Below are 144,179 nucleotides of genomic sequence, written 5' to 3'. Positions count from 1 at the left end.
AAAATGACTATAAACTCAGTTTCACAAAAGATAGGAAAAGAGTACTGTTGAACTCAATGTCAGTGAAGGGCCTTTCCTATTTGAAAACTTATCAAAGTAACCTCCCTTGGGCTGATCATATCCTACTGTTGACCTTTCTTCTAGCAGCTTAAACTTTTCATGCCTGTTAAAGAGCATTATCTACCTTTTCATATCATTTTCTTCCTATACATGATGATGGTGAGGCATTTTATAATTTACAAGTGTTTCATGCTTTATGTACATCATATGATTAGAATACCATAGCAACTTTCACACACGTCCGTGTGAAGAGACCACCAAACAGGCTTTGTGTGAGCAATACAGCTTTTTAATCACCTGGGTGCAGGTGGGCTGAGTCTGAAAAGAGAGTCAGGGAAGGGAGTTGGGGTGGGGTCATTTTATAGGATTTGGGTGGGGAGTGGAAAATTACAGTCAAAGGAGGTTTTTCTCTTGCGGGTGGGGGCAGGGGTCACAAAATGCTCAGTAGGGGAGCTTCTGAGCCAGGAGAAGGAATTTCACAAGGTTAATCGCTCAATTAAGGTGGGGCAGGAACAAATCACAATGGTGGAATGTCGTCAGTAAAGGCAGGAACAGGCCGTTTTCACTTCTTTTGTGATTCTTCACTTGCTTCGGGCCATCTGGACTTACATACGTGCAGGTCACAGGGGATACATGCAGGTCACAGGGGATACGATGGCTTAGCTTGAGCTCAGAGCCCTGACATTCCTGCCGCCTTATATTAATAAGGAAAATAACATAAATAGTGTTGAAGTGTTGGGGCAGCGAAAATTTTGGTGGGTGGTATGGAGAGATAATGGGTAATGTTTCTCAGGCTGCTTCAAGTGGGATTAGGGGTGGCGCGGGAACCTAGAGTGGGAGAGATTAAACTGAAGGAAGATTTTGGGGTAAGGGGCGATATTGTGGGATTGTTAAAGGGAGCACTTGTCATATAGAATGATTGGTGATGGCCTGGATGCGGTTTTGTATGAATTGAGAAATTAATGGAAGACACAAGGTCCGAATAAGAGATGGAGAAAAACAGGTATTAAAGGACTAAGAACTGGGAAGACCCAGGGCATCCAATTAGAGAGGGTCCAAGGGGGTTCAGTGTAATTACTTGTTTGGTTGGTGAGGTTTTGGGCTCTATTCTTGACAGAGTCCTTTTTTTTTTTTTTTTTTTCCAAGTTGGAGGCTGAGCTTGGTGAGGTTTGTTTTTGAAAGACCATTAGTTCGTTCTACCTTTCCTGATGATTGAGGACTGTAAGGGGTATGAAGGTTCCACTGAATACCAAGAGCCTAAGAAACTACTTGAGTGATTTGATTAGTAAAGGCCAGTCTATTATCGGACTGTATAGACGTGAGAAGGCCAAACTAAAGAATTATGTCTGACAGAAGGGAAGAAATGACTGTGGTGGCCTTCTCAGACCCTATGGGAAAGGCCTCTACCCATCCAGTGAAAATGTCTACCCAGACCCAAGAGGTATTTTAGTTTCCTGACTTGGGGCATGTGAGTAAAGTCAATTTGCCATTCCTTGGCAGGGGCAAATTCTTGAGCTTGATGTGTAGGAAAGGGAGGGGGCCTGAGAAATTCCTGAGGAGTAGTAGAATAACAGATGGAACACTGAGAAGTGATTTTTTGAGGATAGATTTCCAAGATGGAAAGGCAATGAGAGGTTCTAAGAGGTGGGCTAGCATCTTGTAACCTACATGGAAGAGGTTATGAAATGATGACAGAATAGAATGGGCCTGTGAGGTGGGAAGGAGATATTTTCCTTGGTCCAAGAACCATTTGCCTTGTGTGGAAATAGATTGATAGGTGGAAGTTTCAGTGGGGGAGTAGATGGGAGTGACCAGATGAGAAGGAGAAAAACTGCTGTGAGGGATAGAACTTGGAACGCTAGCTGCTTTTTTAGCTACCATATCAGCATAAGCACTGCCCTGAGCAATGGGATCTGATGTGTTTTGATGGCCCTTGTAGTGAATGACTCCAGTTTCCTTTGGAAGTAAAGCGACCTTGAGAAGAGTATTTATTAAAGAGGCATTAATGTCGGAGGACCCTTGTGTAGTGAGGAAACCTTTTTCTGCCCATATAACAGCATGGTGGTGCAGGATATTGAAGACATATTTAGAGTCAATATAAATATTGATACATAGTACTTTTGCAAAAGTGAGGGCTTGAGTTAAGGCAATGAGTTCGGCTTGCTAAGAGGTAGTAGAGGGGGGCAGAAAGTATATGCGTCAGGTATGAGGAAGAAGATAGATTTTGGAAGTTATGAGAACTGTAGAGAGTGAGTTGAGCATAGTTTGTGATTTTGAGGGCCTCTAAAAGTATTAAGGCAGTGGCAGCTGCTGCACGCAGACCCGAGGGCTAGGCTAAAACAATAAGTTCAAGTTCTTTGGATAAAAAGGCCACAGGGCATAGTCCCAGTCCTTGTGTAAGAATTTTGACTGCACAGTCCTGCACTTCAGCTGTGTGTAATGAAAAAAGGGTTGGGATGAGTCAGAGAGAGCTAGTGGGGGAGAAGTCTCTAAAGCTGTCTTCAAGGAAAGGAAAGAGGAGTGGGGAAAGGATTTATGATCTATGGGGTCAGCTAGGTTTCCTTTTGTGAGTTTATCTAATGGTTTTGTTAGGATGGCGAAATCAGGTATCCAGAGGCAAAAATATCCAACCATGCCCAGGAAGCAAAGGAGTTGTTGTTTTGTAGAAGGGGTTGGGATTTGAGAGATCAGTTGGACACAATTGGCAGGCAGAGCACATGTGTTTTTATGAAGAATTGTGCCGAGCTAGGTAACAGATGAAGAAATTTGGGCTTGACTGAAGTAATGGGGGCTATGAAGCCTTGGGGTGGTACAGCCCAGATAATTTGCTGAGTCTGATGGGTGTCAGGGTGAGTTCAAGTGGCAGCGAAGAGAGGCTGTGATGAAGGGTACAAAGGAATAGTGAAGAAAGCATGTTTGAGATCCAGAACAGAATAATGCATTATGGAGGGGTTGTGGAGGGAGGTGGCTTTGGCACCTTGGGTTGGATAGGCAAGACAATTTGGTTGATAAGGCGCAGATCCTGAACTAACCTGTAAGGCTTGTCTGGTTTTTGGACAGGTAAAATGGGGGAATTGTAAGGAGAGTTTATAGGCTTTAAAAGGCCATGCTATAACAGGCGAGTAATAATGGGCTTTAATCCTTTTAAAGTGTGCTGTGGGATGGGATATTGGCGTTGAGCGGGGTAAGGGTGATTAGGTTTTAATGGGATGGCAAGGAGTGCATGATTGGTGGCCAAGTAGGGAGTAGAAGTGTCCTATGCTTGTGGATTAAGGTGGGGAGATACAGGGGAGGATGTGAAGGAAACTTTGAACTGGGGAAAAGGGTGGTAATGAGGTGTGGCTGTAGCCTAGGAATAGTCAGGGAAGCAGATAATTTAGTTAAAATGTCTTGACCTAATAAGGGAGCTAGGCAGGTGGGGATAACTAAAAACGAGGGCATAAAAGAATGTTGTCCAAGTTGGCACCAGAGTTGGGGAGTTTTAAGAGGTTTAGAAGCCTGGCTGTCAATACCCACAACAGTTATGGAGGCAAGGGAAATGGGCCCTTGAAAAGAAGGTAATGGGGAGTGGGTAGCCTCCATATTGATTAAGAAGGGGACAGACTTACCCTTCACTGTAAGAGTTACCCAAAGTGTCTGTGATGGTCCTGTGGGCTTCCGAGGTGATCAGGCAGTGTCAGTCTTCAGCCGCTAAGCCGAGAAGATCTGGGAAGAAGTCAGTCAGAGAGCCTTGGGCCGGAGTTCCAGGGACTCTGGGAATGGTTGCTGGGTTCGACAGTCCGATTTCCAGTGGGGTCCCACACAGAAGGGACATGGCTTAGGAGGAATCCAGGGATGCGTGTATTCCTTGGCCCAGTGGCCAGATTTCTGGCATCTGAAGAAAGATCCTGGGCTAGGCGGTCCTGGAGGAATGCCTGGCCTCTGCAGTTCATACGTTTGGAAGTTCTTATGTGCTGGAGATGTGACTGGGGTTTGTCTCACAGTGGAGGCAAGGAATTGAAACTCGGAAATACATTGCTACTTGGCTGCCTCTACTCTATTATTGTACACCTTGAAGGCAAGGTTAATTAAGTCCTGTTTTGGGGTTTGAGGGCTGGAATATAATTTTTGGAGCTTTTTTTTTTTAATGTCAGGAGCTGACTGGGTGATAAAATGCATATTGAGAATAAGACGGTCTTCTGGCCTTTCTTGGTCTAGGGCTGTAAAGCATCTCAGGGTTGCTGTCAAACGGGCCATGGACTGGGCTGGGTTTTTCATATTTGATGAAAAAGAGCCTAAACATGAACTTATTTGGGAGAGGTTGAATAAAGAGGAAGGAGTATTAACCTTCACTATGTCTTTAGCTCAGGCCACCTCTTTAAGAGGAAATTGTTGGGCAGGTGGGGGAGGGCTAGTCATGGAGTGAAACTGTAAGGTGGACTGGGTGTGAGGAGGCGAGGTGATAAAAGGATTATAGGGTGGGGGAATGGAGGCAGAGGAAGAATTGGGACCTGGCTCAGCCTGGTGAGGAGCAGCCTGGGGAGGAGGGGAGAGGTCAGATGTGTCCATAAAAAAGGAAGATTGGAAAGACTAGCGGCACTTGGGGTTGGGACTGAGGGGACAGGCGGGAGGGAAGGCAGATTTGGGACGAGTTGCATTGGGAACAGAGACTAGGAAGGGACCAATGTGTAAAAGAATGCCTGAGCGTCAGGTACCTAAGACCATTTGCCCATTTTACAACAAGAATTATCCAGATCTTGTAGGATGGAAAAATCAAAAGTGCCGTTTTCTGGCTATTTGGAACCATTGTCAAGTTTATATTGGGGTTAAGCAGCATTGCAGAAGAAAATAAGGCATTTAGGTTACAGATCAGGTGTGAGTTGAAGAGGTTTTAAATTCTTGAGAACACAGGCTCGGGGAGAGGAAGGAGGAATGGAGGGTGGAAAGTTGCCTATAGTGAAGGGGGCAAGTCCAGAGAAAAGAGAGTGTAGAGACATGGAGAGAAGGGGTGGCGGGGGGTGCTTGCCTCTGAGGAAAGTGGAGAAGGGGTGGGGGGTACTTGTCCCCTAGGAAAGTGGAGAGAAAAGAGAGGGTACAGACATGGAGAGAAGGGGTGGCGGTGCTTGGCCCCCAGGAAAGTGTTGCTTGCCACTAAGAGTGAAGGATCAAAGCAGGCGTCCCCGTGGCGATCAGACACTTCTGAAACGTGGGTGAATAATCAAGCAGGTGTCCCTGCAGTGATTAAACACCTGCTTGATTATTCACAATCAAGACAGTCTTCCCGACTCCGTGACTGGCGCCGGAGTTTTGGGTTCACGTATAAAACACGTCTCCTCTGTCTCTACCAGAAAAAGAAAGGAACTGAAATTAAGAGAAGGGAGAGATTGAAGTGTGGCGCCAAGTTTGAAAGGAGAAAGGGGTTGAGGGATAGTGAGAGAGGTTGGAGAAGAGAGTAGGGAGAGGCCGCTTAACTGATTTAAAATTGATGAGATGTTCCTTGGGCTTGTTAGTCTGAGGACCAGAGGTTGTAGGTGGATCTTTCTCATGGAGCAAAGAGCAGGAGGAGAGGGGATTGATCTCCCAAGGGAGGTCCCCCGATCCGAGTCACAGCACCAAACTTGAGGTGCATCCATGTGAAAAGGCCACCAAACAGGCTTTGTGTGAGCAATAAAGTTTTTTAATTACCTGGGTGCAGGTAAGCTGAGTCTGATAAGAGAGTCAGCGAAGGGAGATAGGGGTGGGGCCATTTGACAGGATTTGGGTGGGTAGTGGAATTATAGTCAAAGGGGGTTGTTCTCTAGCAGGCAGGGGCAGGGGTCACAAGGTGCTCAGTGGGGGAGCTTCTGAGCCAGGAGAAGGAATTTAATAAGGATAATCGCTCAGGTAAGGTGGGGCAGGAACAAATCACAATGGTGGAATATCATCAATTAAGGCATGAACGGGCCATTTTCACTTCTCTTGTGAATCTTCACTTGCTTCGGGCCATCTGGACATATATATGTGCAGGTCACAGGGGATACAGTGGCTTAGCTTGGGCTCAAAGACCTGACAGCAACCTTAAGAAACCTATCTTGCAGGTAGGTGTACAACAAATAATAAAAATTAAAGTATTAAAAGCGTTATTTTTAAAAAAGAAGATCTAATAGAGTTTTAAAATTTTAAACACATTTTGGAAAGCAGATGAATAGTTACAAAAGTGTCATTCACTTGGCTCCATTACCTCCCAATTAAGTTTGTCTAAAGAAAGGGCAGAGAAAAGATAAACAGGCTCAGATGATTAGGGGAATCTCTGTTTATTATGTAAATAAAGTTTTATTGAAACACAAAACACACTCATCCATTTGTCTATGGCTCCTCTTCTGCTACAACAGGGAAGTTGAGTAGTTGTTAACAGAGACCAATTGGGTTGCAAACCTTCAAGTGTTTGCTATCTGCCTTTTACAGAAAAGATTTGCTTACTCCCGATCTAATTAACAGAAAAACATCTGGTTTGAGTCACCACAATGGAGAATCATGGCCTCTAACCCAGTTGCCAGACCTAAGCCAATTTATAGCCCCAGAGTCCCTTGGTTGATAGAATTGGACTCTGCAGCATTGTCACAATATATACAGTAAATATTCCTCTGAGATTTTCCACAGAGAAGTCCTCTGTAGACATATACATTGTCTACAGAGAAGACATCTGTAGTCATTGACTAGAGTGACCAAGCCCTGGAGAAAAAGAATCACCCAGACTTCTAAAGGATTGTGAGACACTGGTTCTAAATTGATGCTAATTCCTTAGGACCCAAGATACCACTGCATCTCATCAGTCAAAGTGGGAGCTTATGTTGCTCCTGTGATAGATGGCCTTGGCCAAAAGTCCACTCACAGTGGACCTAGTAGATTCAAAGACCCACCCTGTGGCTATTCTCCCAGATCCTAAATGTATAATCAGAATCAATGTACTCAGAAACTGGAAGAATCCCTGCGTTAGCTCTCTGACCCATATTATGAGGGAGATTTGAATAGGAAGAGTTAAATGGAAGCTCCTAGAACTTCCCTTCTCTATCAAGTTACTAAGTGAGAAGAAACATCACATCCCAGGTGGAAATGCAGAAATCAGTGTCACTATCAAAAACTTGAAACAAGAATAGCGATATATTTCTTATCTCCATGCCTGTTGGGGCCATGCAAAAATTGGATGGATCTTTCGGAATGACTCTGAATTACTGTAACTTAATCAGTTGGAAACTTTGATTGCAGCCACTGTCCCAGATGTGATTGCCATATTTACTGGAGCAAATCAACACAGCCTCTGGCACTTGGTATGCAGCTATTGTCCCAGTTAGTGCTGTTTTTGCCCTCCACACCAATTTGCAAAAGATAGCTACAAGTAGATTGCTTTTACTTGGCAGAGCCAGGTAAAAAGACAGTACACTTTCACAGTCTTGTCTCAGGGCTACATCAACTTTCCTGCTCTCTATCATAATACAGCCCAGAGAAATCCCAATCATTTGGCAATCCACTAAACATAACAATGGTTTACTATATTTATAACATTATGCTGATTAAATCTGCTAAGCAGGAAGTAGTAAATAATTTAGATAATTTTGTAAGATATACATGACCCACAAGCAAAAGATAAATACCACATAAATTAGAAGCCCACCAGCTTACTGAAGTTACTGGTAATCCAATGCTCTGGAGCATGTTGAGATATCACCTCCAAGGTGAAAGACAAGATACTGAGCCTTGCACCACTTACCACAAGAGGAAGAAGCAAAATTCTTGATCGTCTTCTTTGTATTTTGGAAGCACCATGTGTCCTGATTTTGAACTAAGTCACCCATTAGGCTGACAGTTTTGAATAAGGATCAAAGCAAGGGAAAGTTCTTTAGCAAGTCCAGGCTGCAATGCAAGCTGCTCTTCCACTTACCTTATTATCCAGTGGATCCAATGATTTTCTAAGTGTTTGTGGAAAATAATGTGTTTACAGCCTCTGGCAAGCACCCATAGAATAATCACAATGCAGACATATCAGGTTTTTAAAATACATCTATGCCCTCTTCTGCAGATAATCATTCTCCTTTTTGAGAAATACCTTCTGGCTTGCTGTTGGCTCTGGAAAAGATTAAACATCTAATCATAGTGTTATGGGATCTTTGAAGTGTCAATTTTCTTCCCAGAAGCCTCTGTGGCGAGTGGTGCCTTTGCCCGAGTTCTTGTCCTGCATGTGGGAAGAATGAGGTAACAGACAAGTGATGGGTGAAGAAGATGAAGAGGAGCTTTATTTAGCATTAGAACAGCTCAGAGGATACCTGTAGTGGGTATCTTTTCTCTGTAGGCAGGTTGTCCCATCAAGTGTTCAGCTGTCAGCAGAGAGGAGGCCCTGGGGAGGGTGGCTGCTTTCTGCAGGTAGGTCATTCAGAGGTCTCTGCAGGTATCTGAAGCTCTCAGCAGAGAGGGCAGTTCCTCTATACAGCTGGTCATCCCATCATCTCTCAATATTCTGCCCTCTGCCTCACTCTGGATGAGCCTGGGGCTTTTATGGACCTCAGAGGGGAGGAAGTGCATGGTCCATGGATGGCCATGGGCAGCCTGGAATGGGCACCACAAGTCCCAACTCCACTCCTTGAGACTGACAGCTAGGCCCCCAGCCTTCAGGCCCTCTCTGGCTTGAAGGAGGGGCCTTACCAGGGACCTGCCCCCTTCTATCCAGGAATCTGTCTGCCTCCCACTGCCATTCATGGCCCCCAGGCTTGGCCTTAGCCACACACGACATTGGAGCAAGCACTAGGAGAGCAAAGCGGCCAGGCAGCCCGATCAGACAGCCCTGAGCCTGCAGGGATGAGGGACTTTCCCGGGCCCCCAAGGGGGCAAGCTGCAGAGATGCCCAGGTCCTGCACCTGGGAGTGCAGCTGCAGCTGCACCCAGGGAGCTCCTGCCCAGCCAGCTTAGATGGGGTGGGGTTCCCACTTGTCCCCAGCTCCTGCCTGCTCTGGGGAGTGGGAGGTCCAGGTCTGCAGCCATGGGTTGGGAGGCTGCAGCTGCTTTTGGGAGGGCAGATCCTGCCTGCTTCTGGGCACCCCCAACAAGAGCAGAGGTAGGTTTGGATCCACAGCTGCAGTTTGGGCAGCTATAGGCAGGGCTCCCACCTGCTACATAGAGCAGGGGGCCTGGGTCTGCAGCCACAGCTTGGGCAGCTACAGCAGCACCCGAGGATCTCCTGCCCCAGCTCAGAAGGGATGGGGCTCCCACCAGCACCATGGAGTGTGCAGCCACAGTCGTGCCTCCTTGCTGCAGCCTGCAGCTGCTGCTATCAGTAAGATTTTAGGTGACCATGCAGGCAGAGCTTCTCATCATGAACTTTGTGTTATGTTAGTGACAAGATTGGGTATACACTGCAGAAATCGATCATCAAGTGGAAATGCTATAAATGCATCTGAGCTCAAGGAGATTTCAGATACAAGTAAGTAATATTCCTTTGATGTAGCACCTCCTACATTAACTCCTCTCCCTCAATTCAGGCCTGTGGCCTCATGGAGAGTTCCATTAGCCCAACTGCCTTAGGAATAAAGAACTACAGACTGGTTTACAGATTGGTCTGCATCATATATTGACCACACAAAAGTAGAAAGCTGCAGCAGAGGAGGTTCCAAGATGGCCAAATAGGAACAGCTCCAGTTTACAGCTCCCAGTGTGAGCAATGCAGAAGATGGGTGAATTCTGCATTTCCAATTGAGGAACCAAGTTCATCTCACTGGGGCTTGTCAGACAGTGGGTGCAGCCCATGGACCATGAGCCGAAGCAGAGCGAGGAATTGCCTCACCTGGGAAGTGCAAGAGGTCCGGGAATTCCCTTTCCTAGCCAAGAGAAACCATGACAGATGGCACCTGGAAAATCAGGTCACTCCCACCCTAATACTGCACTTTTCCAGTGGTCTTAGCAAATAGCACACCAGGAGATTATATCCCATGCCTGGTTCGGAGGGTCCCATGCCCACAGAGCCTTGCTCACTGCTAGCACAGCAGTCTGAGATTGAACTGCAAGAAAGCAGCGAGGCTAGGGGAGGGGTGCCCATCATTGCTGAGGCTTGAGTAGGTAAGCAAAGCAGCACGGAAGCTCAAACTAGGTGGAGCCCACCACAGCTCAAGGAGGCCTGCCTGCCTCTGTAGACTCTATCTCTGGGGGCAGGGCATAGCTGAACAAAAGGCAGCAGAAACTTCTGCAGACTTAAACATCCCTCTCTGTCAGCTTTTAAGAGAGTAGCAGTTCTCCCAGCATGAAGTTTGAGATCTGAGAACGGACAGACTGCCTCCTCAAGTGGGTCCCTGACCCCCGAGTAGCCTAACTGGCAGGCACCTCCCAGTAGGGGCTGACTGACACAGCTGGATGCCCCTCTGAGATGAAGCTTCCAGAGGAACGATCAGGCAGCAACATTTGCTGTTCTGCAATATCTGCGGTTCTGCAGCCTCTGCTGCAGATACCCAGGCAAAGAGCGTCTGGAGTGGACCTCCAGCAAATTCCAACAGACCTGCAGCTGAGGGTCCTCACAGTTTGAAGGAAAACTAACAAACAGGAAGGACTTCCACACCCAAACACATCTGTACTTCACTATCATCAAAGACCACAGTTAGATAAAACCACAAAGATGGGGAGAAATCAGCACAGAAAAGCTGAAAATTCTAAAAATCAGAGCACCTCTTCTCCTCCAAAGGAATGCAGCTCCTTGCCAGCAACAGAATAAAGCTGCATGGAGAATGACTTTGACAAGTTGAGAGAAGTCTTCAGAAGATCACGACAACAAAGTTCTCCGAGTTAAAGGAGGATGTTCAAACCCATTGTAAAGAAGCTAAAAACCTTGAAAAAAGATTGGACGAATGGCTAACTAGAATGAACAGCGTAGAGAAGACCTTAAATGATCTGATGGAGCTGAAAACCATGGCACGAGAACTACATGACGCATTCCGAAGCTTCAGTAACTGATTTGATCAACTGGAAGAAAGGGTTTCAGTGATTGAAGATCAAATGAATGAAATGAAGTGAGAAGTTTAGAGAAAAAAGAGTAAAAAGAAATGAACAAAGCCTCCAAGATATGTGAAAAGACTGAATGTACGTCTGATTGGTATACTTGAAAGTGATGGGGAGAATGGAACCAAGTTGGAAAACACTCTGCAGGATATTATCCAGGAGAACTTCCCCAACCTAGCAATGCAGGCCAACATTCAAATTCAGGAAATATAGAGAATGCCACAAAGATACTCCTTGAGAAGAGTAACTCCAAGACACATAATTGTCAGATTCAGCAATGTCGAACTGAAGGAAAAAAATAAGGGCAGCCAGAGAGAAAGGTCGGGTTACCCACAAAGGGAAGCCCATCAGACTAACAGCAGATCTCTCGGCAGAAACTCTACAAGCCAGAAGAGAGTGGGGACCAATATTCAGCATTCTTAAAGAAAAGAATTTTCAACCCAGAATTTCATATCCAGCCAAACTAAGTGTCATAAATGAAAGAGAAATAAAATCCTTTACAGAAAAGCAAATGCTGAGAAATTTTGTCACCACCAGGCCTGCCTTAGAAGAGCTCCTGAAGGAAGCACTAAACATGGAAAGGAAAAACAGTAACAGCCACTGCAAAAACATGCCCAATTGTAAAGACCATCAATGCTATGAAGAAATTGCATCAACTAATGAGCAAAATAACCAGCTAACATCATAATGACAGGATCAAGTTCACACATAACAATATTCACCTTAAATGTAAATGGGCTAAATGCTCCAACTAAAAGACACAGACTGGCAAATTGGATAAAGAGTCAAGACCCTTCAGTGTGCTGTATTCAGAAGACCCATCTCATGTGCAGAGACACACATAGGCTCAAAATAAAGGGATGGAGGAAGATCTACCAAGCAAATGGAAAACTAAAAAAGGCAGGGGTTACAATCCTAGTCTCTGATAAAACAGACTTTAAACCAACAAAGATCAGAAGAGACAAGGCCATTACATAATGGTAAAGGGATCAATTCAACAAGAAGAGCTAATTATCCTAAATACATATGCACCCAATACAGGAGCACCCAGATTCATAAAGCAAGTCCTTAGAGACTTACAAAGAGACTTAGACTCCCACACAATAATAATGGGAGAATTTAACACCCCACTGTCAACATTAGACAGATCAATGAGACAGAAAGTTGAAAAGGATACCCAGGAATTGAACTCAGCTCTGCAGCAAGCAGACCTAATGGACATCTACAGAACTATCCCCCCCAAATCAACAGAATGTACATTCTTCTCAGCACCACACTGCACTTATTCCAAAATTGACCACATAGTTGGAAGTAAAGCACTCCTCAGCAAATGTAAAAGAACAGAAATTATAACAAACTGTCTCTCAGACCACAGTGCAATCAAACTGGAACTCAGGATTAAGAAACTCAAAACCGCTCAGCTACATGGAAACTGAACAACCTGCTCCTGAATGACTACTGGGTACATAACAAAATGAAGGCAGAAATAAAGATGTTCTTTGAATCGAATGAGAAAAAAGATACAACGTACCAGAATCTCTGGGACACATTTAAAGCAGTGTGTAGAGGGAAATTTATAGCACTAAATGCCCACAAGAGAAAGCAGGAAAGATCTAAAATGGACAACCTAATATCACAATTAAAAGAACTAGAGAAGCAAGAGCAAACACATTCAAAAGCTAGCAGAAGGCAAGAAATAACTAAGATCAGAGCAGAACTGAAGGAGATAGAGACACAAAAAACCCTTCAAAAAATCAATGAATCCAGGAGCTGGTTTTTTGAAAGGATCAACAAAATTGATAGACCGCTAGCAAGACTAATAAAGAAGAAGAGAGAAGAATCAAATAGAGACAATAAAAATTTATAAAGGGGATATCACCACCAACCCCACAGAAATATAAACTATCATCCGAGAGTACTATAAACAGCTCTACGCAAATAAACTAGAAAATCTAGAAGAGATAGATAAATTCCTGGACACTTACATCCTTCCAGGACTAAACTGGGAAGAAGTTGAATCCCTGAACACAGCAATAATGGGCAGGCTCTAAAATTGAGGCAATAATTAAGAGCCTACCAACCAAAAAAAAAGTCCAGGATGAGATGGATTCACAGCCAAATTCTTCCAGAGGTACAAAGAGGAGATGGTACTATTCCTTCTGAAACTATTCCAATCAATAGAAAAAGAGGGAATCCTCCTTAACTCATTTTATGAGGCCAGAATCATCCTGACACCAAAGCCTGGCAGAGACACAACAAAAAAAGAGAATTTCAGACCAATATACCTGATGAACATCGATACAAAAATCCTCAACAAAATACTGGCAAACCGAATCCAGCAGCACATCAAAGAGCTTATCCACCATGATCAAGTGGGTTTCATCCCTGGGATGCAAGGCTGGTTCAACATATGCAAATCAATAAATGTAATCCATCATATAAACAGAACCAAAGCCAAAAATCACATAATTATCTCAATAGATGCAGAAAAGGCCTTCAACAAAATTCAACAGCTCTTCATGATAAAAACTCTCAATAAATTAGGTACTGATGGGATGTATCTCAAAATAATGAGAGCTATTTACGACAAACCCACAGACAATATCATACTGAATGGTCAAAAACTGGAAGCATTCCTTTTGAAAACTGGCACAAGAAAGGGATGTCCTCTCTCACCACTCCGATTCAACATAATGTTGGAAGTTCTGGCCAGGGCAGTCAGGCAGGAGAAAGAAATAAATGGTATTCAATTAGGAAAAGAGGAAGTCAGATTGTCCCTGTTTGCAGATGATTGTATATTTAGAAAACCCCATCATTTCAGCCCAAAATCTCCTTAAGCTGATAAGCAATTTCAGCAAAATCTCAGGATACAAAATCAATGTGCACAAATCACAAGCATTCCTATACACCAATAACAGACAAACAGAGAGCCAAATCATGAGTGAACTCCCATTCACAACTGCTACAAATAGAAGAAAATACCTAGGAATCCTACTTACAAGGGATGTGAAGGACCTCTTCAAGGAGAGCTACAAACCACTGCTCAATGAAATAAATGAGGACACAAACAAATGGAAGAACATTCCATGCTCATGGATAGGAAGAATCAATATCATGAAAATGGTCATACTGCCCAAGGTAATTTATAGGTTCAATGCCATCCCCATCAAGCTACCAATGACTTTCTTCACAGAATTGGAAAAACCTACTTTAAGTTCATATAGAACCAAAAAAGAGCCTGCATTGCCAAGACAATCCTAAGCCAAAAAAACAAAGCTGGAGCCATCATGCTACCTGACTTCAAACTATACTACAAGGCTACAGTAACCAAAACAGCATGATACTGGTACCAAAACAGAGATATAGACCAATGCAACAGGACAGAGCCCTCAGAAATAATACCACACATCTACAACCACCTGATCTTTGATAAATCTGACAAAAACAGGAAATGGGGAAAGGATTCCCTATTTAATAAATAGTGCTGGGAAAACTGGCTAGCCACATGTAGAAAGCTGAAACTGGATCCCTTCCTTACACCTTATACAAAAATTCATTCAAGATGAATTAAAGACTTAAATGTCAGACCTAAAACCATAAAATCCCTAGAAGAAAACCTAGGCAATACCATTCACGACATAGGCATGGGCAAGGACCTCATATCTAAAATATCAAAAGCAAAAGCAAGAAAAAAAAAACAAAATTGAGAAACGGTATCTAATTAAACTAAAGAGCTTCTGCACAACAAAGGAAACTACCATCAGAGTGAAGAGGCATCCTACAGAATGGGAGAAAATTTTTGCAATCTATCCATCTGACAAAGGGCTAATATCCAGAGTCTACAAAGAACTTAAACAAATTTACAAGAAAAAAATCAAACAATCCCATCAAAAAGTGGGTAAAGGATATGAACAGACACTTCTCCAAAGAAGACATTTATGCAGCCAACAGACACATGAAAAAATGCTCATCATCACTGTCCATAAGAGAAATGCAAATCAAAACCACAATGAGATACCATCTCACACCAGTTAGAATGGCAACCATTAAAAAGTCAGGAAACAACAGATGCTGGAGAGGATGTGGAGAAATAGTAACACTTTTACACTGTTGGTGTGACTGTAAACTCATTCAACCATTGTGGAAGACAGTGTGGCTATTCCTCAAGGATCTAGAACTAGAAATACCATTTGACCCAGCCATCCCATTACTGGGTATATACCCAAAGGATTATAAATCATGCTGCTATAAAGACCCATGGACACATATGTTTATTGTGGTACTATTCACAATAGCAAAGTCTTGGAACCAACCCAAATGTCCACCAATGATAGACTGGATTAAGAAAATGTGGCACATATACACCATGGAATACTATGCTGCCATAAAAAAAAGGATGAGTTCATGTCCTTTGTAGGGACATGGATGCAGCTGGAAACCATCATTCTGAACAAACTATCACAAGGACAGAAAACCAAACATGGCATGTTCTCACTTACAGGTGGGAATTGAACAATGAGAACACTTGGACATAGGGTGGGGTACACCACACACTGGGGCCTATTGTGGGGTGGGGGGATGGGGGAGGGAAAGCATTAGAAGATATACCTAATGTAAATGACGAATTAGTGGGTGAAGCACACCAACATGACACATGTATACATATGTAACATACCTGCAAGTTGTGCACTTGTACCCTAGAACTTAAATAATAAAAAAAGAAAGCTGCAGCATAAGACTCCATTAAGGGATGATCTTTGGCAGGGTGGGCAGGGGAATAGGGAAGGAAAATTGTCCAAGTGGGCAAAATTTTGACCAGTATATTTGGTTGCCCAATTTGCTATACTAAGAGATGGCTAGAATTAAATATCTACATGACTCATGAGCAGTTGTTAACAGTTTGTCTGGATGGCACGGGACTTAAAAGGAATCAGACTTAATGATTGGTGGCAAAGAACTCTGAAGAAAAGGTATGTGGAAGGAACTCTCAGAGTCAGCACAGAGGATGAAGATATTTTTATCGTACATGAATGCTCACCAAATCAGACATCCACTACAAAAGAAGCCCTCAAGAATCAAGTGAACAAAATGGTGCACCGTGTTGGTCAGTTAGCTATGTTCCTCAGCCAACCCATTGATTGATCAGTAGGACCCATGAATATAGTAGCCGTGGTGGGAGAGATGGAGGGTATTCATGAGCTCAACAATATGGACATCCCCACTGAACTGAACATTGCTCCTGATGGGTGACTAATCTACTAACAGAAGATACCAACACTGAGGCTCATATGGAGCCATTCCCAGGGACCAGTCAGCCACCTGATGGCAGATTGATTACTCTGGACTTCTCCCACCATTGAGAGATAGAGATTTTTCCTCACTGCAATAGACACATCTATTGGATAAGGATTTAGCTTTCCTGCCTTTAATGTTTCTGTCAGCACCACTCTCTGTAGACTCATGAAATATCTCATTAACTGTGCCTGATCAAGGAGCAAATTTTACAGTAAAGGAAGTATAGCAATAGGGTGATGCCCATGGAATCCTACCACAATACCCCATCACCCAGGAACAGCTGGCTTAATTGAAAGCTAGACTGACTGACTGAAAATTCAGCTATGCTGTCAATTGGGAGAAAACACCCTGAAAGAATGTTGTGTGTCTTACAAGCTGCAGTATGTGCTTTGAACCAGAGACCACTGTATGGTATTATCTCCCACACAGCCAAAACATATGTATCTGGGAATCAAAGGTGAAAGTGAGAGAAGCACTTTATTATACCTAGTAAAACACTAGCAGAATTTTTTGCTTCTGTTTTGGAGGTTGTAGTTCCCAAGAGGAAATTAAAGGATATAATAATGGTTTCATTGATTTGGAAGACAGACTGCCACTTGACCATTTGTGGTAGGTTACACTACTGAACCAACATGATGAAAGGGTTACTTTACTAGCCAAAGTGATTGATCACAATTGTCAATGAGAAATAGGGTTGCTGCTACACAATGGGGGACAAGGAGAGCTATATCTGGAAGCCTGCATACTTTTCATGCCAAATAGTAAAGTTTAGTTGAAACCTACAGCAAGCAAAAGAAAAAGTCAAGACCCTTGGGGAGTCCCACCCTTCAGAAATGATGGTTTGGGTCACCCTACCAGGATAAGAACCCCATCTAGTTAAGTTTCTGGATGAGGACAAATAAATGAATGGGAAGTAGAGAAGGAAGACAAAGATAGCTGCTATGATCTTATAAATAATTACAAAGATTGCAGTAGATTTATATACTTTTGTGTATATACTTATTTGTATACAGTAATTATTTTCTTCTCTGTTCTTTCCCTGATTTTATACACAAGTTGTTGAAGGTTAACTTTACAATTCAGTTATCAGGTAACACATTTTCAGTATGACTGTGACTAAACTTGGAATTACTGAATATAATCAGCAATGAATAATGTCTTTTGGGATTGATTGCCTCTATTTTGGGGAAAGTGTGAGAACTTCTTTGCTTGTACAAAGGATAGCTGGAGCTTGTTTCATTGTTGACTGTTCAAATGTGTGTAGAAGGACATATATGGAAGTTGAGTGACCAACAATGTAGACTGTGCCAGTTATCAACATATTGCCTCTCAGCTCCAAATCTACCCTTTCTTGCCCTGTTTTGGATACTGGAGCTGGACCCTGTAAAAATTTCTCCTTTGTCAGATGAACTGATGTTAGAATTTGCCAATAGATAATACTGGAAGGACAGTAAGAGGTAATAGTAGAAACAAGGGAATTCCTTCCAGTGTGCTATATTTTTAGGGCAGAGGTTGGTTCTCTGGTGTGCAGGACAATTGATAGCACTCATCTAAGTTGTTCTTGTGGACCACATCCCACCTATACCCTCTGGCAAGTTGCTCTAACCCACACATTCTGGCAAGTTTCCTAATCATCTGAATCCATGCCATTCTTAGTTCTTTCCTCAGTCCAAGATGTAGAAGCTGCTTCCTGCAGTTGCTACTTCTGGATGCCTTAAAGTCCTTTTTTTCCGCTTTGAGTCATTACTTTTTACTAGTTAAGTCTTTGTGTTACATTCTCCCTACTTAAATTACTGGTGAGGTTTCTGTTCTCACCAGATGATCTCCATTCTGTAGGGCCATTGAACACTGATCAATACACCATCTCAAGGTAAGGGCCTTTGTTGTTCCCTCTGCCTGGAACAATCTTCAACTAGACAAGTAAATGCTCAAATATAGCTGCTGACTGACTGCTTTTGCTATCCAAACTGTCCTTCCTTTGTGGTTAATCTGAAGCATCTGAGGTAGCCTCCATCTATCCATTGAAACAAGATGGTACAGTCTCAATGACTGGGAACCATTGCCTGCAACCAGGATAAACCCAGGGAGAGTGACGGTGAAAGGTTTACTTGTGATATAAACAAGACATTTGAGTTTGACTCTTAGTGAACTTGCCTAAGAATAGCATTACCATGACCTACAAGCCCTAGAAACAACATCAAGATTCTCTGAGAGCCTATGGTTAGTCTGTGTGCCCCCAAAATATTTATTGAGCCCCTATTATGTACCAAAAGTTAATTCTAGGCATTAGGTATACAGCAACATTTGGCTGTGATTCAGCCCTAAAGTGTCCCACAGCTCTGAGAGGTAACCTGTCTTCTACAGAACTACAGACATTCATTGGGTAGAACTTCACCCACAGGGTATTGGCCTTTCCACAAACCCAACTGAGTTTCAAAAAGAGGCCTCCCAGGGTCCTTCAGATAGTTGTGTGCAGCTTACTCAGTGCACAAAGTTGCCTAGCCTAGGATGAGCGCTGAAGTGGCAGCAAGCAACTGTTGAGCCTTGTGCCTGCTGAGGTTGTGGAGTCCATCAGGTCACCTACTTGTAATTGCATATGCAATTGATGGTTCTGGGACTTCAGGTCCCACCTTGCTGAGCCCAAATCCAAAACAGGATGGATCTATTCAGAACCATGAGCATTTTTCCAGGGCTGAGAATGCAGGAGCTTTCTTATCTAGGGAGAAGAGGCAGAAGCCACAGCAGCAGTGGTCTCTGTCTCAAGCACTCTCTGCTAAAACATACTTAGGCCTCCTAAAGTATGGTTGGGCCAGATCCTGCAAGAAGTCAAGAATTGTCTCCATGTATGCCTAATGCTGAGGTTACTCAGCTTCCCTTGACTCTTGTACCATTGTACTGGCTCCAGAGTCAGTGCATTAGTTTTCCAATGCTGTGTAACAAATTTCCAAAAACTTAGCAGCTTGTAACAACTCATATATCATCTCACAGTTGATATGGAAGACAAAGCATGGGTCCTTTGTCCATGGTTTAACCAAACAATAATGAAGGTATACACTAGGCTGTATGGTGAAGGAATGACATCCTTTGCCATATCCTACTGGTTAGAAGCAAGTCACAGTCTCTGCCCGCACTCAAAAGGAAAGGAGTAGACAAAGGCATGGGCACAGGAAGCGTATACTCATCTGCAGGCTTGACTGGGGAAGAATCCACTTCAAAGTTCATTAAAGTTATTGGCTGAAGTCAATTCCTTTGCAGTTCTATGACCATCATCCCCATTTTTCTCCTGGCTGTTAGCTGGTGATCACTCTCAGCTATAAGAAGCTGCATGAAATTCCTTGCCATTGGCCTTCTCATGACATGGCAACTTACTTCTTCAAAGCCAGTGGAGGAGAGTCTTTTGCTCTGGTCTGCTGAAGTGGACTTCTACATAACATACTGGGAACACAGGAATGACATCCTTTGCCATATCCTGTTCGTTAGAAGCAAGTTACAGTCTCTGCCTGCACTCAGAAGGAAAGGATTAGACAAAGGCATGGACACAGGAAGCATAAAATCACTGGGTGCCATCTTGTGGTCTTTATGGTACAGTGAGCTTCAAGACAAAGACTACGCTAGAGGAAAATCCCAAATACATTCAACTAGGTGATCTGGGAATATCATGTTCACCTGGGCAGCACAGAATGTACCCAGCAAGGCAGGGTTCCTGGGTGCCCCCTGCTGTACATCTCATCCCAACACCCTGGAAGGATCCTAATCCTCAGGCACAGGATAGGCACTTAAATTACTTTTGGAGTTAATATACATAGTACAGGATGAGGTGACTGACGATATTATCTTTGCAACGTCGTCATTCTAATTCCCATCTTTGCCCCTATCCAAATGTGTGTTTTTTTTTTTTTTTTTAAAAAAAAGGTTTTAAGATTCTATAACAAGAACTTTGTACTTCATCTTCATCTTCATAGGCCTCCTCTTCCTTATGGAATTCTTCATGGCTCAGTTTCACCATAAACAGGTCAAGGGGAAGTCAGTGGATTTGGGGGTAGGTGGAGAGGGCGGCTCCATAGTGGTGATGCAGGAACACATCACTTTTCTGAAGAAATCCACCCTGAACTTTCATATGCTCTTGCTTTTGTACCTCCTTTACTTCCTCCTGCAGGTTGGCAGCTGGTGGGTGTTTCTGTTCCTTCTGTTTCAGCACCTGCTTATGGTGAGCCAACCCAGCATCTGCTGCAGCAGCCATGGCTTCCCTAGCCTCTATCTCTGCCTAATATTGGCAGCCATGGGGAAGCAGATGTTTGTCTACACCCTCTTCACTTTTTCCTATGTGACAATCCTCTTCTGCTCAGGTTTCTTCATGTACAGTACCTACCATTACCTGTTAACAGGACTTTCAAGTTTCAAGTTTTGAACTAATTGAAGTTTGGGAGGAGCAACACCCTTCTTAAAGTCTTTTCTCCCTCATACTATGATGTTTGTATCCCTCTAAATATTGTCTCTGGGACAGGGCCTACTCCTGATTACCTTAGTTCGTTTTCTCGTTTAAAAAATAAACACTTGCAGTTGGGCGTAGTGACTCATGCCTGTAATCCCAGCACTTTGGGAGGCTGAGGTGGGTGGATCACAAGGTCAGGAGTTTGAGACCAGCCTGGCCAATATGGTGAAACCCCATCTCTACTAAAATTTACAAGAATTAGCCGGGAGTGGTGGCGTGCGCCTGTAGTCCCAGCTACAGGAGGCTGAGGCAGGAGAACTGCTTGAACCCGAGAGGCAGAGGTTGCAGTGAGCTGAGATTATGCTACTGCACTGCAGCCTGGGTGACAGAGTGAGACTCTGTCTCAAAACAAACAAACAAACACTTGCTGTTCTAGTTTTCTCTATATATAGTGATGCTAAGGTTGTCTATGGGTGGGTGGCATGCAGTTGATAACATTGCAGAGCTCTTTCACACAGACTATGTAATTTGGTCACCAGAAGACTGTGACATTGAGCTTTCTTTCAGTATCTTCAAATCTGGAAGAGTTTTCAGAATCTTAGAACTAAGAGTCTGAGAGTTATTTAATTGTACTCTGGTTTCTCCAGCACTAATCCTGAATACAGAGAAGATAATTCTTCTCCAAAGGAAAATTCTTAGCCAGACTTGCCGGGTAGGTTGACCTTGGTTCTACCCTGTGGGATTCCCCAAGCTCCTAGGTGTGGGCTCAGTCTTAACACCTCACTTGAATCTCCAACGGGGACTAAAATAAATCTGGACGAGACCCAGTGGGAAGAGAATGGTGTGGCCAGTCTCACTAGGAGAGGATGAGGTTCAGTGGAAACACACCACTGAGTTCCACCGTACCTAGAATCCTGCCTTGCTCCCAGAACTGACCCGTCTTATCTTGAAGTACGCTGTAGCCAGCCCAGGTCTACATGTAGAGGTCTACCAAGTCTACCACTCTTAGGGGCTCCCTACTGAGTCCTGTTGTTTGGACTTGCGAGCACAAGGGACTTTGACCAGACATGGCTAAAGCTCTTCAAATTTGGGGTGAATCAAAAATGGCTGAAGCTCTTCACATTCAAAGCAGCAGGGGATGTTGCCATGGTACCAGAAATCTTCATGGATGTAAGTTCAGGGATGCTGACCACATGCACCACTGCTGCGCACATGGCAATTAAGCCAAATCACTGCCAAACTACTGCTACTGCCCAGTGTAGCAGCAGATTTGTCACCGTCCAAGCACAGCACAGGGATGGATCCAGCCACTGCTCCTGCAGCCATCTCCTCAGACTCTCAGGAGAGTAACATACTCAGACCAGGAGAACTCTGACAGCACCTAGGAGGGAAGGAAAGTCAGAAAATTCGGAGTCAGAAAGGGAGAATGGCTGCCAAGAAGCCCGCTCAAGATTAGACCCATACCAGCTCTCAGCTCCATATCCCTTCTTGTGTTCCCATGATGTGGTTCTTCCTCCTCTAGGTTTCAGCCTCTGATGAAGGTTCTCCACCTCTGGACACCACACAGACCTGCTGTCCCGTTTCTCTGGGACTGGATCCTGCCTGGCCCACTGAGTCCCCGCCCCACTGCTGCAGCTCTGAGCCTGGCGGGTTCCTTCCTTTCCCACGAGGCCTCGCGCCCAACGGAAATGCTCAACAGAAATCCTTGTCCAGTCCACTGCCTCTCCTCCCCTCAGACTCTTCCGAAGGGGACCCATTGGCTGCGCCGTCTGCCTGTCTCCAGGGTCTCCATGAATCACCAGTATCAGAAGAGCAGGTGCAGGAGAATCTGCAGCCCAAGTCTACAGCAGTTTAGATGGCAGCTTTTCATGGGGGTCAGGAGACTGCTCTGAAGATTGGGCCAAGGCCCTGGGGATACTCATGGCCCAATCTATCTTTTTCCTTCAGTCCGCTCCAGGGATCAGATTTCCAACCATCTAAACTCGGCTTAGATCATCAGCAGATTCAACAAAGAAGCATGGGAACCTTTGCTACCCCTTTCAAACCTCCAACCCCTCTCTCCCGCACTCCCCTTCATCTCCTACTTTAAACAGAAAAAAAATACACATTGTCAGCCAGAAAACACTTTCGTTTTCCTTCCAAATCCGCAAACCTATTTTTTTTTTAAATTTATTTATTATTATTAAACTTCAAGTTGTAGGGTACATGTGCACAACGTGCAGGTTTGCTACATATGTATACTTGTGCCATGTTGGTGTGCTGCACCCATCAACTCGTCATTTACATAAGGTATAACTCCCAATGCAATCCCTCCCCCCTCCCCCCTCCCCATGATAGGTCCCGGTGTGTGATGTTCCCCTTCCCGAGTCCAAGTGATCTCATTGTTCAGTTCCCGCCTATGAGTGAGAACATGCGGTGTTTGGTTTTCTGTTCTTGTGATAGTTTGCTGAGAATGATGGTTTCCAGCTGCATCCATGTCCCTACAAAGGACACAAACTCATCCTTTTTTATGGCTGCATAGTATTCCATGGTGTATATGTGCCACATTTTCTTAATCCAGTCTGTCACTGATGGACATTTGGGTTGATTCCAAGTCTTTGCTATTGTGAATAGTGCTGCAATAAACATACGTGTGCATGTGTCTTTATAGCAGCATAATTTATAATCCTTTGGGTATATACCTAGTAATGGGATGGCTGGGTCATATGGTACATCTAGTTCTAGATCCTTGAGGAATCGCCATACTGTTTTCCATAATGGTTGAACTAGTTTACAATCCCACCAACAGTGTAAAAGTGTTCGTATTTCTCCACATCCTCTCCAGCACCTGTTGTTTCCTGACTTTTGAATGATCGCCATTCTAACTGGTGTGAGATGGTATCTCATTGTGGTTTTGATTTGCATTTCTCTGATGGCCAGTGATGATGAGCATTTTTTCATGTGTCTGTTGGCTGTATGAATGTCTTCTTTTGAGAAATGTCTGTTCATATCCTTTGCCCACTTTTGGATGGGGTTGTTTGTTTTTTTCTTGTAAATTTGTTTGAGTTCTTTGTAGGTTCTGGATATTAGCCCTTTGTCAGATGAGTAGATTGCAACAATTTTCTCCCATTCTGTAGGTTGCCTGTTCACTCTGATGGTAGTTTCTTTTGCTGTGCAGAAGCTCTTTAGTTTAATGAGATCCCATTTGTCAATTTTGGCTTTTGCTGCTGTTGCTTTTGGTGTTTTAGACATGAAGTCTTTGCCCATGCCTATGTCCTGAACGGTACTACCTAGGTTTTCCTCTAGGATTTTTATGGTATTAGGTCTAACATTTAAGTCTCTAATCCATCTTGAATTAATTTTCGTATAAGGAGTAAGGAAAGGATCCAGTTTCAGCTTTCTACTTATGGCTAGCCAATTTTCCCAGCACCATTTATTAAATAGGGAATCCTTTCCCCATTTCTTGTTTCTCTCAGGTTTGTCAAAGATCAGATGGCTGTAGATGTGTGGTATTATTTCTGAGGACTCTGTTCTGTTCCATTGGTCTATATCTCTGTTTTGGTACCAGTACCATGCTGTTTTGGTTACTGTAGCCTTGTAGTATAGTTTGAAGTCAGGTAGCGTGATGCCTCCAGTTTTGTTCTTTTGACTTAGGATTGTCTTGGAGATGCGGGCTCTTTTTTGGTTCCATATGAACTTTAAAGCAGTTTTTTCCAATTCTGTGAAGAAGCTCATTGGTAGCTTGATGGGGATGGCATTGAATCTATAAATTACCTTGGGCAGTATGGCCATTTTCACGATATTGATTCTTCCTATCCATGAGCATGGTATGTTCTTCCATTTGTTTGTGTCCTCTTTGATTTCACTGAGCAGTGGTTTGTAGTTCTCCTTGAAGAGGTCCTTTACATCCCTCGTAAGTTGGATTCCTAGGTATTTTATTCTCTTTGAAGCAATTGTGAATGGAAGTTCATTCCTGATTTGGCTCTCTGTTTGACTGTCACTGGTGTATAAGAATGCTTGTGATTTTTGCACATTAATTTTGTATCCTGAGACTTTGCTGAAGTTGCTTATCAGCTTAAGGAGATTTTGGGCTGAGACAATGGGGTTTTCTAAATATACAATCATGTCATCTGCAAACAGGGACAATTTGACTTCTTCTTTTCCTAACTGAATCCCCTTGATTTCTTTCTCTTGCCTGATTGCCCTAGCCAGAACTTCCAACACTATGTTGAATAGGAGTGGTGAGAGAGGGCATCCCTGTCTTGTGCCAGTTTTCAAAGGGAATTTTTCCAGTTTTTGCCCATTCAGTATGATATTGGCTGTGGGTTTGCCATAAATAGCTCTTACGATTTTGAGGTACGTTCCATCAATACCGAATTTATTGAGCGTTTTTAGCATGAAGGGCTGTTGAATTTTGTCAAAAGCCTTTTCTGCATCTATTGAGATAATGATGTGGTTCTTGTCTTTGGTTCTGTTTATATGCTGGATTATGTTTATTGATTTGCGAATGTTGAACCAGCCTTGCATCCCAGGGATGAAGCCCACTTGATCATGGTGGATAAGCTTTTTGATGTGCTGCTGAATCCGGTTTGCCAGTATTTTATTGAGGATTTTTGCATCGATGTTCATCAGGGATATTGGTCTAAAATTCTCTTTTTTTGTTGTGTCTCTGCCAGGCTTTGGTATCAGGATGATGTTGGCCTCATAAAATGAGTTAGGGAGGATTCCCTCTTTTTCTATTGATTGGAATAGTTTCAGAAGGAATGGTACCAGCTCCTCCTTGTACCTCTGGTAGAATTCAGCTGTGAATCCATCTGGTCCTGGACTTTTTTTGGTTGGTAGGCTATTAATTATTGCCTCAATTTCAGAGCCTACTATTGGTCTATTCAGGGATTCAACTTCTTCCTGGTTTAGTCTTGGAAGAGTGTAAGTGTCCAGGAAATTATCCATTTCTTCTAGATTTTCCAGTTTATTTGCGTAGAGGTGTTTATAGTATTCTCTGATGGTAGTTTGTATTTCTGTGGGGTCGGTGGTGATATCCCCTTTATCATTTTTAATTGCGTCGATTTGATTCTTCTCTCTTTTCTTCTTTATTAGTCTTGCTAGTGGTCTGTCAATTTTGTTGATCTTTTCAAAAAACCAACTCCTGGATTCATTGATTTTTTGGAGGGTTTTTTGTGTCTCTATCTCCTTCAGTTCTGCTCTGATCTTAGTTATTTCTTGCCTTCTGCTAGCTTTCGACTGTGTTTGCTCTTGCTTCTCTCGTTCTTTTAATTGCAATGTTAGAGTGTCAATTTTAGATCTTTCCTGCTTTCTCTTGTGGGCATTTAGTGCTATAAATTTCCCTCTACACACTGCTTTAAATGTGTCCCAGAGATTCTGGTATGTTGTATCTTTGTTCTCATTGGTTTCAAAGAACGTCTTTATTTCTGCCTTCATTTCGTTATGTACCCAGTAGTCATTCAGGCGCAAACCTATTTTTAACTGTGTTTATCTTCCCTCTTGTCACAAGGTAGAAGGGCTGCAACTCTTCGCATGGGGGGAGGCCAGTCTTCCCGTGTGAGTTCCCGATCCCATCCCCAGGCCATCTCAGGGACTCTGCCCCACTAGTTAGCCCCTCTGCTCCCTGAATCCTGTTACTGAATCTCTAACGGGACCTTGACCTCTGCATCCGAACAGTGTCTCCCTTCTGACCACCCCTCCCCACCACAACACACTCTGTCCTCTTCACAGTCAAGCCCTTTGAAGAGCAGACACTTGCCCACACGTGCTACCTCCACCTCCCCACTTTGGAGTCACCTTGCACTCCTACCATTTGATGAGGTCAAAATTTTCATTTCAATTAGGAGAATGATGTGCATGCTTTAATCAAGCAATGAGAATAATTCACTATTTGTTTGTCTTGGCTGAAATCTCATTGCTTCATATTTAGTTAGAGTAATTCTATTGGACTAGGTTCATGGTATATTTATTTTTATTTTCTGATACTTTTAATTTTATGGTTTGATACTATAGATCATTATTATAATCTACCATAAATTCTTTAGAGCTAAAATTTGTACGAAGACAAACACCTGGCTCAATTTGTGTTTAACTCAAAAAGCAATTTCAAGGAAATGATTATGTAAAGTATGGTAAAAAAAATTGTGAAAAAATGGTATGTACTTTTTTAGCTCTAAATCCTCAGTGACCAGCATAGAGTAGATCTCAATAAGTGTTTGTTCAGTGTGCAACTGAATGCTATAAAGCTGAGAGGTAAAGCTGCAAAATGCTATGTACTTGATAACCACAGCATTGCTTATCTATGTATGCCCACCACCAGAAACTAGAAATGAAAAAAAGGAAAACAAGTGAAGCATTGGGACGAGGGAGCTATAGGTGGATTTCTTTCCTTTTAATTTAATAGTACTACAGTGAATACAAACTGGAGGGGGCGCTGCACTAGAGCTCTCTATACTACAGTTCTACACTCTTCATGCTTAATTTGGCAGAAGATGTGGTTTTGGTTATCTATTGCTGCAAATCAAGCCATTTCAAAACCTTGTGACTTAGAACAGCAATGATTATTATGACCCAGTGATTCTCTGGGTCTGGGTGGGACCTGGTTGGCCTGCTCTGTCCCACATGGCATCAAGCTGGATGTCTCATGAAATCATGGTGGACGACAGGTGGGCTGAGCTGGAAGGTCATTCACACAGCAAGTGTTCAGCTTCCCACATGGCCTCCCTCACCACATGTGCTGCCTCTTCATTCAGTCTTTTACCTTGAGCTTGTTAATCGCATGGCACCTGGCTCCCCTGGAGAGCACAAACATTGTCATGACATTGCCTTGGAAGCCTACACAACATCACTTCTGCCATCTCAGACTCAGGGGAAGAGAAAGAGATGCCACCCCTTGATGGGAGGAAAGACAAGATCTCCTTGCAAAAATCCTGCAAGGTGGGAGACGGAGGTATTGACATCTTTGGAAACAGTCTGCTGCTGGGTGCCTTAATGATGTTTCATTCCTGAAGTTACAAAGAAGCCTATTTCAATGCACTTCTACTTAGCAGACAGCGTAGTGAGTATACTGTAAGGGTAGAGTTTCCTATAAACCTGAATGTTCATTTTAAATATCTCAATTGAAATAAACTAAAAAATGAGCAGCAGTGTCTGGAGCAGGTGTGAGGATTACCTGAGGCTGTCCAGAGGCAATGAGCCTGACTAAGGCAGGAGCCTTTACCTGACCTGCCCACCATGGGTTCCTGAATCTTGATCACAGTCACCGGCAGTCACCCCACTGATCCATTTCTCTCTCTCTACAGTACTACCTGGAGGTTTTATTTTTTTCACTTGGAATATCATAAGCAATATTTTTAGTGTGGCCATTTTTATTGTGGTAAAATACACATAGCATACAATTTACCATCTTACCCACTTTTAAGTTTACAGATCTATGACATTCACCACCATATGCCTCTAGAACATTCTCATCTTCCCAAACTGAAACTCTCTACCTATTAAACATGAACTCCCCATTCTCTCTTCCCCGCAGCCTTTGGCAAACATTGTTTAACTCTCTATCTCCATGAATTTGACAACTCTAGGAAGCTCACATAAGAGGAATCATACAGTGTTTCTCCTTTAGTGCCTGGCTTAATTCACATAGCATAATATCCTCAAGGTTCCTCTATGTTGCAGTGTGTGCCAGAATTTCTTTCCTTTCTAAGACTAAATAATATTCATGTATATCCATAGCACACTGTGTTTATCCATTCATCCATCGGTGAGCTCTTGAGTTGTTTCCATCTTTTAGCTATTGTAAATAAGGATCTTGTGAACATACATTCACAAATATTAAAAATGATTTTAAAATGATAATTCATTCAACCAACATATATTGAACATCTGCCATGTGTCAGGTGCTGTGCTGGGTGCTGGGGATACAACAGTCAGTAAGACTGCAGACACAGCTGCCCTGCCTCCGAGATCTTAGTGTCTAATGTGGGAGACTACAGACAACTTCAGTATAGTGGAATAACTGTCAGCAGAGGAGGAACAGGCACCTGTGAGCATGTCGGCTAGATCCCACCCAACCTCCAAAAAGAGGTTTTCCAAATTGTGTGGCTTGTAACCTGAGCTCCGGAAAGTGAGTCTGGTATAAGAGTGTAGGAGCAGACTGGAGCAGGCAGAGCAGCATGGGCAGAGACCCAGAGCCACCTCGGTCAGAGGATAATAAAAGGTAGGGTTGGCAGGCACTCAGGCAGAGGGACATGCAGGAACTAGAGCAGACAATGTTGGCCCTGTGAACCTGTTATCAAAATTGGGTTTGTCTTAAAAATAGGAAGTCACTGAAACCCTTCAAGTAGGAAAGTGACAGGATCTAGTCTACATTTTACACAATTGGCCTGTCTGTAGTGTGAGAGTGGATTGGACTGGAAAAGATGAGAGATCAAACAGGAAGCTACTCTTCAAATCCAAGCCATCAAAGATGGAGGTCTGAACTAAACAGATGGCAGTGAAGGCAAGTAAGGCACATCTGGTGGCTGACTGAAAACAGGAAGAGAGGGAGAAGGTGGCATCAAGAAAAGAAAACCACAGATAGTTACTAAGCAGTGAATTCAAGTATAAATAGAGGTGCAGCAAAACATGGATGCTGTCAAGTAGGGGGTCTGGTGTTGACGTTCAGTCCTTCTCCAAAGATCAGGGGATTTACCTTTGTCTTGGTCTTTTCAGATTTTCCTTCGTCAGCCTGATTGCTGCAACCTTCTTGACCTCATTATGACCCACATCAAAAGCGCTACCATCTTCAGAGCATGATCTATGTTCTGCCATCCTCAAAATACTGTTATGTATTTTGTTTTTTGTTTGCTTTTTTGAGATGGAGTTTTGCTCTTATTGCCCAGGCTGGAGTGCAATGGCGTGATCTCAGCTCACTGCAACCTCCTCCTCCTGGGTTCAAGTGATTTTCTTACCTCTGCCTCCTGAGTAACTGGGATTACAGGCATGCGCTACCATGCCCGGCTAATTTTTGTATTTTTAGTAGAGACGAAGTTTCACCATATTGGTCAGGCTGGTCTCGAACTCCTGACCTCATGTGATCACCCACCTCAGCCTTCTAAAGTGCTGGGATTATAGGTATGAGCCACTGCACTGGGCCTATTATGTATTTCAAATTCATATGTTGAAGCCCTAACCTCTAATGTGACTATTTGAGATAGGGTCTATAAGGAGGTAATAAAGGTTAAATGAGGTCAGAAGTATTGGCCCTTAATCTGATAGGGCCTCTTAATCTATTGGGCCTTAATCTGATGTCCTTACAAACAGGGGAAGAGGCATCAGAGATCTCTTTTTCTACCTGTGCACAGAGAAGAGGCCATGAGAACACACAGCAAGAAGGCAACCATCTACAAGCCAGGAAGAGAGCCTTCACCAGAATTCAACCCTGACAGGACCTTGATTCTGGACCTCCAGCCTTCAGAACTGTTGTTTAAGCCACTAGTCTGTGATATTTTGTTCTGGCAGCCTGAACAACGTAACACAGTCTTAAGAGGTAGATATCATCCCCATTTATATTTGAGGAAACTGAGACTCAGAGGGTTTGACTTTACTAAGAGTGACAGGTAGCAAGCCACTCTAAGCATGTCTTGGATGTAGTGCCATACCCTGTAATGCACCATCCAATGAGACCAGGACCCAACTGGGCCTTCACTTGCCCGAAGGATGATATATAGGCCTATCATTGATATGTTAGTGTGAGCAACAAATGCCAGAACCAAATAATACCAGTTGCAAACAGTAGATCATAGCCAGGAGAGACCATTTCATGTCATGACATCACCGTCTTGTTTGAGTGAATGCTGCAGCTACCATTGTGGGACATTGCTAGGGACCATGTCCTGGCATGTGGGAAACTACAACTATTGCCCCAGTCAAGGAACTTAATTCATCCTCCTCAATGTGCAGGATTGGCTGCGTCTCTGGACACAGTCTGGACTTTCTACCATTGTACCATCTATAAGAGGCAGTGGGGCAAATAAAAGATAGAAATTACAGAGAAGGCCAAAGTATCACTTGACATTAGCATAAAATAAGTCAAATCAATAAAAAGGCAACTCATTTAAAAATAGGCAAGTTACCTGAATCTATACTTTATTCCTTTGAGACAAGCACTTTATAAAATATTATATTGCTCAGTTATCAAAATGGCTATATGAACCTGGTATTGTTGTCATTCCATTTTTCCAGAGAAAACTGAAGTAGAGGGAAATAAGTCCCTGAGTGCATGTGGCCAACAAGAGAACCAGGATCTAGAAATGAAGGACACAGAAGTGCAGAACTCATGCTTCTAACCTTTAAGGACTATGAAGTAGCAGAGAGGGATTGGGATGAGGTAGTCACAGGAGTGGCTGAAGGAAGATAAAAGACGGAAAAATTTCTCCTCTAAAGGAGTAGAACAGTGTTGCTTAGATCTTAGCCCTGACTACACTTCTCTCATAACTCTGCACTCAACCTTCCTGCTTAGTTTCACCTCTTATCTTGCCCTCAGACTGGTCCATTACCAACTGAGTTGACAAATTCATGTCCACTCAGAACCTCAAATGTGACCTAGTTTGCAAACAGGGTCTTTGTAGATGTAACCAAACTAAGGGAAGTTTATAGTGGATTAGAGTGGGCCCTCCCAAATCCAATGTTTGCTGTTCTTAAGAAAACACACACACACACACACACACACACACACACACACACACACAGATGCACACACACACGGAAAAATGTGTCAGAGATTGGAGTGATGTATCTACAAGGTAAGGGACACCAAGGGTTGCCAAGAACCACCAGGATCCAGGAGACAGCCATGGAACAGAATCTCCCTCAAAGCCTCCAGTAGAAACTAATCCTGCTAACATCTGGAGTTTGTACTTCCAGCCTTCACAGCTGTGAGAAAATAAATTTCTGTTTTATTAAGCCAGCCAACTGAGGTGTGTTATTACAGGAGCCCTAGAAAACCAACCCACTGATTTCAAGCACTCCTTGAAAGTATGGCATTTTCACAATATTGATTCTTCCTATTATGAGCATGAAATTTTTTTTAATTGTTTGTGTCCTCTCTGATTTCTTTGAGCAGTTGTTTGTAGTTCTCCTTGAAGAGGTCCTTCACATCCCTTGTTAGCTGTATTTTATTCTCTTTGTAGCAATTGTGAATGGGAGTTAGTTCATGATTTGGCTCTCTATTTGCCTGTTACAGGTGTATAGGAATGCTAGTGGTTTTTGCACACTGATTTTTTTATCCTGAGACTTTGCTAAAGTTGCTTATCAGCTCAAGAAGCTTTTGGGCTGAGAAGATTGGGTTTTCTATACATAAGGTCATGTCATCTGCAAACAAAGATAATTTGATTTCCTCCCTTCCTATTTGAATACCCTTTCTTTCTTTCGCCTGATTGCCCTGGCCAGACTTCAATACTATGTTGAATAGGAGTGGTGAGAGAAGGGATCCTTGTGTTGTGCTGGTTTTCAAGGGGAATGCTTCCAGCTTTTGCCCATTCTGTGTAATATTAACTGTTGGTCTGTCATATATGGCTCTTATTACTTTGAGGTATGTTCTTTCAATACCTAGTTTGAGAGTTTTTAACATGAAGCGATGTTGAACTTTATCAAAGGTCTTTTCTTCATCTATTGAAGAAAGATGTGGTTTTGTCTTTAGTTCTGTTTTATGTGATGAATCACACTTACTGATTTGGGTATGTTGAACCAACCATGGGGAGAAAACCAAGCTGATCATGGTGGATATGCCTTTTGATATGCTGCTGGATTCAGTTTGCCGGTATTTATTGAGGATTTTTGCATTGATATTCATCAAGGATATTAGCCTGAAGTTTTATTTGTTGAACTCTGCCAGGGTTTCGTATCAGGATGATGCTGTCCTCATAAAATGAATTAGGGATGAATCCCTCCTTTTCATTGTTTTGGACTAGTTTCAGTAGAAATGCTAACAGCTCTTCTTTGTACCTGCAGTAGAATTCGGCTATAAATTTATCTGGTCCTGTGCTTTTTGTGGTTGGTAGGCTATTTTTTACTGCCTCAATTTCAGAACTTGTTATTGGTCTATGTAGGGATTCAATTTCTTCCTGGTTCAGTCTTGGCAGGGTGTATGTGTCCAGGAATTTATTCATTTTTCTAGATTTTCTAGTTTATGTGCATAGAAGTGTTTATAGTATTCTCTGATGGTTGTTTGTATTTCTGTGGGGTCAGTGGTGATATCTCCCTTATCATTTCTGACTGTATTTCTTTGATTCTTCTTTCCTTTCTTCTTTATTAGTCTGACAAGCAGTGCTTCTATTTTATTTATTTATTTATTTTAAAAAAACAGCTCCTAGATTTGCTGATTTTCTTTAAGGGTTTTTTTGTGTCTTCATTTCCTTCAGTTCTGCTCTGACCTTTGGTTATTTCTTGTCTTCTGCTAGCCTTGGGGTTTGTTTGCTCTTGGTTCTCTAATTCTTTCAGTTATAATGTTAGTATGCTAACTTGGGATATTTCTAGCTTTTTGATGTCGACATTTAGTGTTATAAATTTCTCAACATTGCCCCAGCTGTGTCCCAGAAATACTGGTATGCTATCTCTTTGCTCTCATTAGTTTCAAAGAACTTCTTGATTTCTGTCTTAATTTCATGGTTTACCCAGGAGTCATTCATGAGCAGGATGTTTAATTTCCATGTAGTTATGTGGTTTTGATTGAATTTCTTTTTCTTGATTGTGCCATGGTCTGAGAGACTGTTTGTTATGATTTTAGTTCTTTCGCATTTGCTGAGGAGTGTTTTACTTTCGATTATATGATCAATTTTAGAGTAAGTACCATGTGGTACTGAGAAGAATGTATATTCTGTCACTTTTGGGTAGAGAGTTCTGTAGATATATATCATGTCCACTTGATCCAGAGCTGATTTCAGGTCCTGAATATCATTGTTAATTTTCTGTCTTGACGATCTAATTTTGTAAGTGGGGTATTAATGCCTCCTACTATTGTTGTGTGGGAGTCTAACCCCTTTGTAGATCTCTAAGAACTTGCTTTATGAATCTGGGTGTTCCTGTATTGGGTATGTATATATTTAGGATAGTTTGCTCTTCTTATTGAATTGAACCATTTACCATTATGTAATGTCCTTCTTTGTCTTTTTTGATCTTTGTTGGTTTAAAGTCTGTTTTGTCAGAAAATAAGATTTTGACCTCTGCTTTTTTCTCTTTTCCATTTGTTTGATAAATTTTCCTTCACCTTTTTATTTTGAGCCTATGTGTGTCTTTGAATGTGAGATGGGTCTCTTGAGAACAGCATACTGATCAGTCTTGGCTCTATCCAGTTTGCCATTCTATGTCTTTTATTTGGGGGCATTTGGCCCATTTACATTTAAGGTTACTATTGGTATGTGTGAATTTGGTCCTGTCATCATGATGCTAGCTGGTTATTTTGCAGACTTGTTTATGTGGTTGCTTCATAGTGTCACTGGTCTGTGTAATTCAGTGTGTTTCTTTAGTGACTGGTACTGGTTTTTCCTTTCTATATTTAGTGCTTCCTTCAGGAGCTCTTGCAAGGCAGGCCTGATGGTGACAAATTCCTTCAGCATTTTCTTGTCTGAAAAGCATCTTATTTCTCCTTCACGTATGAAGCTTAGTTTGGTCAGATATAACATTCTGGGTTAGAAATTCTTTTATTTAAGAATGTTGAATATTGGCTCCCACTTTCTTCTGGCTTGTAGGGTTTCTGCTGAAAGGTCTGTTGTTAGTCTGATGGGCTTCCCTTTGTAGGTGACCCGGCCCTTCTCTCTGGCTGCCCTGAACATTTTTTCTTTCATTTTCATCATGGAGAATCTGATGATTATGTGTTTTGGGGTTGATTTTCATGGAGTATCTTTCTGGGGTTCTCTGGATTCCCTGAATTTGAATGTTGGCCTGTCTTGCTAGTTGGGTAAGTTCTCTTGGATGACATCCTGAAGTATGTTTTCCAACTTGGTTCCATTTCCCACCCCCCACTTCTTTCATGCACCCTAATCAGTCACAGGTTGGGTCTTTTAACATAATACTGTAGTTCTTGGAGATTTTGTTAATTTCTTTTTATTCTTTTTTCTCTATCTTGTCTGCCTGGCTTATGTCAGATAGTTAGTTTTCAAGCTCTGATATTCTTTCCTCTGCTTTGTCTATTCTGCTATTGATATTTGTCGTTACATTTGAAGTTCTCCTGTTGTGTTTTGTCAGCTCCATCAGGTCAGTTATATTCCTGTCTAAACTGGCTATTCTGGTTATCAGATCCAGTATTGTTTTATCATGATTCTTAGCTTCTTTGCATTGGGTTACAACATGCAATGTGCTTCTTTAGCTCATTGAAGTTCATTATTACTCACCTTCTGAAGCCTACTTCTGTCAATTCAGCCATCTCAGCCTCAGACCAACTCTGTGCTCTTGCTGGAGAGGTGTTGCAGTTATTTGGAGGAGAACTAGCACCCTGGTTCTTTCAGTGAGTTTTCAGCATTTTTGTGTTAATTCTTTCTCATCTTTGCGGGCTTATCTACCTTTGATCTTTCAGGTTGCTGACCTTTGAATAGGGTTTTTGTAGAGTCTTTTTGCTGATATTGTAGTCGTTGTTGTTTCCCCTTTGTTGTTTTTCTTTTAACAGGAAGGTCACTCTTCCTTAGGGCTGTCGTGGTTTTCTGAGGGTTTGCTCCAGACCTTTCTTATACTTGGAGGTATGACCAGTGAAGGCTGCAAAATAGCAAAAGTGTCAACCTGCACCTTCTTATGAAAGCTCTGTCCCAGTGGGTATGACATGCTGCTGGCCCAAATGCTCTTGTATGAGATGTCCAGAGACCCCTACTGAGAGGTCTAACCCAGTCAGGAGGAATGGGATCAGGGACCTGCTTAAAGAAGTGGTCTGGCTGCTTTTTGGTAGAGCAGGTGTGCTGCATTTGGGTCAGGGGGCACTTCTCCTCATCTTGACCACCTAGACTCTCCAGAGCTGGCGGAGTGGAATGGCTGAGTTGACCAAACCACAGAGATGGTGGCTGCCCCTCCCCATAGGAACTTGGTCCCATCTTAGGGAGTCTCTGGCCTGTTGCCACTGGCTGGCTGGAATTCCAAGCCAGTGGGTTTTAACTTGTGAGGTTCCCTGGAAGTAGGGCCTGCAGAATGACACTGCTTGGCTCCCTGGATTCAGCCCCCTTCCTAGGGGAATGTATGGACAGATCTCCCACCTTGCCAGGATTCCTGGGGCTGGAGTACGTAAAACTCCTCGGTCTCTATGTGTGCTTGTGCAGCTGCTTTGCTGAGACTCCACACAACTCTGTGTATCAGACCCAAGGACCTGGTAATGTGGTCTCACGAGGTAATCTCCCAATCCACAGGTTGCAAAGATCCGTGGGAGAAGCATGGTTTCCTGGGTGGGGTTGCATAATCACTCACTACTTTCCTTGGCTTGGGTTGGAGGTTCCTTTGGCTCTGTGCCGCTGCTGGGTGGGCCGTTGCCCCACCCTGCTTTTCTTTGTTTTCTGTGGTTTGAGTTGTTTGCCTAGTCAGTCCCAATGTGAGAACTTGGATATTTCAGTTGAAGGTGCTGAATTCACTCGCCACTTTTATTCCTCTCCGTGAGAGCCGTGGACTGCAGCTGCTTCTAATAGGCTATCTTGGCCCCTCCTCACCGGGTGTAGGAGTTTGATAACAGCATGAGCAACATAGTGAGACCCCATCTGTACAAAAAATAAAAAATTAGCTGGATGTAGTGGTGTGTCTGTAGTCCTGGCTACTCAGGGGGCTGAGGTGGGAGTATTTCTTGAGCCCAGATGTTCAAAGCTGCACTGAGCCATGATCATGACATTGCACTCCAGACTGAGCAACAAAGTGAGACCCTGTCTCCAAAAAAAAAAAATAATAAAAACAAGAAAAGGCACTTCTTTCTTTCTGGGGCTTTGACACCGGAGCTTTGAGGAAGCTACTGATCATTTGGTTCAGCCAGGAAGTAGGGGCAAACTAGGTGCTAGTATCCATGTTAACCTTTTTTCAGGATGGCATTGACCAAACATGGGATAGGCTCTAGAGAATCATTCTTCACACCTTCAGGAGCTAAAACCAGAAGAGGGTCAACTCAGACTACAGAACCCTAAAGACTAACTACCCAACCCCATTCTTTAACACCCCACATATCAGGTCATTATTGTAGAATTCCATTGAGAATAATTTTTGACACTACAAAAGTAATACTTGTTTCATTGTATGAAATATTTAAAATACAAGTTTTTTTTTTTTTTTTTTTAAAGGAAGAAAAATCTTTGACTCCCAGAGATAACACTGATATTTTGGTACCTATCCTGGTAGTATATATTTTTTAAATACCTAATATAGGCAGAATTTATTTTTACAAAAATAAGATTAACAATTATTTTCTTCCTGTAAAATATTTCTCTATACAGCATAATCACCAATCACAGGATTCTATCAGTTTTTTATTTTTATTTTTTTAAGAAACAGCATCTCATTTTGTCACCCAGGCTGGAGTGCAGTGGTGGTATAGCTCATGGTAGCTTTAAATTCCTGGGCTCAAGTGATCCTCCCACCTCAGTGTCTAGAGTCGCCGGAGTTCCAGGCCTGCACCACTGTTATCAACCACTGTTTCTTAGGCTCATATACAATAAAAAGTGACATGAGGCTCAGAAAGTTTCCCAGACAAGGCTTTATTAAGACTTATGCTCAAGCACAAGGGAGACAGCATAGGAGCAAGAGTTCTCTGGCTGGCTTTCTGAGGACAGGTCTTTGTGGTGTTTTAGGAACGGCAACATGAATAAACATGAGGTATGTGAGCATCATTACATTTGCAGGGCAGAGTGCAGGGTGCACAGATGCAGTGGGAGGTCACGTTAGTATGTACATTGCAAGATCAAATAATGGCAGAAAAGCCCCTCCTGGGGTGAGGATTTTATTATAATGAGGCAAGAGGTTAAGATCTATCATTTCCCTGGACTTATATACATGAGGGCAATAGGGTTAATTCCCTTTAGTAAGATTTATGGTACAATGCTTCTTATTTTAGTTTTCTCACATAGTTTGTAAGGTCTTGTGATCAGCAGGTATGGTGCCAAAGGGGTAGTGCCAGGTCTGTCTGGTGGTTAGTCAGTATGTATGGAAAGATACTGTAGTAGGAGTGGAGCTGAGTTCCATCCCTGCTGTCTCACCATCATGCCTGGCTAATTTTTTAATCTATATGTTTTGTAGAGATAGTGACTTGCTACATTGCCCAGGGTGGTCTCTGTAAACCAAATAAAACTCTAAGCCCTCCGACCAATTGAATGGACTCCCCTCTTGGCCATTGGGATCCCTAAGAAATCTGAGAGACCAGTTCAGGCCATGACAGGAAGTGGGTGTTGGTCATGACTCGTTATACCCGCCTCTCTTTTAAGTTTAGTCACAACTGACTTGAATTAACATTAAAACAGAGATAATAAGACTGACAAAATAGACTCTATGTAGCAGTAAGATACACAGCTCCAACATGACGCTGGTATAGCATCACATGACAGATAGCAGGCCCTGAAAAAAATCAAATATTTTACCCCCAAATATACTTTCTTTGGCATATTTTGAAATGGCCCTGCAAAGTCATCTCTTGTGGGGGAAATTTCTTTCTTCATAAAATCTCCTTCCTTTACTAGTTCTTTTCCAGACAATCTGACACCATTTAAGGTTGACAAGAGACAACATCTATTCTCTCTGAAGCCTGTTAATTAGAGGCTTCATCTAAATAACTAGAACCTTGGCTTCCATAACCCTTTTTATCTTAATTCAAACATTTCTTTCTGTTGCCTTCAACTCTTTAGGCAAAGCTTAACTATTTCAACCAATTGCCAATCAGGAAATCTTGGAATCTGCCTTTGACCTAGAAAACCACCCTCCCCACCCCATTCATTAGGTCCCACCTTTCTGGGCTGAAGCAATGTATACCTGACATGTGTTGATTTATGTCTTTGCCTATAACTTCTGTCTCCCTTTTATGCATACATTTGATGTATAAAACCAAGCTGTAACCCAACCACTTTGGGCACATGTTCTCAGGACCTTCTGAGGCTGTGTCACGGGCCGTGGTCACTCATGTTTGGCTCAGAATAAACCTCTTTAAATATTTTACAGAGTTTGGATTTTTTCATCAACATATTAAACTCCTGACCTCAAGTGATCCTTCCACCTTGGCCTTTGAAGTTGCTGTGATTACAGCTGTGAGCCACTATGCCTGGCCAATTCTGTCATACTTTTTTTGATAAACCCCCTATCAGTGAATAATTAAATTGCTTACAGTTTTTCTCTGTCATAAATAATAATCATGAATTCCTCCAGCAACTATTTATTGAGTACTTACTATCACTAGGCACTGTACTAGGTTCTGGGATATGGGGTATACTAGAAAGACAGACTCTCCACCCTCAAGAAGTGAATATTCTGCTGCAGGAAAGACAAACAAGTAAATACCAATTACAAAGAAGAAAACTGAACTGACTACTGAGAGAGAGTAACTGGGAAGGCTCCTTCAGACAGGCTGGCCAGGGAATGCCTCTCTGAGAAGGTGACATTCCAGCTCAGATCCAAAGGGCAAGAGCTAGCCTGACAGCCAGCTTTGTGTAGGGTGAGGGCAGAAGCCATTCCCATAGGAAAGGGGTCTCTTCATGTTGGAGAAAGAACCAGTATGGCTGTAGCTTCCAGGAAGATAGAAAGTGATGTAGGCTAAAGGTGCAGAGGTCCTCAGAGGCCTTGGGGGTGAGTGTATGGGACCAGGCTTAGACCCTAAGAGCAAGAGGAAGCTATTAAAGCATTTAAAGCAAGGGGTGGCATTGTCCAATGTACATGTTTTAAAGAGAGTCTGGTTGCTAAGTGGAGCATCATGTAGAGAAGAGAAAGAGGGTAATTGGGAAGTCATTAAAGTGGTCCCACTAGGGAAGGGTGAGGGTTTAGATCAGGATGGGAGCAGAAGGGATGGGGACAGGAGATTTCTTAGCATGGAAAATATATAGATAACAGGAAGAATTAGGGCTCAACAAAAATCTTTTCACTGTGGGCCTTCAAGCCCATCAAAGTCTATAGCATCATGCTGACTTCATTTACATTTAGAACAGATAACATAAGCTCTAACAGAAAAGATGTAAGACATTTGAAAAAGAATTTCTTGACCACAAGGTTCTTGGGCACTAGATATGGGTATAAGTGTTCCTAGAATTTCCTTCCTGAGGAAAGACTTCCTGCTGTCTGGGTGATTTAGGCAGTCTTTATTGGAGGTTGGGTGGGATGAGGAAAGGAAGATGAACTCGTTGGTAGACTGAGGAATCTAGGATATTCAGCAGGGACCTCCGTTTCAAAAACAAGGAGGGAAGGGTTCAGAGGTACGGAATGGCAGGGTCAGTATTGAAGCCAGGGTTAGAGCCCAAAGGGGACAGATACCACTGCCCAGTTATTAATGTTCTAGAGGGGGCATGGCCACACTCAGGGAAGCAGCTAACAAATTTGTTTTTCCCTGACCACAGCTATAAGGACATTCCCTACCTGCCACCCTCAAGCATATCCGTCACCCTCACCCAGAAGCTTCACTCAATGCAACACAAATATATTCTAGGACATCCACGTGCTGGCCAAACCTCAGTGCTTTATGGGCATTTTTATTCAATACTCAGAACAACATCCAAGATCAGCACTATTTTCCTCATACGCAGATGCAGAAACTGAGGCATAGAGGTTAAAGTGACATACCCAAGTTCCCAAGACTCCCACTTATAGAGCTAGTATTTGAGGATGGTCTGGCTGATGCTGGAGCGCACACTATTTCATTACACTGCTGACACTGAGGAAAGAAAGAACCTTTAAACATCATTTAGTTCCACTTGATTTTCTAGATAAAGAGCTGTGAAGGAACCATAAAAATAATGAGTTGTTCATTTCCTGTTGTCTGCTAGGCATTTCCTCTGAGGTATCATTCACCATGAACTCAAAAGCGCCATATCCAAAATATTATCTCTGATCAGGCACTGGGATACTTTAATGGGGTTCAAACCAGAGTCAAACACCCTGAGGACAAGTATTTACGACACTAAAATGGCAACAATCGCAAACCTGTAATGTTCAAGTCATGATAGTCAAATACACACATACATTCTTCAATACAAAATGACTTAGAAGCATGATGTGTAAAAGCAAACATTCTTTTTCATTTGTCTGCATCAAAGAAAGGAAATTATGGTAGGGAAAATAGTGAAGAACAAATAATTCAATGGCCATTTCCATTTGGTACTAAAATGAACAGCCCCACACTTGATCACAGGCACCCTTCACCCCACTCCCCTGACTTAGAGGAGTTAAGAACTGTGCTTCAGGGAGGTCCCATGCCACTCAAAGTAAAATCCTAAATCTTGACCACACCTAGAAGAACCCAAGATGATTCTGGCTTCACTGCTATTCTCTAATCTCATCTCCTGTTCTTCCTTTTACTTCCTCCATGATCATCACACTGACCTCTTGTTCCTTGAACATACCAAATCTTCTTCCTTTAGACAGTTATATGGTTTATTTCCTCACTTTCTTTAAGAGTAAAAAACATAAAATAAAATCTCAAAATTTGTTATGCCAAGGAAGAGATTAAGCCCTGGATCTGAGCCACACAGCATGTTTGCAATTCTGCTTCTTACATTGTAGATAACTCTCTTCCTCATTGTTCTTGTTCTGTGAATGACTAGGAGAGATCAGAGACCATATCTTCCCCATTCCAATCACTGATCTTTGTTACAGATTAACTGCTTCCTCTGTTGTCCTATACAGAACTCAGACCAGATGGTGCCCAAGACCCCAAGACTGTTATATTTTCCGTGTGAAATGTTAAATATACTTTTCCCAAAAGAAAAAGACCACTTTGACTAATTAGATTGTTGTAACTGTGTGTTAATCCTTACATATAAAGATGCTGAAATTTTGTTAAACTTGCCAAGTTGTGTCTGTGTAAATGATCCCAAACTTCTACACTTTGGAACACTGACTTCCATTCTTTGAAATCTGTGCTTCCTGGGTGGCCTGTTCTCAACCTCTGTGCTTGAATAAACTCTCTTCAAGCTGGATTCTGACCTTTTTGACTCTTTCAGGTTGACACAGGTTTCTGTTTAAATGCTGCCTTATCAAAGAGGCCTTCTCTGTCATCTCGCCCTCATAAACTTCTTATCCCTTTACCTTGCTTTATTTTCTCCATGGCACTTATCTAACATATATGTACTCTTTTTAGGGCAGGTTTCCTCTCCCCCACTAGAATGTAAGCTTCATGAAGTTAAGGACACGAGTGCAGTATCTCCAATGCTTAGAAAAGTACCTGATACACAGTAGGTTTTCAATATAAAATGATTTTCATATAAGCAGCAAGGGTAGGGAGTTGGCAGAAGTACATTCTATATCAAACATAGATATTGATGTTTGGCTACTGTAGCTAACAAAAGCTGTGAAAGGTGAGGTCAATTTTTTCTTCTGCTATTCTTTGGAAATATCAGCTCCTCTTTCTCTGTAGCCTCAACTCCTGTTCCTTACCTCTTTTCTTTCTCAGGACAAAAGTTGTTAAGACTAAAGAACAATGTAGGGAATGTGGGTTACAGGGAAGAGCTCTGAATTGGAAATCCTCCTCCTATTTCTCCCAGTAATTCACTCTATGACCTTGGACAAATGATTCAGCCTCCGAAATGAGTTGAAATGTAAATTAGAACTAGTAAATGCTTCTTTGAAATGCTCCTAATTTCAGAGGCAGAAAAGAGTAAACCAGCAGCCTTAAGGGTCTGGATAAATGGCCTCAGGTTCCTCTGTTCTACACATTTTGGGAACCTCTTTTATCTTAAAAATTCATGCATAATTTGTATTTTAATTTGTAGTATATATAGTATAATTTTCTAATGTTTTAATTTTAAAAGAGTATGATTTGGAAATTTGTATGAAAATATTTATAGAAAAAAATAACAATATAAAGTCTGGTATTTGATTTAAAATAATCCTGGCAGGGAAAGGGTGTAGAAAAAACAACAATGGTCATGAGTTGTTGACCATTCTTGGTCAACAGAAGTATATAGAAGATGAGACTTCATGATACTACTTTATATACTTCTGTAAAACACTAAAAACAGTCAAAAAAGTGTTTTTTTTTTTTTTTTTTTTTTTTTTTTTTTTTTTTTTTTTTTTTTTTTTTGAGACAGGGTCTCACTCTGTCACCAGACTAGAGTGCAGTGGCATGATCATGACTCATTGCAGCCTTGACCTCTTGGACTCAAGTGATCCCCCTGCCTTAACTTTCCAAGTAGGTGGGACTACAGGCATGAGCCACTATGACTGGATAACTTTCGAATTTTGTAGAGACAGGATTTCACCATGTTACCCAGACTGGTCTTGAACCCCTGGGCTCAACTGATCCTCCTGCCTTTGCCTCCCAAAGTGCTGGAGTTACAGGCATGAGCCACTGCACCCAGCCACAGACAAAAATCTTTTTTTTTTTTTTTTTTTGAGACGGAGTCTTGCTCTGTCACCCAGACTGGAGTGCAGTGGCCGGATCTCAGCTCACTGCAAGCTCCACCTCCCAGGTTTACGCCATTCTCCTGCCTCAGCCTCCCGAGTAGCTGGGACTACAAGCGCCCGCCATGTCGCCCGGCTAGTTTTTTTTTGTATTTTTTAGTAGAGACGGGGTTTCACCGTGTTAGCCAGGATGGTCTCGATCTCCTGACCTCGTGATCCACCCGTCTCGGCCTCCCAAAGTGCTGGGATTACAGGCTTGAGCCACCGTGCCCGGCCGACAAAAATCTTAAAACAACCAGAGAAAAAAGATAGATCACCTAAAAGGGCCAAAATTTAGAATGACTTCAAGTTTCTCAATAGTGACAAAGAAAGCCAGAAAATGGTAATGTGGTATCTTCAAGATGCTAAGAGAAATAATTGTAATTGTCTAGAACTGTGTCACCAGTAAAGCCATCTTTCAAGAATAAGAGTAATATAAAATCATTACAAACAAACAAAAACCAGGAGAGTGCACCGTCAAGATACCAGCACTAAAGATATTTCTAAAAGTTGAATTCCAGGATGAAGAGAGATGATCCTCAAAGAAAGTGAGAGATGCAAAAAGGAATTGATGAGAATGTATGTAAATCTAATGAGTTTGTGGAAAATAACAATAATAACAGCATCTAAATTCTGGGTTAAAGAAAGACAAATGAAATATTGGCTAGCAAAAGCCTGTAAGTTGGGAAGAACAGTGGTTGGAATTAACATCAAGACAGGAGGAGGGATGGTTAAGATGTTTTACTTTACACTCTATTAAGCTTCATTTGCATAACAAAAGTCTACTTTTTGGTATCTAGCCTGGAGAAACTTTTACAAATGTATATAAGGTGGCATATATAAGAATGTTTGGAACTGGGCAAGATGGCCCACTAGGCACTGCCAGGTGGGACAGCTGCCACCGAGGGACTGGGCTAACTAGCACACCCCTAACAGACCTTCAGAGGGAAGGCACTGAGAGTGGGTGGAGTGAAGACACAGAAGCTGAGCTGAAGGGGAAGCTGGGAACCCGGCATGGGGCTACCGCACACTGGAACTCATTCCTGGCCCGCAACGTCCTCAGGAGGATGGGTGAGTTATACTGGCAAGGAGCAACCTGCTCTGGCCATGGGCCTCTGGAATCCCAGCAGGAGAAGACCCCTTGACCACCACGGACACTTGAGTTGGCAGGAAGAGCTGCTTAGAGGAGTGGTAAGGGCAGCACTCCAGCCAGTGCAGATCCCAGAGTGTTTGGTGCTAGAGCGTCTGTAGTGGGGCACAGCCAGGAATGGCCATCCTCCTAGACTTGACTTACTCCTGTAGGAGACTTTAGTCCTAGGGGAACTGTTGCACCTGAATTCTGCAAGGCGGTCTTGCCCATCAGATGAGGCCAGACATTTGCCAAATCTAGGTTATATATTTTTAAATCATTACCAATTTGATAGGTGAAAAATAATATCTTGTTACTGTTTTGATTAATATTTTTCAATCATCAGTGAGGTTAAACTTTTTTTCTGTTTATTGGCTATGTGTATTTCATTTTTGCTAATTAATTGCCTCATGCCCTTTGTCCATTTTTTGATTGGTGTAGGAACCACATACAATTTAACATGTTGGGCTGATGCTCTACTTCTCACCTTCTGACAATGATTTTTGGATCACAGCTACTCTGAGGGGTGTTCTTTTACTAAGTCACTGACATCTAGGCTACAGGGAATCTTGGGAGTAGATAATGATTCCATCTTTGGCAATAAGCATCAAAATCCTTAAAATGTTACATATCCTTTAAGTCCAGTGGCTCTACTTGAAATTTATCTTAATGAAATAATCATCTTGGCATGCAAAGATTTAACCACTGCATCCCTGTTTATAAAACAAAAAGAGGAGAATCAACGTCATTATCAGTATGTTAGCTTTTTATTTTTGAATGAGTGGCTCCTACAGGAACTTCTGTTGAGAGTAAGTCGGGCAGTGTATGCTACATCTGTATACAGTAGGAAAGGCATGTGGGACCTGCTCTCTGTGCTGCTTCAAGTAGTTAAGTCTCCTTTCTTCTGCTCTTTGGTTATCTCAGCCTTGCACCAGTCCCTTGCCCTAACCCAGAACCATTAGTTAAGCTCCCAGAGTCCATCCTCAGCCCCAGCCTATAGTGTTCTCACCTGATTGTAAGGACTTAGTGGCATACATCATTGATGAATGAATGTAGTTGCTTGGAGATGCTGCAGAAGAGCAGCTTGATGTCCTCTTCCTGCCTGTGGTAGATGATGTTCCACAGGTTCTTCACCACCTGCACCGTCATCCACACCTCACTATGTAGTTTTCCTTGCAAGGACGGAACAATGCTCTGCCTATCTGGAAGAAGGTAGAGGTGACTCACCACCCTGGGGATCATGCAACACTCTGGGAACAGGGTTTTGAGAGCATAGATGGTGCCTAAGAGAAACTGACATGAGCAATCTAGGGGCTGGACTTGCTGCAGAGACAGCAGGCTCAGGACGTTCTGGCCACTTGCAGATGGATCTACATAGATCTACACACTGGATGCTGTAATGCCCCCAGAATGAGGGGTTAGGGATATAATAAGGCCTGGCCAATCAAGAGACCCAAGGGAGGGAAATAAAGTGCTCCAGGGACTCACAGTCACATTTGGTCCTCCCCAAACTCTTACATTTCCTAGGTGCAGTTCCAGGTTACTGAATCTCAGGAGACCAATTTCCTTCATAATGAAGTTGGCTCCTTTGTACATTTGAGTAGATTTCCCAGAAGTCTTGCCCCAGAGTCTGTATCACTGATCAATATCAGAGGAGCTGTAGAAACAGCAGACAATGTCCATGAAAAGAGGAAAGGTCATGGGAACCCAGTGCTCCTCTAGGACTTCCTCAGGCCTCATGCTCCGGCAAAGACTGTGTCCAGCTGACAGCAATGGCAGATCTGCTCACATGGGATGGAGATAAAGGAGAAGGAGTTGGGGGGTAATTCTGACAAGGCTTGAATTTTGAGCCAGATGCTGGGATCCATGGATCATTTCGGGAGGACTAGACCTGCTTACCTCCTCCTCATTCTTTCCCATCCACGTTTAACCAGGCCCCTGAAGTTCCAGGAAGGGAACCCTATCTTTTTATCTCCTTTCTGGTGCAAGTTAGTCAACATCCTGTTAACCAGTTAGTTCCTCAGCTACAGGAAATGAATGGCTGGAGTTGCTGACCTCTCCCCTACTCTTACCTGTTCATAGAAGGCCCTTGCCAGGATCTTCCTACACTCATCCAAGCCATACTGCAGGTTGCAGATATAGTTTAGGATTCAGTGCAGAATGAAGAGTTCACAGTTCTTCACAATATCACTGGGATGGGGCACAGGAAGCCAGGAGTTGCAGTGGGGCAGGTAGTCACGAGAGATCATTTGTACAAAACAGGAAGATGTGAGAGCTGAAGAATCAAGAGACTAGAGGGCTAGGCGATGGGGAAGGGAGGGTTGAATGCTGGGACCTGGGAGACAATGTCAGGGGCCAGAGTGGCGCCAGCATTACTGGAAAAGAGGTCCCACCTTGTCAGGTTCATGTTCTCTGTGTAGTAAGATCTGGAGCTGGATGGAAGTTCCCAGCAGTGATGTTGACTTGTATAGAACATCACTTTATCATACAAAGCTGCCAGTAGCACCATCTTCACTACTTCCAGGGCACAACTGAAGGCCACCTCCATTGGGTTTGTGAAAAGGAGAAAAAGATGGACCAGATGTTATGCCCTGGTTTGCACCCTTCTGCTGGCAAGCTAGGAGACAATTCTCAGCGCTTTCATGATTGGGTTCTGCTGTCCTGATGATAGAAAGTAATGTCTCTACAGGAGCCATCTTCAATTACCAATCCACTCGCCCTTTCACCCTGCCCCTCATCCAGCCACAGAGGGGGCTAAGAGGGGCAATGGATGTATCCTAGTGCCGTGGTTTTCAAATTCTGCTCTCTGGGGCACAGAAAAAGGGTTAGAATCTCTCTTCACTTCCACAGCCACCTAACCAGAATGTCTCTGATTTATTGGTTCCATTCATTTTCATTTTTATACAAGGTTTCATTTGAATTGAATGTTCTGATTTTTTTTTTTTTTTTTTTTTTTTTTTTTTTTTTTTGAGACGGAGTTTCACTCTTGTTGCCCAGATTGAATGCAATGTTGCAATCTTGCCACACTGCAACTTCTACCTTCTGGGTTCAAGCAATTCTTTTGCTTCAGCTTTCCCAAGTAACTGGGATTACAGGCATGCACCTCCCTGCCTGCCTAATTTTTTTTGTATTTTTAGTAGAGACGGGGTTTCTCCATGTTGGTCAGGCTGGTCTGGAACTCCCAACCTCAAGCGATCCTCCCGCCTCAGCCTCCCAAGGTGCTGGGATTACAGGCATGAGCCACCGTACCTGGCCCGAATGTTCTAAATTTTAAAGAAGGAGTGATAACCACTTATTTAGGACTCCCATTTTACAGATGAGGAAATGGAATTCTATCAGCAACTCATATAAGAAGATGCAGCTAATGGCAAAACCAAGCCAGAGGCCAAAAAGGCTGACTCAAGTGGCCAAAACTTCATGGAGAGAATGACACAGCCTTGCCCCTGTCTAATCAAATCTCTTATGTGTAGAGTTACGAACATGGATTAAAAACCATTGTGTGGGCCAGTAGAAGAGTGAATGTAATACAAGGATTCATGAAATTGGTCCGCTGCCCACACCACCCTGAACATGCCAGATCTCATCTGATCTCAGAAGCTAAGCAGAGTCAGGCCTGGTTCGTCCTTGGACAGGAGAGTAATGGGATTCATGAAATTGGAACACCTGTGAGAGTACTCCAGTGTACGATGCTGCAGCATCCGTGCCCTAGCCCACTCTTCTCTTCCTTGCCTCCCTGAGGGACGCACTTCTGGTTGTCCAGGGCCCTCAGGAAATTGCCTCATTTCCTTTCTCTATTCCCTGGTGGTTAGGCTTACCTAACGGGGTCAGAGTTGATTTTGTTTCCCAGGGGCCCCTCCTTGTTGTGTTCTATCATCTTCTGGAGAGAGCATTTTGCTAAATCACCCAGCAGAGATGACACAGCATAGCCAGCAGCAGCTGTAGGTAGAGCTCCTGGACTGCCTCGTGGCACAGGAATCCTGACAACATCTGACACAAGGCCCACAATACCTGGGAGGAGGGAAGCGGAGTTGAACAGACCTGGGCCATGATCCCTGACACTGGAAGCTCAGGCTAGAATCCCACCCTGTCTTCCCAATGGGCACAGCTCACTCTAGCTCAGTCTAGTAAGAAACATCCAAAGACTGAAAACCCACACCTTATCCCTAGGGAAATGAGGAGGGTATGCACGTAGTCTGCTTTCTCTTCTGTTTATTTGACATTCAAAAGGAAAAGGGAACCAGCTGTAAGTTTTCAGCAGAAGATGATTTCTGGCACACTTTTATCTGTCCCAATTCCAGGCAACCAAACCTCCTCCCTTCCCATCCCCCATGTGATACTACCAGGCCTTCAATAAAATGACTCCAGCCCCAGAATCAGGACAGGAGACAGCTGATTGTTCCTGCATGCCAGTTGCCTTGTTAAAAAAATGAGATTGGTCGCTGCCCTTTCTCCACCATGCAATTCTTAGATCAGTTCTTAGCTCTGGCCTGGGCTCCTGGTCAGTCCCTCTCCCGCTACCAGCCTGTCACCCACACCATGTGAAAAACCCAGCCCTTCCAGGTGCAGCCACCCTGTCTCCACGGACAGGACAGAAACTTCCCATCTAGGCTGCAAGGTGAACGGGACACCAGGGCTGGGTCTGGAGGGGATGTGGGGCTGGGGAGGTTGGCTGAGGCCAGCATTTGTCTGCATTTCCTTAACTAGGGGATTAGAGGCCATGCTGTGGCCTTATAATTTGTACTTTTCTGTGTCTATATCTATGAAGAAAGATAATTTTTAAACAGTAAAATGACAGATTCTGGATCTGTCTGGACTTTTAGAGGTCATAAGGGCCTCTACCAATTGATTATTACGAAGATTGAAGGACATGCAGACTTTCCTTCTGGAATTTACATGTGTGTCTAAGGGAGGAATGAATGAATGAGTGACCCAAGGACAAAGTCATTGTTTGCTGACCTTGAGGACAACATCTAACAATGTGGGTGCTGCATGTGGTTTTCCCAGTGGAGCTTAAAACCCCAGTGAAAAAAAACACATTTCCTGGGAAGTGTTATGGATTCTAAGATAGCATTACATTTTATAAGCTATTAATACCCAATTCACCATGTTCAAAAACAGAGTTCTTAATGATTCACTCCTCCAGCCCAAACCAGCTTTGCCTCTCTCCTTCATCTAACTAAAGTGTCCCACCATCCACCCAGAGTTGCTCAGCCCAAAATCCTAGAGGTTCATCCTCAATTCCCTTCTCCTGCCTAACTCACATCCAATCCACTATAGCGTCTGTCAAGACGACCTCTGAACGTTTCCCAAACGGATGCAGTTCCCTACTGCTCCACTATGTCCAACCTGGTCAAAACTACCATTATTTCCTGTCTGGAGTACTACAGAAGCCTCTTACTTGGGCTTCATGTTTGTACTCTCTTCCCCTTTGGGTGTTCTCCATAGACCATCTGAAGTTATCTTTTTAAATTTAAGTTGATCACATCACCCTCCTGGTTAAAACTTACCAAGGGCTGTGCATCAGATTTGCAATGGAATTCGGACCCCTCTCCCTAGTGGTTGCAAAGGGCCTGAGTCCTGCCAACCTCATCAGCACCTGCTCTTGCTTCCCCCACCTTTCCCCCTGGATGCTTCAGTCATGGTTGCCTTTTTGTCTGTCCCCCAAGTTTGTTCCTACCGTAGGGACCTGCATTAGCTTTCTCTCTTGCAATGCATGCCACCAAAGACAATGGACTTCTTTTAATTGTGTGAGTTCCACCTAAACATCATCTCTTTACACCCAATCTAAGGGTTCCCCTACAATTCTATCATATCTCCCTTTTATACTTTCCATATGTTATGTGAAAGGCAATCTAAAAGTCTTCAAGCATTTCTGTGCATGTATAGGAATGGCCAGCGATGAAAGGTTCATTGTCCTATTTCCTCCTAGCCTGGAACCCAGGCAAGGATTTGGGTTAATTTCCTTTTTTATCTTTTTTTTTTTTTTTTTTTTTAACAAATGTACTATGGAGCCTTTTTTTCCAGCTGTTCTGGATCAAGGAAAGTCGCATTTCCAGATGCTTAGTAAACGCCCCTCTCCTGCATGCAGTGCTGCCTTGGCCTTCATGCCTGGAAACCTGGCATTATCTCCCTCTGACTCTGTCATCTTGCTTTTTGTACAATTTTGGCCTGCAGACCTTTAAGGGTAGGGGCCCAGGGAGGACACTTGGTCCAGGTAACATACTCTGTATGTCCCCGTGTACCATTGTTTAGCTCCCAATTGGACTGCTGTAAAATGGTATTTCACTGTGAATTTAGTTTGCATTTCTCTGATAATTGGTGGTGTTGAGCATTTTTTCATGTTTTTTGGCCACTTGTATGTATTCTTGTAAAGAGTGTCTCTTTATATCCTTTGTCTCTTTTTGATGGGGTTATTTTTTTCTCATTGAATTGTTTAAATTCTTTATAGATTCTGGATAATCAGTCCCTTGTCAGATGCATAGCTTGCAAATATTTTCTGTCATTCTGCAAGTTGTTTACTCTGTTGATTTCTTTTGCTGTGCAGAACCTTTTAGGTTTAATGAAGTCTATTAATCTATTGTCTATTTTTGTTTTTGTTGTGTTTGCTTTTGGGGTCTTAGTCATAAATTATTTGTCTAAACCAATGTTCAGTAGATTTTTTCCCTAGGTTTTCTTCTAGAAATTTTATAATTTCAGGTCTTACATGTAAGTGTTCACTCCGTCTTGAGTTAATTGTTGTACATGGTGAGAGACAGGGATCCAGTTTCACTCTTCTGCCTATGGTTATCCAATTTTCCCAGCACATTAATTGAATAGGGAGTCCTTTCCCCAGTGTATATTTTTGTCAGCTTTGTTGAAGATCAGTTGGTTGTACGTATGTAACTTTTTTTCTGAGTTATTTATTCTGTTCCATTGATAGGAGTGAGATCCTCTATGTTAGGTTGCCTGTCCCTGAACCATTTAGCATGTAATGACAGGCTGATTTCCTCTCTCTGCATTCAAATCCTTACTTCTTTACCGATTATCCCCACTCTGCTCTGAGATGCCCATCTCAACTTTCTCCCGGGGCTTCTTGCTACTCTTGATAGTTTTCTTCCCTATTTGCAGAATCCTCTCCACCTACAGACCACTGTGAGCTGGCTCTCTCCCTGCACTGCCTCAGCCCCTCAGCCTGACTGCTGGCAGAGTCTCACTCTGGCTGCACTGCCTCAGCTGCCTGCTGTTCTTGGCAAACATCTGCCCAGGTTGCCGCCAGCCTGCCCTGGCCCTTGAAGGGTTCTGGGACCCTAGTCCACAGCCTGCAGAATTGTAACCTTTTTTAATTCCAGGGGTTTCAGTCAGGCTTCTACTGGAAGCAGAGTCCCAGCTGTGTGCCAAAGAGGCTTCTTCTGCCACCTACCAGTGCCTGTTGGAAAGGCCAGATTTCCCCCAGGGACCCCTGAGTAAATGCCAGAGCATCTTTTGGGTCAGTTCAACCTTTGATGAAGGCTGTTTGTGGGGATAGGTGGGCCATGAATTAATATCAGAAAATGTTCCCTTTCTCTCCTCTTTTATTTGATGTAACTAGCAGGGTATTCCCCCTCCCCCGTGTGTTTTAAAACAGAATACTAGCTTTTGTTTTTTAAAAAAAATTCAGCCAAATTAAATTTAAAGGAGTTTAATTGAGCAATGAACAATCTGTGAATTGGGCAGCCCCCAGAATCACAGCAGATTCAGAGAGGCTTCAGCACAGCCACGTGGTGGAAGATGATTTATGGACGGCAAAAGGAAAGTGACGTACAGAAAACAGAAGTGAGCTACAGAAACACTGGATTGCTTACAGCTCGGCATTTGCCATATTTGAACATGGTTTGAACAGTTGGCTACATTTGATTGCCCAAAACACAGTGATTAGCACAGATGTGAGCTACACTTGGTTTACACCTCCGCTTGTTATGGTTTCCGATGTACAGGAAAACCTTTAGTCCGAACTTAAATATGTAAGGAGGCAGCTTTAGGCTAACTTGATTTAACTTTTCGGAATGGCATTGATCCACTACTTTTGAAATAAACATTCAGCCATCCTGACTAGCTCCTTTGGTGAAAAAAACAATTTCACAAGCATGGCATGACCTAGCCACACAACCCCTTTCTGAACCACATGGAGTGAAGTCCTGGGATTCTTGCTGATGGGTCCTGAGGGGTCCACAATGGCCACTCTGGGCAGCCCTTGGGAGCCAGAGACAAGAAAGCACTGGGAAGGCTAGGGGGTGACCAGATAATTTCACTTTGTATCAAGATATGAGAGCAGAGCCTCATTGTTGTTTTCCAAAACAGACACTTTGTTTCCATACACCTGAATTATGGACCAGTTTATTATCTTCTAAAATAGAGTAGATACTTGTTATCAGAGCTACTAAGTCTTGGTTTGTAAACATTTTAATTTTATTGGGGACTTTACATTTATTTTGTTGGGGGACAACTCTAGTCTGTTTTTCATTTTCTCTACTCCTTTTTCATACCTTCTCCAAATGCACCATGCTGATTCACACCTCTGGGCCTGGGCTCATGCTGTTCCCAGTGCGGGGGCACCCCCTTCTCCCACAGTGCCTCTCCCACTCAGAAGCCAAATTCCCGCTCATCCTCCAACACTCAGCACAGACATACCTTTTCAGGAAGTCTGCCTTCTCCCCTTTCCTCATTCCACCCCTCATGCAAGGCCCCTCCCCCCAACCTCTTATATTCCGTGCATGTATCTCCCTTCTTCCTAATTGCATTTCAACCGAAAATTCAGTTGTGTCTCTCCTAGACAGTCACCTTTTGGGGAATAGTGAATTTTAGACATGATTACATTCCTCCCAGCCATCACAAACTCTGACACAACACTGATGCTTAAATTGGAGTTGTTAGGCCGGGTGCAGTGGCTCACACCTGTAGTCCCAGCACTTTGGGAGGCCGAGGTGGGCGGATTGCAAGGTCAGGAGATAAGACCATCCTGGTCAACATGGTGAAACCCCATCTCTACTAAAAATACAAAAAAAAAAAAAAAAAAAAAAAAAAAAAATTAGCCGGATGTGGTGGCATGCGCCTGTAATCCCAGCTGAGGCAGGAGAATTGCTTGAACCCAGCCAGGAGGTGGAGGTTGCAGCGAGCCGAGATTGTGTCACTGCACTCCAGTCTCGGCGACAGAGTGAGACTCTGTATCAAAAAAAAAAAAAAAAAAAAAAAAAAAAAAAGGCGTTGACCCTTTTACATTATCTTATTCTAGGTACCTTCCTTTCTTGAGAAGAAAACTACATATCCTTGGGCACACCTGCACGATCTTTTCTTACTTTTATAGTGGCTAATATGCAGGGTTGGTAAACGCATTATTTAGTTTTGAACTCTTTGTGCCCTATTGTCTGTATCAGGAGTTAAACTTTTTGACCTCACACCCTATGTAATATTTTTTCTTCTTTTTGGAGACAGGGTTTTGCTCTGTTGTCCAGGCTAGAGTGCAGTGGTACGATCATCATAATCTTAGTTCCTGGCAACTTCAAAGTTGTGAGCTCAAGTAATCTTCCCATCTCAGTCTCCTAAGTAGCCAGGACTACAGGCATGCACCACCACCCCTGGCTAATACATTTTTTATAGAAGTGGGGTCTCACCATGTTGCCCAGGCTGGTCTTAAACTCCTGGCCTCAAGTGATCCTCCTACCTCCTACCATTCCAGAGGGTTGGGATTACAGGTGTGAGCCACCTAAACTCACAGGTGTGAGCCTGGCCTAAACTCATCATTGCAATAACTGCCATGACCTTGACTTCATCCTTGTTATATCAAAAGAAAAAGAAAAAGATTTCAAAACCACACAGAGTAGAAAATTTGGAGAATATAGAACACCAATACAGAAAATTAGAAAATAAAAATCACCTGCAATTGCACCACCCAGATTTATACCCTATTTGTTTTTGGTTAGCTCTTTAAAATTTGCCTTTTTCCCCCTATTCAGCAACATTTTAATCACGTAGCCTCCAACTTACTGGGGCTTGGGGCTCAGTGCCTCAGTTTTCCTGTTTGGAAAATATCATATTAATAGTTACGTGCTAACAAAATTACCCATCTGCTTTCATGTGGTTATCTCATTCCTGTGTCCAGGAAAGTTGCATTTTTTTCCATCCTAGGCAGTGAGGAGAAGAGAGCTGGGTGATGAGCTCAGAGCCATGCCGCAGGCTGATGGGGGCCCAGGGCTCCTCATTCTTAACCAAAGTGGGTGCCAGAGAAAAATTTCACCTCAATGAGAGGAGACACAGACCCCAGGCTGCCAGGGCCATGCCCCACAGATCAGATCCATCCAGGACCTGTTGGAGAACTGTGCTTGTGCTTCTGTGATCCAAAATAGAACAGCAAACAATCCAAGAGAGTTTACTCTTGTTTTCCAGTCAATCACAAATTTGGACAAATCTTCCTCTTTCCCACAGTGTGTCTGTCCTGTTCACCTTCAATTCAGAGAACCGTCTTGACCTTTCTTAATGAAATGCGACCCTACTCTTGTTCAGCAAATAATAAACTCAATCTCTGCTTTAGACTGTTTTTATCCTTTGTGTTATCCCTGGTGTGGGTCTCATTTCAGTCATCCCTGTCGCCAGTGAGTAGTTACTACCTTTCCAGTTGCTATCTCTGAAATCCCAAGTTGCTCAGAGGGTGTCCACTCAAAAATGATGGGCCTCATTGGATTGGTGCTCATCCACTGCTTTTCTAGATGGGACTTTTTCTTGGCTTAAATTGTTTGTGGATAGTTAGCATGGGCAGAGGAATTTGTTTCTGTTAACATGATGCTGATGGTAGGGCAATGGTTCCAACTCTTGTCTTTCAGCCAGATACCTTCATTTCCCAAACTGTTCTGGATTTGGCCTTATTTTGGAAATCAGAGCCTGCTTTGACTAACTACAAATATCATAACTTCTGGGTAAGGTTGCCAAACATTCACTATTTGGAGGGAACAGCACCGGACTTGGGTCCACCACTGTCCTTCCATGCCCCGTCCCGGATGGAATCGTTTGACACTCTATCCCTCTCCATCCTCATCTCCTCATTCTTCCCCCATGGTTGAAAAAAGCTTTTTCCTGACTATCAGGCAGGATTTCAAGTCAACATTGAAAAGTCTGATTTCCTGGATTGTGGGGAAGCTCCTGTCTGAGCATCTCAGTCGAACATAGTTAGAGTACCTCTCCCAGCACTCTTTAGCCAATCAACGTGCTCTCCTGAAACCCTTCTGTGACAGCAAGTGCAGTCATTCTGTTTTCTCTTACATAGTTGGAATCAGGGCCTACTGAATCCTATCTGCAAATGTAGGGAAGCAATACGCAAAAATTTGTGACAAAAGTTGGCAAAGGAAGACCTTTTGCAAGTGAAAGGCAGCTAACACCTAATGGCTAGCAGAGGGCTGTGTGGGGGTGGGGGCACAGGTAAGAGCTGAAGCAGAGGTGTGGGGGTATTGGGGGGTGTCTTCAGCAGTGATGGAAGATGTTGGGGTCTTCCTCCTCCCCTGCTTTCCAGAGTGGGAGTAGCCAGTGAAGCAGTAGAGAGATTCAGGGGCTCCTTGTCTTTTTTCTACCATGGAGGCTTCTTCAGAGCTGGAGTGAGGGTGGAATTCATTAGCCTCCCTACAGGCTGTTCCAGGTGCCCTTACATCTGGTGCTGAGAATGAGTGTGAGAGGGCACCTAGGCCCTCCGACCCCCTTATGCCATTATATTCACATCAAACTGTGCCACGTTATCATTTACTTCCAATTAAAACATTTTAATTTTCCTCCTGGGAGGTTAAGTTTTGTGGGTTTTACTTTTTTACAATCGCTGTATATCATAATACCATTTAAACTTTAAGTCTTAAAATTGGAAGGTTCTCTGGTGATCTTCTGGTCCAATCTCTTCATTTTACGCATTGGAGACCAAGACTTGAAGAAATGGCGCATCCCGGTTCACAGACCTAGACTCTAAATCACTCATACCACCTCTCTGAGTGATATTACTCATTGGATAACAGACCTTCAGCGATCTAGGTGCCACTTGAGATATCATGGGAGCAGAAAATACTTGTGTTCTTTTAAAGGGTAAAGAGTTATTTTGTAAATATATACCCCTATCATTCCTAGGAAATTATGTGGGCTTAGGGACCTCACTGGCTCCTAATTAGGTGTTTTTTAAAAAGCCAGGGCATTGGGAAGGCCTCAGTGGTTGCTCCTAGACTTGTAAATAACTTCTAGGCTGTCCCAAACTTTCCAGTTTTGTGATTATTCTACCCTCTGTTCATAGGCAATGATGCGGTTGGAAGTTATAGGGAAGAAGAGAAAGAAGGGAATTAGCAGGATGGGGTGTACGGGAACAGAGATAAACATTTATTGAGCACTAACTCTATTCCTGACATTAGGGTTAGTGTGTTACCCAATATTATCCCCATTTTACCCACTGAGGAAATCGAGGTTTAGTAACATTGAGTAATTTGCTTGAAGTCTCACAGCTAGCAAGTAAGAAGACTGAGATTTCAAACTTTGGGCTTTCTGATTTCAGGGCCCAAGCTCGTCACCATCATACTCACGGGGCAATGGTAGAACCAGATTTCCAGGAAACTCCTTTTACATCCCACTCTCTGGCTAACTGGACTTGATGAGATTTTTGGCATCACAGTGGAAGAAAGGCCAGGAGAGAAGGAGAGCAGTTTCCTGTGTTGGTCAGGACTTGCCTCATCTTGCCTACATTTTCCTGGCACTGATAGATAGGAAGTCTTCCAGCAGATGTGGCCTAAGGGCGTTGGGGCTTTACTTTTGTGCTGATGCAGGCAGTTTCCAGGCTCAGACAAACACTCAGCTGTTTATTTATCCATCCAGCAAGCAATTCTTAAGACAGCTCCTTTGTCAGTTCTTGAGCCAATAAGCAAGCATGGTACCTGACCCCAACAAATCTAGCTCAGATTCAGAGATGCATAACCTGATTCCAGCAAAGCTTTTTGTGGATTATCTGGGGCAGTGTTTGTAACCTTTATCTTTCCCACTTCTCAACTGTTTCTTTACCAGCAGGAGCCTCTACCTTTGGGGAGTTGGGAAAAGGTGAGCAGGTGGGCTGCTGGACACTTAGGCTGAAGCTATGGGGAAGGATATGGGAACCAAAGCCTAACAAGGAGTCTTGTGAAAATCTGCTCTCTCCTATCTCCCTGTAGTTCTGTAGGCTTACAATCTAAGGGCCAGCTGTTCACTTTACAATCTATTCCAGCATCCTCAGCTCCAATAACTGCCAGTTGCCACTTCCCTGCCCCAGTGGAATTAATGGAAGCTGCCAACAGCCCTCCCCTGACCTCACTGGACATAACTGTGTCCTCGGCAGACGTGAGTTCCTCCTCCGTCTGAGGCAGCCTCCTTCCTCTCTTAGGAAACCCTCTCATGTGGAGTCCAAGCTGCAGACAGTGAAGGAGCATGGGCCATTTATTCACATCAGTGTCAACCTAAAAGCAACAGGCAAGGCACAAAATCTAACTTAATTTACTTGAGCCAGAGTGAGGACAGCTGCCTGGAAGACTCAGATCCAAGCAACCTTGGCTATGTGCTCTCTCCAACCTTTGTTACAAACAGGTTTTTGAAGAAAAAAAGAGAGCGAGATGGGGGACAAGGAGCAGGCTGGTACATAGTTATCAGGAATTCTTAATGGCTGACATATTGATTAGTGTATGGCAAATGCACTGGACAGTAATAACTTAAGCATTCCCTGAGAATGACCCTGTGTTCTAAGAAGAGTGTTGATTTGGATTCCTGAGCTAAGGAATTGGGAGTGACCAAGCAGGAGATTCGCTCTTTTTCTATGAAATACATCTGAACCCCCTGCCCATCCCTTGGAAAGCAGGTCATACAGGGGATCAAGGTCCTTTGTTTGGGGTTAACTGGAGGTTTCTAGGTGGAGGGAGCTAATTGAAAATGCTATGTAAACTGCATGCTTTTTACAAATGATAGCAGCTCTCCCGTCCAGCCTGCTGCCACAGGATAATCTCTGTATGTGAGTCCTCCTTAATAAACCCTATCCTTCACTGTCTCTTCTTCAGCTTCTTGGACATGATGCCCTCCCTGTTAGAGTCAATAGGGATCCCAAATGACAGTTAGTGATTAGCTGTACATTGTTAAACAATAGGATGTGGGTTATAGTGTCCAGTGAAGCATTATTAGGTTAATTTAAGAGCTACTGGTGGCATTAGTAAGTAATTTCAAGAGATGAACAAGTAGCTAGAAGTGGGGAGAGTAGAAAGTAATTACTGTCTCCTTTTGATGTCTCTGTGGACCTGATAATTGAAAAGGACTCTCTTTATTCAGATAAAAGTTCTTTTCTCATCAGAAACCCCGTTTTCTGCTTTATTTGAGTGTCCCATGAGGAGCTGCTGGTGGGGGCAGACTGAAGCCGACAAGAGGCTGTGAAAGGGTCAACAGTCCCCTGCCTCCATCCAGCATTAAAAAACACTGTCACTTCAGGCTGAAAGTGTTAGAAATCAGTTTAAGTCACGCAAATGTATTGATTAGGCAGACCTGGTTAGTCCTTTCCCCATAGATCTTGTAGCATAACTGTAGGCAGATGGAAAAGACATGGAAAGCATAAATCACTGCACCTGTTTAGGGATCACTCCCTTTTGGCAGGCGGTGAGTGGTGAGAAATGTGTGTAGAAAGAGTGAAATCAGCAGAAGAAAAGCCCTAGGATTCAGGGTTTCAGAGACATCTGGAAGGATGGAGACATAAACCTAAGTCATAACTGGTCCTGGAAGTGAGACTTCATGACTGAAGCAATAATAATGTTACCCCGAGAATTTTTTTTTTTTTTCTGGCTCTTGACTTCAGATTTAAGGTTATGGCTGATGGGTGAATATCTATACATACAGGCAGGCACGTGTATATGTCTTAGACTTTTGGAAGGTTTTTTTCTGGGCTGATGATTGTTAGGTTAAAATATCAAGGAATATTAGATTTTTTTTTTCTCCCTGTTGTCAACAAGTTGGACCTTCATAAAACTCTAGTGGAGGCTTGCTGCTGCATAGAGGGAAAAACACTGGATTTAAATTTTGTTCTCAGCTCTGCTGAGCTCTGTGCTCTAGGACAAGCCATTTAATCTTTTCAGCTATGCTCTAGAGAGAGTCACACCTATCTTGAAGGACATTTTTTAGAAAATTATTTATTTTAGAGAGAGTTTTGCTCTGTCATCCAGGTTGTAGTGTAGTGGTGCGATCCTAGTTCACTGAAGCCTCAAACTCCTGGGCTCAAGCAATCCTCCTACTTCAGCCTCCTGAGTAACTGGAACTACAGGCAAGTGCCACCATGCCTGGCTAACTTTTTTATTGTTTGTGGAGATGGGGCTCTTGCTATGAGCTCCTGGACTTAAGTGATCCTGCTGCCTTGGTCTCCCAAAGCATTAAGATTACAGGCATGGGCCATTGTGCTCAGGGCTTTTAATAATTAAGAGGGAGAGCAACTGGAAAAAAGTGATGTGAACTGTAAGGAGCTATCATTGCCTTGCAATGGTAATGATGATAATCTTTATCCTCCAGGGATGGTTGGTGCACATTCTTGCCTAGAGCAGTCATATGCACAGAATAAGCCTTCCATCTTTTGGATTCTCATGGTAAGGTTAAAGGATACTTGATAGTACTTCATGCTTAACATAACTAGACCCACTACCATGCCTTATGAGGATCTTTGTTACAAATGAGTGGAATCCAATCCCACAAATGCACACAACATCCCTGTTAGGTTTTGAAGGGAAGGTGAGGGCTAAAGAAAGACTCACAGTGAGAGAGAGGGCAATTCTACAGCAAATGCAGACATTTATGTCCGGCATAAACCTGCCGAGGTGGGGGATCAGCTTAATGCCAGTGCCCACTGCTGCTTACAGGCTGGGGTACTTATAGGTATGGCCGGAAGGGGTCTGGGCAATATGGTTTACTGCCTGGGAAGATGTTGATAAGATGTTCCTATGATGAGGTAGTTTGGCCTTTGTTCCTGCAAGATGTGCAGTGATGCTCCTTGGACTTTCTCCCAACAGGGTATGATAGGGATATTCCTTTAGTTGGGTCTTTGCCCAGCAGGGTATGATAAGGAAGTTCCTGTTGCCTTGTGGTCAGGTGGTTAGCAGAATGTTTCTCATGGCCCGAACCACTGTGAAACGTTTCACTTTGACCAAGGTCTGCGAAATGGTGAGGGGCTTACAAAATGGTGGAGTGTGGACTAACAATCCCTCTTCACCTAAGACATGGTCCCTTCCTTCTAGAGAAAATGATACCTTGACACAATAATGGATGTTCATAATAATGACCCCAAGTCATCATGAAAAGGTTAACTTATGACATTTTCAAAATGCTTAGTTGTATGAAGGCAAAGGAGTAGATCATAAGCAAGAAATGTATATAAAACGGTTTTCACATTGTCAGCCTTTTAAGGAAATATTGAAACCTCTGCTGTCAGATTTCAATTAGCTGGAAAGATATTATATGTGGAATGGCTCCTTTCCTAGAGAAGCCAAGGAATGAGATGCTGCCATGTATGTGGAAAGCAAACATCCCCATAGCCCTCAGTAACACTTGAGAGGGGGTGATTCACAGGATGTCAAACCTGGGCATCTGGGGCCTCATTGCAACTGCACCAATTGTATTCACTTTTGTTACATTTCCAAAAGACTCAGTGAGCTTCCTCAGGGGCTCAGGGCTGATCTCAGGTGGAAGGAATGGGGATGGATGGGAGGGGCTTGCATGCAGGGGAACAGGGAGCAGGGAGCGGGTCCCTGTTTGAACCTGTACTCTTTCCCCAGACTCTCTGTCACTTTTTTTCTCAGTGAATGGAAGATTCATGTGCTCTACACCTCCATGGTCTGCTGTGAACGTGTTGCCGGCATGAATCTGTCCGCTGGAGTTTGTTTGGTTGGGGGCCATGTGACAGGTGTAAAGGGAGCAACCATTGTGAAATGGCATGTCTCAGAATGCAGGAGTGAAGTGCCATCACAAACCATGGCTTCTGTGGACAGGGTATCTAGGGGTGGCTTAGGAAGAAGGCTCAGGGATAGAGGGAGAGAACCAAGGACCTCTTTCAGCTAAACTTCAGCCTGGAGAATTTAGATCTTTGCTTTAGCTCTAAATCACCACTTCCACAGTTGGATGATTTCAAGGGACCTTAAGTTCCCACTTGCCATAGTCTTTGGCACATGGAACCTGCTTTCTAAAATAAATAATTTGGAGTTTTTTTAAGGTTTAAGTTCAAACATACTCCTGAAAACAATTGGTTAAAAGAGACATCTCCCACTCCACTGCTGTGGCTTTCCATCAGGGCCATGCTTGACAGAACCTGGGAGTTGGAAGGGAAGAGATGGTGACCCATGTCTTAAGTTCTGGCAGACTGGAACCAAGTGGAGCTGGGCTTGGGGAGCAGAAGGAACTGTCCTGCTTCATGGAGAACCAAGTGGTAGTGACGGAAGTACCTGTTTCAGTGATTGCACTTTGAAATTGGATGGAAACCCAAATCCTTAATTCAGGGCTTACCTCTGGGTTGGTGCAATCTGTAATTTTGGCAGGAATGAGAAGGGCAGGCTGGAGTGAAGAAAAGTCAAAAGTGGGAATGTAGTGGCTCACCCTGCTTCCAGCCCTCCCTGACCTGTTATCTGCAGACCTCTACACATTTAGAGCCTGTGTATCACTCAGGATCTCTCAGGGCCACAGAGACCCTCTCAAAGGGTTACCTTCAGCAATTGGGATTTATTGTAAGGATATCTCTGGAAATTGGGAGACCACCCAACCTGAGGGTTCCATAAACACTGAGGGCAGATTGGCCTCCAGAGCCTGGAGTAGGACTCTCGGTGTCCAGTGGCTCTGGGGATCTGGTCATCTCACCAGCTCCAAATATTCACAGTGACACATCACTGGTTTGTAGACAGATCCAGCTACTTCAGTTAGATGTTGTGGTCCATGTGCCTTTTATGGTTGACCTTGTTCATACATTTCTTATTTTTCAGAAGGAGGAACATTGTTTATGTTCACCCTCCTATGGTGCCAGTTGTGCAATAAATTTTGAAGGTCTTGGAGCCAATTCCAGATTATTTTCTTTTTGACAGCCTTAAAAAGGTGGTGCTTCTTTCTTTCCAGGGCTTTGATCCAGAGGCTTTGACACAGCTACTGCTCATCCAACTCAGCCAGAAAGGAGGGTAAATTGGGCACTAGTATCTGAGTCAACTTTTTTCAGGATGGTATTGAACAAAGACTGGATAGCTTCCAGAGAATCATTCTTCACACCTTCAAGAGCTGAAACCAGAAGGAGCTCAACCACTCAGACTCCAGATCTTTCAGACAATGGCGCACAAGCTTTCCCTTGCCTCTTGGGTTCCTCTCTGGCTCGCCATCCACTGGTGATCTTGTTGATGCATCTCTTTGGTTAGTTCCTAACTCCCTACAGCCCCATGTCTATGGCCAGAAGAAAGCTCAGGAGCAAAGCTCAGGAGCACTGTCTGCCTTGTTTGTCATCAGTGTGTGACTAGCACAGTGTGTGACACAGCAGACGAACAGAATGAACCAGTACTGGAATAAATCTCTCACCTGCTTTCAACTCACCCCTAAGACCTCTGTTTATGAGCACTTTACCCTACTCTGGCAGGTGCTGTTGATGCCCTGCCCAGACCTGAGGCTTCAGATTCCTTCCCTTTGACTGGCTGCACCCTTCTCAGGAGCATTTCCCTGAGCTATTTGGGGCCTCCTTTCCTGGTGGGCCCTGAAAGTTGCATTTCTCTTTCTCCCCTTTGTGCGTTATGCCAGCCATGGAAGCCAACAATGGACAGATGTGTGAGGCGGGTTAGGTACAAAAGCCCCCACTGCTTGTCTCAAGGCAGGAGAGGCTCTGTAGTGCAATTTCCCTCCAGAGCTCCCCATGGGATCAGACCAAATCTTTGTTTAGTTTTTCCCCTTTCCAATTCTGCTCCCTTCACTGAATTCCAGTTTCTTCTGAGCATGCTCCTTTGAAAAATCACTTGCAAAAGAATCCCCACCTCAAGCTTATGTATTCCATGTAATCTAAAATAAACATATGTTACTTTGTCATTTAAAAAATATTATTTCTTAAGTATCTTCTCTTTAAAATGCATTTAAATTTTGACAAATTAGAAAATGATCTATTAAAAGCAAGGAAGTTTATAGATAAAGCCAAATTTAGGTGAGTTCAACAAATATTTTTTGAGTATTTTCTGTATGCTGGATATTGTGAGAGTACTCTATATAAATCTAGTATAAATGCTGAACTCAAACTTAGAGTGAGAGTAAAACAATAACAAATAATTATAATATAGGATAATACATGAAATACTATAGGCTTCTGCAATGTTCTGAAAAAAATACAGAGGAAGGCATAATTAGCTCTGAAAGAGTTAGAGGAAGGTTTCAAAAAGGAGGGTCTAGTCAGCCAGGCTTTTCAGGGTGTAAAGGAATAGATAGGATGTTGTCAAAGGAGAAAAAAACCTCTCAAAGACAACAGAAGAAACAAAAAGCACTGAGGCATGCATCAACAAGACAGGCAAAGGAAAGTAGAAATAGATCTGGTGATATAATTTTTTATTGTTATACTTTAAGTTCTAGGGTACATGTGCACAACGTCAGGTTTGTTACATATGTATACATGTGCCATGTTGGTGTGCTGCACCCATTAACTCGTCATTTACATTAAGTATATCTCCTAATGCTATCCCTCCCCCCTCCCTTCACCCCATGACAGGCCCCGGTGTGTGTGATGTTCCCCTTCCTGTGTCCAAGTGTTCTCATTGTTCATTTCCCACCTATGAGTGAGAACATGTAGTGTTTGGTTTTTTTGTCCCTGCGATAGTTTGCTGAGAATGATGGTTTCCAGCTTCATCCATGTCCCTCCCTACAAAGGACATGAACTCATCCTTTTTTATGGCTGCATAGTATTCCATGGTGTATATGTGCCACATTTTCTTAATCCAGTCTATCATTGGTGGACATTTGGGTTGATTCCAAGTCTTTGCTATTGTAAATAGTGGCCACAATAAACATACATGTGCATGTGTCTTTATGGCTGCATGATTTATAATCCTTTGGGTATTTACCCAGTAATGGGATGGCTGGGTCAAATGGTATTTCTACTTCTAGATCCTTGAGGAAGGTAATATAATTTATAATGTCTCCAAATGATGAAAGTATCATGCAGCTATTAAAATTGACATCTTAATGGGCATTTAATTATTTTAATATTTGGAAGAAAGGCCTTGCTTGCTGTGCTGGGTAATAAGAAATCTCTGAAGAATTTAAGTGTCAGAGTAGCTGTAATTCAGAGAAATCATTCTGTTGGTAATGTGGAGTGTGAATTTAGGGGTGAACAAGACTGGAAGCAGGAACAAGATAGTAGCAGTGGAGATGAAGAGAAAAGAATGGATTGCAATGACCACCAGACTGCTCTGGTGGTTAAAATAGGCAGAACTTGGCAATTGATTAGAAAAAGTGAGAGGAGGGACCAAGGACCAGGAAGCCTGTAGGATCATACCAGGTTTCAGGCTGGAAAGAGGAGCCCACTTGAGTAGAGTGGGGGTAATGCGGCACTTTAGGACATGATGGATTGGGAAGTTCTTTACATATCTAAGTGGAAGAGTCTTGGAAGCTTTAAGATACACTAGAGCTCTGTGAGGGTAGGAGATACGGATTTTGTAGTCATCAGCTTACAAGTGAATGATTGAAGCCCTACTCTCACTTTAGGATAGAATAACCAGAGGAAGGGCTGAAAATCCTGGAGCACACCAACATTAACAAGGTGAGCTAAAAGAATTCAGAGGCGGGGGTAGAGTGAAAATTAAATGGAGGAAGGTGCTATAGAGATAGCACAATGATTAAGAGCTTGGTCTTTGGAGTCAGATCATCAGAATGCTAGTTTCCTTATAGGTAAATAAGAATTAAAAACAGTATCTATCCACTCATGAAAAGAAAATTCGCAACAAATAAGAAATAGGAGGGAACTTCACCAACATGATAAAAAAAATCTGTGAAAACCCTACAGCTAACATATTTAATGGTGAAAGATTGAATATTATCCCCCTAAGATTGAGAACAAGATAAAGATGGTAATGTTTATTAGTCTATTCAGCACATACTGAGGTTCTAGTCAGGGCAATTAGGCAATGAATCTATAAAAGGATTCAGATTAGAAAGCAGGAAGTAAAACTATCTTATTCACAAATGACATGATCTTATATACAGAAAATCTGAAGGAATCCACTTAAAAAAATCCCTAGAATTAATAAATGAGTTCAGGAAGTTCACAAAATAAACATACAAAAATCAATTGTATTTATATACACTGGCAATGAAGAGTGTGAAAATAAAATTAAGAAAATTATTTCATTCACAACAGCATCAAAAAGAATAAACTATTAGGAATAAATTTAACAAAAGCAAGGTGTGTACACTAAGAACTTCAAAACATTGCTGAAAGAAATTAAAGACTTAAGTAGATGGAAAGGCATCCCACATTTATGGCTCAGAAGACTAAATATTATTAACGTGGCAATACTCCCCAAATTCTTACAGGTTCAACACAATGCCTGTCAAAATCCCAGCTGGCTTTTCTGCAGAAATTGATGAGCTGATCCTAAAATTCCTATGGAAATGCAAAAGACACAGAATAACCAAAATCATTCTGAGAAAGAACAGGATTGAAAGACTTACGCTAATTTCAAAACTTACTACAAAGATAAGGTAATACAGAGAGTATGGTACTAGCATAAGGACAGATGTATTGGTCAATGGAATATAATTGAAAGCCCAGAAATAACTCCTTTCATTTTCAGTCAATTGATTTTTGACAAAGGTGTCAAGAAAATTCAACGGGAAAAATTTCTATTTTCAACAGATGGTGCTGGGGCAATTGAATATCCATCTGCAAAAAATTAATTTGGTTCCCTACCTAACACCATACACAAAAATTTACTAAAACAGATCGCAGACATAAATGTAATGACTAAAACTATTAATCTCTTAGAAGAAAACATACAAGTAAATCTTTGTGATCTTGTGTTAGGCAATGATTTCTTAGACACAACATCCAAAACACAAGTGAGAAAAGAAAAACAACCCAGTAAATTAAACATAATCCCCAATTACAAACTTTTACACATCAAAAGACACAGGCAGGGAAAGTGAAAGACAACCCACAAAAGGGAAGAAATAAGTCAGATATCTAATAAGTGACATATCCAGAAGAACTCTTCCAATCCAATATTAAAAGATAATCCAATTTAAAAATGGGCAAAATACTTTGAATAGACACTTCTCTAAAGAAGATATGACCAATAAGCACATTAAAAATGCTGAACACCATTGTTACTAGGAAAATGCAAATCAAAACCACAATATCACTTCACACCCACTAGACTGACTATAAACAATAACACAACAATAAGATAACAAGTGTTGGAGAGGATGTGAAAAAATAAAAACTCTCATACATTGCTAGTAGGAATGTAAAATGGTGTAGCCACTTTTTTTGGAAAATAGTATGATAATTTCTCAAAATGTTAAATATAGGGTTGCCTTAAACCCAGCAATTTCACTTCTAGGTATCTACCCAAGGGAAAGGAAAACATATGTCCGACCAAAATCTTTTAGGTAAATGTTCATGGTAGCACTATTCACAAGAACCAACAGATGGAGAAAAACCCAACGGTCATCAACTGGTGAATGGATAAAGACATGTAGTAGATCTATACAATAAAATATTGTTTAGCAATAAAAAGGAAGTTCTGATACACGCTCCAAAACATTGATATACCTCAAAAACATAGTGCTTCTTGAAAGAAGCCAGGCACAAAAGAACACATATTGGAACAGAATCACCTAATACATATACAGAGAAAAGTAGATTAGTGGTTGCCTAGGGCTGAGTTGAGGATGAAAAATGACTTGATGGACACAAGTTTTCTTTCTGGGATGAGGAGAATGTTCTAAAAGTAGATTTTGGTGATGGTTGCACACCTCTGTAAACACACTAAATATACTGAAAATCATTGAATTGCACACTTAAAATGGGTGAATTTTATGGTATATAAATTATACCTTAATAAAGCCATTAATTTTTTAAAAGTTTTAAAACTATAATATTTATCCCTAACACCAAGATTGTGGTCTCCAAATACCATCTACCACTAAAAAATCCCCAAAACTTCTTGGAGAAATTGCTTATTTCAGGTCTGGGCCAGAAATGCGTAAGATAAGCCTAGAACACATTGTCACTCTAGATAGCAAGGACTGTATCAAAGATTGTTAGAATGATATCAACAAGTCTCAAGAGGAAATTTAAAGGGACTCATTCTGACCAAAGATAGGATATTTTATACATTGATAAGGATAATAATTGCAATGGATAGAAATACCTCAAATATGCTTAAACTTCTGTATTCATAATAATTCTTTTTAAAAAATAAAAGTTGTCACGATTGAAGGATATACATAAGTCAAACCATCATTTTGAAAAAAAAATATTGAAAAGAAAAATTCAACAACTATCTGGCCTTTTCTATGTAAATTGTACAACTGGGCAAAACAATAATTTATAAAAAGCAGTATCTACAGTATGACAGCTAATAAATGAAGAAGGAAAGATACAATAATACCATTATTTTTCAATTCATAATTGATCAATGGATGATAACATCACCAAAAGAAGACAGGTAGACATTACATTTCTCCTGATGGAAGAGCCTAGCACAGTTTTTTTTTTTTTTTGCCCTGCTCTTCAAATCCAACCTAAATCTGATCAAATATTTGGATCAAACTATTAATTTATAGTAAATATAGAGAACAGAAGAAAGTGAGGAAAAAGTTGAAGAACTTCATGAGCATACAGTCAGAAAAATCTGAACTCTGAGACACGGCATAATGAGGATGTATTTAGCAAAATCCAAAATATAGGAAAACAACCTGGTTTCTTCAATAAACAAATTGCAAGGGAGAAAAAAAGAGATGAAAGGAGAAGCCTGTAGATCACAAAAAGTTAAAAGACAAACAATCTTAAAGTGGGATTTTGTTTGGATCCTGATTCAAACAAGCAAAAATATATAAAATTAATGGATATTTAGAGATAACAGGATATTTGATATTAAAGAATAGTTGTGCTGAGTGGTTGGTTTAATGATGGTATTGTGAATTTTTTTTAAAGTTTTTTTTTTTTTTTTTTTTTTTTTTTCCCCCCTGGGTGTAGTGCCTCATGCCTGAAATTCCAGCACTTTGGGAGGTCAGGTTTGGGGGGGGTATTGCTTGAAGCCAGGAGTTCGAGACCAGCCTGAGCACAATAGCAAGACCCCGTCTTTACAAAAATAAAAATAAAAAATTAGCCAGGTGTGGTGTAGTCCTAGTTACTCAGGAGGCTGAGAAAGGAGGACTGCCTGAGCCTGGCAGGAGATTGTTGCTTCAGTGACCTATGATCACGCCATTGCACTCCAACCTGGGTGACAGAGTTAGACCCTGTCTTAAAAAGAAAAAAGTAGAGTTCTTATCTATTACATATGCATACCAAAATATTTATGGATGAAATTATATGATGCCTGAGATTTGCTTCAAAATAACAAGGGAGAGGAGAAGTGGGTGGAAGCATACATTAAACAAGATTGCCCGTGAATTAATAAATGTTGAATCTGGTGATGAGTGTGTGAAAACTCATCATACTAGTGTCTTGTTTAAAGTTCTCCATAACAGAAAGTTTTTCTAAAAATCAACTTTATGCATTTGTAGTTAGTATTAAATAAGACCATGTATATAGAGTGCTTTATCACTATGGCTGACAGATAGCACTCAAACATTGTTTTTAGCTTTTTACAGTCCCTTTCAATTAATCACACTCCAAAGAGGTATATTATTTAGATGAAGGACCCTGTCCCACATACCTTTGTCTGCCTCACAGTAATGTATTGAAATTCCAAGTTTAGAAGGAGGAAATGACAGTCTTGAAAGTCCCAAACCTATCATGCAGCAGCAGAGCCAATGATCCCAAATGCCTCCCTAGCACTCCTAGTAAATGGCACCACTTTCTTCTCATCCTTTCTTTTATTCGTTATTTTTCATTCATTTATTATGTCCCAGATATTTGATGCTGAGTATACAAATATTAATACACTAGACTCTAAATTAACTGAAAGCATCCAAAGGTGAATATTCCTGAGGGTCAAACAAATTCAAGAAACAGTGCTAAGGATCAATGGCCTCAATCATCACTAAGTCCTTCCTAACAGCCAGCTGTACTGGGCATGTAAAAATGAGTGGAGATATGGAACTTGCCCTCACAAAGTTGAAAACCTGATAGGGTACATGAGACAAGAACCCAAATAAACAACAGGAAGCTGAATGTGTTTAAATGGTCTCAAAAAGATTTGGTCACGAAGGTGGAGAAAGTATGTTGGACAGGTGTTAAGGAGTCAGGTTTGGCTGAAGCATTTAACAGGTATTCAGTGAGACGTGGAAACTAAAGCTGGGATGGTGCAGTAGGTTCACATGTGGAAAAGGTCAGCTTAAGGCATGTGAATGTCATCAGGTAGCAACAGTGAGTCACACAACGTTGCAGAGCAAGGGATAACATGCTTAGAAATGACTGGGGAAGGGTCCTCTAGCAGCAAGTGGCAGAGCCCATAGACCACTCATAGAAGACCAATCCAAGCCTGGCACCACACTTTAAAGCTCATAGCATATAACCATATACATGTTAACAAGCTTAGTGACTAATAGATTTGCAAGACCTGAGATGGAATTGAGTTTTTGGAGATCCAGCTTCAGAGGTTAGCCTAACCTATTCAGCATATACAGACCAGGCCCGAACTATTTCTAAGAAAGCTGACTGCTATTTTAGAGTGGGGCTCAGCAAACCTTTTCCATAGAGAACCAGAGAGTAAATGTTTTAGGTTTTGCCGACCATATAGTCTCTTGCAACTATTCAACTTGCTGAAGCAACAATAGACCATACATAAATGGAGCATGGCTGTATTCTAATCAAACAGGACTTGGCTGTAGTTTGCTAACCTCAAGTGTAGAGTTTGTAGTCTATTCCCAGAACTTAAGTGAGCCATCCAGATACAAGTCAGTTCCAACTTCTACCAAGGACCCAAGCCTCATCTGTCAAAGAGTAAGAAGGCTCCTTTAGGTGTATGGCCTGAGGATCCACCCACCCACTGGAAGGCTGGTGGGACTGATTCTCCATCGAGCTTTGTGAAAGCTAAACCCTGGTGTTTACCTGCTCATAACTGCAAAGTTTGATGCATGTTATAGCAGAAAGGTATGGATATGGATGCCATAGTGATGTACAATGAAGTGACTTGCTTTAGCCTGAGAGGACATGATTTATTGCTTTGGCACAGTGTCTAGCAGAGTAAGGATTTACACATATTTGAGTAAGGAGTAAAGACAAAATTTCAAGGAAGTTCTCACAAATTTAATGCAATTTATTTACTACATAGAGGAATGTGAAATGTACAGGGAGTATTAGTAAGCAATGATAGTTTAGAAGCAAATGATTTGATTGGAAGTGATTTTAGAAGAAATCCAAAGCCCTTGCTCATAACCTTTCAGGTACCCCTTTGGAATTCTGATAAAAAAAAAAAATGTTTCAGACAGTTGAAATGGGACCCATGAAAAGCCATGTAGCCCCAGTCCATGATCAATGTCCCCAGAACTGAATGTCTTTACCTCTGATGCCTGCGTAGAGTTAGCTTCTTTTGAGCCCTTAAACTAGCATCTGTTTTCCAGGAGATGCCTAATAGGAGAAATATCTAAAGCAAGACAAATCCAAGATGTTTGAATATTTGAAAATCAAATCAACATTGTAAATCAGTAATAATATCCCAACAAAAATTTATCTTGATTTTCCTATGAGCGAGTAAGCTAAGTTTCTTTTTGTTATAAACAGAAACATGGGAATGGAGACAAATGACTGTTTCTGCAAAAAGCATATTCTTTCCGTCTAGTTCTGCAACTGAGAGAAAAAGTAATAAGAAAGCATATGGAACAAGTGTTGAAACCCAGAAGAAGAAAAATATTTTAAAAATAGCATTTATTTCTTTTTCACTAACAGAGAATAAAAATAATCTCTGTACCATCTATAACAAAGAGAAATCATGAGTATAAAGGTTAAAAAAAAAAGGTGTTTCAATATTTGCGGAGAAATTTCAGACTTTAACATGCCATTTTAAGGATATAGACTTTGGAGTCAAGTAAAATAAAGTACATTGGGATGAAAAGTTTTGGGAAAAATTTTCGCAGATACACCCCCACACTCATTAACAAAAAAGAGAAAAATAAAACCTGGAAAAAATCAAAGACATTCCCCCAAATGCCTGAGACTGTCTACCTTTTTTCTGTTCTTTCTTTTAGAGAAATTCAAATGTTGGATGGTAATGGGGCCAATCACAAATGGATGACATTTTGTAGCTATTCACCTGCTTTCCAAAATGTGTTTAAAATTTAAAGACTTTTTCAGATCTACTTTTCAAAAAATAATGCTTTTAATAATCTAATTTTTAGTTCTTTACTGTACACTTACCTGCAAGATAGATTAGTTCAATTTTACACTGCTGATAAAGACATACCTGAGACTGTGAAAAAAAGGTTTAATTTGACTTACAGTTCCACATGGCTGGGAAGGTCTCATAATTACGGTGGAGGGCAAAAGGCCCTTCTTACATGGTGGCAGCAAGAGAGAATGAGGAAGAAGCAAAAGCATAAACCCTGATAAACCCATCAGATCTCATGATAATTAGTCACTGGACTAGCAAGAGAAAGACCAGCCCCCATGATTCAGTTACCTCCCACCAGGTCCCACGTGTTGTGGGAATTCTGGGAGATATAATTCAAGTGGAGTTTTGGGCAGGGACACAGCCAAACCATATCATTCGGCCCCTGGCCCTTCCAAACCCATGTCCTCACATTTCAAAACCAATCATGCCTTCCCACAGTACTCCAAAGTCTTAACTCATTTCAGCATTAACCCAGAAGTCCACAGTCCAAAGTTTCATCTGAGAAAAGGCAAGTCTCTTCTGCCTATGAGTCTGTAAAATCAAAAGCAAGCTCTACTTCCTAGATACAATGGGGGTACAGGTATTTGGTAAATACAGATGTTCCAAATGGGAGTAACTGGCCAAATCAAAAGGGTAACAGGACCCATGCAAGTCTGAAATCCAGTTGGGCAGTCAAATTTTAAAGCTCCAAAATGATCTCCTTTGACTCCAGGTCTCACACCCAGGTCACACTGATGCAAAAGGTAAGTTCCCATGGCCTTGGGCAGCTCCACTCCTGTGGCTTCACAGGGTACAGCCTCCCTTCCGGCTGCTTTCATGAGCTGGCATTGAGTGTCTGTGAATTTTCCAGGTGCATGGTACAAGCTGTTGGTGGATCTACCATTCTGGGGTCTGGAGGATGGTGGCCCTCTTCTCACAGCTCCATTAGACAGTGCCCCAGTAGGGACTCTATGTGGAGGCTCCGATCCCATATTTCTCTTCTGCACTGCTCTAGGAGAGGTTCTCCATGAGGGCCCCACTCCTGCAACAAACTTTTGCCTGGGCATCCAGGCATTTCCATATATTTTCTGACATCTAGGCAGAGGTTCCCAAACCTCAATTCTTGACTTCAGTTCTGTACCCGCAGGCCCAACAAGACATAGAAGCTGCCAAGTCTTGGGGCTTCCACCCTCTGAAGCCACAGCCCAAGCTGTATGTTGGCCCCTTTCAGCCATGGCTGGAGCAGCTGAAACACGGGGCACCAAGTCTCTAGTGTGTACACACCACAGGGACCCTGTGCCTGGCCCAGAAAACCACATTTTCCTCCTAGACCTCTGGGTCTGTGATGCAAGGGCCTGCCATAAAGGTCTCCGACATGGTATTGAGACATTTCCCCATGGTCTTTGGAACTAACATTAGGCTCCTTGCTACTTATGCAAATTTCTGCAGCTGGCTTGAATTTCACTTCAAAAAAATGGATTTTTCTTTTCTACTGAATTATCAGGCTGCAAATTTTCTGAACTATTATGCTCTGTTTCCCTTTTAAAATGGAATGCCTTTGTTTCGTTTGTTTGTTTTGTTTGAAACACAGTCTCACTCTGTCACCCAGGCTGGAATACAGTGGCGCAATCTGGGCTCACTGCAACCTCTGCCTGCAGGGTTCAAGTGATTCTTCTGCCTCAGCCTCCTGAGTAGCTGGGACTCCAGGTAAACACTACAGCTAATTTAGTAGTGTTTTAAATTAGCCCGGCTAATTTTTTTGTATTTTAGTAGAACCGGGGTTTCACCATGTTGGTCAGGCTGGTCTCAAACGCTTGACCTGATGATCTGCCCATCTTGGCCTCCCAAAGTGCTGGGATTACAGGCGTGAGACATCTCACCCTGCCGGATGCTTTTAACAGCACCCAAGTCACCATTTAAATGCTTTGCTGCTTAGAAATTTCTTCCTCCAGATACCCTGAATAATATCTCTCAAGTTCAAAGTTCCACAAATCTTTGGGGCAGGGGCGAAATTTCACCAGTCTCTTCGCTAAAATATAATGAGAGTCACCTTTGCTCCAGTTCCCAATGAGTTTCTCATCTCCATCTAAGACCAGCTCAACCTGGACCTTATTGTTCATATCACTATCAGCATTTTTGTCAAAGCCATTCGACAAGACTCTAGGAAGTTCCAAACTTTCCCACAGTTTCCTGTCTTCTTCTGAGCCCTCCAAACTGTTCCAACTTCTGGCTGTTACCAAGTTCCAAACTCGCTTCCACATTCTCAGGTATCTTTTCAGCAATGTCCCACTCTACTGGTCCCACTCTACTCTACCAATTTGCTGTATTAGTCTGTTTTCAAACTGCTGATAAAGACATACCCAAGATTGGGAAGAAAAAGAGGTTTAATTGGACTTACAGTTCCACATGGCTGGGGAGGCCTGATAATCACGGCAGGAGGGGTAAGGCACTTCATATATGGTGGCAGCAGGAGAGAATGGGGAAGAAGCAAAAGCGGAAACCCCTGATAAACCCATCAGATCTCATGAGACTTATTCACTATCACAAGAATAGCATGGAAAGACCAGCCCCCATGATTCAGTTACCTCCCCCTGGGTCCCTCCCAAAACATGGGGAATTCTGGGAGACACAGTTCAAGTTGAGATTTGTGCGGGGACACAGCCAAACCATATCACTGTGGTATTTTAATGATATGATGTACATAAAGCATGAAATACGTGTAAAGTATAAAATGCCTCACCATCATCATGTATAGGAAAAAAATGATATGAAAAGATAGATAATCCTCTTTAACAGACATGAAAAATTTAAGCTGCCAGAAGAAGGGTCAATGGTAAGATGTGATAAGCCCAAGGGAAGTTATTTTGATAAGTTTTCTGCAAATGGGAAAGATCCTTCATTGACATAGAGTTCAATGACATTCCTTTCTCTCTTTTGTGAAGCAGTTTATGGCGGATTTCCACTCTTCTCATTTTTCCACACCCTTTCTAGGGAGCAATGTTCTTTAATCAGCAGCTGCCACAATCTAACTGGTTTTCATATTGAGCTCCAGACACAGCCTGTGCCACCGTGCCAGAATCTGCAGGAAATCTCCAGGCCTGTCAGGACACAGCAGATCCTTTCTAGGTCATTTTGGCAGTTCTTGGTCCAAGCTGCATGCCAATTAGTCTGCTGGCTGCTCTTTCTTTTCAGTCATTGGAACCATGCTCCCATTTCAGGGTTCTCTCAGAAGTCCTGTGACTGGAAAACCAAATGAGGAAAATGCTCAATGTTTGTTATCAACCTGGATCTCAAATATGCTTGGCATAATCTACCTGAATCCTTAGAATGTTATTTTCAGGATGGGAAATAAAAACATGAGTATTTTACAAGATAGAGAAGCAACTAGTTTCATGCTGTGATTTAGAAGGGGAAATCATAAGGGATTATTGAAATAAAACCAGGTTTATTGATTCCAGAGGCTGCATTAGCACGATACATTTCTATTCTCTCAAACTTGCTGAAACTGGTCGCGTATTTCATGTTGTAATACCAAAAATTTAAATGCATTGTTCTAGGATGTTTGTGTTATTGGTTTAATTCAAGTTGCAAACTGCAAATGGGACTATATTTCTAACATTGCTATAATGAGTGAGGAGGACTGAATTTTTGGAGCAGATGTGGGAGATATTCAAAGATTTGGGTCCCCGAGGCAGGACTTGAAAGAGATGCTGAAATTTCTAACGCGCTGGGGAAAATGTTCCCAGAGTCACTTTACAGAGAAGCCCTGCATCAGCCGTTAATCCCTGGAAGGCTCTTTATGAGAGGACACTTGTGTCCAACGTCATGTGGATTTCCCCTCAAGTAAATTTGATCTGGAGGAAAATCCCCCAGATTAACCAGCACATTCATTTCAGATCATTCATCTTACACCAGGTGAAACCACTACCAATACTATTGTGCTGTGTGTGCAAACTACTTCTTAGGTAAAAATGCTGGCAAAAATATTAAGGTGTCCAAAGAGGTTAACACCTCAAGACAAACGTTTCACTCTATCAGGCGCCCAACTTTAATAAGAAATACTCTTTTTCCAACCCCACTTCCTCCTTTTAAGAATGAACTTTCTCGGCCGGGCGCGGTGGCTCAGGCCTGTAATCCCAGCACTTTGGGAGGCCGAGGTGGGTGGATCACGAGGGCAAGAGATGGAGACCATCCTGGTAAACATGGTGAAACCCCGTCTCTACTAAAAAAATACAAAAATTAGCTGGGCATGGTGGCGCATGCCTGTAGTCCCAGCTGCTGGGGAGGCTGAGGCAGGAGAATCACTTGAACCCGGGAGGCAGAGGTTGCAGTGAGCAGAGATCGCGCCACTGCACTCCAGGCTGGTGACACAGTGAGACTCCATCAAAAAAAAAAAAAAAAAAAAAGGGAAAAGAACTTTCTTCAGGTCCTCAAACCTTAATAGGGACCACAACAAAAGCTCATGCCAGCAGATGCTGAGCAGGATGACTTCCTGATTCTGACACTCAGGGAGAAGAGAGAACCCCTGAAAATGTCCCTCACCCTGAAGAATGGTGCTGTCCCGGTGTCATTCTGGCTCTTTCCACTACCTACCTCCATTAGCAATGTCTTCTTTTAAAGAAAGGCATATGTCTCTTACATCCTGAAGTTAACAATGACCCCCTTCCCTGGGGGGAAACAACCTCCCAAGGTGCCAAACCTGGGATATTATGGTTCAAAATATGAATATATGATTCAAAATATTGGTGGATCTGGTCAAAGTGGAGTAATAGGGACCAGACATATCCTCTGCCTGAAACAACAGCAAAATGCATTAATCAGCAGGTGATCTCTGAGAGATGGGAAACAAACAAGATAAACCCTACAACTGCTCCAGCTAACAGCCTTGAGGGAGTTCCTAGGCTGGGATGCTGGAGGCAGAACTGAGGTGGGTTCCCCGACGTGAGGAGATCAAGCTTGGTCCTTTGGGACCTGGGCAGCGAGAGTTCACAGGGTAGAGTGCCAGAGAGGAGAGAGCTGCATAGAGAGACAACTCCAGAGATCTGCAGAGGAACTCTGATGGGAATCAGAACATGAGTGTGAGGAAGCTACCCAGGAAAGAATCATCAAAAGAGGAAACAGAGACTGTGCTTATGCTAGGCTGGAAACAACGCCTGCTCCCACCAAGCAGACAGGAAAAACAATGCTTAAGGCTGTGGGCAGAGTTGTCAGGAATATTTGACTCACGCATGAGGAATAATTAACCTTAGACTGGGCTCTGTTTCAGAAATGCCTAAAAATCACAAGAGTAAGACCTGAAAACAGCAAAGTGTTACAAGTAACTTAATGGCATAGTAAAACAAAGCTCAAGAAAATCTATAGAAATACAAAAATTTTCATCACCCAACAATATCTGTTATGTAATAAAAGACTACCAGGCAGGCAAAGAGGCAAGAACACACAACCCCTAATGTAGAGAAGAATCAGTCAATTAAAATCCACCTAGAGCTGACCCAGATGTTAGAATTAGCAGAGAAGGATATTGAAAGAGTTCTTATCTGCCAAAAACTTGTAGGCAAATATTCCTTGAAGCTTTACTCATGATTGCTAAAAACCAAAAACAATCTATGTGCTTATACATTTGAACAAAGAGAACTACTTCATGATAAAAAAGATTTTCTAAGAAGCACATCAACATTAATGAACCTCAAAAACATCATGCTAAGTGAAGAAAGCAAAACATTAAAAATTGCATATCATATGATTCCACTTATTTGAGATTCTTGAATGGATAAAATTGATTTATGATGGTAGAAATAAGATCAGTGGTTGCTTTTGGAATGAAAGAATCTTTTGAGAAATAATGTAAAGAAATTTTAGGTAAGGAAATAGTTGCTAAATTGGTAGGAGTGTGAGTTACAGGGGAGTAGGCATGGTAAAAATTGATTATACTGTACAAACTGGGCATTTCATTCAATAAAAATTTTAAATTTTCACAGTTCAGTAGAAAAATAGGCACTTAAAGTAGTGCAAGTTAAATAGCCAATAATAAAGAAAAATATGCTCAGCATCATTGGAATTCATGAAAAAAATAAACTAGAACCACAGTAAGACTCCATTTTGTACCCACCAACTTGGTGATATTTTAAAATTTGACACCATTTGATCACATATTCTGCTGATCCAATATATATTGGAGCAACTGCCTTGGGAAACATTTGGCTTACTTAGTAATAAAGAAATCCATTCCCTGTTCCCTGAAATGTCACTCCTCGAAATATTTCTTAGAAAAAAAAATCTTAAGCATTAAAGACTTGTGGATCTTTTTTATAACAGCAGTGTTTGTGACAACAAAAATTTGAAAACCTGATGATTTACTTATAGAATTGTAAGCCAAAAGTAAAATTCTAAGCCTCCTAATAAGCCGAATGGACCCTTCTTCCTGGTCAAGAGCATTCTAAAGTAAAGCCGAAATACTAGCTCAGGCCATCATGGGAATGGATGGTCAGATATACTTCATTATACATTTCTCTCTTTGAAATTCAAGCACAGCTGACTAATATTAACATTAACATTAACACAGAGATCTTAAGACTAACAAAACAGACTCCTTGTAGCAATATGATACCAGCCTGACAGAAAGTAGGCCCTAAAAATATCAAGCATCTTTTTACTGCAAAATGTATTTCTTTGACATATTTTGAAATGGCCCTGTAAAGCTTTCTCTTGTGGGGAAGATCTGCATTCTGTAGAGTATTCACTTCCCTTTCCAGGTCTTTTTTTCTGATTCAGGAGAGAATTAATTAAGGGTCTGACACCTTTTTAAACCTGATAAGAAACATTTACAATCTATTCTCTCTGTGTTGTGCTACCTGAAGGCTTCATCTGCCATAAGAACCTCGGTTTCCACAGCTCTTTATCTCAACCCAGCCACTCCATTCAAGTGATTCCAGGTCTTTAGTGAAACTCTTTCAACCAATGGTTAATCAGAAAATCTTTGAATCCACCTATGACCTGGAAGCCCCAGCCCCCACCCAACTTCAAGGTAGCCTGCCTTTCTGGCCAAACCAATACACATCTTACATGGATTGATTGAAATCTTAGATCTCCCTAAAATGTATAAAATCAAGCTCAAGCTATAGCCTAACCAACTTGGGCACATGTTCTCAGGATCTCCTGGGGCTGTGTCACTCATGGGTCATGGTTCTCATATTTGGCTCTTCAATATTTTACAGAGTTTGACACTTTTAGTCAGCAATAATTATGGATAAATAGTGATATAGTCAAACATGGGTTTAATACATTCATAAGGAAGTAGGATTTAACAAATTTCAGCTACATAAATAGATACATGAATTTCAGGGGTATAAAGCTGAGTGGGAAAACTAAGTTTCCAAAGTATGATTTCATCTGTATGTATCTCAAAAACATGCATAATGAAACTGTGTAATGTTTAGAGGCACAAACACATGTAAACAATAAAGACAAGAAAGAAAATAATTAACACAATCATAAACAGAGTTTGAGAAGGGAATAGAATTGGGGAAGGACATAATATAAAGGTGTCCACTCTATTGTGTTCTTTAAACTTCATATATAGTCTACTAAATTATTTCTTGTCCACTTAATATTTATATGGTTTGGCTGTGTCCTCACCCAAATCTCATCTTGAATTGTAGTTCCCATAATCCTCATGTGTTGTAGGAGGGCCCTGGTGATAGGGTGAATCATGGGGATGGTTACCCTCATGTTATCCTTGTGAGAGTGAGTTCTCATGAGATCTGATGGTTTCATAAGGGCTTTTCCCCCTTTGTACAACACTTCTCTCTCTTGCTGTCTTGTGAAGAATAATGTGTTTACTTCCCCTTCTGCCATGATTGTAAGTTTCCTGAGGCTTTCCCAGTCATGTGGAACTGTGAGTCAATTAAAACTCTTGCCTGTTTAAATTATAGTCTCAGGTATTTCTTCATAGTAGCATGAGAAGGAAATAGTACAATAAATAAATAGTACAATAAATAATGCAATAAATAGTACAATAAATAGTGCAATAAATTGGTATCACATAGAGTGGGGCACTGCTGTAAAGATACCTGAAAATGTGGAAGTGACTTTGGAACTGGGTAACAGGCAGAGGTTGGAACAGTTTAGAGGGCTCAGAAGAAGACAGAAAAATGTGGGATGGTTTGGAACTTCCTAGAGACTTGGAGGGCTCAGAAGACAGAAAGATGTGGGGAATCTGGAACTTCCTAGAGACATGTCGAATGATTTTGGCCAAAATGCTGATAGTAATATGGGCAATGAAGTCCAGGCTAAGGTGGTTTGAAGTAAAGAACTTGTTGGGAACTGGAGTAAAGGTCACTCTTGCTATGCAAGAATGAAGATATTGCTTAGAGCTGGAGTAAAGGTTACTCTTGCTATGCAAAGAGACTGGTGGCACTTTGCCTCTGCTCTAGGGATCTGTAGAACTTTGAACTTGAGAGAGATGATTTAGGGTATCTGGCAGAAGAAATTTCTAAGCAGCAAAGCATTCAAGAGGAAGTGGAGCATAAAAGGCTGGAAAATTTACAGCCTGATGATGCAGTAGAAAAGAAAAACCCATTTTCTAGGGAGAAATTCAAGCCTGCTGTAGAAATTTGCATAAGTAATGAGGAATCAAATGTTAATCACAAAGACAATGGGGAAAATGCCTCCAGGGCATTTTAGAGAACTTCATGGCAGCTCCTCCAATCCTGGAGGCCTAGGAGGGAAAAATGGTTTTGCGGGCCAGGTACAGGGCCCCCTAGTCTATGTAGCCTCAGGACATGGTGCCCTTTGTTCCAGCTGTTTCAGCTCTGGATGTAGCTAAAAGGGAGCAACATACAGTTCAGGACATTCCTTGAGAGGGTGCAAGCTCCAAGCCTTGGTGGTTTACATGAGGTCTTGGGGCTGTGGGTGCACAGAAGTCGATAATTGATGCTTGGAAACCTCCACCCGGATATCAGAGGATGTATGCAAACGCCTGGATGTCCAGTCAGAAGCCTGCTGCAGGGGTGGAGCCCTCATGGTGAACCTCTGCCAGGGCAGTGTGGAAGGGAATTGCAGGGACAGAGCCCTCACATAGAGTCACCACTGGAGCACTGCCTAGTAGAGCTGTGAGAAGAGGGCCACCATTCCCCAGACCCCAGAATGGTAGATCCACTGACAGATAGAACAGTGTGCCTGGAAAAGCCACAGACACACAATGCCAACATCTGAAAGCAGCCAGGAGGGGGGCTGCACCCTGCAAAGTCACAGAGTTGGAGCTGCCCCAGACCATTGGAACCCACTTCTTGCATCAGCATGCTGTGGATGTGAGACCTGGAGTCAAAGGAGAACATTTTGGAACTTCAAGGTTTAATGACTGTCCTATTGGATTTTGGACTTGCATGCGGCCTGTACCCACTTTGTTTTGGCCAGTTTCTCCCATTTGGAAAGAGTATATTTACCCAATCTCTGTATCCCCATTGTATCTGGGAAGTAACTCACTTGCTTTTGATTTTATAGGCTCATAGGTGGAAGGGACTTGCCTTGTCTCAGATGAGACTTTGGACTTGAGTTAATTCTGGAATGAGCTAAGACTTTGGGTGACTGTTGGAAAGGCATGATTGGTTTTGAAATGTGAGGACATGAGATTTGGGAGGGACCAGCTGTGGGATGATATTGTTTGTGTCCTCAGTCAAATCTCACCTGACTTTTAGTTCCCATAATCCACATGTGTCATAGGAGAGATCCAGTGAAAGGTAATTGAATCACGGGAGCAGGTACTACAATGCTATTCTCATGATAGTGAGTGAGTTCTCATGAGATCTGAAGGTTTTATAAGGGGCTTTCCCCCCTTTGCTCAGCACTTCTTTCTCCTGCCACCTTGTGAAGAAGGATGTTTTTGCTTCCCCTTCTGCCAAGATTGTAAGTTTCCTGAGGTCTCCTCAGTCAGGCAGCACAGTGAGTCAATTAAACCAATTTCCTTTATAAATTATCCAGTCTCTGGTATTTCTTTGTAGAAGCATGAGAAGGAACTAACAATATTTAACACAAATTTACTAAAATTGTGTACCAAAAAGAATATAGAAGTGTAGACCAAAGAACATGAGATAGAATGCTGTATATGTAACTTTTTATTATCAATGAAAACCTCAAAATCTTTGTAAAACGTAATTATAAATCTACCAAATTCTTAATGTAGAAATTTCCCATTTAGAATTATAAGATCACCTTGTAATAAAGGCAGAACTGGAAGGCTGTTAGTGAATAATACTGTTTATAAAACAATGCACCCAGATAAATGTCAAGGTATTATAAAAAGTATTGTTTATTATCAGCTCATAATTAATTGAATGCCCTGTGGAGGGAAGCCACTCGAGTATAAAGGTTTTTTTTTGTTTGTTTGTTTTTTTTTAAAATTTATTTATTATTATTAAACTTCAAGTTGTAGGGTACATGTGCACAACGTGCAGGTTTGCTACATATGTATACTTGTGCCATGTTGGTGTGCTGCACCCATCAACTCGTCATTTACATCAGGTATAACTCCCAATGCAATCCCTCCCCCCTCCCCCCTCCCCATGATAGGCCCCGGTGTGTGATGTTCCCCTTCCCGAGTCCAAGTGATCTCATTGTTCAGTTCCCGCCTATGAGTGAGAACATGCGGTGTTTGGTTTTCTGTTCTTGTGATAGTTTGCTGAGAATGATGGTTTCCAGCTGCATCCATGTCCCTACAAAGGACACAAACTCATCCTTTTTTATGGCTGCATAGTATTCCATGGTGTATATGTGCCACATTTTCTTAATCCAATCTGTCACTGATGGACATTTGGGTTGATTCCAAGTCTTTGCTATCGTGAATAGTGCTGCAATAAACATACGTGTGCATGTGTCTTTATAGCAGCATAATTTATAATCCTTTGGGTATATACCTAGTAATGGGATGGCTGGGTCATATGGTACATCTAGTTCTAGATCCTTGAGGAATTGCCATACTGTTTTCCATAATGGTTGAACTAGTTTACAATCCCACCAACAGTGTAAAAGTGTTCCTATTTCTCCACATCCTCTCCAGCACCTGTTGTTTCCTGACTTTTTAATGATCGCCATTCTAACTGGTGTGAGATGGTATCTCATTGTGGTTTTGATTTGCATTTCTCTGATGGCCAGTGATGATGAGCATTTTTTCATGTGTCTGTTGGCTGTATGCATGTCTTCTTTTGAGAAATGTCTGTTCATATCCTTTGCCCACTTTTTGATGGGGTTGTTTGTTTTTTTCTTGTAAATTTGTTTGAGTTCTTTGTAGGTTCTGGATATTAGCCCTTTGTCAGATGAGTAGATTGCAACAATTTTCTCCCATTCTGTAGGTTGCCTGTTCACTCTGATGGTAGTTTCTTTTGCTGTGCAGAAGCTCTTTAGTTTAATGAGATCCCATTTGTCAATTTTGGCTTTTGCTGCCGTTGCTTTTGGTGTTTTAGACATGAAGTCTTTGCCCATGCCTATGTCCTGAATGGTACTACCTAGGTTTTCCTCTAGGATTTTTATGGTATTAGGTCTAACATTTAAGTCTCTAATCCATCTTGAATTAATTTTCGTATAAGGAGTAAGGAAAGGATCCAGTTTCAGCTTTCTACTTATGGCTAGCCAATTTTCCAGCACCATTTATTAAATAGGGAATCCTTTCCCCATTTCTTGTTTCTCTCAGGTTTGTCAAAGATCAGATGGCTGTAGATGTGTGGTATTATTTCTGAGGACTCTGTTCTGTTCCATTGGTCTATATCTCTGTTTTGGTACCAGTACCATGCTGTTTTGGTTACTGTAGCCTTGTAGTATAGTTTGAAGTCAGGTAGCGTGATGCCTCCAGCTTTGTTCTTTTGACTTAGGATTGTCTTGGAGATGCGGGCTCTTTTTTGGTTCCATATGAACTTTAAAGCAGTTTTTTCCAATTCTGTGAAGAAGCTCATTGGCAGCTTAATGGGGATGGCATTGAATCTATAAATTACCTTGGGCAGTATGGCCATTTTCACGATATTGATTCTTCCTATCCATGAGCATGGTATGTTCTTCCATTTGTTTGTGTCCTCTTTGATTTCACTGAGCAGTGGTTTGTAGTTCTCCTTGAAGAGGTCCTTTACATCCCTTGTAAGTTGGATTCCTAGGTATTTTATTCTCTTTGAAGCAATTGTGAATGGAAGTTCATTCCTGATTTGGCTCTCTGTTTGACTGTCACTGGTGTATAAGAATGCTTGTGATTTTTGCACATTAATTTTGTATCCTGAGACTTTGCTGAAGTTGCTTATCAGCTTAAGGAGATTTTGGGCTGAGACAATGGGGTTTTCTAAATATACAATCATGTCGTCTGCAAAGAGGGACAATTTGACTTCTTCTTTTCCTAACTGAATACCCTTGATTTCTTTCTCTTGCCTGATTGCCCTAGCCAGAACTTCCAACACTATGTTGAATAGGAGTGGTGAGAGAGGGCATCCCTGTCTTGTGCCAGTTTTCAAAGGGAATTTTTCCAGTTTTTGCCCATTCAGTATGATATTGGCTGTGGGTTTGTCAAAAATAGCTGTTATTATTTTGAGGTACGTTCCATCAATACCGAATTTATTGAGCGTTTTTAGCATGAAGGGCTGTTGAATTTTGTCAAAAGCCTTTTCTGCATCTATTGAGATAATGATGTGGTTCTTGTCTTTGGTTCTGTTTATATGCTGGATTATGTTTATTGATTTGCGAATGTTGAACCAGCCTTGCATCCCAGGGATGAAGCCCACTTGATCATGGTGGATAAGCTTTTTGATGTGCTGCTGAATCCGGTTTGCCAGTATTTTATTGAGGATTTTTGCATCGATGTTCATCAGGGATATTGGTCTAAAATTCTCTTTTTTTGTTGTGTCTCTGCCAGGCTTTGGTATCAGGATGATGTTGGCCTCATAAAATGAGTTAGGGAGGATTCCCTCTTTTTCTATTGATTGGAATAGTTTCAGAAGGAATGGTACCAGCTCCTCCTTGTACCTCTGGTAGAATTCAGCTGTGAATCCATCTGGTCCTGGACTTTTTTTGGTTGGTAGGCTATTAATTATTGCCTCAATTTCAGAGCCCGCTATTGGTCTATTCAGGGATTCAACTTCTTCCTGGTTTAGTCTTGGAAGAGTGTAGGTGTCCAGGAAATTATCCATTTCTTCTAGATTTTCCAGTTTATTTGCGTAGAGGTGTTTGTAGTATTCTCTGATGGTAGTTTGTATTTCTGTGGAGTCAGTGGTGATATCCCCTTTATCATTTTTAATTGCGTCGATTTGATTCTTCTCTCTTTTCTTCTTTATTAGTCTTGCTAGTGGTCTGTCAATTTTGTTGATCTTTTCAAAAAACCAACTCCTGGATTCATTGATTTTTTGGAGGGTTTTTTGTGTCTCTATCTCCTTCAGTTCTGCTCTGATCTTAGTTATTTCTTGCCTTCTGCTAGCTTTCGAATGTGTTTGCTCTTGCTTCTCTAGTTCTTTTAATTGCGATGTTAGAGTGTCAATTTTAGATCTTTCCTGCTTTCTCTTGTGGGCATTTAGTGCTATAAATTTCCCTCTACACACTGCTTTAAATGTGTCCCAGAGATTCTGGTATGTTGTATTTTTGTTCTCATTGGTTTCAAAGAACATCTTTATTTCTGCCTTCATTTCGTTATGTACCCAGTAGTCATTCAGGAGCAGGTTGTTCAGTTTCCATGTAGTTGAGCGGTTTTGATTGAGTTTCTTAGTCCTGAGTTCTAGTTTGATTGCACTGTGGTCTGAGAGACAGTTTGTTATAATTTCTGTTCTTGTACATTTGCTGAGGAGTGCTTTACTTCCAATTACGTGGTCAATTTTGGAGTAAGTACGATGTGGTGCTGAGAAGAATGTATATTCTGTTGATTTGGGGTGGAGAGTTCTATAGATGTCTATTAGGTCTGCTTGCTGCAGAGATGAGTTCAATTCCTGGATATCCTTGTTAACTTTCTGTCTCGTTGATCTGTCTAATGTTGACAGTGGAGTGTTGAAGTCTCCCATTATTATTGTATGGGAGTCTAAGTCTCTTTGTAAGTCTCTAAGGACTTGCTTTATGAATCTGGGTGCTCCTGTATTGGGTGCATATATATTTAGGATAGTTAGCTCTTCCTGTTGAATTTATCCCTTTACCATTATGTAATGGCCTTCTTTGTCTCTTTTGATCTTTGATGGTTTAAAGTCTGTTTTATCAGAGACTAGTATTGCAACCCCCGCTTTTTTTTGTTCTCCATTTGCTTGGTAAATCTTCCTCCATCCCTTTATTTTGAGCCTATGTATGTCTCTGCGTGTGAGATGGGTCTCCTGAATACAGCAGACTGATGGATCTTGACTCTTTATCCAGTTTGCCAGTCTGTGTCTTTTAATTGGAGCATTTAGTCCATTTACATTTAAGGTTAAGATTGTTATGTGTGAACTTGATCCTGCCATTATGATATTAACTGGTTATTTTGCTCGTTAGTTGATGCAGTTTCTTCCTAGCCTTGATGGTCTTTACATTTTGGCATGTTTTTGCAATGGCTGGTACCGGTTGTTCCTTTCCATATTTAGTGCTTCCTTCAGGGTCTCTTGTAAAGCAGGCCTAGTGGTGACAAAATCTCTAAGCATTTGCTTATCTGTAAAGGATTTTATTTCTCCTTCACTTATGAAACTTAGTTTGGCTGGATATAAAATTCTGGGTTTAAAATTCTTTTCTTTAAGAATGTTGAATATTGGCCCCCACTCTCTTCTGGCTTGAAGAGTTTCTGCCGAGAGATCTGCTGTTAGTCTGATGGGCTTCCCTTTGTGGGTAACCCGACCTTTCTCTCTGGCTGCCCTTAAGATTTTTTCCTTCATTTCAACTTTGGTGAATCTGGCAATTATGTGTCTTGGAGTTGCTCTTCTCGAGGAGTATCTTTGTGGCGTTCTCTGTATTTCCTGGATTTGAATGTTGGCCTGCCCTACTAGGTTGGGGAAGTTCTCCTGGATGATATCCTGAAGAGTGTTTTCCAACTTGGTTCCATTTTCCCCCTCACTTTCAGGCACCCCAATCAGACGTAGATTTGGTCTTTTTACATAATCCCATACTTCTTGCAGGCTTTGTTCATTTCTTTTTCTTCTTTTTTCTTTTGGTTTCTCTTCTCGCTTCATTTCATTCATTTGATCCTCCATCGCTGACATTCTTTCTTCCAGTTGATCGAGTCGGTTACTGAAGCTTGTGCATTTGTCACGTATTTCTCGTGCCATGGTTTTCGTCTCTTTCATTTCGTTTGTGAGCTTCTCTGCATTAATTACTCTAGCCATCAATTCTTCCACTTTTTTTTCAAGATTTTTAGTTTCTTTGTGCTGGGTACGTAATTCCTCCTTTAGCTCTGAGAAATTTGATGGACTGAAGCCTTCTTCTCTCATGTCGTCAAAGTCATTCTCCGTCCAGCTTTGATCCGTTGCTGGCGATGAGCTGCGCTCCTTTGCCGGGGGAGATGCGCTCTTATTTTTTGAATTTCCAGCTTTTCTGCCCTGCTTTTTCCCCATCTTTGTGGTTTTATCTGCCTCTGGTCTTTGATGATGGTGATGTACTGATGGGGTTTTGGTGTAGGTGTCCTTCCTGTTTGATAGCTTTCCTTCTAACAGTCAGGATCCTCAGCTGTAGGTTGTAGCTGTAGGAGATTGCTTGAGGTCCACTCCAGACCCTGTTTGCCTGGGTATCAGCAGCAGAGGCTGCAGAAGATAGAATATTTCTGAACAGCGAGTGTACCTGTCTGATTCTTGCTTTGAAAGCTTCCTCTCTGGGGTGTACTCCACCCTGTGAGGTGTGGGGTGTCAGACTGCCCCTAGTGGGGGATGTCTCCCAGTTAGGCTACTCAGGGGTCAGGGACCCACTTGAGCAGGGAGTCTGTCCCTTCTCAGATCTCAACCTCCGTGTTGGGAGATCCACTGCTCTCTTCAAAGCTGTCAGACAGAGTCGTTTGCGTCTGCAGAGCTGCTGCGTTTGTTATTGTTTACGGTGCCCTGTCCCCAGAGGTGGAGTCTACAGAGACAGGCAGGTTTCCTTGAGCTGCTGTGAGCTCCACCCAGTTCGAGCTTCCCAGCAGCTTTGTTTACCTACTTAAGCCTCAGCAATGGCGGGCGCCCCTCCCCCAGCCTCGCTGCTGCCTTGCCGGTAGATCACAGACTGCTGTGCTAGCAATGAGGGAGGCTCCGTGGGTGTGGGACCCTCCCGGCCAGGTGTGGGATATGATCTCCTGGTGTGCCTGTTTGCTTAAAGCGCAGTTTTGGGGTGGGAGTTACCCGATTTTCCAGGTGTTGTGTGTCTCAGTTCCCCTGGCTAGGAAAAGGGATTCCCTTCCCCCTTGCGCTTTCCAGGTGAGGCAATGCCTCGCCCTGCTTCAGCTCTCGCTGGTCGGGCTGCAGCAGCTGACCAGCACCGATCGTCTGGCACTCCCCAGTGAGATGAACCCAGTACCTCAGTTGAAAATGCAGAAATCACCGGTCTTCTGTGTCGCTCGCGCTGGGAGTTGGTGACTGGAGCTGTTCCTATTCGGCCATCTTGCTCCGCCCCCCAGTATAAAGGTTTTTTGACATTTCTATAAAGATGTTCATTTGATCTGCTATTTCACAACATTCTGCTATTCTACTTGGTTATGTGCAAGTAGAATTCATCTTTCCTGCATAACCTTTCAAAGTCATCAGAAGTAAATAGGGAATGACTTTGGAGGGACAGAAAGCAGCATATAAAGTCCATTTTTAAAATACTATTCAAATTCAAAATGTTATTCCTTTCTTTCTGAGCACTAATGTATGCTCAGTTCATGCATGTATACAAACATGCAAGAGATATCTGGAACTGTATCTGAATCTGAATAATAGGTTGCCTGCAAAGGGAGACAAGTTCTATTCCGGCCTTTTAACCTTTCCCAAGACCAAAGTCTTCATATGGAGAGCTACCTAGATTCAGGATCCCACAGCCTGACTGACCTGCCAAGTATTGGCCCAAAAGAAAAAGAAAAACTGTACAGTGTTGTCTCGTTTGCCTAACACTGCTCCAGGGACACCTTTATCCCTGCAAGCCTGGGAGAATAGCTGCCTGCACTCTGAGCTGCTGAGCAAGGATGGGTGGATTTGGGGAGGAGAGGTGTGGCCTGTCTTATGAAATCAGCTCACATTTCTGCCCTAAATTTTGCCTGTTCAATAGATTTTTTTATTTTTTTCTATAATTCAAAAGCAATTAACATGAAGGCTGCATTCAGAGACATAGAGGCTATTTAAATACATTATTTACTCTGTTACTAACAGGGATTCTGCTGCCTCCCCTATCTTCACATAAGTCCAGAGATGTTCTCCCTAGATGTGTAATGAAGCCCCTTCTCCTCCTTCTGATCCTGTCATCTCAAGAAGGAAACAAATCAGATGGCCAAGACAGGAATTAAAAACAGAGCTATGGGCCAAGGCTGTTCCCCCATGAGAACAACGAATGCTTGCTACTCTCATGTACATTTGGAAACCTTCTCTTTGCTCTGCACACACTACAGCATCACAGAGATTTTTGAAACCATTGAAACTTTTAGCCCTTAAATCCTAAAAATCCCAGCCTGATTAAGTGCTGGGCATACAACATATAGTGGTTCCAAGCTATTTTGAAAAAAATATCTGAGCACTGGCAGCATGTAAGGAAAGATCCCTCAGAACAGGACAGAAAGATCTAGAAACCAAGTCACTTAAGGCAATATCATCAACATAGAAACATTTAAAGAGGGGAAACTGGTTTCTACCGAGAAATTAAACGTAGACTTAAAGGATTATCCCTTTCCAAAAATCTACTTTCGTATAATTACTACCAAATATATTAAGGAGACAATAACTTAAGTAAACAGGCTAACAGGCCAACAGGCAATCCACTGTATAATCTTCCAGTAGACACTATTAAACACCACAGGAGAGCAATGCTGTACTCCTCAAAATAAACAAGGATTATTTCTAAGTGCCATTAAATTGCACAAAATACCAAAATACAGCAAGGAACCCATAACCCATAATGTCACAGGATCTCTGTATCTGAAGAAATTTGCTGCTTCATTTATTGTTTGTGTCATGAGCAAAACAAAAGACCCTGCATGATCAAAACAAACAGATAACAGAGAGAAAAATAGTTCAGTATTATGCCTGACCAACTGGCCCCAGACAAATTACCTGAAATACAAAGTCTGAAAGTTTGCATATTGCATGTACAGCTGTGGCTTACAGTGAAACAAAAGTCCCAACTCCTGGCACAAAGTTTGGCTATTTGTGGAGTGTAGCAGTAAAGCTTTATTTGAAGCTTATCTTAGGAGTGCATTTATCACTTTCCATTTAAATAGTGAGCTGCAAGCAGAGTATTGTCTGACCACACAGACAGCGTTAAGTATTTTCATCCTAGTTCAAGAGTAGAAAATCTTTTAAATGATTCTAGAGGCTTCATCACAGAAACAAAAATAATTTCTCATCGAAATTCTAGGCACACAGTAAGAAAATGACACAATATAGTGACTTAAAAGTCAGGCTGCATTTTTACATCTAGCCCCTATTAAGCTGTCTCAGACAATAAAACTCCACAAGAGAAAAGTGGGTGGAGGCAGATTCCCAAAGACTTTCTAGCCTTGGGAGGAAAGAATTGATAACAGAGCAGACATTGTGAGTTCAGGTGGAGGTGGAGAGGGTTAAGACAATGAAAACTTCAACAATAACAGCCAAAGGCCCACCCTGCCTGTCTGAAATTGGAAAGAATGGGAAGGAGGCTTAAAATTCATCCAATGCACTCATTTTATAAATCAGGATAAAAAAATACTGAAGGGATTAACTAACTTTCTAATCCCCAGGATTTTGACATAGATTTTCTTACTCCAAATCCTTCAGACTCACTTTTAATCCATCCCAACCCAACAAAACACAGATGCTGGAGGCAAACTGCAAAGGTTGAAGTCCTGACTCTTTGATTTGTTAGTTGTAGGCCTTAAGTTGCTTAGCTCTCTGTCTCTTAGTTAAATAATAATACCTAGCACATAGAATTCTTGTGAGGATTAAATGAGCAAATGTAGGGAAAATGCTTTTATGGTACTGGGCACATAGTGTTATAGTTTACATGGTTAGCAATTATTACCTTTAATATCATTATTAATTATAGGGACATAAGGAAAATGGCAGAAAAACAAATTATGATTGTAAACACTGCTTTCAATTTTAAAAGTGGTAGAGAAGCTTCCTTCACCAATAAGGCCAAAGCATAAAAATGTGACCACTCAGCTGGGCGTGGTGGCCCATGCCTGTAATCCCTGCACTTTGGGAGGCTGAAGCAGGTAGATCACCTGAGGTCAGGAGTTCAAGATCAGTCTGGCCAACATGATGAAACCCCATCTCTACTAAAAATAAAAAAAATTAGCTGGGTGTGGTGTTGGGTGCCTGTAATCCCAGTTACTCAGGAGGTTGAGGCAGGAGAATCACTTGAACCCAGGAGACAGAGGTAGCAGTGAGCCAAGATTGTGCCACCCGCACTCCAGCCTGGGCAACAAGAGCAAAACTCTGTCTCAAAAAAAAAAAAAAAAAAAAAAAAAAAAAGTGACCTCTCTTCAATTCTTTACAGTTGCTTGGAGATAATAAGTTATTATCTTCCTGCCAGAAAACCACAGGCATTTATTAAAAACATTCATAATTTCAAGACCAGGGGTTGGGGAAAGAGAAGGGAAACAAATTGGCAGTGTTCTGTAAGACCGAAGATGAGAGTCATATGAAGCAGTGAGGAAACTTGATTTTAGAATATGCTGGCTTTCCACAAAGATCATTGGTAGGTTAAGGACTGTGCTGACTTTCCTTCAGAGATTCATGATGAAGGTATTTCCTAGGAGAGAGGCACCTTTCAGTAGAGGTCATAAAAACTGCCAGAATCAATAGCTTTCTATGTTAATTCACTTGATTGTGGTAATCACATCACAGAGTATACATATATCAAACCATCACATTGCACAGCTAAATTATATAAAATTTTTATTTGTCTATTATACTTCAATAAATCTGGGAGGAAAAGATAGCATTGTGTCAATCACATTACCTCATATGCACTTTGTAGTTTCATTTTGGTGTCGTCTGTTCTTTTACTTGAACAATTATTATAATCTAAATATTTTACCATATAATTATTATTACAGAGTTTATCTGATGGAACTGCAGTGTTATAAAACTAGAGTACAAATCAATAATTTGAAAAAAATTTTAAAATTGAGAAAATTTTACAAGCAGCTCTAAACTATTGTCATGATATGCTATGCTGTTTTTTATTTTTATTTTTTATTTTTATTTTTGTGGGCACATAATTGATATATATATTTATGGGGTGAATGAGATATATTAGTACAAGCATCCAATGTGTAATAATCACATCAGGGTAAATAGGGTATCCATCACCAGAAGTATTTATCCCTTTTTTATAAATAATCCAATTATACTCTTTTATTTTTATATGTACAATTTAATTATTATTGACTATAGTCACCCTGTGGTGCTATCAAATACTAGGACTTATTCATTCTTTCTAATTTTTTTGTACCCATTAACCATCCCTACTTCTTTCCCAACCTCTTACTACCCTTCACAGTATCTGGTAATCATCTTTCTATTTGCTATCTCCATAAGTTCAATTGTTTTGATATGTAGCTCCCATAAATAAGTGAGAGCATACAAAGTTTGCCCTGCTGTGCCTGGCTTATTTTGCTTAACATAATGACCTCCGGTTCCAACCATGTTGTTGCAAATGGCCAAATCTCATTCTTCTTTATGGCTGAGTAGTACTCCATTTTGTATGTGTACCACATTTTTTAAATCCATTCATCTGTTGATGGACACTAAAATTGCTTCCAAATCTTGGCCATTCTAAATAGTGCTTCAATAAACACAGAAGTGCAGATATCTCTTCGATACACTGATTTCCTTTATTTTGGGTATATACCTAACAGTGGCATTGATGAATTGTATGGTAGGTCTATTTTTAGTTTTTTGAGGAACCTCCAAAGTATTCTCCATAGCAATTGTGTTAATTTACAGTCCCACCAACCGTGTACAAGGGTTCCCTTTTCTCCACATTCTTGCCAGTATTTGTTATTGCCCAATTTATTGACAAAAGCCATTTATTAATTAATTAAGTTTTGGGGTACATGTGCAGGATGTGCAGGTTTGTTACCTAGGTAAACGTGTGTTTGGATAAAAGCCATTTTAACTGGGGTGAGTTGATACTGTAGGTTTGATTTGGATTTCTCTGATGATTAGTGATGTTGAGCACCTTTTCATATGCCTGTTTGCCATTTGTATGTCTTTTGAGAAATGTGTGTTCTGATCTTTTGCCCATTTTTAAATTGGATTACTAGATTTTTTTGCCTCTGAAATTTTTTGAGCTCCTTATATATTCTGATATAAATATCTTGTCAGATTGGTAGCATGCCAATATTTACTCCCATTCTGTGGGTTGTCTCTTCACATTGTTGTTTCATTTGTTATACAGAAGGTTTTTAACTTGACGTGATCATATTTGTCCATTTTTGCTTTGGTTGCCTGTGCTTGTGCGGTATTACTCAGGAAATTTTTGCCTCAATCAACATCCTGAAGAGTTTCCCCCAGTGTTTTCTTTTAGTAGTTTCATAATTTGAGGTCTTAAATTTAAATCTTTGAATCCATTTTGATGTGATTTTTGTATATGGTGGGAGAGATGGGTCTAGTTTCATTCTTCTGCATATGTATATCCAGTTTTCCCAGTACCGTTTATTGAAAAGACTGTCCTTTCCCCAATGTATGTTCTTGGCATATTTGTCAAAAAAGAGTTGACTGTAGATGTATGAATTTGTTTATGGTTAATCTATTCTGTTTTGCTGGTCTGTGTGTCTGTTTTTATAGCCAACACTATGCTGTTTTGGTTACTATAGCTCTGCAGTATAATTTGAAGTCAGATAATGTGATTCCTCTAGTTTTGTTCCTTTTGCTCAGGAAAGCTTTGGTATTCTTGGTCTTTGTGGTTTTACATACATTTTTGGATTGTTTTTTCTATTTCCTTTTTTTTTTTTCTGAGATGGAGGCTTGCTCTGTTGCCCAGACTGGAGTGCAGTGGTATGATCCTGGCTCACTGCAACCTCTACCTCCTGGGTTCAAGCAATTCTCATGCCTCAGCCTCCCCAGTAGCTAGGATTACAGACACACACCACCACACCTGGCTAATTTTTGTATTTTTAGTAGAGAGGGGGTTTCACCGTGTTTTCCAGGCTGGTCTTGAACTCCTGACCTCAGGTAATCTGCCCACCTCTGCCTCCCAAAGTGCTAGGATTACAGGTATGAGCCATCATGCCTGGCTGTTTTTCCTATTTCTATGAAGAAGGCTATTGATATTTTGATAGGGATTACATTGAATCTATAGTTTGCTTTGGATAATATGGACATTCTAACAACATTAGTTCTTTCAATCCATAAACGTGAACTATCTTGCTATATTTTGGTGTCCTCTTTAACTTCTTTCATGAGTGTTTTATACTTTTCTTTATAGTGGGGCTTTTGCTTTCTTGGTTAAGTTAATTCCTACATACTTAATTTTATTTATGGCTATTGTAAATAGGATTACTTTCTTGATTCTTTTTTCAGATTGTTTACTGTTGGCATAAATAAATGCTAATGATTTTTGTATGCTGATTTTGTATCTTGAACCTTTACTGAATTTGTTTGTCAGTTCCAACAGAGTTTTGGTGGAGTCTTCAGATTTTTCTAAATATAAGATTATATCATCTCCAAACAAGGATAATTTGACTTCTTCCTTTCCAATTTGAATGCCCATTATTTCTTTCTCTTGTCTGATTGTTCTAGCTAGGACTTTCAATACTATGTTGAATAACAGTGGTGACAGTGAACATGCTTGTCTTGTTCTAGGTCTTAGAGGAAAGTCTTTCAGTTTTTTCCCATTCGGTATGATACTAGCTACAGGTCTGTCATACATAACTTTTATTATGTTGAAGTGTGTTCCTTCTATATCTAGTTTTTTGATGATTTTTGTAATGAAAGATATTGAATTTTAACAAATGCTTTTCAGCATCAATTGAAATGAGCATATGATTTTTGACCTTCATTCTGTTGATATGATGTACCACATTGATTAAGTTGAAATTGTATTAGCCCTTTTTCATGCTGCTGATAAAGACATACACAAGACTGGTTAAGTTGAAATTGTATTAGCCCTTTTTCATGCTGCTGATAAAGACATACACAAGACTGGGAAGAAAAGGAGGTTTAAATTGGACTTACAGTTCCAGCTGACTGGGGAGGCCTCAGAATCATGGTGGGAGGTGAAAGGCACTTCTTACACGGTGGCAGCAAGAGAAAATGAGAGAGAAGCAAAAGCAGAAACCCCAATAAACCCATCAGATCTCATGAGAATTATTCATGAGAATAGTCTGGGAAAGACCAGCCCCCATGATTCAATTACCTTGCCCTGGGTCCCTCCCACAGCACATGGGAATTCTGGGAGATACAATTTAAGTTGAGATCTGGGTGGGGACACAGCCAAACCATAGCCTTCCATCCCTGGCCCCTCCAAATCTCATGTACTCACATTTCAAAACCAATCATACATTCCCAACAGTCCCCCAAAGTCTTAACTCATTTCAACTTTAACCGAAAAGTCCACAGCCCAAAGTTTTATCTGAGAAAAGGCAAGTCCCTCCCACCTATGAACTTGTAAAATCCAAAGCAAGACAGTTACTTCCTAGACACAATGGGGGTATAGGTATTGGGTAGATACAGACATTCAAAATGGGAGAAATTGGCCAAAACAAAAGGGTTACAGGGCCCAAGCAAGTCCAAAATCCAGTGGGTCAGTCAAATTTTAAAGCTCCAAAATGATCTCCTTTGACTCTAGGTCTCACATTCAGGTCACGCTGATGTAAGAAGTGGATTCCCAAGGTCTTGGGCAGCTCTGCCCCTGTGGCTCTGCATGGTACAACCTCCCTCCTGGCTGCTTTCACGCTCCGGCATTGAGTGTCTGTGACTTTTCCAGGTGCACGGTGTAAGCTGTTAGTGGATCTACCATTCTGGGGTCTGGAGGACGGTAGCCCTTTTCTCACAGCTCCACTAGGCAGTGACCCAGTAGGAATTCTGTGTGGGGGATCTGACTCCACATTTCCCTTCTGCACTGTCCTAGTAGAGTTTCTCCATGAGGGCACTGCCCCTGTAGCAAACTTTTGCCTGGGCATGCAGGCATTTCCATACATTTTCTGAAATCTGGGTGGAGGTTCCCAAGCCTCAATTATTGACTTTTGTGCAGCTGCAGGCACAACATGACACTGGAGTAGCTGGGACACAGGACATCAAATCCCTAGGCTGCACACAGCACTGAGAGGCTGGACCCAGCCCACGAAACAACCTTTTCCTCCTGGGCCTATGGGCCTGTAATGGGACGGCCTGCTGTGAAGGTCTCTGACAAGACCTGGAGACATTTTTCCTATGGTCTTGGGGATTAACATTAGGCTCCTTGCTACTTATGCAAATTTCCGCAGCCAGCTTGAATTTCTCCTCAGAAAAACGGGTTTTTCTTTTTGGTTACACAATCAGGCTGCAAATTTTCCAAACTTTATACTCTGCTTCCCTTATAAAACGGAATACCTTTAACAGCACCCAAATCACCTTGCAAATGCTTTGCTGCTTAGAATTTTTTCCTGCAGATACCCTAAATCATCTCTCCGAAGTTCAAAGTTCCACAAATCTTTAGAGAAGGGGCAGAATGTCACCAGTCTTTTTGCTAAAACATGACTAGTGTCACCTTTGCTCTAGTTCCCAACAAGTTTCTCATCTCCATCTGAGACCACCTCAGCCTGGACCTTATTGTTCATATCACTATCAGCATTTTGGTCAAAGCCATTCAACAAGTCTCTAGGAGGTTCCAAACTTTCCCACATTTTCCTGTCTTCTTCTACTGTATTAGTCCATTTTCACACTACTGATAAAGACATACCCGAGACTGGGAAGAAAACGAGGTTTAATTGGACTTACAGTTCCACATGACTGGGAAGACCCCAGAATCATGGCAGGAGGTGAAAGGCACTACTTCTATGATGGTGGCAAGAGAAAAATGAGGAAGAAGCAAAAGTGGAAACCTCTGATAAACCCATCAGATCTCATGAGACTTATTCACTATCACAAGAATAGCATGGAAAGACCAGCCCCCGTGATTCAATCGCCTCCCTTTGGGTCCCTCCCACAGCCCATGGGGATTCTGGGAGACACAATTCAAGTTGAGATTTGGGTGGGGACAACAATTCAAGTTGAGATTTGGGTGGGGACACAACCAAACCATGTCAGAAATGTAGCACAGTTCTTGATTTGCCTATTCTTGCATCTCAGGGATAAACTTCACTTGGTCATAATGAATGATCTTTTTAATGTGTTGTTGAATTCAGTGTGATAGTATGTTGTTGAAGATTTTTGCATTAGTATTCATCAGCTATATTGGCCTGTAACTTGCTTTCTTTCTCCCTCCCTTCCTCCCTCCCTCCCTCCCTCCCTCCCTCCCTCCCTCCCTTCCTTCCTTCCTTCCTTCCTTCCTTCCTTCCTTCCTTCCTTCCTTCCTTCCTTCCTTCCTTCCTTCCTTTCTCTCTCTCTCTCTCTCTCTTTCTCTCTTTCTCTCTTTCTCTCTTTCTTTCTTTCTTTCTTCTTTCCTGTATCCTTGTCTGGTTTCAGTATCAGGACATTAATGGCCTCATACAATGAGTTGCAGATCTATTCTTTGTTCCTCTATTTTTCAGAAGAGTTTGAGTAGGATTGGTATTAGTTCTTCATTAAATGTCTGGTAAAACTTAGCAGCAAAGCCATTGGGACATAGGCTTTTTGTTTGTTTGTTTGTTTGCTGGGAGACCTTTTATTATGACTTTGTTCTTGTTATTTGTTATTGGTATGTTCAGGTTTTGGATTTCTTCCTGGTTCAATCTGGTAGGTCATATGTATCTAGGAAGTGATCCATTTCTTCTAGAATTTCCATTTTATTGGCATATAGTTGCTCATAGTAGACTCAAATGATTCTTTGATTTGTGTGACATTGGTTTTAACGTCTCCTTTTTCATCTTTGATTTTTTGTTTTTTTTCCTTAGTTAGTCTGACTAAAGGTTTGTTAATGTTTATATTTCAAAAAGAAAACTTTTCCATTTCATTGATCTTTGTATTGTTTTGTTTCAATTTTATTCATTTCTGTTCCGATCTTTATTATTTCTTTTCTTCTACCAATTATGGGTTTGGTATGCTCTTGCTTTCCTAGTTCTTTAAGATGCTTCGTTATGTTGTTTACTTGAAGTTTTTCTTCTTTTTTGGTGTAGGCACTTATAGCTATAAAATTCCCTCTTAGTACTGTTTCCGCTGTATCCCATAGGTTTTGGTATGTTGTGTTCCCATTATCATTTGTTTTAATATGTTTTTCAATTCCCTTCTTAATTTCTTCATTGACCCACTAGTCATTCAGGAGCATATTGTTTAATTTCCATGCGTTTGTGTAGTTTCCAAAATTCTTATCATTATTGATTTCTAGTTTTATTTCACTGTCATTAGATAATATGCTTGATATTGTTTCAGTTTTTGAATGTTTTAACACTTTTTAATGATATAATATGCAGTATATTTTTGAGAATGATCCATGTACTGAGGAAAAGAATGTGTAATCTGTAGCTGTTTGATGAAATGCTTTGTAAATATATATTAAGTCCATTTGTTCTACAGTGCAGATTAAGTCCAATATTTCTTTTTTTATTTTCTATCTGGGAGACATGTCCAATGCTGATGGTTGTGTGTTGAAGTCTGTCTCTAGCTATTATTTTACTGGGGTCTCTCTCTCTCTTTTTAGCTTAACCAATATCTGCTTTATATATCTGGATGCTCCAGTTGGGTGCATATGTGTTTACAATTGCTATATCCTCTTGCTGAGTTGACCCCTTTATCATCATATAGTGACTTTCTTTGCCTCTTTATATAGTTTTTGTCTTGAAATCTATTTTGTCTTATACAGTTATAGCTACTCGTATTCTTTTTTGGTTTAATTGGCATGAAATACCTTTTTCCATCTCATTATTTTCAGTCTATGTGTATCTTCACAGGTGAAGTATGTTTCTTGGAGGCAATAGATTGTTGGGTCTGTTTTTAAATCCATTCAGCCACTTTATGGATTTTATTGGAGAGTTTAGACCATTTACATCCAATGTTATTATTGATAAGTAAGGACCTACTCCTGCCATTATGTTATTTGTTTTTTCTTCTTTCTTTTTTTTTCTTTGCGCGCGCGTGTGTGTGTAACCTCTTCTTCCTTCTTTCCTTCCTTCCTGTCTTCCTTTTAGTGAAGGTAATTTTCTGTGGTGGTGTGTTTTAATTTCCTGCTTTTTATTATTTATGTATCTGTTGCTTTTTGATTTGAGGTTACCACGAGGCTTGCAAATACTCTCTTATAACTCATTATTTTAAACTGATGACAAGTTAACACTGATTTCATAAACAAACAAGCAAAAATAAAACAAAATGCTTCACTTTAACTTCATCCTCTGCTTTTTAACTTATTGTTGTTTCTTTTAATATACTGGGAATTTTGTTTTTAATTTTTTACTTTTTTTATGATGAGGTTTCACTATGTTGCCCATGCTGGTCTCCAACTCCTGAATTCAAGCAATTGTCCTGTCTCAGCCTCTCAAAATGCTGGGATTACAGTTGTGAGCCACTGTGCGTGGCTATATTTATATGTTATTTTACTATGTCTTGAAAAGTTGTCATAGGTTATTATTTTTATTAGTTCATCATTTAGTCTTTCTACTTAAGAGTAGCTTATATACAACAATTACAGTGTTATAATATTCTGTGTTTTTCTGTGTAGTGACTATTATCAGTGAGTTTTGAATCTTCAGATGATTTCTCGTTGCTTATTAATGTCCTTTTCTTTCAGATTGACAAACTCCCTTTAGTATTTTTTGTACGTCAGGTCTGGTGTTGAGGAAATCCTTCAGCATTTCTTTGTCTGGGAAAGTCTTTATTTCTCCTTTATGTGTGAAGGATATTTTCACTGGATATGGTATTCTAGGGTAAAAGTGTTTCATCTTCAGCACTTTAAATATGCAATGCCGCTTTCTTCTGGCCTGCAAGGTTTTCACTGAAAACTTTGCTGCCAGATGTATTGAAGTTCCATTGTATGTTATTTGTTTATTTTCTCTTCCTGCTTTTAGAATCCTTTCTTTATCCTTGATCTTTGGGAGTTTGATTATTGAATGTCTAGAGGTAGTCTTCTTTGGGTTAAATCTGCTTGGTGTTTTATAGTCTTCTTGTACTGGGTTTAAGAAGTTCTCTGTTATTCTCTCTTTGAATAAACTGTCTACCCTTATCTCTTTCTCTACCTCTTCTTTAAGGTCAATAACTCTTGGATTTGCCTCCCTTGAGGCTAATTTTTACATCTTGTAGGTGTGCATCATTCTGGGCATTAAAGAGTTATGTATTTATTATGGTCTTTGCAATCTGGGCTTCTTTGTACTCATCCTTCTTGGGAAGGCTTTTCAGATATTCAAATGGATTTGGGTGCTGTGATCTCAGCTCCAGTTGCATTAGGAGGCATCCCAAGTCCAGTATTGCTGTGCTTCTTGCAGACTTCTAGAGGTGTGACCTTGGTGGACTTAGATAAGATCCAGAAGAATTCTCTGGATTACCAGGCACAGACTCTTGTTCTCTTCCCTTACTTTCTCCCAAACAAATAGAGTCTCTCTCTCTCTCTTTGTGCTGAACCACCTAGAGCTGGAGGAGAGGTGACAAAAGCTCCCCTGTGGTCACCACCGCTGGGACTGTTCTGGGTCAGACCCAAAACCAGCATAGCACTGAGTCTCACCCAAGGCCTGCAGTAACCACTGCCTGGCTACCACTTATGTTCAATCGAGGCCCCAGGGCTCTATAATCAACAGATGGTGATTCCAGCCAGGCTTATGTACTGCACTTCAGGCCAGCAAGTTCCTCAGGGCCCCGGGTAAGTCCAGAGATGCCATCTAGAAGCCAGGGACTGGAGTAAAAATCTTAGAAATCTACCTGGTTCTCTATTAGCTTCTGCTAAGCTGGCGCTCAAACCACAAGACAAAGGTCTTCCCACTCTTCCCTCCCCTTTCCACAGGGAAAGGAGCCTCTTGCCACAGGCCACCACTAACAAAGAGCCACTGCAAGTACTGCCCAGCTACTGTTGATGTTCACTTAAGGCCCAAGGCCTCATCAGTTGACTTGTGGTGAATGCTGCCAGATTTGGGACTAACCCTTCAAGACATTGGGCTCCCCTCTAGCCCAAGGCAGGTCCAGAAATTACATCCAAGGCCCAAAACCTGTAATCGGGGACCAAAAATCCTGCTTTGTGCTCTAGCCCACTGTGGTCAACCTGACACCTAAGGTGTGAGATAAAGTCCCCTTTACTTTCCCTCTGTTTTCTCAACAGAAGTCGTCTCTCACCATAGACACCACAGCTGGGAATGTGTTGGGTCACACCTGAAGCCAGCATGTCTTAGAGTCTCACCCAAAGCCTACAGTGTACTACCTGGCCATCACTGCTAATTTTTCAGGGTCCCAGGGCTCTTTTGTCAGCAGATGATGAATTCTGCCAGGACTAGGTCCTTCCATTCAACGCATTCATTTCTTTCTGGCCGAGTGTGTGTCTAGAAATGTCTGGGAGGTAGGGCCTGAACTGCGGGCCTCACGACTCTGACTGGTACCCTATCATCCAGTGGCTGAGTTGGTATCTAAGATGCAAGACTAAGTCCTCTTTTCTCTTCCTTCTCCTCTTCTCAAGCAGACACGGTGAGTCACTTTCATTGCTGTGAGCTGTGCTGCCTGAGGTTGGTGGAGGTGGGGGAGTGGCACAAGCACTCCCTTGACTGCCCCGCTGGTGTTTCACTAGGTCATGTGTCCTCTAAGTCCACTGGCTGCAAGCCCAGCACAGCACTAGGACTTGCCTAATATTTGAAGTCCTTGTGGCCTAGACTAGACTGTCTTTCAAATTTATTTAGGACCCCAGAGTACTTCAGCATAGAGTGGTGAGGCTTGTAGACCCTCAAGTTCTGAGTGCTGGAATGGGTGATTCCCTCTGGCTAAGACTGGCTTAAATGCACCCGCAGTGGGCATTGGCTGAGTTCAGTCCAGTTTTTCTTTCCCCTGTGGCAGGGTAGCTCTTAGCTCCAATGCAAAGTCCTGTAGTTACTGTGCTCTCTTTCCACCAAGCACACAGATTCTCTCTCTGCACCGTGCAGCCACTGTCAGGGGATAGGGAGGGGTAGTGTCAGTGATTCAAAGCTGTCTTTCCTATACTCTTCAGTGCCTATTTCAGTAATATGAAGTTAAAACCAGGTACTGTGATCACCTCACCTGGATCACCTGGATTTTTGCTTCCTAGAAAGGTGTATTTTTGTGTAGATAGTTACAGTTGATGTTCCTATGGGGAGGACAATTAGTGGAAGCTTCTATTTGGCCATCTTGCTCTACCTCCTCTTTGCCATACTATTAATTTAAGAGTCAGCACTCTGAAATATTAGAGCTCATGAAAACCTATTAAAAATAATGGTGAAGCTTTTATATTTTAGTATGTTTTGTTAGAATTTATAAGAACTACTTATCTGTTGAAAGTTGATTTCATGTCACTTGTAAATTTAAAAACAACAATTACAAAAAAGCTAAAAAACCAAAAATCTATGACCTTATTTAACCTAATTCCCTTGCTTTTCAAGAACTGTAAAAATTTCTACATATATATATATATACACACACCTATCCTTGGGGGTATAGATTTTGCAATGCTTTTAGGGCATGATATAGTGTCTCCAGAAAACAACAGAAACTTCCTAGCCCCCATCAATCTCTGCAGTCTCATCTTCTCCCACGCAGACAGTTCTGGATCACCTGTTAAGCCCACTAAGCATACATTTGAAACACCAGCAATGCAAGCCCCATCCTACCCCAGCCCACCTCGAAAATGAGAAAGTTCAATGGAATGAATCTATCCATGACTTTATAATTGGACAAGTCTAGAAAAGCTATTTTCATTTCCATTTTCAGGTTGGTATTGTGTTGTTTTGAAAAATAAGATTTTTCTACTCTTAATGTCTTTTATTTCTTTTCCTTTTTGAAGAAATTGCTAGCTAGGTAAAAGTAAAATGTCATTTATAATTACACATGGTGGGGCTCATACTTGGGGCTTCTAATGGTCATAGATAACTGCAATCATTCAGAATTATTTATAATCCCTTCGATGTAATGTTCTTGCAAGCCTACAACTTCTTTTTACATGCAGCATAAATGTTCCTCTTCAAATTATTCACCTAGAAAACTCCAACTCATTCAAAATTTAGGAATTCCTCATTTAATTCCATAACCCCATTTACTCTTGTGTTAGATAGTGTGTCAGTTATCAATTTGATGCTTCTCAACTTGAATTGTGCTCTTCATCACCCTGTGGTTTTTGTATCTGGACCCTGTAAATATTTTTTGCCACCTGGCATGATGTTCGTCTTTGTCAGTGGAGGACACTGGAGGGAGATTGCAGGAGGAAGGGGCTTCTTTTGATGCTTCCCTGTGCTTGCCTTTCTTCTTGCTCCTGTTGCACTTAGACCTTGAGCAGGATACTCAGCCGAGCTCATTCTGGAGCTTTTATATCAGCACCCAATGGGTGCATTTCTGGCACGTTTTGTCAGCACCTCCATGAACGTTTTCCTGTTTTCCAGCCTCAGCCAGCCACACATGCCTCAGTGAACTCCTCTGCCATCAGTGGCCGTATAGACTTACTTCTCCAATGAGGTGTGAATCTCAGCCTTGAATGGAGGGCTTTCTTCCACATTTGTTTCTGGCTTGGGTACTCTGCTTCAGCCTAGGGGTAGAAATTGCTGTCTATCTGCCACCGTGTCTGTGATTTCTGTATTCTTTAGAGTTCTCTTAATGCCTTATAGCTAGCTACCTGCCTGTTATTAGTTAAGAATTCTTTACCCTAACCTTTCTCTATTCAAAATATTGTGTAGTGTGTGTTCTCTGACTGGACCCTGATGATGCAGGTATCTTGTCTGTTGAATCCAGGAGCACCCTATCCTTGCCCCCAGAATAGCTCTAATTAAGCTTTATAAGGAAGTGCCTGTTTATGCCCCATCTCCCTGTCCACACTGGAAACTCCCTCCTGGATATCTCTCCTTTTCTCCTCTAGGTTACTCTGCACCCTTCCCCAGAGACTGGCCATTCTGGTGTTCACCACAGGTTCTCATGAACTTGGTGAGATTCCCAGTAGGAATCTTAAGAGTAAGTTAGAGTGAGAGAGGGATGTGATGCCAAGGCATTTGCATTTATTTCTCTGCTCATTCCCTGAAAGGAACCTCGGCTATCTGGGTTCTTCATTGTCTCTCCCAAAGCAGCATTCTCTACACAAACTTCTTCCAGGTTGTGGTAACCATTCCCTCACGTTTTCCCTTTGTATCTAGGATAGAAAATAGCTCCTTTGTGCACGAGCTTACTGTATTATCCCTTGGGTTACATCTATGATCCCTTTCAATTCATGTGCGTAAACACTTCATCTGTAAATACACCCTCCAATAACCTCATTTGAGTACTTTTTCCTTCTTCTTTTTTTGAGACAGGGTTTTACCCAGGCCAGAGTGCAGTGGTGCAATCTCAGCTAACTGCAACCTCCACCTCCTGGGTTCAAGCCATCCTCCCATTTCAGCCTCCCAAGTAGCTGGGACCACAGGTGCGCCCCACAATGCTCAGTTTTTGTAGTTTTTATACAGATGCAGTTTTGCCATGTTGGCCAGGGAGTCTCAAACCCCTGAGCACAAATGATCCACCCACCTTGGCCTCCCAAAGTGCTGGGATTACAGATGTGAGCCACCATGCTTGGCCACTTTTTCCTTCTTATTGTGATTCTAATCCAGACTCTTTGTCTCTGATCACTCATTCAATAACAATTTTGCCTGTCTATTATATTCCAGAAACTGTTAAGCACGCACAATTTTAGGTTCCTAAAAGAGAGAGATTTAGAGAGAAAAATTCCTGTATGATCGGAATTGACATTTGACATTTTAGACCCAGGTTCTAGGCAGAACAGGTGCTATTCTGAAGGGATAAATATATTCATCTTTGCATTAAACTTTCTTATTCAATGATATCTTAAAAGTGCTTGCCAGGTGAGTGGGCAAAAGCCTACTGGTAACATACAGAATATATTACTGAAGGGAGTAGGAAGAGGGTGAGCAATAAGTCATACAAGAGAAGATTCCTAAATCTGGTGCCTGCGGGCCTCATAGAAGGGTGCAGCAGCAACAAGAGCTATATTTATTTCATTGTAAGTCTAGTTTTTTATTAAATAAATTGAAAGACACCCACAATATTTTCCCTGAAAACTTGAGATCTTAAAAATAGACACAGAAATTTGGGTTTTTCAGCTTTTCCATCAGATCAAATTACTGCATACAGTATAACTTCCACCTTCTGTCTAAGAACTGCACAAATATCCTAGCTGGTTTTTAGAAAAAAAGGATATTTTATGGAAAATAGTCACATTTCTTAGAAGGCAGATGGGTTAAGCAAAATGTCTTATCAGTAATATGTGTCAGTTAGTGTTCTGAGCCCTGGTACCATGCAAAGCCATCTTTTTACATCTGTCTGAAATTTTCATCAAATAATACTCATGCCAAGAGACCAGAAGAGTCTGTGTCCTGTCTCTGACTCATCCTTTAGAAAAATAATTCAGATTTATCACAAGCAAGCAGAGATTCTACACTTAGACCATCTCTGAGAAATATCAACAGAGGATCATGACAACATTGCCATCTGCAGTGAAGCATGATGGATATCAATACCAAGGTAATTTAATTATATTTTGCGGCTAACACAGATTTTTACCTGCTCTTTCTTTAACCGTTTAAATTAGAATACATTTCACATATTTATAAGAGCCAGTAGTAATAACAGTGGTTCTTAGGCTCCAACATGTGAAAGATAAAATATGAATACGTTCATTTAGTGTGTATTCTGGGACATTCAAGACCACTCTCACTTCTAATACCAACTTCAAGTTAGGGTTCCCAAGATCACCTTCAGTTTTAATAATTCTCTAGAAGGATTCACAAAACTCACAGAAAACAGTTAATCTTTGTTGCAGCTTATTACAGTGAAAAGATACAGCTTAAAATCAGCCAAGGGCAGAGGTGCATAGGGCAGAGTCCAAGAAACATCCACATACACACTTCCCAGTGGAGTCATGGACAGTGCTAACTTTTCAGGTAATGTTTGTGACAGTACACATGGAGTGTTGCCAACCAAGGAAGCTGACCTGAGTCTTAGTGTCCAGAGTTTTATTGGGGGTCATCACATAGACATGGTTGGCTATCCATGTGGCTAACCCAAGTCTCCAGCCCCTCCTGAGGTCAGCTGGTACCATGGGCCCCAAATCCCTCCAGACAAATCACACTGTTAAACTATCTGGCCGGGCCCAAGGCCCCTAATAAACAAAAACACTGTTATCAGGCATGATATTCTAAGGGCTTAGAGATTACCTCAACAGCTGAGGGCAGAGGCCAGACCTGTCTTTGGGCAAGGTTAAGTAAATACTTCACTACCCACTTGGGGGATTAAAAAGAGCAGGATCATAGTCAGATTTGATTTAATGTTATTTCTAAATAAAATCACATTCCATTTTCTTATTATTAATATGATTTCCTTTTAATTTCCAGCTTTATTCTTGGTAGAGTAGCATTTACATCCACATCTACTTTCTAAAAACATCTGGAAGCAAGACAGAGAGATAATGAAAGAAAAAAGTTCTGGGATATTTCTAGACCTTAAGGCCCATCTCTGTTAGTAATAAATGAAAGAGTAGATTTTACATGTTCTTGAGGAATATCAGAATTGACATTTGGAGAAAGGAGGAAGGAATATAGAGAAACTAATAGCAACCTACTTTCTATAGTTTTCTATGATTAACCTCTAAGTTTGCACTGAGAGCATTTAATTCAATAAAGACTGAAAGGGGTCAGATAATAGCCTAACAGTCTAACAAAATTATTTTTTGTTGTTGTTTGTTTTTTTAAGACAGGATCTCACTTTGTCACCCAGGCTGGAGTGCAGTGGTGTGATCTTGGCTCAATGCAGCCTTGAACTCTCAGGGAAGTGATCCTCCTGCCTCAACCCCCCAAGGAGCTGGGACTACAGGCATGTGCTATCACGCCTGGCTAATTTTTTGTATTTTGAGTAGAGATGAGGTTTCACCATGTTGGCCAGGCTGGTTTTGAATTCCTGGCCTCAAGTAATCCTCCTGCCTCCGCCTACCAAAGTGCTAGGTTTAGAGCCATGAGCCACCACACCTGGTCAAGAGGATTTTTTAAAATAAGAAAATAACCAAAGAATAGGAAATAGCATTAAATTCTTGAAACCACCGCAACAAAAACCTAGGAAAAGATTTAAGTCCATGTAACTGTTCAAAAATACCTGTTCCTTGTGCAACCAAAAGCTGTTAAAAATATATGGTAATGTTTCTTATTCTTATCTGTTGGAATAAAGTCAGATAAATATCAATATAAATTATATGCTGCTTGGTAACAAATCCACAAAAGTCACACAAAGAAAATAAAATGCTAATTACTAGTTCTACATAGTAGAATTTACATATTCACATTAGCTGAACTGCTTATGAGCTCTTTCCTAGTTGACCCCTCACTCTCCTATTCACACTCCCCTGTTTCGGTGCCAACAGTAATTGCTCTGTCTTCAATACCTCTTGATTTTTTTTTTTTTTTTTTTACACATTTCAGTATATCTCTGCTTGCTCCATTGTTTGTCTTGGGGAATGTCCTCTCTCCCTGCCTTTTTTATTTCTTTGACAAATCCAGGCATTTTCTTTTATATTGCCATTTCCTTAGAACATTGAGGTCCTTGAAGGTGCTCATTTATTTTTCCTTGATGACATATATTTAGCACTTAACCAGAGAAAATAGACTTCCTTTTCAACTTTCTTTTGAGAACCAGGCTCCAGTCTTTGTGCCTTTTTTATACCGTGGAGACCTGCTGTTCTTTTATTCTACTTAAGTGCATAAGCGTTACTGTATATGTTGAAAAACATGTTGCCTCACAAAGCAGCCAGAAGCTAGCTGCTAAAACCAGGATTTGTTCTGCTGATCCAGGATGACATTTTGTCTTGTTTTTTTTTGAGATGGAGTCTCACTCTATCTTTTTACTCTTCCGTGTGACTTCTGTATTTCAGGAGAGAGGAAGTATGCTTCCTAAGGGGATGATTTGATTCTTCTCAAACACCAGCTCAACCTCTCTCTAAGGCCACACACCGATGCTGAGCTGACAAGTGACTAGATCCGAATTTTCCCCTGAGTTTTAGGCGATGCAGAGTATTTTTCCTGTGAATGAACTCTGGACCCCTTCCCAGGATATTAGTCCTTCCAACTTTCACTCATTTTTGTCATGCTTTTCCTTTGGATTGCCTCAGTAACCCGATGGGTGACCTGCACCAGTGGGCAGGAGAAACATGAGCTTTCTTGGTGATTGTAAACATCCGAATGAAAAAAACTGTATCATAGAACACACTATAGAATTACCTGATGAATTAATCTTTCAGAATACACCTCATTCCCCATACTATTTATGCTGAACTACCACTAGCAACTTTTTATGATTTCAATTTTTTATTATCATTTTTCACCTGGGACCCCCAGGTTATTTCAATTCTGAGATTACTTCAATTATGTGTAAACACAGAACATAAGGTGGGTAGAACGGTTTGTTTGAACTCAGTATTTGGCTCCTGTCACAAACATTCATTTATCCAAAGCAATTAAAAATGATGAATAATAAATCACCAATTATGTCACAACTATGATCCCATTATATTCCAGAATTAAGTGCCTGAATTCGGTAAGCAGAAGTAAAGCCCATGAGAGTAGAAAAGAAGGCTACTCAGAAGGCTAGAAGCTCTCAAATGGGGATGAGCCCTTAATGTTCTACAAGGAGGTACCATTTTAGATGATGATTCTGATCCTTGCACATTTCTCTTCATAGGTCCATACAACAAACCGATTAAAGGCAAGGTCTCTGGAGCCAGGTTTGATTTTTCAGTTTCATAATTTACTCATAGTCTCAACTCCAAAGAGTGAGTGTGAGGATTAAGTGAGTTAATATAAGTAAAACACTTAGAACAATGTTTGAACATTATAATTACTCAATATATTTTATCTGTTATTTATTATTACTAATTATGTACAGCATCCCTAAATATTCCTGGGAACTTTTAAGAATTGAGGTATAATTTACACACAAGAAATGTGTATCTAAGTGTACCATTCAATCAGTTTTGATAAATGTGTATTAAGACACAGAATATTTCCATCACTCCTCTCTCCTCTATTCAGATAGCACCTCCCAAGAAGCAGCTAATGATGTAATTTTCATTGCAATAGATTAGTTTTCATCTCTTGTAGAATTTCATATAAATGGAAGTGTATGGTATGAACTTTTTTGTTTTTGACTTCTTTCCCTTGGCAGAAGATTTCTGAGATTTACCCATTCTGTTTTAGCAGAGTTTGCTCCTTTTTTGAGTGAACAGTATTTCATGTGTGAATATACAAAGTTATAGACACGTTAGTTGTTTCCAGTTTGGGGCTATGATAAATAAAGCATTCATTTACAAAAATTTTATAGACATGTTTTCTGTTGTCTTGTATAATTACCTAAGTGGGAAAATGTTGAGTCATAGGGTAGGTGCATGTCTAACTTTTAAAGTAACTGACAAATGGTTTTATAAACTGGTTGTGCCATTTTATATGTATAAAAATTCCAGTAAATTCAAATTTTCTTGACATTTGTGATTGTCAGTCTTTTAAATTTTAGCCAGTTTGGTGTTTATATAATGGTTTATCATTATGGTGTTAATTTCAATTCCCCTAATGACTAATGATATTTAGCTCCTGTGTTTATTGGCCATTTATTATATTTTTTGTATAGTGTATGTTCTAGTCTTTTGCCCATTTTTTTAGACTGAATTTTCATCTTTTTTATCATGGTGTTGCAGGAGTTCTTCACACATGTTAATAAGTCCTTTGTCATATATATATATGTGTTGCCCATAATTTCTCAAAATCTGTGACTTGTCTATTTATTTGACGGCGTATTTCAAAGAGCCAAAGTTTTAAATTCTGATGAAGTCTTATTTATCAGTTTTTTCCCTTATGATTCAACTATGGGTTTTCTAAGAAATATTTGCCTGACACAAATTTGCAATGATATATTTTTCTAAGTGTTTATTCATTAGCTATATTTTTTAGGTTTTTACCTTTAGGAATATTATTCAATTTGAATTGATTCTTTTTGTGTATGATGTGAGGTAGGGGCAAAGTTTGTTTGTCTGTTTGTTTTTAATCCAGTATTCCAGCATATTTGTTGAAGAGATTTTCCTTTCCCCATTGTGGTGCTTTGGTGCTCTTGTTGAAAATCACTTGACTATATAAGTTGGGCCTCTTTGTAGACTCCTCATCCTATTTAATTGATCTATTTGTCCTTTTGCCAATATTATACTGTTTTAGATATAGTAGCTTTACGATAAATGCTGAAGCTGGGTAGCATAAATCCTTCCATTTTTTTTTTCTTTTTGAAGATTGCCTTCATTATTCTTGGTCTTTTGTTTTTCCAGATAGTTTAAAATACATGTTTATGTTAGAAAATATTTTGATTTACAAAAAAATTGCAAAGAGAGTAAAAAGATTTCCCATGTACTCCGCACTTGTTTTTTTCTATTGCTAATATATTACATTAATGTGGTACATCTGTCACAACTAATAAATCAATATTGACACATTATTATTAAAGTTCATACTTTATTCAGATTTCCCTTTTCTTCCCTATGTGATTTTTCTCTTTCGAATACCATTCAGGATACCACATTGCATTGAGTTGTCATGTCTTCTTATGCTTCTCCAGACTGTGATAATTCAGTAGTCTTTCCTTATTTTTGATGACCTTGACTGTTTTGAGGAGTACAGGTCAGCTATTATGTGCATTGTCCCTCAATTGGGAGTTGTCTGATATTTTTCTCATTAGTAGACTGGATTTATGGTTTTGGGGGGAGAAAGATCACAGAGGTAAAGTGCCATTTTTATTGTATTATATGAAGGATATATGCAATCAATATACTTATTACTGTTGATTATCATCTTAATCATCTGGCTAGGGTAGTATTAGTTTCTCCACAATAAATAATCAAGTTACTCTTCCCTTTCCCTTACTCTGTACTGAAGAAAATCTCTATACACAGCCCATTCTTAAATGGTAGAAAGGTGGTGGATACTTCCTAAAAAGGGAGAATCTATGTAAACTATTTAGAATTTTTCTGCACTGGAGATATTCTGTTATTTCCTGCTTATTTACTTATGTATGTATGTATACACTTGTGTATATGTTCAGTCAACTACACAAATTGGTTGAAATTCTTCTGTTTGGGATATTTGTCTTTCTCCATTTATTTATTCAAACTTTTATTTACATCAGTATGGAGCCAACCATAATGATTTTATATTTCATGTTATAATTCAATGGCATACTATTAATTGCTCAGATTTTTTAAGCATTGGCTATTAAGAGGCCTTTCATATTGGTCCTGTATCCCTTTGGAATATTCCTAAAATTGTTTTTGAGCATTTTCTTTCTTTTTGGTAATAGAAGATGCTCCAGGTTGATATTGTATATTCCCTGCATCAGTCCTAAAATTAGTCATTTCTCTGAGAAGTTCTGGTTCCTTTTATTGGAGAATGGCACTGAAAACTGCGATCTGGGCACCAATGTGCTCATTGATTTAGAGTGTTATTGTTTCTAGGCCCTTTCAGCTCATGGTACAAGCAAATATTTGTGTGTACACTTATCTCTCTGTGTGTGTGTGTGTATGTCTTCAACCTTTTTGTGCTGCTATGATAACAGTGATTAGGTAATTTATAATGAACAAAATTGTATTAGCTCACAGCTCTGGAGGTTGGGAAGTCCAACATTAAGTTGACAGCATCTGGCAAAGACCTTTTTGCCACATCATAATGGGCAGAAGCCATCACATGATAGAAGGGTGAAGAGAGGGCAAGAGAGAGCAAGAGGGGATGAGCTCACTACTGTGATAAAGAACCCATTCCTATAATAACAGCGTTAGTCCATTCATGAGGGCAGAGCTCTTATGACCTAAACACCTCTTAAAGGCCCCATATCTTTGTACCATTAGAACGGCAGCTAAGTTTCAACATGAGTTTTAAAGGGGACATATATTTAAACTATAGCATTATAAATATTCAATACACATGCTATTCAAACAAGAGTGTGTAAAAAAGAAAAAAAATTGGCAGTTCAACTGTATAGAATTTTGGGAATACAGTAGATTTTCAAAAGTAGTCAATGACATTGACCCGCTCCCATTTTATAGGCAAAAAAATGGAGATCAAGAAATGTAAAATAACTTGCCCAAAGTCACATGGCAAGTCATGATCAAGGTGGAACTGAGTGGAACCCAGGTTTCCTGACCTCTTGGCACAACTCCTTTCTCCACCCAGTGTTTCCTCTCTTTCTTTGCCTCTAGCACAACTTGGGACTATATTCTCTATGTCCTGGCTTTCAACAAAAGAGCAAAACAAATCCATGGCTTGACAATGTTCAGATTTATAAAAAGAGAAATGAGGAACATTGGTATATGTTTGAATTTCAAGACATTCCATTATTTTAGCCATCAAGCTTGATCACACCTGTATCTTTTGCTTAAATAAAGCCTCAGTTTCCCAGTGTGTTTGCCTGTGATCTAGAGCTATAAATCACACAATTTATGAAATATCATTGGACAGAAACAATTTTCATTGTGGAAAGTACCTAATATCTCATTAACTTTACTGAAACCCAAAATTACTGTTGTCAAGTTAAATAAACAACTTTTTTCAACCAAAATGTTTTCTCCATTGTAATTGCCATGTAGCTCATAATTCCTTTTGTAATCAGTCATGAAGAAAAATTTCTTATGAAAGTAAAATGCAAAGTATAAAAATAAAACTCTGTGATACTGACATAATTGTCAGAAACAAAACAATTTACCAATCAATAATTGAAATATATTAGGTGTTCATTGGGTAAAAAGTATACATGTAGCTCTTAATATAAGATATACAAATTAATTCTTTCCTTAATCTGAGTAAGACAGGAGTTATGTGTGTGTATGTGGTGTATGTATTGTGTGTGTGTCGTTGATATAATAATTGCTTCTATTCCTTAAAAATCCATACTTATATTCTCTTTAAACACTTCGCCAGTGCATTTGGAGATTAGATCTTTAAGAAAGAATCTCTAATGTCAGTCCCCTCATCGAAATTGCTTCTTAGCATGATTTCAAAATTGATATAAACTTATATTTAAATAATGATAGGTCAGGCGTGGTGACTGACCACCAGCACTTTGGGAGGCCAAGGTGGGAGAACCTCTCAAGGCTAGGAGTTCAAGACCAGCCTGGGCAACATAGTGAAACCCATCTCTACAAAAAATAAAAAACTCAGCAGGTTATGTTTGTGTATTCCTATAGTGCCAGCTACATTGGAATCTGAGGTGGGAGGATAGCATGAGCCCAGATGATTGAGGGTACAGTGAGCTATGATTGCACCACTGCATACAAGCCTGGGTAACAAAGGAAGACTCTGTCTCAAATAATAATAATAATAATGAATGTTCAAAAATAATGTCCATGGTTTGTGTAGATGCAAAAAAATCCTAAAAATTTGTAAGGTCTTATCACAAGACACATATCTTCCTAACTGATTACAAAGTTCTTCTATCTTAAGATCAGAAATTATAGTGATGTTCATTTTTTGGTTTTCAACACAACTGCTTATTTATTAATAATAGATGCTTATCAGTAGAAACTACATACATTAAAAGGAATATTTTGAAAGAGGTCAAATTTTAGTTTCAGAAAAATAAGAATGTTCATTAGAAAAAAATGTCTTCAAGGCACGAACAATGGGTAAGGAGGGTGATATTTGTCACTGAAATGATTGAAACCTTTGGTGAAGAATGAAGTGTTAATAGAGGAATTATATTGCCATCTAGATTATTTAAAAGGAATGAAATAACATAAACAAGAAAAGGCAAGACTACACCACTTAAGAAAATAATACAACAAAGCGAAAGGAAACATTGTAGAAAGTGGTTATAAACAAGAAATTTTTTAGCATAGGCTTTGCCATAAAATAAATCTTGGGGAAGAAACCCAAGATCCACCATTTACTAGCTATGACCTTAAACCAATTCCTCAATTGCTGGAAGTCTCAGATTTTTCATCTGTAAAGGGAGTTCATAATAGTTAGTACTGAATGCTTTACTATGTGCTAGGCACCATTGCAATAATTTTTTTTATGTTTTAATTTTTTTTTTTTTTAATTTTCTTTGAGACCACAGTCTCGCTCTGTCACCCAGGCTAGAGTGCAGTGGTGCCATCTCGGCTCACTGCAACCTCCGCCTCCCGGGTTCAAGCGATTCTCTGCATCAGCCTCCCGAGTAGCTGGGATTACAGCCACACGCCACCACGCCTGGCTAATTTTTTTGTATTTTTAGTAGAGATGGGGTTTCACCGTGTTAGCCAGGATGGTCTTGACCTCCTGACCTTGTGATCCACCCGCCTTGGCCTCCCAAAGTGCTGGGATTACAGGCATGAGACACCACGCCCAGCCCATTCTAATCGTCTTTATGTGTTATCTTCCTTGCTGTGTTCAACAAGTCAAGAATTTGGTTCTATTATTGCTGCCATTTTACACATAAGTATAGGCACAGAGATGTGAGGCACAAACATTTGCAGAAGATCATGCAGCTGCAGGTAGGGGAGCAAGATCAGAACTCAAACACTGGTTTGAATTCGTGATCTTCACCAGCATGTGACCTGACTACATCAGAGGCTTTTGTGAGAATTAAAATTTCAAACTATATATAAAATACGAAGAACAGGTCCTGACCTTAGTGAGCAGCTATCAAAGAATAAAACAAAGAAAACTGAAATTAATGGAGACCCAATCCAAGTTTATTAACTTGTTGGGGAAAGGAAAACACACCAGTGAAGCCATTTATTGACTAGTTGCGCCGAGGGACAAAATCCTGGTTAAGTGCTAGAAAACTGAAGAGGGGGTGTGTGTGTGTGTGTGTGTGTGTGTGTGAGCTCATGGTGTTATTTTAAATAAAGATTGAACACAAGTGGCCTGAAAAGGAGGAGACAAGTTCATAAGTTTGAATATGATTGGATAAAACAGGTCTCCATGTTCATCAATCAGGAGAATTTTTGGATGGAATTAGTAATGGCATGGCATCTTAAGTCACTCAAAATTCATGGTTTTCTTTTCTTTTTTTTTTTTTCCCCCAGCTTCAGTTTGTTAGAACCAGTTGGGATGCAACAGGATTTTCAGTTTTGCTGTCTTCCGTGCATGAATGGTTGTGAGTTGAAAATTTCCTTTTATCCATGATGATGATCACAATAGTGATCACAATGCTAATTATGACCATGAATTTGCCGCTGGATTGTAAAGTGATTTTGAAATTATACTTGTGCAATCTCATTTTCACTCTGTTGGACATAGGCTTCCAAATTGTTAGTGATTTATTTTCAAGCATGTGTATTTTGTGGATTTGGTCCTCATGCATTCTACAAAGAATAGTACCAGTCAGTGTTCACAATATATGTCTTATTTTCAAATTTCTTTTCAAAATTCAAACTTATATTCAAAATTATTGTCAGAGTTGCAGACTTCACTAAGTTGCTTGAGATCACAGGGTTTGCTGTCTGGTGTAGAATGATGTTCTCAAGAAAGACATATTAATATATCAACCTTATAATATAAAGGCGATTCTTCTATTATAACTCCACAACCACTCTAAGAGCCTCATTTTTGAAAAAGAAGAGAAAACCAAAAATAAAGACAGGAAGGAAAAATGAAAAGAAGAGAAAGAAAGAAAAGGAAGGAAGAAAGAGAAAAAAGAAAAAGAAACCTAAACATGGGCATTAGTAGCATTAAGTACAAAGCAAAGAAACTACAAAGTAAATTCCCTTACTTTGGCATAAGAGCCCTAGTTGTACTCTGCAGAGGAAATGAAAGAAGTTTGAGAGACTGCCATAGGAGCCAGAAGTTGAGAATTCAATTCTGACCACATGAGAATTCCATACGGTGACTGCTAAGTGGATGGAAGAACTCAAGACCTGAGATGTTATCTGAAGAATCATTTATGACAGTAACTGACTTGCATGCCAGGGGGAAGTATCTACCTGTTGATAGTTTTCTGTTTCAACATATGCCCCAGTACCTCCAACTGAAAAGCAGATTAGCCACCACCAGAAGTTCTAAAACTTTTTGCTCAGTTTCCTTTGTACTCCTAAAAATTATTGAGAACCCCCAAAGCGTGTCATATCTAGCAATGTTTACCATACTAGAAATTTAATGAGAAATTTAAAAATATTTAACTAATTAAAAAAAATAATACAACCATTACATATTAACACAAATATCTGTATTTTAAAAGTTATGGTTTCCAAGACCAAACCAAAAATTTAGAGAGCAATGAGGATTGTTCTGCAAATTTCTTTAATGTCTGGCTTAATTGATGACAACTAGATTCCCATATCTGTTTTGCATTCATTCTATTGTAATTTGTTGTCTTGGTTGAGATACATGAAGAAAACCCAGCCTCACACAGATGTGTAGTTGGAAAATGGAGGGGTATTTTCTTGCTCTTTTAGATAATTGTGTATATTTTTCTTTGATGTTACACCAAAAATGGATAGATGGTCATTGCTTGAAGATTAGTTGCAATTTGGACTCTAAAACCTTATCAAATAAGCTTTTGGTGTCTGGTTACATTAAAACACTGTATCCTTTTCTAAAGCATGATTTTGTTACATCATGCATTAATTATCTCTAAGTTATTGATTCACTGAGTTTATTGAGATCTTCCAAATCATGAGCCATTTCCCTATATGATATCAAAAAATTGTATTCATTACTATCTAACCTATGTTGTCAGAAAGGACTGTAAGTCCTAGGAAGTTCATAGTTTGGGTGCAGAGTTTTCAAAATTCTCATTTTCAGCTGTGTATCAGTCAGGGTTCTCCAGAGATACAGAATCAGTAGAATGCATGGAAGGGGGTTTGTTAGGGGGAATTTGCTCACAGGATCACAGAAGCAAAGTCCCTTCATAGGCCATCTGCAAGGCTAGAGAAGCACAGAAGCTGGTAGCGTGACTCAAGCTGGTAGTATGGTTCAGTCCAAATCCAGGAGCCTCAGCACCAGGAAAGTTAACAGTGCAGCCCCTACTCAGGCCCTAGAGCCCCCAGGAAGCTGCTTAAGTAAGTCCCACAGTTCAAAAGCCAAAGAACCTGAAGTCTTATGTCCAAAGGCAGAAGGAGAAAAAGTGTCCTCCTCAGGAAGGGAGGGAGAGAGTAGAGAGAGCATGAGGATCCCACTTTTTCTGCCTGCTTTTTCTGCTCCTAGCCCTTTGGAAGCGCCAGTCAGCACTGACGACAGGTCTTCCTCTCTCAGTCCACCGACTCACATGCCAATTTCCTCTGGATACACGCTCTCAAACGCCTAATCATGATGCTTCATCTAGGCATCCCTCAATCCAGTCAAATTGACACCTATATTAACCATCACAACTCAAAAGCACCATTTTTACCTCTGACAGCAAATACCATTAGTTGTTTTCCATAAAGTGCTGGCTAACTTCATTCATTTTCAAGAAAAGTCTCCCAAATCCCCATATAAATCTGGGCAACTAAATAAATGGTATTCAGAGGAAACTACTTTTTTCTTATGTTTGGTGACATATGTAAGCAACATTTTACCTGATTATAAGTTAAGCCAGATTTGTTTCAGCCTGGTATCAATGTCCCCATAAAAATTCACATGAGGTTCTTGTTACAAACAGCTCTCAAAGTTGAACAACAACGAAATCCTCACACAACCTTCTCCCCAACTTGTAAAATGTGGATCCACTGTTATTATTTACCATTATTACCGTATTACCATTATTTACCATTATCCACCAGTAATGGTGATGAAGATGGTAGCTACCATCCTGTTAAGGGTTTATTACATGTGCAGTCTCAGTCCTCGCATCTACTCTGTCGGGATGATATTATTATTGTCATCATCTTCATCCCAATTTTTGAGAGCAGGAAACAGGAGACTAAGAGAAGTTAAATAACTTGCAAAATATCAAATATGTGGTGGAACCAGAAGTCAAGGTTCTGCGCCTCTGACTGCAGAGTCAGAGCTCTTGCATCATAGACTATACTGCCTCTTAGGGGTTGGGGTAAGCTTACTTCACCCACGTCCTGCCAAAGGGACAAGCATAGTTCACACAGATAATTTTAATATTGAGTCCATTTATTGATATATATATATAATAGATTCCTTCTCAAAAGAAATAAAGCTGTCCTCTTCATTCACAAGCATTAATTTGGTAAATATCTGGTTGATTTCAGCAGTGCTGTGTGTGCTGTCTGGCCAGACTCCCTCTTTAAATTAGCCCAGGGGTTGGCGATTTAAACAGAGGTGACTTTCAAAAGTTTGTCATTTATCTTAATGTGTTAGAAAAAATGTTCCACCTAGAAGTACACCAAGAATCATGTAGTAAATGGCTCTTTTAATGGACACAAAAATGACCCCAAGAAGTTCCTTACCCCTGGGAGTTTAACAGGGAGACCAGGCACACATACAATTGGGATAAGAGCCTTCTCACTGAGCTTAGCCCCTGCCAGATACTCTGGACTCCAATCTCCCATGACATTACAAGTGAGAAAAGTGGGGTTCAGAAGTCAAAAAGACTGGGTTTCAATCTTGACGTTCTCACTTACTTTTAACTTGGTGAATGAGGGCAATGTTATTGAATATCTCAGATGTTCAGTTTCCTTCAGGTAAAATGGCAATTATATATTTACCCCAAAGTAGAGTTGCCAGATGAAAATGTAGGGGATCCAATTAAGTTTGAATTTTGTATAAGCATTAAATATTTTTAAAAATATAAGTATGTCCCAAATACTGCATGGGGCATATTTACACCAAAATTACTAAATGAGGCCACAATGTTAAAATAAATATTTTGTTATCTAAAATTAAAATGTAATTGAGTATCCTGTGTTTTGTCTCCACCTCAAGGGCTATTATGATGTTGAGATAACAACTATCAAGCCTAACCCACTTCTTGGTACATAATAGACAGACAACAGATGTTAGTCTCCTTCCTCCTGTCGAAGAAACTTTGCCATCAATGATTCCTTCCTGGGCCAGCTTCTTCATCTCTTCTCTCTAGAGTTATCTCTTCTGTGACTACAAATATTCAAGTCTCTCATATCTGTTAAATTTAACACACACAAAAATAAAAAATCCAACATGTCTGCCATTTAGCCTTCTTTTTCTCCCAATGCTTTCATTCCCAAATTTATTAAAGTCTTTCTCACTGAGCTCCAATACCTCTTTGCCTTCCGCTCTGTCATTGTTCACTTCACAAATGATTGAGGAGCACCTGCCATTTGCCACACACAGTGACTGGAACTGGGGACACACTGTGAGTGAAAACTGACACTATCCTGCCTTCCTGGTGTTCACCATCTTCTTGAAATGTGACTTCTGACTCATTGTTCTACTGATATCTTTCCTTCAAAAGTCACCACGGCTCACCTAACTCCTCATTTTTCTCTTTACTGCCTTCTACAGAAACACATAAATCCCCTTTCTCTCTCCCTTGGGACACCATGTCTTTTTGAGTCTTTTTCCTTCCCTAACCACCTACCCCAAGCCAATTCCTCTTGAATCTTTCTCTCTCAACAAAGAGCTTGTTCAAGCTAAAAACCCAAAGACTCTTGATTCCCTCTCTCCTCTTTCATCTCATCTACCAGCAGGTCCTGTTGACTCTACATCTAAAATATACGCCCAAACTGCCCGTGTTCCTTCATTGCCGTGGTTACTGCTTTGCCTTAAGAGCCTTCCACCTCCCACAGAACACTTACAGCCTCCTAACAGGGCTCTTTTCATCACACAGCCACAAGCTTGAACTTTTAAAAAAGCAAACCTGATCATCTCGCTCCCACACCACAATAAAACAAAACAAATAAACAAACCAGAAGACTCCAATGTCTTTCCATCGCACTCAGAATAAGATCCATACTGGCTTCCCAGTCAACACCGCCCTTCATTATCTGTATCCCGCCTGCTCTCTGCCCTCACCCCGTCTCTCTCCACTTGTTCATCACCTTCAAACCTGGAACCCTCTGCCAGATCCTCGCAGCGAGGGCTCCCACCATCAATCGGGTCTCAGCTCAGACATCCCTGGCACAGGGAGGCTGTCCCCCACTCTCTTTACAACACTCATATCATTCACTCAGTCATTGATGGTTCATCATCTGTCTTCCTCATTGGAAGGGAAGCCATCCAGGAGCAAAGACCTTGTCTTGTATATTCACCGGGAGATTCCAGGTGACTGGAACAGTGGCTGGAAAATGGTAGATGTTCAACAGATATTTGCTGATGAATGAATGAATCAGTGAATGAATGAAAGAAGCAGATGAAGAGCAGGAGGAAATGATTAGGAACAAAGCCCCTGTGTTGGTGAATCTATGTTAACCTTCATAACTGAGTCAAAGAAGACAAAAACTAAATTATAAAGGCATTGGAAAATCTCTTGCTTTAAAAGCATTTTCTTGCCTCTTTCTAAACATTTCAGAGAGAAAGTGTCCCCTGAGCTCCCTCCCATACCTGTTCTGTAATAAGTTTATATCAAACATAAAGATTAAGGAGGAAGAGGGTGGGGAGAAGGCTCTCCTCCTCAGCAAACCTAGGGTGCCTCTTCTCTGTGCACAGGACTCTTCCCCCAGGGAAGGGGTAACATGTTTGTTCTTCTTAAGGCTTCTCAGACCCACAGCTCATCATCTTTCTTCCAAATGATGGCATCCAGCAGGGTTTCCGCTTGGTTCCTAACTACTCTTTTCCTGTCTATTCTGACATAAGGCAGAAATAGAGGGAGGGAAGAAAAAAAGGAAGGAAAGAGGAAGAGAGGGAGAGAGAAGGAGGTCATAAGAAGCCGAACTTGCTTCTCCAGGCATCACAGACTGCACTAGGTGATGCTGGACAATGAGGAGTGGAAGATTTTCAAGTGTTTGTGCAGCAACTGCTACTTCTGATTTTCTTAGTGAGGGTGGCTGGCAGTGAGGAGGTCCAGGAGCTCCTAGGCTCCTATGGACTGTGCTGATGGAGGGCCTCACTGGCTCCCAATACACATGGAATTGAGCGAAAACCAAGTCAAGTAGAACATAAGGATTGCAAAAAAGAAGAGCCATACCCTACCCCACCATTGGTCCAAATCCCAGGAAGCCACCATTCTCATCTTTTAGCTCTTTATTTTTTCCTTCAGATATTTACCTCCAGGTTTCTAGATAATATGATTATATTAAAATTTCCTGATTTTTCAATTATAGACACTATTAACTTCCTACTAAAAAGCATAAGACTTAATCTCTTTTAAGTGAGTATTATCCCCATCACCATACAACTACTGTGCCCTAATGCACACACATAAATGCACACACAGCCACTCTTTCCATACTTTGAGTTCTCTTACAATTTTTGATTAAATCAGTACTTAGTGTTCAATTTTTATGACCTGGTAACTATGGGTTACAGGTGAGCCACACACTGAACTGAATCAACTTTATCCACATCAGACTAGCAAAAGTTAAACAATCTGATGCTATTGAATTTTGGTGAGGATGTAGAATAGTGGGGGCCTAATTGCTGGCGTGACTATGAATTGCCACACCTGTTCTGAAGAGCAATTTCTCTGCACATGGTACCTCAGCAACTCCAATTATAGGTATGTACCTTAGAGAAGCTCTCATCTACATGCACATAGATACTATACACTCCTGTAGCATAGTTTGTAATAGCAAAAATGTGGAAATAACGCAGATGACTCATGGGAGAATGGATGAACAAATTCAAGACATGAAACCTTGTACAAGACTTAAGCTTAATGAACTTAAGTTACATATATCAACATAGGTAAATCTCAAAAACCTAAGTTGATTAGGAAAGAAAGCTACACAATTATAAATAGAATGATAATATTTATTCAAAGTTTGAAAATAAGTCAAATAATGCCATTTATTATTTATAGTATTATACTTTCAAAGTAATAATTATACAATGTACATAGGATAGGAATGATAAATACCAAATTTGGGATCAAGGTTACTTCTAAGGAGGGAGGAGAAATAGAAAGTAGTAAAATATTTCAAATGTGCCTATAATTTGTGTGTGTGTGTGTGTGTGTGTGTGTGTGTTTTGAGATGGAGTCTCACTCTGTTGCCCAGACTGGAGTGCAGTCATGCAATTTCGGCTCACTGCAACCTCCATCTCCTGAGTTCAAGTGATTCTCCTGCCTCAGCCACTTGAGTAGCTGGGATTACAGGCGTGCACCACCATGTCTGGCTCTTTTGTAATTTTTTTTTTTTTTTTTTTTTAAAGTAGAGATGCGGTTTCACCATGTTGGCCAGGCTGGTCTCAAACTCCTGACCTCAGGTGATCTGCCCGCCTCAGCCTCCGAAAGTGCTGAGATTACAGGTGTGAGCCACCACTCCCGGCCTATAATTTGTTTTAAGGAGATGAATATGGTACAGTGTCAAGGTTTGATAGAGCTGGGTGGTGGAAACAGGCATTCATTATAGTTTCTCTATGCTTTGTGTTACGGGTTATATATATTAAAAAAATTGTAAAGTAAAAAAAAGAAAAGCTTCCATTACAAATGTTGCCTCTTGAGAGGAGTCTGGTAAGGAAATCCTATTCCAATCTTACAGCCTGAATTTAACATAGGAGTAAAGTTATCTTCACTTGTGGAAGTGCATCTAGCATTTGTTTTGTTGTTATTTTTCTTTGGCCTGAATTATAAAACTAAAGGCTTCTAAAATTGTTCAGTGGCCAGATGCTTTGTCTAGAATCAGCAGATCAATTTGAGGGGAGTGGTGAACACTAGGATTTGTCATAAACTTGTGTGTGTGTGTGCACACGTGTGTGTATGTGTGTCTGTGTGCATTGCTCTGAGAAGAGGATCCATTGCTCCCATCCAATTTTCAAAGGTCTGCTGTGGAACAAACTACTCCAAAATCTAGTAGAATTAATCTACAAGGATTTAATTAGGCTCACAACACTGAGTCTGGAATTCAAACAGGGCACAGAGGGAATGACTTGTGTCTGCCCAGTGATGATTGGGACCTCAGCTTGTATGGCTCAAATAGCTGCATGTGCCTAGGGCCTTGGTTTTGGCTGTTGACTTGTGTCTTCAACTTTTCTCCTTGTTGAGTCTGTTAGGCTGGAATGACCAAGATGGTTTTTTCACTTGTTCTTGGAACCTGGACTATGATGGCTACAGCAGCTAAAGATGCCAGGTATCTATCCCAACATAGCCACTCCACATGGCTAGCTTGAGCTTCCTCACAGTATGGCAGTCTCAGGGTAGTTGGACTTCTTACATAGTGGTTGACTTCCCTCAGAATGAGTGTTCTAAGGGACCAGAGTTGCAGGTTCCTTAAGACATGTGTCTAGAAACTAATATAATGAAACTCCTGTCATGTTCTGTTGGTCAAAGCAGTCACAGAGGCTGCTTGGATTCAATGGATGGAAACACAGACCTCATCTCTCTATTAGGGGAATATCTAAGTGTTTGTGGCCGCAGGGTATCTTCTACAGGGCCCATGACCCTTCAGACATTAAGAACGTTTGATCTAACAAGTGTCAACCCTAAATAATGAGATTTAGAAAATATGATTAAGTATAGAGTTTATTTGAGGGCAAAGCTTGAGGACATTCACCTGGAAAACACAGACTCCAAAGGAATGTAGTCAGTGATCCAAAGTGGAGAAGTTAAGCTTCTTTTTTTTTTTTTTTTTTTTTTTTCCTGAGACAGAGTCTTACTCTGTCGCCCAGGCTGGAGAGCAGTGGTGCGATCTTGGCTCACTGCAACCTCTGCCTTCTGGGTTCAAGCAATCCTCCCCGCTCAGCCTCCCAAGTAGCTGGGATTACAGGCATGTGCCACCACGCCTGGCTAATTTTTGTATTTTTAGTAGAGATGATGTTTCACCATGTTGGCCAGGATGGTCTCGAAATCCTGACCTCAAGTGATTCACCTTCCTTGGCCTCCCAAAGTGCTGGGATTACAGGTGTGAGCCATCACGCCCAGCCGAAGTTAAGATTTTACATGACACAGACAGATAAGTTTAGCAGGGTTACATTTTCCATACAAGGTTAATACATACATTGCAGTGAATTGATGGGTTACAGCTTGCTATAGCCCAGGAAGATTACTTTAACATTTTATAAGGAGCTATAATGATCTCAAGGGGTCCTATCTCTGGCAACATCTTTCAGTCTTTTCTCATTATTACGTGAAAAAACAAAGCTTCAACTGCACACTACATGACTTGGACCACATAGCCACGTTCCTCTCAAGGCTCGAAATAGCTTTAAGTTCCAACACCTATATTTAATTTCACATAACACAGCTGGTTCGTGGTACAAAGGGGAGCCAGGCCTTGGCAGCAGATGTGCTAGGAGGTCTCCTGACACTTGTTCTTTGTTCCTCTGTGGTAGGTGGGGATGCACACAGGTTAATGATATAGTCTCTGGAGTCGTACAAACTCGGGTCTAAATTCCAACTTCATCCCTTATTACCTGTTTCACTTTGGGCTGGTTATTCTCTGGACCTCAGTTTCTTCTTATATAAAATGAAAATAGTAATGGCCCCTATCTCATAGGGTTGTTGTGAGGCTTGGCAGGTGCGTATTTAGTGTTTAAGAAATATTAATTTTTGTTGGCCTGAAACTCCCCATATAAACTTTAAAAAATTAATCAAAATTAATCAGGAAACAGGGAGAGGGAGATACCAACATAAACTCAGCCTGTAGCACATTCAGCATTAATCATGAAGTTAGCTCACTCTCTGACCTGCTTCCTCATAGTTGTTTGTTATCTGCTGTCCTAGAATCATGTAGACTCTGTTATAAGATTATACTTCCCCTTAACTCCTCTGTAGAAAAGAACTTGAACATTATGAAACATTAAGAAGCTTTTCCTTTGAGATACTCCCTTAGGTTCTGCATACTGATGAAACTACTACATCAGCAGGTCCAAGGGACCCCACTGACTCAACTGGTCTGAGGGACCTCATGAGAAGCCTACTCACCAAAGAATACAGTTTCTAAATCCTAAACAGTTCACCCCCCTTGCCCTGACCAATTAACAACACTAATTCTCCAGTCCCTTGCCCTCCACGATCCTCTTAAAAACCCTAGCCCAGAATTCCTCAGGAAGATGCATTTGAGGGTCTCCTTCCAACTCCTCACTCAGCACCCTGTGGTCATTAAACTTTCTCTGCTGCATTCCTGCTGTCTCAGTGTAATGAGTCTGTTATTGTGCAGTGGGCATACAAACCTCTTGGTCTTATATCAGGCAAGTCTCCCTGTCACATATTTACATGGCATTCTGAACTTGCCATTTGTAGCATTATCACAATTGTAATCAATTATACTCTAACCACTGTGTTTTATCTGCCTCCCTCATCAGACTGTAAGCCCTTTGAGGGCAGGAATCATATCTATCTCGTTCTTGGCTTTATAACTAAGGCCCAGTAGAATGCCACACACAGGATACATATTGAATAAATAAATGAATGAATGCTTTCATGTATGGAGATTTTCTGGGTGTAAGAGCTAAATGTTTTTAAAAGCACAGAATTTGAAACTATTAGTTATGGGGTTTCTATGCTACATGTCAGCAGCATCAGTCCTCCTATAGAACTTCTGCTGGTTTATTATGAAGAAGGTTAAGTAGGATTATTCAGATAATAAAAGAGACAGTAACCCTCTTTGAGAAAAGCCTGGCTCCACAGTGACAGGATAAAGTGGAAAGAAATGAATGTAGACATCTGTTGGTTCGAAAGTCACAAGACCAGAGGAGACATGACTACAATGATGACATTAAAATAGTTTTGGACTGAACCAAAGGGAAGGGTCCACAGTCAGTTATCACATCCTTCTGTTGTCAATAAGGTAAGGCACCATAAGTTAGGAGGCAGGTACAAAGAAGATGCAAGAAGAAAGTGGGAAGCAAGAGGGATTTATAGATGGTTTTCTAGAAAGTAAAATGGGCAATGCAGTTATTCCAACTGGTTGAGAAGAAAGAGAGGAGAGACATCCTAAACCTCATGTAAGCCAAGAGTAGGTCCTCTGGCTCATGGGTTTTAGGGCACTATTGGTTCTTTGTGGTAAAACACGTGCCTGACATGAGCTTGGGTCAAATTGATGGTGGACTCCTTGTCTTTGTTTCACACACTGGGATTTACAAAGAGCCAGTTGAGCACCAGGCTATTAGACAATCTGCAAGGATCACACACCCAGACAGGAAGGAGATCAGGATGTCATGACTTGTCTCAGCTTTTTACCACTCAATAATCTTCACATCAAGGAGAAAAAAGGCATAGGGAATTTTTTTAAATACAAAAAAGACTTTTTTTAAGTTAAAGTTTTTCGTCTGACAAGGCAGAGAATAAATCAATCACAGAAAAGTAAAGTTCAAAAGAGATAGGGCCTTGTAATTACTGCCATTAAAAGCTTAAGAGTCTGCATGTCACATGGCTGCTATTTATGGATTTAATAGGGGAAGAAAATCTCAGTATGTGCTTAAATTTCTAATATGCTTCAGTTTTTCTTACCATTAACAATCTATAGGCAAAAATGCATATGCTCAACTTCTTTCATGAAAATAGGTGACTAAAGTAGCTCTTTGAATATAACATGTTACTGATCATCATCAACTAATCTTCCTGTGTGGTTTGTGGAATTCTAATGGACTTAATTACTGGTGTCATTAATTCTGATAGGCTTAATGACTGGTGTCTCTAGCATTAACAACAAAGTGCCTCATTGCTTTGCAGTCAGACCAGAAGTAACTGCCAAGGAGCTCCACAATAGGAGGAACTAGGAGGGTTTGAGAAGGCTGTAAAGAAAATATAGGTCATTGCTGGATTATATAGTAATTTTATTTTTAGTTTTTTAAAGAAACACCATGCTGTTTATCAAAATGGCTGTACTAATTTATTATATCATCAACAGTGTACAAGTGTTTCCTTTTCTCCATATCCTCACCAACACCATCGTTCATCTTTTTGATAATAGCCATCCTAACAGATGTGAGGTGATATCTCGTTGTGGTTTAAATTTGTATTTCTCTTAGAGATTTTGAGTATTTTTTTCATGTATCTTTTGCCTTCCTTGGGGAAATAGCTATGATCTCATTTATATCCAGACTCTAAAAGTTTCAGACTCATAAAAGCAGAGTAGAATGGTGGTTACCAGAGGCTACTGGAGGGGGGTTGTGGATGGGAAACGGGAGGTGTTGATGAATGGGTCTGTATTAGTTTATTTTCACACTGCTGATAAAGACATACCTCAGACTGGGCAATTTACAAAAGAAAGAGGTTTATTGGACAATAAAGACGTACCTCCGACTGGGCAATTTACAAAAGAAAGAGGCTTATTGGACTTACAGTTCCATATTGCTAGAGAGGCCTCACAATCGTGGTGGAAGGCATGTCCCACATGGCGGCAGACAAGGAGAGAGAGCTTGTGCAGGAAAACTCCCATTTTTAAAACCATCAGATCTCATAAGATCCATTCACTATCATGAGAACAGCACAGGAAAGACTCACCCCCTTGGTTAAATCATCTCCCCCAGGTTCCTCCCGTAATACATGTGAATTATGGGAGCTACAGGATGAGACTTGGGTGGGGACACAGAGCCAAACCATATCAGGGTCCAAAGTTTCAGTTAGATAGGAGAAATATGTTCTGGTGTTCTATTGCACAGCATGATGACTACAGTTAATAATAGTATATTGTCTATTTCAAAATCGCTAAAGGAGAGGATTTTTAATGTTCTTACCCCAAGAAAATGATAAGCATTTGAGGTGATAGGTATGCTAATTAACCTGATTTGATTATTCCTAAATGTATACATCTATCAAAATACGACACTGTTCTCCAGAAATATATACAATTATTATTTGTCAACTAAAATATAACTTTATAAAATAGATAAAAAGATAAAATTTAATTTAGTTAAAAAAGAAAATATAGGTAAGATTATGGGAGAATGAAAAGGCCTGGGAGTGAGTGGGGAAAAAGAGCTTAGGACAAGGGTTGTGTGATATTGTCTCACTGGTATGTCTTCAGTTATAAAATGTATGGATGTGATTGTGGCATGTGGCAAATACAAGAGTTTTCATTCTGTGGTCATTTGCCTAAAACCAAATCACACAAGATACAAGATGGGTCTCTGAAAGATATGATTACACTTAATCCTTATGATTAATTACCACCAAAATAGGCCTTGAGAAAATAGCCACCTGTTGGGAGCCAGCATCACCAGTCTGGGTAGTCTTGGGGTATCATCGTTACCCACCTCACATAATCTCAGATCACTGCTCCTGTCAATGGGACCAGCTCTAAATGTTCTTTTTCACTGCTTCGCTCTTTCTTCTCTCTCCTCAGGCTGTGTGTGACCCAGGTTTTACCAACATCTGTAGACCCAGACAAAGCTCACTGGCAACCACACTGAGGAGATCGTACACTCTAGAGTTAACAGGTTTTTTAAAAATATATTTTTTTGATTTCAAGAGCTTTGTGGGTACAAGTAGTTTTTGATTATGTGAGTGAATCTTATAGTAGTGAAGTCTGAGATTTTAATGTTTTAATCACTCGAATAGTGTACATTGTACTCCATATGTCATTTTTTAATCATTTTTCCCCTTCCCACCTCCCCCTTTTGAGTTGCAATAGTCCATTATAACACTCTGTATCCCTTTGTGTACCTACAGCTTAGCTCCCACTTATAAGTGAGAACATGGTATTTGGTTTTCCATTCCTGAGTTACTTCACTTAGAATAATAGCCTACAGCTCCATCCAAGTTGCTGCAAAAAACATTATTTCATTCTCTTTTGTGGCTGAGTAGTGTATAGGTACTGAGTAGTGTATATGTAGTAGTGTATATTCCATGGTGTATATATACCACATTTTTTTTTATCTACTCATAGGTTGATGGGCACTTAGGTTGGTTTTATATCTTGACAATTGTGAATTGTGCTGCAATAATTATACATGTGCAGGTATCTTTTTGATATAATTACTTGTTTTCCTTTGGGTAGATCCCCAGTAGTGGGATTTCTGGATCAAATGGTAGATCTACTTTTAGTTCTTTAAGAAATCTCTTTTTTCATAGACGTTGCATTAATTTCCTTCCATTCCTACCAGCAGTGTATAAGAGTTCCTTTTCCCCCATGTCCATGCCAACGTCTATTTTTTCTTTGACTTTTTAATTATGATCATTCTTGCAGGAGTAAGGTGGTATCTGATTGTGGTTTTAATTTGCATTTCCCTCATGATTAGTAATGTTGTGCATTTTTTCATATGTTTGTTGGTCATTGGTATATCTTCTTTTGAGAAATGTCTGTTCATGTCATTTGCCCACTTTTTGATGGGATTATTTGTTTTTTTCTTGCTGACTTGTTTGAGTTCCTTGTAGATTCTGGATATCAGTCCTTTGTTGGATGTGTCATTTGAAAATATTTTCTACCAATCTGTGAGTTGTCTGTTTACTCTGATGACTATTCCTTTAGAGCTGACAGTTTTAGAGGGAGCTCATAAAGAGGGTCAAACAGTCTTTTTTCTGACAGACTGAATCTGTCACCAAAAATCACCAATCAACAAGCGGCATGATTAACATGAAGAAACCATGGAGAGGTAAAATTAACCCAGGACTCAAAGTCTAATTCACTCAGACATTCACTCATACACGGTCACTGTCTAACTTAATTGACTTAACCTCAAAGACTCTCAGTGTCCTCATGTAAACTGTAAATGAAAATGTGTCATTGGTGAGAGAGGTACAAGTCTGGCTGTGTTTTTCTTTTATTTATAGCTCAAACCTATCCATGTCATTACATGTAAAATTGTTTAAGCAAGTATATTGCTATAACATACATGTGTTGGATGCTAATGGAAATGGATGACAGGCAAAAACTAGACACATCTACTCCATGAGTGTTTGCACTGCAGGAATGCTATTTAGTTTTTCAATAACCAAAATAATTAGCATGATGCATTTCAATAGTATTCTGTTATAAATACTTGCAGTATTTATGTTTACTTATGTTTACAGTTGTTTATGTTTAAGTACACAACTCTGAACCTAAAATTTTTTATTTAATACTTTTACAAACCTAGCATCTGTTTAATTGAAAAATGTTCAGAAATTCATAAGCTATAAAAACGCTATTATTATTTGGCAAGTACTTTTCTGTGCAGATCAAGAATTTTCTCAAGACTGTACAACTGAAACAAAAAACTGAAATAAACTGCATGTAGATATAAATTTGCAGCCAACTGGTGTTTTCCAGTGCCAAATTTTTCGTTGATTTTACAGTAAGTAAATGTTAAAAGTTTTAGTTTTTAAAATAAATTTATACTAATAAAGTAAATGTTAATTATGATGGAGTGCCACATGAGATCACCTTAGAAAAAGTCCTAGTACTATTTTTTAAAGTGACAGTTTGAAGACCAGTGTTTTAAGAAAATTTCTCTGAATAGCCTTTCTGCTGCTTGATATTAAAACTTTTAAAATGACTATGACTTTGACTTATCTTGCTTGTGGAAAAGGAAAAAGTGGTATAAACCAAGAACACTCCAAACACCGTGATGCCTGTCTCTTTCACCAGCATCACCCAGGTCCCCAGAAACAAACAGAGCAGCAAGAAGAAGAGAGAAACCCTTGGAGAAAAATATTCCTCAACACAGCCCTGATTCAGCCTCCTGAAAAACAAGTTAGAGATCCTTTTAATCTAAGAAGGATTGATTGCCATGGGAAGTCAGAGAAAGGGAATAATTTTGAATGTAGAGTCCGGGAAGGCTGCACAGAAGAGCCAGTCCATGAATGAAGATTTGAGGACAAATGAGGAGGATTTCAGGAAGCAAAAGTGAAGGAAACATGGATTCAACATCAGAGAGAAAAAGTGTATTTGAGGCAGAGGAACCAACAAGAGTGACAGAACAGGGGTCTAAAACAATATGGAGTGTTTTCAGAAGGGGAGGCATAAAATCACAAGAGTAGAGAACACATATAAGTATGGAAGGGATAGCGGAGGGTGATGGCAAGATGAAGCTGGAGGTTAAATTGGGATGAGAAAATGAAAAGCCTTGCCCATCACACTAAGGCAGGCAGACTTAATTCTGTTATAGTGAAATGCAAAACTGAGATACTGAGAAATTCAAAAAGGACTTGGTCAACTCATGGTCAAAGAAATATTCATGCAAATAGGCAACATATATTTTGGCTTCAAACTGAAGGCTACCATGCCAGGAGGGTGAATGGAGCTAGAACTTCAGATACCATCAACACTTTCAGGAGTTCCCTGGAACCATCATCAAGCATTCTACACTGTCACAAAATACGCATGTGAATATTTGTAGAAAGAATGAGTAAATGCACAAATTCTTTTCTGCCTACCCAAGTTAAAATTAATTTTCCTCCTGGCTAAATTTCATGTTTGGATCTCAATACACCACTAGTTCTTGTAGTTATTTTTATGTTCTTTTGCTTTCCCATGAGATCTAAACAACTCATGGCTGGGGACCAAGGTGTGTCTGTATGTACCAACAGAATGCCTTAGGCCCAGTAGATGCTTATTAAATATTTATTGCGTATGATTAATATGGCAGATGAAATACTCTAAGTCAAATTAATGACAAAAAAGTAGTTTCAAAATGTTTTTTTTTCCTTTCTTTGATCAGTTATGGTGTATATTTTGTTCCTAATCCAATGAATGTGTGCTAATTCTCATTACCCTTTTGTCTGCATTTATAAGTCTGTTCTCACATTTCTGATAAAGACATACTAGAGACTGGGTAATTTATAAAGTAAAAGAAGTCTAATGGATTCACAGTTCCATGTGGCTGGGGAGGTCTCACAATCATGGCAGAAGACAAAAGACATGTCTTACATGGCAGCAGGCAAGGGGAAATGAGAGTCAAACGAAAGGAGAAACCCCTTACAAAACCATCAGATCCCATGAGACTTATTCACTATCACAACAGTATGGGGGAAACTGCCCCCATGATTCAGTTATCTCCCAGTAGGTCCCTCCCACAACATGTGGGAATTATGAGAGCTACAATTCAAGATGAGATTTCTGTGAAGAAAAACCATGTCACTGCATAATCTTAATTTTTTAAATATAATTTATCTTCATGTTTTGCACAAAGCACATCTATTTCTTTTTCTGTCTCTTACTTTGTAGAAAGCTGAACTGAGGTCTTCTTTTTAAAATTAATCTTTTTGTTTTTCATTTTCTATGGTAATTTGCTTTATCAAATAATTTTCTCGACTTCTTCCTATACATCTCCTATCTTCCTGTGAATGCAAATAGCCTTCTTTACCATCCTTCCCTAAATGAATATCTGCTTTCAGACTCCTTTGCCCCTTTTGTCTTGTTTCCATGGCTTTTTTGCAGTTAGTATCAAAGCCTGCTGAAACTTTTTAAAAAGTCATTTTACTAATAGAACTTTCCTTTTTGCTTGGAATTCAACCTAAGCTTTATCAGCTTGTGATCACTATGCCCAAGGTCACCTGGAGTTCCATGTACTCCCTCTCTGCAATCATTGACTTAAGATGGTTACCTGCCTTGCTCATTTGTTCCTTCTTCTGATCACTGTCTCTGAGGTACTTTAAGTATAGATTTTCAACTAGACTAAAAAAATCACTTACCAGAACTATAATGCTGACATTGAAAGCAATGTAACACACTGCCAGTGACCTATTGTGAGAGTTCTATAGAGTTCACAGTAGTGGCATTTTACTTTTTGCCTCATAAAAGAATTTTTAAAAATTATGTGTCCTCTCTCACCTTTTAGGTTAATATTTAAATTTGCATCATAATTTTAAATAAAAAGATTTTCAGTTCATTGTATATACTGACATTTTAAAATAAAACCTTAATATCACTGCTTTAAATGTGCCCAGTGGAGCCTAAATGCCATAGCAATGTGAAACTCCATCATTTTTCATTTATACAAACATGAAGAAACTCTTCCTTAAAAGCTATTTTACATCCTTCCTTTCTCCCTGAAAGAAATATTTCTGTTCTATTTTACCCACAGCATTTTAACTTACTGTAATATATATTTATGCTTCAAAATCTCTTATTAATTGATCTTTCAACATCATATGTGTATACATTTAAATTTTTAAATGTATTGTAATCATATGGTTTAACATGCCAAAAGTTCAATTTGCACTGTTATTACCTTAATTATTAATTCAGACTTGATCAAACCACACAAATACGTGTGTGTGTGTATATATACATGTATATGTATATATATATATATACACACACACACATACATACATCTGTATAACACATTTTGACAATTAAATGTTAAATGTAAAAATGCATTTTTGGTGGCTATTGTTCTTGTATCTGAATATTACCTATTGCTAGAACAAAGCATTAAGCAACATCAACAGTATTCCCAGTTTTTTCTTTATGGATAGTTCATATGATAATGGGAAGAGTTGTCTCATAGGAATGATTCAGTTCTATGAATTCCTTTCAGAATGCCAAAATGCACAGAGTGATTTATCATCAAAAATTATCTTTAATTTTGTATCAACTGAAAACTCAATTCCTTTGTGAAAGCAAACAACTGGAACCTACCTGATGCAAAGTGATTTGTAACTCTGTCATTAGAATCATGTTTTACTCCTCTACTTTCTGAAAAATGCACCAAAAGGCTGGTCCCTTATTAAAGGAGTTTTTATTTATATTTGTTACTCTTTCAGCTAGAGGCACCTTGCTCAATCCAATTAAGTTAGAACTAGGTTATGAAGTGAACATTCTGTCAATTTTAATACACGTTTGCAAAAAAACTTTTTTTAATATATCAATTTTAAAAAATAGAATACATTTATTATATATTTGCATACAAAATAATATATGTTTTAAATATTTTCATTAAAATGGGGAGATTTAACTCATTCCATTTATGAAAGATGTCTACAATTTAGCTTAATTGGCAAAATCAGTTTTCATTATCAAACCAATTGCAAATCAGACTAACTCTCTGTCAGAAACTATCGTTTCATGTTTTTAATTCAAATAAACTGATGGTACCTATTTTGATGAGAACCCTTCTGAATTCAGAACATTGCAACAGAGATCAAAATATGCTATTTCTAATGCCATGCTTTACTCTTTAGAAAAAGAGACTGGGGGAAATTAGGAAGTGGACTTTGGCTTTATGGAGCCTTAATTAAAGGAGGTTTTTGTTGACTCCAGCACTTCAATTGTCTATTTGCACTACCTCAAGTTTCTACACCAGAGGTGTAAGGAAGGCATTAGTAAGATTCTGGAGCAGTGAGAATCATGACTTGTAAAGACAAGTTCACTGTGAACAGGAAAGAGAGGTGAGGAGAATCATCCTGGTTCCATGGCCACAGCACATTCTCAAGCACATCTGTTCTAGGAAAGTAAACAGGTGGAAGTTAAGCCTCTGGGAACTGGGCTCTTAAGAAAATGTTATGCCCATGTGTCCCTTGAAAGCTTTTGTCTGGCCTGAGAGAAACAGGTGCTTACTGCATGTAGACTACCTGTGGTTAACTGTGATGGGGCACAGGGGACCGGACAATTCCAGCTCTGTGCATCACAAAAAGAGGACTTCAAAGCCTGGATATCTCTGCCTTATAAATTCATAACTTTCATTTTGCTCCCATGGAGACACTAGACTTATGAAATAACTTGGAATATAATTTATACATATATATGTGTGTGTTTATATACATATATAAATATCTATAAATATACATACATAAATATATAAATATATACATTTTTCACATAGCTTGTCATTCTAACTTGAAGAACGTTATGCTAACTTTCATACAGTCCTTTCAAAGCATTCACAGTTCTGTATCATAAATACTATGCAGAAAAAGCAAGATGAGGAAAAGGTAAACTATACATTTAGAGTAAGAATAAAGCACTAGCATGATAATAGGCACTTCATGATGCTTGCTGCTTGAAAAACCTTACATATCAATTTACTGCAATAAAAGACTGTGGGCCTTTATTTGTATTTATAATAATAATGATGTTTAATAATTTAAAAAACTGTTCACTGGGATGCTCAATAAAGTCCATTGTGATTATACACAAAGGGAAATTGTCATGCAGATAGTTGGTATAAACTTTATAAAAATGAAGACAATATGTTAGTGGTTTTTTAAGTCCTGCTCACCAGCTATTATTTGAAATCAAGTAGAGAGAAGAAAATTTAGCTTATACAGTCATGTATCGCTTAATAACAAGGATATGTTCTGAGGAATGTGTCTTTAGGCGATTTAGTTATGTTGTGTGAACATCATAGGGTGTACCTACACACACCTAGATGGTATAGGCCATTACACACCTAGTCTACAAGGAATAGCCTATTGCTCGTAGGCACCTGCACAGTGTGCCTACACTGTGCCTGTACTGAATACCATAGGCAATTGTAACACAATGGTAGGTATATGAATGGAGCTTGCAGCACGAGAAGTTGCTCTGGGTAAGTCAGTGAGTGGGTGGTGAGTGAATGTGAAGGCCTAAGACATTACTATGCACTACTGTAGACTTTAAATTAATGTTATCTATTGTAATTTACTTATTTCATAGACTTTAACATTTTTAACAAATTTTTTACTTTTTTGTAATAACTGCTTAAAACATAAACACACCGTACAACTGTACAAAATGATTTTTGTTCTTTATACTCATTCTATAATGATTTTTTATTTTGAAAATCATTTTTAACTTTTTACTTTCCAAACATTTTTGTTAAAAACCAAGACACAAACCCACACTTTAGCCTAGGCCTACGTGGGGTCAGGATCATTAATATCTGTGTCTTTCATCTTCACATCTTTTCCCACTGGAAGGTCTTCAGGGACAATAACATGCGTGGAGCTGTCTTCTCCTATAACAATGTAATCTTCTAGAACATCTCCTGAAAGACCTACCTGCAGCTGTTTTACAGTTAGCTTTATTTTTTTTAATAACTAGGAGTATACTGTAAAATAACAATAAAAAGTATAGTATGTAAACACTAACATAGTCACTTATTATTATTAAGTCTTATGTAACATATATTATTATATGTGCTCTATTTTGCAAGACTTGCAGTGTAGTAGGTTTGTTTACACCAGCATCACCACAAACCCATGAATAAGGCATCGCGCCTTGATGACAGAACAACTATGATGTACTAGACATTAGAAATTTTTCATCTCCAATATAATCTTACAAATCTACCCCATATATGCAGTTATACAGCACATGACTATACTTAATTTTCAGTCTATTACTTCATCTAGGTCCTCAGTGTGAGTAGGATGCACAGAAAAAAGTAGCTTGTAACAAAAGCAAGTCTGTGATTCCCAAAGACAGCTTTGTCACAGGTGTACATCAGCTTAAAAGCCACTTGTCAGTATAAAATTATATTTACTGCACGGAAACAGAATGAGTTCATGCCTGTCAAAAATATGGTCAGCCAGGAGGAAAAAAAACCAAAGTAATGTCTCTGCATTAGTTACAAAGAGACTACAGATACCATTAAAATAGCATGAGGAAAAGCAGAGAAAAATCTGTCATTTATAAAGATAAACTATTTGATTACTTAGTTAAAAATGTGTCCCAACACATAGTTATTTTATAAATTTGAGTCTGCATCATTTTTCTTTCTTCCAGAATTATGATTAAACAGCCTTAAATATGGTAAAATTATATTTTTAAAAATTTTGGTGTCATGGAAAAGACTAGAAGGTAGGTGCTAAGCCCATTTGTCTCCTCACTCCACACAGAAGGCAATCCAAGCCCAAAATACATCATTCTGGCTGCTATGGTCTTCCCTGAACAAATGGTGATCCAGAGGCAAGTCCCATAGGGCTGGAGGCAAGCGTCCCCGCCACTAGAGATGATTTCCCTTACGATCATATCCACAGTTGGGAAAAACCAGGAATGAATGTTTTTTCTCCACCATGGTGCCACCACAAACCAACCTCCCAAGCTGTGCATCTGGAAGCACCATTAGTGACCACCTCACAAGGGACTCTTCAGGGTATCAGAGAGCTTATTCACAGCTGCTGCTGAAATAAACAGAATGAAGAAAAGCATAAGTTTTAGAATGTTTACTAAAAGCCCTCTTACAGAAATTCCCATTCAACCAATACTCCGTATTTTAAGACTATTATAGTTAAACTAAAAAAACTCCTCCCCAAAAAGAAAGAAAAGAAACATACTGTTCAATCTCTTAAAGTATTTCCTGAGATAGAAATGCCAGAAAAAACAGACTTCTAAACTTTATCTTAAAATAAATCTTCTTATAACTAAGATAACAATCCCAATTGAGTTAATATTTTTACAGGGAAAAGTAGAGTAGAGAGCATGGTTGGGGGGCATACATTCTAACAGATATTGCCTGCAGATGTCTACACAACTAAAGTATTTTACCAAAACACTAGTCCAGTCTTTATCCTGTACCTTAACTTGTTTTTGTTATGCAAATGTTTCCTCTTTGGTAAGTCAGTTGACAAAAGTAAGGTCTAGACCAGCACTATACAACAGAAAGATAGTGCATGCCACATATGTAATTTTAGATATTTTAGTAGCCATGTTTAAAAAAATAGGTGAAACTATTTTTAATAATATATTTTAATTATGCCAATATATCCAAAATATTATCTTCTCAATTGGTAATCAATATTCAGAAATCATCAATGAGATATTTTATATTCTTTTGCTTTTGTTTTTAACATTTTATTTATATATTACACTTACTACATATTTCAGTGTGGACTAGCCACATTTAAAGTGCTCAAAAACTCACATGTGGTTATTAGCCACCATTTTGGTATAGATGTTATGGAATTCCCAACACCTGATTACATGCGGAATTTATAAACCACAGAATTTTAAACAGTTCTAGCTATATTCTGGCAGATCAATCTAAGGAATAGAGAGCAGAACTTGTTGATCGTTCCTTTTTTTGTTCCCACTGGACTATTCAGAAATAATTATGGCAGATTTCTAAGTTGGTAATGACAGGCTAATTCTAAATACCTGATATATACACAACTTACAACCTATGGGATTCTGAATATCTCAGACTATAGTATGACAAATAAAATTGGAACAGGAAAGAGATGTTGTCCACTTCATTTTCATTCCCGCAGGGAAAGAAAATTGAAGTAATCTTTTTCCCACCAAAGACCAGAAAAATGAAATATTGGATGGATCTGACTCTAGTGCTCTGAGGTGAGACTTGACCTTGTGAAATAGTCCAATTGTTATATGCCCCACCCAGAGAAAATGGGGAGAGGTCAGTGGACTAGACCAAAGGTCCCCGGTTCCCAGGCCATGGGTCAATACTGGTACGTGGCCTGTTAGGAACCAGGCTGCACAGCAGGAGGTAAGCAATGGATCAGCAAGCGAAGCTTCATCTGTATTCACAGCCACTCCCCATTGCTCACATTACCACCTGGGCTCCATCTCCTGTCAGATCAGCAGCAACATTAGATTATCATAGGAGTGCAAACCCTATTGTGAACTGCACATGTGAGGGATCTAGGTTGTGTGCTCCTTATGAGAATCTAATGCCTGATGATCTGTCACCGTCTCCCATCATCACCACCCAATTGGGACTATCTAGTTGCAGGAAAACAAGCTCAGAGCTCCCACTGATTCTACATTATGATGAGTTGTATCATTATGTCATTATATATTATAATATTTTTATTGTAATATTATTTTATTACATTAATAATTACCATATGTTTAATATGCAAATAATTATAGAAATAAAGTGTACAATAAACGTAAGGCACTTGAATCATCCTGAAATCATTCCCCTGCCACCCCAGTACATGGGAAAATTTTCTTCCATGAAACTGGTCCCTGGTGCCAGAAAGGTTGGGGACAACTGGACTAGACTACTGGGAGGAGCAACTAAAACCTCCACTTTCCTGATCTGAGGATCAATAAAAAATCAGACAGATCCTGGAGAGAAGGGCATGAAGGCTTCTGTCCTCAGAGAAGAGAATCTAGGCTCAGTGTCCACAGGGTGGCCAAATTTACACAGTTTCATACTTCTTCAGACTCAGCCTTCCTGACCAACTAAGTCATTCATTTAAATTGGGTGATCAGAAGAGGAAAGAGCCAATCTCAAAGGCTCAAGTTTGTTGTAAAAGGTTCAGCTAGACAAGATGAGAGATGGAAAGGAGGCAAATTCCTCAGGGTTAGGATCTTTATCATATTTTTAGTTTTAGCTTTATACCCAGTGCATAATGGTTGGCTCATATGCACTCAATAAATATTGGGAGGAATAGATGGATGAAAGAATGAATGAGTGAATGAAATACTGAAGGAGTACATTTGTTCTGAGTAACAATCCAAAGAAATATCCTCTTTGGAGTTACAAAGATCACTGTCTGTTCAAATGTAGTAAATAGACTGCCATGGGCCAGGATTAGTCTGTGAACTTATTTGATTAGCTGTTACATGTTTAACATGCAAACATGAAAGTTTTGTGTTGGCTTTTCTTGAAATATCAGAGGAATTAGTCACACTGGGTCAGTCTGCATGGATAATTTAGGCATCCATTTAGATGAGGCAGGTGTTCACAATTTGCCATAGTCCCTCACAATCCTCACTGTGTTCCCAAACTGAAGCTGTCATTTATCATTATATATGCATTACTGTGTATCTTATGGTAAAGAGAAGAGTGGATTTTTTTTGTCTATATTACTATTAGACATGGGATATTAAACACAGGCAGAAATGCACATTTTAAGAAGAAAAATAGAAGAAAGCAAATCTCCTCTGAAAGAAGCAAGCATTTTCATATGAATATGCAAAGTGCCCCTGAATCAAATGGCTATAACCTTATACCCAGCTCTCTTCACTCGATTAGTAAGCCTGCCTGACCCTTTGGGCACATATACTTAATATATAATATTAGTAACTAAGAGACAATTTCAGCTCAGTCTGATATTTTAGAACTGAATAGTCAGAAATGTTCGGGCAAAAGCTTGATCATAGTCCATCCAGAATACCATCCAATGGAACCAGAGGCCATATCTTAAGTGAAACACTCAGAAACAAAGAGTCAAATGCTGCATGTTCTCACTTATAAGTGGAAGCTAAATAATCTGTACGCATGGACACAGCGTATGGAATAATACACTTTGGAAACTCAGAAGGGTAGTGGAGAGGGGAGGGATGAGAAATTATTTAATGGGTACATGTACATTATTCATGTAATGGTTACCCTAAAAGCCCAGCTTCACCACCACACAATATATCTGAGACAAGCAGGCTGGCTGGCTTTTTGTTTTGATGTGGTCTAGAGAAAAAGCACAAAAGTCCCTTACTCAAGCTATAGCTTACCTAACTTCCAGCCAATCAGCAACAAAAGACCCAAGAAGCTATTAACCACAAATTCCTGCTTTATGGGGCTAAGGAGTTCCCCAGGACCCCACATGTGCAGTTAAACTTCAACTTATACTTACCCCTTCCTCATTTTATTGCAAAAAATGTCACCCAGGGATAGAGATTTAAAATGCTAATGTTATGTTCAATGTCTAAAGAAGCATGTCAAGCCACCGCACAAGGGCTAGAGAAATCCCTCCTATTTGTGCCCTGACAAAACCCTTCCCTATAGAAAAATTCTTTAAAGGTAACCCCCATACTATCTTCCCGGGACATACCCACCCCTCCCCACGTTTTCCTTCTACAGTGCTGGCTTCCTTGTGCACAAGCTAAATAAATGTCCTCTTTGCTGCTATATCTTGTGATCTCTCTTGATTTCTATCTTGGGAGATTACAAGAACCCAGGGTGCCAGTAACATATCCATGATATAACAGAACTGCATTTCTACTCCTTAAATGTATGCAAATTTAAAAAATTAAAAATAAAAACAAATCTTAGGTCTCATATACTGAATGTATTTCCATTATAGCGCCTAACCAATTTTTAAAACTTCTTAACTGCCTTTTAATAGATCATGAACAATTTTTCCTTAGTCTGTCTTGCTTATCATTGTGTCCTCCACATTCAGTAGATAGGCTTCAAAGGAAAGTTCACTGAATGAATCAATACTTATTGTATTGAGCTGGAAGTTGACAATTATTTTCTGTCAGCTCTATGAGTCTCTAATTCTATTAGGCTTAGTTTTCATTTCTCATTAAAAATAAAGCAGGTAATAGGAAAAGAAAACAATCTTTTTTCTGAAATAACCTTAATAATGATCTCTTATAAGCTGAGAACCTTCCAGACTGTGGCAAATACGAATGCAAATAATCTTTGCTGCATGTGAAACTCCCTTTGACTCCTTCAAAAACAGACCAGGAGAGGGGAGGAGTAATGGGCTCACAGGGGCTAGAGAGCACCATCCCCAAGAGAAGGTACGCTTCCCAGGAGAGGCCTCAGGGGCACACAATTGGGAAAGCAAGAAAGTCATGGGAAGGCCGTAGCCAGGCAAGGGAAAAGAGACATGCATTGTCTTGTTCACACACTCAGAAGCCAGGCACTTTAGATATGGTACATCTTTCTCTTCTAGCGCTCTTTGAAAGATAGCTCGCATTTAAGTAAAAGAAAAAAACTGTGGTCCTGGAAGAGAGCCCTATACCAGGGAATAGAACAGCAGCCACTCCTATGGGGATGAGAGAACAGCAATGTGTTTTTTATAGGCTCTTTTGTGTGATAACAGCTAAGAATATGCTCCTCAGAAAAAATGCATATGTACTTATATTAACTACGTCTTGCCTGTATTTTCAAGGAATTCAAGATGACACTGCACCTCCTGTTCCCTGAAGCACCACCACTAGATCCCACACCCCAGAGTTACCAAGCAATGGGCTCACTGCTCAACACATATAGAAAACAATACTCTGGTACTGGCTTTTAAGGAGGAATAAAGCTTTATTGCAAGGTAATTGGCCAGGAGACAGGGAGCAGTGCTCAAGTCTGTCTCCCAGAGCTGGGCACTGGGGGCAGGTTTTATAGGCAGAGAGTAGCTATGAGGAAGATAGGAAGATGCAAAGAAGTGTGACCTGATTGGGTGATGCAAAGATGCGGTGTTGGGTCCTTGGCTTTTAACTTCATACTGCAACAAAACAGGGCACCTCTCCCTTCTTAATTGGGCCTGGCCTCTTGATCTGAGTACTTAGGTGCTGCTTACAGACGAGTTTTTCCTTCAGGTTAGCTCCACAGTCTCAAATCTGACATGCTTGCTTCATCTGGGCATGCTCTGGTTACTTGACTTGCAACCTGGGGATCTGTTGCAATTGAAAAACAACTCATCACTTTGTTAAATATTGTTACAGACAACACTGAACCAGACTGAATTGGTTTTGTGGTTACACTGAGTTTATAAGAAGCCCTGATAAAGATACTCTGAATGTCCCTCCACATTAATGTTCTGCACCATCCTGGTGTACCTAAATTTTAATTTCAGGCCTGAAATTGTAGGTTTTAAAAAGGATAGTTTGTAAAAGCCCCACAGTATCACACATTCAGTGGCCAAGGATGCCTTCCTCTCTCCCTCCCTCTTCACCCTCTCCCCTGCTCTTCTCCGGGGCTCCTCCTCAGAAAACTTTCTTCTTTGTGCAGGGAGAGCTCAACACAGCATCAATTCATCCTTCCCCAGGGAGCCTGCCCAGAAGAAACAGCATGTGTCCGGAACAGTGTGCCTCTAACTCACTTCAATTTATTTACAGTCACTTGGAGACCATTTCCAAAGGGCCTGTGCACTGTAAACACTGCAGATAGTTACCCTTCTCGAACAGGAACTGTGCGTATAAACACACGGCTCTCCAGGGGCTTCTGGTAAATCCATATTAACACACGGGAAGAACATAATGAGTCCATGTCTCTCTGGGGGAATTTCTAACGATCCCAATCAACACAGAGGTTTCTTTCCATCCCAGGGAAAAGGACATAAATATAAACTGAGTGGAACTTTAATGCCTTTGTGGATGATTAGAGAATCCCTGTTGAAGTTGTGGGAGAGAACACTGTTGAGGGTGGGAATCAAGAAGGTTCAAATCAGAGGCAGGACAGGTGTGTTCCTGAGAAGCTTCAATAAAAGACACCAAGAAAGAAGCCAAGGGCATGCCCAAGTGAGGGCCAAATGACTCAATGCATCCTGAGGTTATACTGTGTTGTTATGTTGTCCTGTGCTTCATTGTTCAGTCATTCATTTCAAGAAACATGCTATGCACACTCTTCGTTTCTGTGTTTCCTAGGATATTGTGTATTCTCTCCATGGTCTAGAAGAGTAGGCCAGTAGACTCCAATCCAAATCAGCACAATTTCAAAAACAAAACTTGGGGTAAAAACAAGGGATTGACTTTAATTTTTTTTTTCCTAATAAAGACAGTAAAACAGGGCCGGGCGCGGTGGCTCAAGCCTGTAATCCCAGCACTTTGGGAGGCCGAGACGGGTGGATCACGAGGTCAGGAGATCAAGACCATCCTGGCTAACACGGTGAAACCCCGTTTCTACTAAAAAAAACCAAAAATCTAGCTGGGCGAGGTGGCGGGCGCCTGTAGTCCCAGCTACTTGGGAGGCTGAGGCAGGAGAATGGCGGGAACCCGGGAGGCGGAGCTTGCAGTGAGCTGAGATCTGGCCACTGCACTCCAGCCTGGGCGACAGAGCGAAGACTCCACCTCAAAAAAAAAAAAAAAAAAAGACAGTAAAACAAAACAACTTTCACATACTATCACAATCATTTTGCAAGATAGTGTAATATCCTGAGATGAAAAAGGACTGCCAAAAGACAAAATTACAACAAATTTAGTTATAGATCTAAATGGTATATATTTTTTAATTTTTGAGACAGGGCCTCACTCACTCTGTCACCCAGGCTAGAGTGCAGTGGCAGTGGCGTGAGCATGGCTCACAGCAGCTTTGACCTCCTAGGTTCAAGCCATCCCCTCACCTCAGCCTTCTCAGTAACTAGGACCCCAGACTACCACAATACCCATGCCTGGCTAATTT

The 144,179-nt window shown here is 40.7% G+C and overlaps 1 long non-coding RNA gene across 1 annotated transcript; it reads left to right on the top strand.

The window, feature by feature from the left end:
* Nucleotides 1–57,698: 57,698 nt before the first annotated feature.
* On the top strand, nucleotides 57,699–125,416 carry LOC140712844 (uncharacterized). Its single transcript, XR_012094650.1, has 5 exons — nucleotides 57,699–57,788; nucleotides 65,169–65,223; nucleotides 115,361–115,431; nucleotides 123,351–123,427; nucleotides 125,129–125,416. It is a non-coding gene; the product is annotated as an uncharacterized lncRNA (long non-coding RNA).
* The last annotated feature ends 18,763 nt before the right edge of the window (nucleotides 125,417–144,179 follow it).

The sequence above is a fragment of the Chlorocebus sabaeus genome, chromosome 11 (genome assembly GCF_047675955.1).
Source record: "Chlorocebus sabaeus isolate Y175 chromosome 11, mChlSab1.0.hap1, whole genome shotgun sequence".
NCBI lineage: Eukaryota > Metazoa > Chordata > Mammalia > Primates > Cercopithecidae > Chlorocebus > Chlorocebus sabaeus.
Note: the sequence above shows the minus strand (reverse complement) of the source record. Positions and strands in the feature narration are given on the sequence as shown.